At 37.9% G+C, this 122,169-nt stretch overlaps 1 protein-coding gene across 1 annotated transcript; it reads left to right on the top strand.

The window, feature by feature from the left end:
* Positions 1-22,257: 22,257 nt before the first annotated feature.
* SLC27A6 (solute carrier family 27 member 6) lies at positions 22,258-85,424 on the top strand. Its single transcript, XM_059416582.1, has 10 exons — positions 22,258-22,738; positions 33,972-34,175; positions 49,131-49,289; positions 50,567-50,691; positions 68,597-68,791; positions 74,397-74,487; positions 77,670-77,868; positions 79,129-79,226; positions 80,761-80,891; positions 84,947-85,424. The coding sequence occupies exons 1-10, from the start codon at positions 22,258-22,260 to the stop codon at positions 85,121-85,123; spliced, it is 1,860 nt and encodes a 619-aa protein (XP_059272565.1). The 3' UTR covers positions 85,124-85,424.
* The last annotated feature ends 36,745 nt before the right edge of the window (positions 85,425-122,169 follow it).

Below are 122,169 nucleotides of genomic sequence, written 5' to 3' on the forward strand. Positions count from 1 at the left end.
TCATGGAAATGCAGATCAAAAACTCCAGTGAGACCCTACCTCACTCCTACAAGGATGGATATAATCTAAGAAATGAGTAACAGTTGCTAGTGAGAATGTGGAGGAATTGGAACCCTCATACTCTGATGGGAATGCAAATTTGGAAAATATTTTGGAAAAAGTCTGGCATTTCCTCAGAATATTAAACACAGAGTTAAAGTGGGATCCTGCAGTTCTGAGAAGTTTGGTAAAGGAGGTGAGTATGAGGATTCATTTGCTCTTTTTTGCAGAAATAACTGGGCCAGGCCTCCACAAAGTTTTTGTTTTTACTTAACTGCCCACAGTCTAACTAACTAAAAATCTTCCCTGATTCCTAAAAATATTTTAGATAGCTCTATAAGATCTATTCAATAATTCTATTACAGTTTCATTTTTTTCTGTCTTTGAGACTAAGAAACATAAAGGCACTTAAAACAAAGTAGTAAATTTTACAGATTTTCTTAAAATGTACGTTATATAAATAAACCACTGTTTGGCTCTCATTGTTATTGGAAGTAAATTGCTAAGTGCAGAGAAAAAAGTTTAGGCTAGGGAGTTTAGGGACTGTTAATGTACTCTCTACTTTATATCTTAAGACACAAAACTGTGAGCATGTTTACAGAGCTAAGAGATTAAGAATAACTGCCTCCGAATTCAAGCCAAGAGAGAAAAATACAAAAGAAATACATGATTTAGCATCTATTTAAGAGCTGAACCGAATTCTCTTGCTGAGCTTGGGACTTGCAACATTTTTGGCATTTTATGTTAATTTTTCCTTTACGATATAGTCTTTACATAAATCAGTCTATGGAGGTTTGTTTTCATTATTAAAGATGACCTCTGTTTTCTTCTATTAAGGCAAACTCTGCCAATTTCGAAGAGGGATACCTGAGTGCTCTGTCTGACAAAATGACATACTGATGTCCTTCATGTATGTGTAGGATATTCCTAGATATGCAGGCCCAAGATAAACCATTTAGGGTCTCAGACTCCCTTCTTTAGCAAAGTAATTGACAAGCTGTATATATATCTTTTATCCATTACATCTCCCTTCCTATCCAATATTGGAACAAATAATAGCGTAAAAACAGACCCATAGGGAGACCTGGCCTGTTTAGTTGGAAAAACATGTGACTCTTGATCTCAGGATTGTGAGTTTGAGTGTCACATTGGGTATAGAGATTGCTTAAATAATTAAATAAACTTAAAAAAAAAAAAAAAACCAGACACATAAATCAATGAAAGAGAAAAGACAGTCCAGAAATAAACCCATACATATATAGGCCTTATCTTAAGTAAAATAAGTCAGACAGAGAAAGGGAAATACTATAATCTAACTTAAATGTTGAATCAAAAATAAAAACAAAAATTGAACTCACAGATGGAGAGAACCTACTAATGGTTGCCAAAGGTGGGGTGTAGGTGGTAGGTAAAATGGGTGAATTTGGGTTAAAGGTGTAAACTTCCAGTTACAAAATAAATATGTCCTGACTATAATGTAATGACTATAGATAATATTATACTGTATTGTGCATAAAATGTTGCTAGGAGGATAAATCTTAAAAGTTCTCCTCACAAGAAAAAACTTTATAACTAGATGTGATGGTGAATGTTAACTAGACTTACTCTGGTGATCACTTTGATACATATACACGCACTGAATAATTATGTAGTACAGCTGAAAGTAATGTAATGTTTTATCACAATTATATCTCAAAAAACATTATTTTGGTGACACCTAGGTGGGTAAGTCTTTGGCTCAGGTCATGATCCCAGGGTCCTGGGATCAAGCCCTGCATCAGGCTCTCTGCTCAGCAGGGAGCCTGCTTCCCCCCACCCCCTCTCTGCCTGCCTGTGATCTCTGTCTATCAAAGAAATAAAATCTTTTAAAAAATTATTTTTTCAAAAAGAGAAATCTTGGGGCACCGGGGTGGCTCAGTCAGTTGGGTGAACAACTCTTGATTTGGGCTTACATCTTGATCTTAGGGTCATGGGATAGAGCCCCGCATGGCCTCCAATTCTCTCAGCAGGGAGTTTACTTGTCCCTCTCCCACCTCCTCTGTTCCCCCAGCCACTTGTGGTGGGCACTCTCCCATTCTAAATAAATAATTTTTTTTAAAAAAGAGAGAGAAATCCCCTATTTTAAGCTTTTTAAAAATCACTTTCTGAGGAAAGTGGTATTTTTTCCTTCATTTTATGGTATTTTCTTCCCCTTCATTTTTATGGTATTTTCTCTCTTTTAATTAACATAGAATGTATTATTTGCTTCAGGGATACAGGTTTGTGAACCATCAGTCTTACACAAGTCCCAGCACTCACCATAGCACATACCCTCCCTAATGTCCATCATGCAGCCACCCTATCCCTACCCCCACCCCGAAGCAGCCCTCAGTTTGTTTCCTGAGATTAAGTCTCTTATAACCTTTTTAAAGCATTGCTTTTCTATTTTGGACAATACTGGGGATTTGTTCACATGGCATTGATATGCTGGTTAACCTCTCCATTTCTGTAGAATCTCCCTGAAAGTAATGTTGTTGAGATGATAATATGAAGGAATAATGACATTAGCATCATGCATGACCATTCTTTTGCTTCCCTGAAACACAAGGAAGGCTCCATTTGCACTTGTACTGAACATCCACTCAATGCAAGACTATATTGTTGGTGCTGCGTGGAATGCCTGAAGGGCCAAGGCAGTGTCTGACTTCAAGAATCTGATTATCAAATTGTAAGGATAGAGCAAGAGCACTGTATAGATAAGGTTATAAAACTGTGATTAGAAGCATGTATGATATGCTATGGAATTTGAAGTAAGGATGATCACATCGGAATAGAAGTTAAAGGAAAGATTTCTTGGAATAGGTGACCTGTCAGTGAGGGACTGTGGCAGAAACTATTAGTTGTCTACCTAGATATCCACAATCCCCCTTCCTTCTTAGTCCACAACCCTGACTTTAGTTGAGCCTATTGATGCATGAAAAGAAAGACCACATTTCCCAGCTTCTCTTAAAGCTGTTACGTGACCGACCATACACTGGCCAGTGAGATGTCAGCAGAAATGTTACGTGTGATTTCTGTGAATGTTGCTCAAAGGTAGTTAACTTGGAGGAGGTGTTTCTTTCTTTTTTTTTCTTTTTTTTTTCCTAATTCAATTAATTAACATATAGTCTATTAATAGCTTCAGAGGTAGAGTTTAGTGATTCATCAGTTGTATACAACACCCAGTGCTCATTATATCTCGTGCCCTCCTTAAAGTCCATCACCCAGTTATCCCATTTCCCCCACACACCACCCTTCCAGCAACCTTCAGTTTGTTTCCGATAGTTAAGAGTCTCTTACGGTTTGTCTCCTTTCTGATTTTGTCTTTATTTCTCCCTCCTTTCTCCTATGATCCTCTTTTTTTGTTTCTTATTCCACATATGAGTGAGATCATGTGGTAATTGTCTTTCTCTGGCTGATTTATTTCACATAATGTAATACCCTCTAGTTCCATCCACATCATTGCAAATGGCAAGATTTCATTTTTTGATGGCTGAGTAATATTCCGTTGTATATGTACACCACATCTTCTTTATCCATTCCTCTGTCAATGGATATCTGGGTTTTTCAGGAAGGAGTTTCTTTTTATCCTTCTTCCTTTTGTCTTCTGGCCCACAGCTCAGTTATGATGGCTGAAGTTCCACAGACTTTTTTGGGTCACAAGATATCCTGAGGGTAGCAACCCTGTGCTAACCTAGTAGGAAAGAACAACAGGAGTTGAGGTTTCTGGTGAAAACATAAGTTGGACTTCTTACCTCCAGATTTATTTTACATGAGAATAAAATAAGCTTCGTGTAACCCCTACTATTAAAGTATATTCTGGTCCATACATATCCTAGTACTCAGGCTGTAAAGAGTTTCACTAAAGGGAAGCAGAGAGGAAACTTGTTTTAGCAAAGAAAATGCACTCTGTTGGGGGTTTGAATAATTTTACCTTTATTTTCATTTTGATAATTTCTTAAAGCCTGTGGTCTTATTTCTTGTGGTCCTCTTCCCTCCCAACAATACTTAGACATCAATAGACAGTTTTGCTCATTGATTATGGTTGTGGATTCTTGAGTCAAACTGCATGGTTAAGATCCCAGCTTGGCCTTCCACGAGCTATGTGACTTGGAGCAATTATTTAACCTTTGCCAGTGTTCTCATTTGTATAATATGAAAGGTGATAAAACCTAGCTTGTAGTGTTTTTGTAAAGATTAATTAATAAAGCATGTATTAGGAAATGTCTGAGTGAAATGTAGCCATCACATTCCAGAATGACACATTGAGTGTTAGTTGGATTTCAAGCTCTAGACCCAACCTGGGAACACAGAGTTAATAAATCACATTCCTTACTCTGTGGAAGTTTACAGTCTAGTCATCTGTGAGAGAAAACGTGTTTGCATCTCAGTGATGCTTCTCTTTGTAGTTCTGTATCCTCTGAACTCTATCATACCACAGAATTCTGAGTTACAGAACAGTGTTTATTCAGCAGATAAACTGTGAAGTTCATTGCATGCTCCAACACCAACTAGAGATATTCTGGCCTGATACATATGAAGATCAACATGATAATTGATTAAGTCATCTCCTTACAAAAAGGAGGGATAGACCATCTGCCAGTGTGTTCTGGTTAATGGTAACTCCATTTGGGGGAGACCTAAATATGAGTAATGTCAGAGTATGACAATATTAAAGACATCTAATATTACTAAAATTCCTACAAATGCCAAACTACAAAGCCATATTTACATGGCTTTTGCTGACTGTCCATATGTTTATAGTGAGAGGCACTTCCTCTTTCATGCACATGACTTTTCATCAACCCCTGCTTCAACTGGGAAATATTGGAGGAAGTTACCAAATTATTATGAAGTGTGTCAGTTCTTTAGAAACAGAACATATTTGCTATAGAAATAATAATGTACATGTAGCCTACAGAATTCATGATGTTCCTCACGAGAGCAACAATAGCCCTATAGACAGTAGCGTTGTATTCTAAGCTCTGCCAGGGGAAACTCATAACTCATTTTAACTTGGGATGACAGGAACCATGTCCCACTGCCATCACTTTTCCAACACTGTCTTCTTAATCACTGGGAATGATTACTGAGACGTGGATGAAAAATTCCAGCCATTTGGGGCTGGGTCAAGGACAACTGGAAGAGAGCAAGGAGAACTCAGGTCCTTTGTTCTGCATCAGCTCCCAATTACATTATGTCCAGGCCCTGACAGTGGCCCATGTGCTTCCAGTTCTACTGCCCTGACTTGCCCCTTCTTCCCACAGTTTATCTCCTCTCCCAGGTCACCGTCATGAAAAATTGATATTATTCTCTAGTCTCCAAGTGTCCAAATCCAAGTATACAGTCCTTTGCAGGAGTGCTTTTCAAACTTTTGTTTACTAGGACCCACTGTCATAAAGGCATTTTATATCATAATTAAGTAAATGCTTGTGTGTGTGTACATACATACATACACATAACTGAAACTGGAGTCTCAGGGAAAAAACTCATCATTCTATGTGATATGCACATTAATAATTTGTATTCCTTTCTAGTGTGTTGAAAAAAAATTAGCTCACTAAATTGATTTAATGACTCATTTAGAAGTCACATATCACTGGAGAAGCTTATTTGAAGGTCTTAAAAACATTTCAATAATAAAACTAAAAAAAAATTAGCTTAAAAGTAACATATGGGGAAATTCAAATCGTGTAAAAAATATCACTCTGCTGGGCCCTTTGGTTTACTTTAGCTGTGTAGGTGTTGAAGCTCTTCTGTCTGCTTGGAAAATCCTCTTCTGTATTCTTTTCTATTTGAGAAATTCTCTCCCTCATGACCCTTAGGGAGGCAGGGCCTATCTCCTAGTACAAAATCTCTACCATTCAAACACCTTTCTCCAGTCCCCCGAAGTGGGAGATGAATACCATCTTATAGGCCCTTAGTGGAGGGCAAGAATTCATCTGACAGCATGGCTTAGTTTTGTTTGCAGTCACTGTGGTGCCACTGTGTACATACTATCTGGTGCCAGATGGAACTGTGCCAGATGCTACACATCGTGTGCAATTGGAAAGATAGCAGTGTCTGCCTCCACATGGCGTCTGGAGGTCTGATTTCAGCTGCCGCTGTGTTTAGCTTCCTCTGGTTCTTGCCCTGGCTTTGTCCAATTCTGGCAAAGTCTTTTCTGTTTAAATTTGTTTAGTGTTAGTTAGTTTCTCCTGTTTTCAATCAGTTGCAATCAGTTTCTCTAAGATTTAATTAAACATCAGGAAATTTAGCTCTGCTTTATGCAAAAGATGATTATCTTAGCAGTTCCTTGCATAATCTGCATTACAAGTCCAGAGAAGAGAAGGAGAGGGAGCTCCGACAGGTGAAAGCTTGATTGGGAGAATAACTGTGTGGCTTGCTGGTGAGACAAGAAGTAAGGGGAGAACCCACCTTGGATATTTTCCACCTTCCTTTCTCAACTAGCCTTGTTATTTCACATCTTACCATAAAAAACTCGGGGGAGGAGGTAAGTGGGGCTACCACCAGAAAACCCAGATTCTGTGTAAAGAAAAGGTCACAGGCGGTCACAGGCAGTGAAATGAAAGGGAAGCTCCATCATTGGGGAATAAAAGCAAACTATCAAACTATTATGGTCCTTTGCTGGGATAACTTTTCACATGGCGGAGACCATTTCTGGGTGTACATGAGTATTCTTCCCTGCTATCTAGGAAACTAAAATAGATACATCTACCACCCATGAGCAGTCCTTGCAATTTAAATATCTGAAACTTGCTTGCTTGTTTCCTTTTTCTCTTTCTCTCTCTCTTTCTTTCTTTCTCTCTATCTTTACCTCTCTCCCTCCCTCCCCCTTTCCTTCCTTCCCTTCCTTCCGTCAGTCCTTTCTTTCTTCCTCCCTGTCACTCTGTTACCAAACCAACTTAATTCTTCCTTGTCATGAAAGTCACTGGCTATACTAGCTAGATGGCCAGTATAAATTCTCTAGTTTGAGAGACGCCTGAGTGGCTCAGTTGGTTAAGCGGCTGTCTTCGGCTCAGGTCATGATCCCAGCGTCCTGGGATCGAGTCCCACATCGGGCTCCTTGCTTGGCGGGGAGCCTGCTTCTCCCTCTGCCTCTGCTGCCACTCTGCCTGCCTGTGCTCGCTCGCGTGCTCTCTCGCTCTCTCTCTCTCTGGCAAATAAATAAATAAAATCTTTAAAAAAAAAAATTCTCTAGTACAGTGTTTAGTCAGTAGGATTCGAATGAGGGGTACCAAGTACAGAGATACCTGTTTGTTGGGGACAAACACTCATTAAATTCCATTGCTGCTTTCTTTTTTAGAACATTATGTTTTGACATTTCACCCGTCTTCATTGTACAGGAGATTTCAGACAAAATATTTTGTGTATAAATCTAGTCAGTGCAGATGTGTTGAAAATTTTAATTTACAACCCAAATGTCACCAGCCTACAAAATCTGTACTGGACTAACTCAGTGTATAAATGTCATGTTTCCTTGTGCCTGCTTCTTAGCCAAGTGAACAAAAATGTGTTGTGTTAGCAAATAAGCACTCGTGAAATAGCTAATGAAACAAACATGAAATACCAGGAAATTAACATAAAGCAACAAACAAAAAAGAAAGATGGAACAAATAATTTCATTTAAACTTTGACTAATTTAATTTAGGCAGTGAATATGTAGGTAAAATTAATATAAATGTTGTTTTAGTATCAAAATATCAATTTTAATGGTCAAAACATTTGGAAAGGTGATATTTACCTAATGAGTTTTCTTTACAAAATAGAAATAGTTCTTAGAAATCTTTTTCTTAGAACTCTTCTTCATCTGCATTGTCACAATGGGATATAGATTTAGGGCACAGATATTCAAATGGATTATTGTGCAATAGGAATGTCGAGTAGTATGAATACAAGATTTAAAAAGTTATCACCTGGGGCGCCTGGGTGGCTCAGTGGGTTAAAGCCTCTGCTTTCGGCTCAGATCATGGTCCCGGGATCCTGGGATCGAGCCCCACATCGGGCTCTCTGCTCTGCGGGAGCCTGCTTCCTTCTCTCTCTCTGCCTGCCTCTCTGCCTACTTGCGATCTCTGTCAAATAAATAAATAAAATATTTTAAAAAATAATAATAAAATAAAAAAAATAAAAAGTTATCACCTGTGGTTTCAGGCTAGTGTGAGTAAGGCTGAGTTGCCTGTACTTGCTGTAATTCTGATGTGTGAAGGGAGGGGATCTTGAGGGCCATCATCTAGTTTGTTCAATAAAGTATTAAAGTATAAAGTGTTGGAAAGAATAATTCTTCCTCAGAAACTAAATGCTGATGTTAGCTTCCAAAATCTGACAGATAAACCATCTTCACAAATATTTTCATAGTCAAGAATGTGGAGAAAAATACTTAAAGTCTTTAAATAGCAAATACTTTCAATTTTTGATCCAAATGATAAAAGAAAATTAAAGATTTTGACCATGTGAGGATTTTAAAATCTCATCCATTTTATCATAAATTTCTGAATGCTACTTTATTTAGAAATGATAAGCTCAGAATCAAAGTGTATTTTGAGTTAAAAAAAAAAAAAAGATGACGCAAGTTCTACTTGACAGAAGAGCCATAGGTTAATTTTACAAATTATGTCAGAAGATTAATGACCTGTGTGGCTTTGGTCAACCAGCATCTCTGGATCTGTTTTTTCCTTATCTGTGAAACCCCAACCAGAAGCTGTCAACCTAACACTAGATAAGACTACACATTTGGTAATGGAAAGAAAATAGGAATGAATCATATTTACTAGAAACTTACCACACAATGTTCTTCTTTATCTACGTTATCTCATCTTGTGTCTGCAGTAGTCCTTGGTGGTAGTTGGTTGAAGTAATATACAGAGACCAAGTAACTTCACATACCACAGGAAGCCAAAGTGAAACCCAAATAGTCTGATTCCTAAGTCTGGCCTGGGGCATCTCTATTCTTTGATATGAGAAATTTCAGAAAAGTGCATTTCAAATATTAACTTCTTTTGGAAGGAAGTATCTGATTCTCCCAAGTTACCCGAGGATTCTTTCATTTTATCCCCTCAATACACTGTTCATTCATCCATTTTACAAACCATCCTACTGGTTGCCACCTCTCTTTCCTGAGAGAGGAGACTATGATATTTCATGTTGTCCCCAGCATCTATCAATATCTGCTATTAGATACTGAATACATATCCATTACATAGATGAATGGTTTAATACTTCACATGTTTCTGTAGAAATAAAAGCCAGTAGGTTGAACATCAATATAAATAAAATGCGACTTACAATCACTCAGTACCAATAACATGGCTCTGCTTTGGTGAGGACAGTGCAGGCAGGAATTGGGTTAAGCACTGGTGTGAGGAGTATTGCTCTCTGGCCCACCTTGACCATCCTAAACCATACAGGAATGAAATCTGGCAAATTGCTTAGTAGTGGAGCAATATGTCTCTCTTCTTAAGAGCTGCCTGGTCTATCAAGACATGTAACCTGATTGCTCCTCTGTCCTCATCCTGATAGCTATGGACGTCTTTCTGACACAGATAAAAGATTTATTTCAAAATGTCTCCACTTGCTGAACAAAATGGCAGATGAATGTCAAGTGTGCCTTATTAATTATCTTGGAATTTACTCTGTCTTTGGAAGTGTGTCTTATTCCCTCAATAATAGTTAAGTGCATATGTGTGAAGCATACAGTTTTACTGCTCCAGCTGAAGTTGCTGGTGCTCCCAGAATTACCATTAGGGTGGGTAAAATAATAATGTTTAACTAAATTATTTTTTTTTGAGGAAACTAAATTATTTTGTAGTAACAATATATCCACAAATATAAATAATAAGAACAATATTCAGGTGAGAAGTTAAAAAATACATAATAAACAATTATTTAATAGCATGGTAATTGGGGCGCCTGGGTGGCTCAGTGGGTTAAGCCTCTGCCTTCGGCTCAGGTCTTGATCTCAGGGTCCTGAGATCGAGCCCCACATAGGGCTCTCTGCTTGGTGGGGAGCCTGCTTCCCCCTTTCTCTCTGCCTGCCTCTCTGCCAACTTGAGATCTCTCTCTCTCTATGTCCAATAAATAAATAAAATCTTTAAAAAAAATAGTGTGGTAATTCATGTTGCTTAATAATATATTTGAAACTATATAAGAAAGTAAAAGAAAAAGGGCAACATAATGACAAATCAAAGGCTTTCATTGATTTAAGACTCTCATATTTAAAAAATACATTTAAACAACACGAAAAAGCTAATGAATTTTTAGGTTCATTAAGAATATTTCTTTTTACTTTTTAAAGCCTTAGTTACATTGTTTTGTTTTAAAAAAAGATATAATTGACATACAAAATTATATTAGTTTCAGGTATATAACATAATGACTCATTATTTGTATACATTGTGGAGTAAATCTAGTTAACATTATCACCGTACGTAATTACAGAATTGTTTTCTTTTGTGATGAGACCTTTTAAAATCTAGTCTCCTAAATAGGAAGAAGACATGAGCAGACATGTCTCCAAAGGAGACAGACAAATGGACAACAGACAGATGAAAAAATGCTCCACATCACTTGGCATCAGGGAAATACAAATCAAAACCACAACTACCTCACATCAGTGAGAATGGCTAAAATTAACAAGACAGTAAACAACAAATATTGGCAAGGAGTGGAGAAAGGGGAACCCTCTTACACTGTTGGTAGGAATGCAAGCTGGTGCAGACACTCTGGAAAACAGTATGGAGATTCTTTAAGAAGTTAAAACTAGAGCTATCCTACAACCCAGCAACTGCACTAGTAAGTCTTTACCCCAAAGATATGGATGCAGTGAAAAGAAGGGTTACCTGCACCCCAATGCTCATAGCAGCACTGTCCATAATAGCTACACTGTGGAAAAAGCCAAGATGTCCATGTACAGATGAATGGATAAAGAAGATGTGGCATACACAAACTCACACACACACACACACACACAATGGAATATTTCAGCCATCAGAAAGGATGAATATTTACCATTTACAGTGATGTGGATGGAACTGGAGGGTATGATGCTGAGAGAAACAAGTCAATCAGAGAAAAACAATTATATGGGTTTCTCTTATATGTGGAATGTAAGAAACAGCACCGAAGATGGTAGGGGAAGGGAGGGAAAACTGAATGGGAAGTCATCAGAGAGGGAGAAAAACTGAGAGATTCTTAACTATTGGAGACAAACGGAGGGCTGCTGGAGAGGAGGTGGGTGGGTGGGGGATGGGGCAACTGGGTGATGGGCATTAAGGAGGGCACCGTGATGTGATGAGCCCTGGGTGTTATACGCAACTGATAAATTATTGAACACAATATCTGAAAATAATGATATACCATATGTTGGCTAATTGAATTTAAGTAAAAAAACAAATCAAGAATAAAAAAAAATCTGGCCTCTTAGCAACTTTCATATATGCAATACAGTATATTAACTATGGTCACCATACTGTATAGTATTACATCCCCATGATTGATTTATCTTATAACTGATATTTTGTACCCTTTGACACCTTTCACCCATTTCCCCCACCTCCCACTCTCTGCCTCTGGCAACCACCAGTCTCTTCTCTAAATCTATGAGCTTGTTTTCATTTTTGTTTTTTTTAGATTCTACATATACGTGAAATGATATGGTACTTGTCTTTGCCTGAATTATTTCATTTAGTGAAGTGCCCTCAAGGTCTACCCATGTTGTTGCAAATGGTAGGGCTTAATAATGTGTGTGTGTGTGTGTGTGTGTGTGTGTGTGTGTATTATGACTACTCATCTGCCAATGGACACTTCAGTTGTCTCCATATCTCAGCTATTATAATAATTCTGTCATGAACATTTTTGTTTTTCATTTTCTTTGAATAAATACCCAGAAGTGGGATTGCTGGATACAATATTTCTATTTTTAATTATTTGAGGAACCTCCATACTGGTTTCCATAATAACTGCACTAATTCACATTCCCACCCACTGTGTACAAGTGTCCTCTTTTTTCCACATCCTCCATAGCATTTGTTATCTTCTTATCTTTTCGTTAATAGCTGTTTTAATAGGGGTGAGGTGATATCTTACTGTGTTTTTGATTTGTGTTTCTGTAATGGCTACTGATGTTGAACATCTTTTCATGTACCTACTGGTTAGTTATCTATAAGTCTTGTTTGGAAGAATGTCTAGTCAGATGCTCTGAACCACTGGTATGATTCTTTTGCATGGAGTTCTAGAAAATGCAAACTAATCTATAGAAGGTACCATCAGTATTCATTAGGAGATAGGGGTAGGGCAGGTGTGGTGGGGAGTGACTGGAAGAAAGGATTTCAAAGTGAGGACGCTTTGGATACTGATGGATATATGTTCATTATCTTGATTGTGGTGGTAATTTCATGCATATATATATATATATATATATATACACACACATATACACATCAAGACTTACTAAATTATACACTTTAAATACGTACCGTTTTAAAATTATTCTACACATTATACCTCAGTAAGGTATTGTCTAAAAAAAAAAAGACATTCTCAAGAAACTCAATTAGTTACCCAAAGAATACTTACATTTGATTAATGATAATATTTCTTTTTATTAGATACTACACAGGAAAGAATATACATATATGCATACATACAGATATGCATAAACTAATTCTGAGTTATTTGCTTTGCCATGAAATTAAAACAGAAAAACTCATATAATGCTGTGATGAATGCCTCCAGAGTAGATGCTTCTGTGTATGTGTGCTGATGAGTCTCTATTTTTAGTCCAGTGAACAAGCATCCCTTCCCCTCCCAAAAAAAAAGTTGCACAGAAGCCAAACAGGTCCTCAGAGCACATGAGAAAACAATGTACAGACCTTATTAAAGGCAGAAGAGGAGCTGCTGAAGTAAGTGGGAGAGTAAATGGTTGGGTTAGCCTTAGCCTGGTGCTTTGAGTACATCGTAATTCCTAAGCCGTAGAATATAAGGAAGTAATCTGTACGTTCGAATCCTTTTATTCTGTCTTTTAAAACTTGCTGAACCCACCTTAGCACCCTCAAATATATTTTCAAACGAATTAATTAAGAGTTTTAAGAAAAAAATGTGTCAGCCTCTTCCTCATTCTAACTCCAGAATAAATCTCCAGGAGTCTGTAGGTTTATTCCGCCCTTCTAATCCAGTAGGAAGAACTATACCAAGCATTGTAGTTGGAAAGAGAAACATCACACTATTCGCAAAGCTTCAGTTTTGCTGAATGAGGTGGCTGCCTCTCCTGCACCTTCTCCTGCTCCACCATCTATTTGACCTTCCGCTGACCCTCCTGTTTCATATTTAAAGAACAGTTTGACACTTAAACTTCTGTTTGCAGCTTCATTGTCACCCTGCTCTTGTAGTTGGGTCTGCCCCCTCCCTGCCTCTGGTGGCAGCAAGGCTGGACTAACTGCTTTACACACATTCCAGCATTGGTCTGACAACCTCTGCAAGGTACAAGGTCTAGACTAAGGCTTCGGTAGCAATAGACACTGATGGTAAAGCAAACACACAAAAAGCTAATACTAAAACATTAAAAAAGTGGTCAGTAGTTTAGCAGATTATCTTCTAGTGAATTAAATTTCGGTGAATTAGCCACCCATTGTATTGATTTGGGGCACATTGCTAATTTAAGGATCAACCATTCATAAGAGTCAGTGAGGAATGGCCAGCTTCCTAAGTTGAAAGACCACCTGGCCAACCTGCCAATGTTAGAGGCTGCAGCACATCTAGTGGGGAAGCACAAGGCTGGGTCCCAGAAGGGATATTTCTCTTGCATGTGGTCTGCATGTCCTTCAGGTTTCAGGCAACAATATTTACCAGTCTTCTAGTAGGTATTTTCTGCCAAAGGGAGGCAAGCTGATGGGCTAGTGCTACTCTTGGGAGAAGGGGATGTTCAAATCTTGGGAGAAGGGAAAAGAAGCATCAGGCAGAAACTTCTGGGCTGTTGGCTTGGTGCTTGAGCATCAGCCAAGTACCCTCTTCTTTATTTAATGTTTATGGACAGATGAGAACTACAGGCCTCACCTATCTGGGCTCCCTATTACATACAGACCTGGAGAACAGAGGCTTTGTTGGCTATGTTTTGTTTTTTTTGTTTTTTTTGTTTTTTGTTTTTTTTTTTTTTTTTTTTTTAATCTCTTTTATTTGTCATGTAGCTACTCTAAATTCTGGCCTGCTATTAGAATAGCCACAATGACAGTGAGAGGGATAGAATCTGCTATAATGAAGAATATGTGATGATTAAATGTCTGGAGAGAATTAGAGAATGTCCATTTTGCCCCACAGAGATAAGAGAAAAACTAGGTGATACTGCACTCAAGACTCCCCTCAGCTTAAAGTTATCTCTGCATTTGTTATTGGCACGGGAGTGGGTACTACACAGAAATCCATAAAAGAGGAATAAAAATTAGAATTCTTTAGTCTTATATCATGTGACCTTGGAAGCCAGGGGATATAAAGACTTGAGTAGAGAACTCTGATGATGACTCATACCAGGGGGTTGAATTGGGCAACCTTAGCTAATATGGGTGTGAAGACCAATATGCGGGTCCACTGACCAGAATTAGGGTTCTTGGGCGTCAAGGGCAGGTACAGAAAACACTTCAGGCCATCTGGTCTACCAGATTAATATATTATGTCCAATGCAGGTCATTATTTCACCTGAGCATCACCACAGGATCCTGAAGCCCAGATACTGCATAGTTAACATTGCTGGTGATCCACCAAGATTATGCTGGGGCTCAGGCAGAGTGCCAGAGACATAAGCCTCCCCAGTGAGATGCCGGCTTAATTAACATTTCCTCTAGAGCTTTGTCAAAGATGGTCCTGAGTTGCATGTGGTCACTCCTGCCCTGAGTTTTGATAAATTCTGTGGCCACATGACAGCAGTCAGATCTAACTATGCTTCCTACCCTCCTGGGTAAATCATCGAGCACCAGGGAAATCATTTATCTGCAGGTTCTATCAGCATGTTACTGCTGGAAGTTGTATCCCTTGTACTCTGATCTTTAAAGAAGGGCATCAGTTACCATGTTTGTAATAGTTCTCAGGTTGTTGGAACAGGGCCACAGAATCTGATGTTGACTTTCTTGAAAATCCTTCTCTGAGACAGTACGAGGCTCTCTCCCTTTGTTTTCACGTATCTATCCCTGGTAAAAGAGTGCATTATCAAACTTTCAGTTTTATTCTTGAAATTTCCACATAGAGAAAAATCCATATGAGGGTTTTGGGAACTGTCTCTGGGTTCAAAAGCCAATTTTAAAGAGTGGGCAAGTTTTCTTACTGGCATGCATCAGAAATTCCTTGTCTGTAACCTTTAGGTTTTCATCTGATATTATGTTAGGCTGCCCATAGATATCATTTCATTAATTAAATGAGACAGAACTTGTATGTGCCTTCTGTAACAAATCAGAACACACATTGTTGTAATAATTTGCAGAAGCCTATCTCTTTGAAGTGTGTGGTCTGGATGTTGAGGCCACGTTGCTGTCTTATTTCTCACCTTTGAAAAGATCTGTTACTTTAGTTTAGCTTTTGTTTTAAATATGCTTTTGTAATTTACTGTCTAAAAAGGCTGGAAATTTAGTGTTTCCCAAATCATACCACAGATGTGGATTCTGAATTATGTAGTTCCATGTAAAATAAAAGAAAAAAATTATATCAGTACAAGTGAAACACTTCAGGGTTGCCTGGGTGACTCAGTCAATTAAGTGTCTGCTTTCAGCTCAGCTCACAAACCTGGGGTCCTGGGATTGAGCCCTGTGTCTGGCTCCCTGCTTAGCAAGGAGCCTACTTCTCCCTCTCCCTCTGCTGTTCCCTCTGCTTACGCTCTGTCTCTCTGTCAAATAAATAAATAAAATCTTAAAGAAAACAAATGAAACACTTGAATAACTGTCAGAACAGAGAACCAAATGCTTTACAATACTGAACACGAATTATCTTGTACATACTTGTGGGAACATTGGATGTAGTCCCTGGTATTGCCAGTTTAGTCAAAGTAGCCATTAGAGACTTCATTGCTATTCCCAAATATTCCCATAGAGTTATGGTGGGCATTTGATATAGAGGGGAAAATGACAATAATCAGAAAAATTATACAAATGTTTTCTCTATGACTCAGAAATCCTATTTCTAGAAAACTATCCCAAAGTTACACTGAAAATAAATATACACCATGTGCATAGACTCATGAATTGTAACACTATTTGTAATGACAAAAGACTGAAAACAAGCCCACCAGTGGAGAGCAAATTTAGTAAATTATGTTATTCACCACATGATAGAGTATATACAACCATGAAAGAAAATGAGAAGGATCACTGCATAATGATAGAGTGTGGTCACCAGAGTGCCTTAGGAGCACAAAACAAGATGGGTATCAGTGTATACAGTAAGGTACATTTCTTCTGCAACAGTGATGATTCACAACAACTAGATAGCATGTTTATCCTGATGTAATACAACATAAAATGTATAGATTCTTTTATGATGTATTCTTGCCCAAAAATGTTTAACCTGAATCTCACCAAGTCTTTAGGTCTAATTACCAGTTTGTCCTCTGTCTGGGTGGACAGAGGAACATTTTAAAAAAGGCATGGGGGGAGCCTGGTGGCTCAGTGGGTTGAAGCCTCTGCCTTCAGCTCAGGTCATGGTCTCAGGGTCCTGGGATCGAGCCCCACATTGGGCTCTCTGCTCGGCGTGGAGCCTGCTTCTTCCTCCTCTCTCTGCCTGCCTCTCTGCCTACTTGTGATCTCTGTCTGTCAAATAAATAAAGACTTTAAAAAATAAATAAATTAATTAATTAATTAAAAAGGCATGGGGAAGCAATCAGATCAAAGCAGAAGGTGGGACACTCTGTAGTCTTAGGCCTGTTTTCTTTAACCAGGAAATGTTTGAGGAAAAGATAAAGAGGTTGTGAGAAGGACTCTTCTAGATTAAAAGAGAACTTAGACTTTAGAGCTTGAACTGATTCTGGTTTTAGATCAGCCAATTCCCCAACACATTTTGGAAGCAATTAAATATGAACTAAGAATTAGATGGTATTAAAGAATTAGCATTGATCTTATCACATGTGACTGTGATATAGTGATTAGGGAGTGAAATCTCCTTTTTTCAGAAAAGCACTAGAGATATTCAGGGTGGCAATGATATGTTGTCTGAAATTAAAGTACTTCAGAAAAAAAGAGTTGAAACAAATTGGGCAGAAGGTTAACAATCATGAACTCCAGGTGATGACAATACGGTAGGGGGATCATTATTGTATTATTTCTGTCTTTATGTGTGTTTGTAAATTTTATTTAATAAAAAGCTGAAAAATAAAACTGAAGCAATGCAACGTGGGTTAAGGTGATGCCTTCAGTCTCCCTGCCCCTCCCCCTCTTGAAGACTGGGAACTGGTGAGAGCTGGAGTAGCTGCCTTGACCCCCCTAAGTGGAAAGCATCAAGTGGAAGTTGCAGAGTGGTGTCAGCTCTGGACCACCTCCCTACCCAGGGAGAAATGATTATTATAATTAAACCATTGGGAAAAAATTATTTTTAAACGTTGTAAATTTGCTTGCTATGTCAAGAAGTGATATTTACACTTTGAACCTCAGAAGTTCTGCTCTCCCCTCCCATACCTTTGAGACTGAATCTTAAACCCTGTGAGACTTGCAAAACTAGGGGTCCATTGAACAGCTCACTGTAATGTTTGGAACACTGTTAATTCCTAATGAAAGTTGCTGAAGAGTTTCTTTGATTTTATCTCACTAATGATCATATGACCTGCTTCCATGTGGTGGCTTATAAAATAGAAATGAAGCTACCCTGAGGACTCAGAATCAGCATGTAAAACTTCATTTAAGTATCTTTCCAAATAGTACACCAAGACTAAGGAAGAAGAAGTTATCATAGACAAAAGTACCTGGATATAAGAAAGCTGTTTCTAAAATTCATGGATGGGGTACCTGGGTGGCTAAGTGGGTTAAGGCCTCTGCCTTCAGCTCAGGTCATGATCCCAGGGTCCCTCAGCAGGGATCCTGCTTCCTCCTCTCTCTCTGCCTGCCTCTCTGCCTACTTGTGATCTCTGTCTGTCAAGTAAATAAATAAAATCTTAAAAAAAATTTAAAAATAAAATTCATGGATAAAATTTGTATCTTCTTGGCGGAATCCTGATGGGCAGAAGTTTCTAGGCATGTTTTCTGGTCGGTGGCAAAAATAATATTTAAAGATTTAATTTGTTTGATAATGGCTTCCCAGACTATTATTACAGGATCACTTACATGGTGCTATAAATTTTTTTTATTCCAAGCAGTGTTTGATGTGTCTAAGACATGTAGTAATATTACGACTGTGCAACCCTCTAACCCACTTCTCATCTTTAATGTTGAGTTTGCTTCATGAGTTCTTGTGGGGAGTAATCTTGTAGGCAATGATGGCTCATTAATTCAAACAAACCGATTGCAGAAAGACTTAGGCTTCCCTTCAAAAACCAAGTTATGATCAGACACTAAAACAGTGATTAAAGCCTGAGCCAGACCCCATTCCTGGACAGAAGTGTTAAGTGGACAAGTCTCACATTCACCCCTTCCCAGCCTCATCTCACCATCCATATTTCTCAAATGGTCCAGCTCACTCCCACCCCAATCCCAAGCACTGCTATAGTCTAGGGACTCAGTCTTGGCCCATGGCATACACCTGTTGTGGTATTTTGGTACCAACATAGCATCATTTGGGACTCTCTAAACCTCTACCTTCTCCCCCTAAAACTTCCTATAATCCAAAATATGACATCTGTAGAATTTCCTCAGAATACTCAGAATACACATGGGCACAAGTAATTTGTCTACACAAATACGCAAAGTCAAAATTCTTAAGTTACAATGGTAAAATCCTATGGACAGAACATGACTCAGGGTCTGTCATATGATGCTTTTTGTTCAGTTTTGGTTCTATCTACTCACTAAACAATTCATCTTCAATAGAACTAGGGGGTGTAGAGGGGATTGGAAGCAGGTTAGAAGAGAAAGTCAAGTCAGAAATGGAAATGGGAAGAGGAGAGCATATTTACCTTGAAAAAAAGAGGATGGTTTTTGTTTTGTTTTGCATTCATTTGCATTTAGCCAAAATATTTATTGTCAAATAACATTAAAGAAAATAATTAAACTTCTATATGTCATAAAGGAAACCTGAGAAATATTACATTGTCCCTGATCAAAAGTAATGTTAATGACTATTTGCATGTGTTTTTTTTCTATTTTAAATGATAAATTTACTCACTTGCAATTATTCTTACTGTCTGATGCCCATTTTATAATAATTAACAGCTAAATAAATAATTATTTCATTTTTACTTAGCTGTCTTTGGTTCTTTCAAAAGTGAATATCAAATTTATAGACCAAAAAAACCAGGAACGGACATATGAGCTGACATAATAGTACAGATAATACTGCTAGCTGTCCCAAGATTTTTCTTGATTCCTTCTTTTGTGGTGAGATTTCAGGCAAGGAATTGGTCTTGGCTAATATAGATTTTGTAAATATAGTCTTGTAGCTCTCCTAATAAATCAAAGTATCTCACATTCATCATGCCAAATATTTTCTTAACTCATATCTGTAGTTGCTAAAAATTTAGCTCCATGCCTTGGGATGATGTTAGCAGACCCATGGTAAGAAAAATAAGTATAACACAATGAATTTTCCACGAAGCTAATTTTGTTTTAAAAGACTGTTTTATTATGATAGTATTCCTTTCCTTGTTTTTAATGTTGAAATAAATACTTCCCTTTATAAAACAATGGTGACGGTTGATGGTAATTGTTTTAATGTGTGCTACTGTTTTTAATTAAACAAAGTAAAAGATGGCAACCTGTGTTTCTTTAGTCATGTTTTTCCACTGGAGGAGGACAGAGTTTACTTGTGCTGGAAATCCACAAGCCTAAGACCCACTGTTCCATAATCTGTTATCTGCTAAAAATGCTATTTTCCAGGAGGTAACTGGAGGAGACTACAACTAGGAGAGAAAAGGATCGAATTTCAAAGATGCTTTTCAAGTTGAAAACTTCTTGATGCTAACATTTTTTTTTTTTTAACTGAGATGTTTTTGGATTGAAAAAAACAGAGCTGAGTAAACTTAGAAAACATTTTCTTCATCTGCACAAATAGGATTAAAGAGCCTGTCTTCTGGGCTCTTCACTGTAATTTCAAAATACTCATTTTCAGATTAATAAACCGGAGTCTGCCTTGGAGTTACCAGGTTTTTCTTTATTAGGAAATCTGAAGTTAGCTAGAACCCAGCTGTAGGACATAAGATAGAAGGAGGGAAATGTGAGGCAATGCTAATCATTTCATTATGTGCAATTAACCATGTACTCAGCCTGCGGTGATGATGTCTGCAAGAAAAAAAAATGTGTAATTAAATGCTCCTCAGGTTCTTACCTTCAGTAAAATTTCATCATTGCATAAAATCTTACGGTCATTCTTTATGACTATTTGTTTCCACTCCATTTCCCCTCCCACCTTGGGAATCATTAGTTTGAAGTGCTGGTAATGGTTTAAACGGTAAAATGGAAAAAAAAAAGTTATTTTTAAGGACAGAAAATAGTATCCCCCCCCTTTTTTTGAAAGTTTGAGAGAAAGGAACGGGGTGGGCTGAAAGAGGGCTAGAGAGAATACCAAGCCGACTCCATGCCCAGCACCAGTCCCACACTCGGTTTATCCCAAGAACCTGAGATCCTGACCTGAGCCAAAATCAAGAGCAGGATCCGTAACTGACTGAGTCACCCAGGCACCCAATAGTATCTTACATTAAAAAAAAATAAAAAATGGTGTGTGTGTGTGTGTGTGTGTGTGTGTGTATGGACTTAAGCTTCTACATCAATCAATATTTCTGTAAGATTTTGTAAAAAGTGCTTCTAGGCATTTTAAGGATAAAATTTCAACCTGTAGGTTTTTTAAAAGTACTTTTTGGAGAACAACAACACAGTTTTGTGTTTTATAATCAAAGAGTTCAAATATCCCTTGACCTGACCAATTCAGACAGCTTTTCTGTTGTTTTCTCTCTCTCTTTCCGCCGGGATATATGTATATATTTATTCTTCCAATCTCCTCTCCGACCTCTAGTTAATCTAGTTAAGTTTAGTTCCCTTTATTGCTTAGTGAATGAACTCCCTCGCCCTAATTCCAGCAGCCTGGTTGTCCTCCACTCTTGCCACGACTTCTGGGCTGCCGACTTTCCCTCCAGGGACGGTCCTTTCTCCCGCAGAGGCCCCAGTCACTGCACACTTGACGGGGTGACGGGACGCGCGCCCGGGGAGGAGGCAGCGAAGGGGCCCAAGCCGTTCCAGCCGCGGCGCTCGGAGCAGGGCTTGGCTGGAAGCCTGGAGGTGGGCGGTAAGCGAACACCTCCGCGGTGACTCGGGGGAGAGATACACCAGCGGAAGAACTGTCGGAGGGGATCTGCGACCGGGGCTGGAGGCAACTACTCCCTGCCCGCACCGCGATCGCCGGGAGGCAGCTCGCCCGGGACCCGTGCGTCGGCCGGAGTCCCTGGGAGCCCGGCTGCGGGGCGCGGGGCGGAGCGGGGGCGGGGCTCGGACCCGGATCTCTCTAGACGTGGGGCATCCCAGACCCAGGCGTGGCCCAGACTCCTCGCGGTTTCTGGCGCGTTAAGAGAGGAAGCCGCTGCCTTTCTCAGCCGTCGCCACCCCGCCTTCTCCAGGCTCGAGTTCAGCCTTTAAGTTGCAGCCGCCGGAAAGTCTATCCTCAGAAGAAGAGCATCTGCCCTCTGGACATAGTTCTCCTGTGGGTGGTGGGACTTACTGAGGGCCACAGAGGCTCCAGGGACTGACCCAGCCTGCGGGGAGAGGGCTGGAGAGGGCCAGAGGACCTCGCAGGGCGCGGGCCACCGTCGGGGCTTTTGTCAGGCAGGGGCGCTGATCTGGGCTCCTAGATTCCGTGGACCCTGCGAGTGCCCGCGTTGATTTCGTTCGCTGTCCCCTCATCCGCCAGGTGACCCAAGCCTTATCCCCGGCATCTGTTGGGGTGACCTCTACTGTGCACACTTCTGATTCTGTTTCTCAAGATTACCCTCTCCGTCCCGGAAAGTCTGGCGCGAACTGCAGGTACCAGGCTGTAGCCCCGACGACCTGCTTTTGGAGAGAAGGGCTGGTATCCGAGCTGCCTTCTATCCCGGTGGCCTCCATGTTCCTGTCATGTTTAACAGGACTAGCGGCTGGGTTAGTCTTCCTGCATTTCTTGCAGAAACTCCTGTTCCCTTACTTCTGGGACGATTTCTGGTTCCTGCTGAAGGTGGTACGCTATGGAATTCGGATGGAGAAGTACGTCCTGAAAGGGGAGCTGTTCACAGTCCTGGATAAATTCCTGAGTCTTGCCAAGAAGCAGCCCCAGAAACCTTTCATCATCTATGAGGGGGACATCCACACCTATCAGGATGTAGACAAAAGGAGTAGCAGAGTGGCTCACGTCTTTCTGAACCATTCCACGCTGAAAAGGGGGGACACGGTGGCTCTTCTGATGAGCAATGAGCCTGACTTCGTCCACGTGTGGTTCGGCTTGGCCAAGCTGGGCTGCGTGGTGGCCTTCCTCAATTCCAACATTCGCTCCAACTGCTTGCTGCACTGTATCCGCAGCTGTGAGCCCCGAGCTCTCGTGGTAGGCGCAGGTAAAATAAGGGATGAGGGCTCCCCCCTCCGCGCCCTTCTTTGATAGAACAGTTCACAGATAATGCTTTGCGTGTGTGATGAAATGTGGTAGTAAGGATACAAAACCTTTTTACAGTTTTTACAGTTCTGTGACTGGCGGTTTAATTTCCCCTCTTCCGTTAATTTAACATCACTCACTCTCTTGTAGATAATACCAAGACAAGTTCAAAAACTTTTCTGAATTCTCTGCTTCTTACTGCTTTGGGAGAGGGAGGCGGTGTTACTGTTATTGATGCCTTCAGTTGAATGTAAGAACTTGATAAGTTTTTAATTTTGTCCTATCTGACCAAATTATGTGACATGTAGAATATATACCTTGATTTCATGGTGGAATATCTGCCTGCCTCTAGGAGCAACACTCTCAAGATTGACTACAGTTGAAGAACAAATATGTTTAATCTGAATTGAGTGAATTCTTATCTTCTTGTCTGCTCTTACTTTGCACAGCTTGCAAGCTAGGATTTGCCTAGCAAGGTTAGGTTTTCATCTCCCAGCCAGTGGGCGGGCTCTTGGCTGACTCTCTCACCCTAGCCGCGCCTTTTATTATTATTTTTTTTTAACCTTGAGTAGGTTCTAGTCTTCTCCCTCCTATCTTGGAGTTAGGCTTTGGATATGCATATTGACACAAAACTACAAAGAGAAAGTTTTGGTTGAATATCTAATTAGGAAAAAACCTAGGGAGATGGGTCCCACAACCAAGTGGACTTGAATTATAACCTGTGATACTTATTTGGTATAATCTATTGGATTTGTGCATATTTTTCTTGCATGAGAATAGGCAGGTGGAGGATAAGGAGCCTCAACAGCAAGGGCCTTAGTGAAAGTTCTTAAGTATTTTAGAGTCATAGGTACACACTAACACCTCAGAGAGAGTTTTTAGATTTATAGAGCATTAAGGAAAAATTATCTACATTTATACATTAGCAGTCTCTAAAGTGTAGAACTTTATGGGTAACCTTTATTATATAACTCTTGCATATCACACAATATTTGGTTAGGTAATATATAGTACAAAGGTTAGATTTTCAAGATTTTTCATTTCTGCTCATTCCCCTTGTCCTTCCAGCTCAACTAGTGACCTGAGAAAGTAGCAAAATATTTGCTCTCAAGCACTGATTTTATCTGGTTTAATCTAAAGGAGTGGAGAAGCTGACTAGCCTCTCTTGTCTATTTTTTATTCCTCCCCCCACCCCCCATTTAATAGTCATATCCTCCAGGACTGAAATCCAGTCCCTCATCTTGGAAAGAGATTAACTAGCGTGATGAACTTCCTCTGAACTGTAACAATAAGTAGGATAAACGAGTCAAATAGGATTTTTGACATCATGGGGAACAGGAGCAAGTGATAAATGTGAGTGCAGCAGGAAAAGATATTGTTCATTTCTGGATATAATCTAACATTTTATTGCTCAATCTAATTTAGATAGCAATTTCTAGAGCAAATTCAAATCAGGTTGTGCTAAAAATTGATGAAGCCACAAATTCCTTTTACAAGAGTAAACTAAGAGGGTCAGGTTATCCCTAAAAAGATTTTGGTGGCCATGTTATTGAAGCCAACCTGAAAAACATCCTATAGCCAGCCTCCTGAGGGATTCCTCTCAGAGTAAATAGGGCTGGTTACCTCTCAGCAAAGAACAAACTTTGCTCTTGACTGAGTGGTTGCCTAATTAGGACCAATTAATTTTGCAGTTCTACTTGTGTGAAAGTTTTGCTTGCCAATAGCTAAATTGTGTTGTCTCTTTGTTTTTAACTTTCACACCAATGGTGAGTTTATTTGAGATGCTGGAGTTTGAAGCCAAAACCATTTAGTCAACCTGCTTAGTAATAGATAGGTAGAGAAATCAACCTTCAATCTTATTAATAGATTTTTAGCATACTTTAGAATATATAAATTACGTATGTTTTTCAAAGATGGGACAATTGTGTTTTATGTACTTCCTAGGTTGTTGTGTGTTTTGGCTTTGTGGGTTTTGTTGTTGTTGTTGTTTTTTCTGTTTTTGGTAAGATGTGGCTTATCAAGGGGACTTTTCTGTATTAGAAGCTCCTAGCCCAATATAGTGTATTCTTGGCATCTTGAGTCAAATTATTGAAAAAATATATACATACAGGTTTTTAGAGCTTTAAATTTTAGAGGTCTTAGGTCCTCGTGGAATGTTTCTAATGGAGATGTGTCATTAAACCATTATATCCCCAGGGGAAATGCATTGAGAAAGAAATCAGTCAGAGGGTTTAAATGGAGATAAACCAGACAGATTTGTATTTCATATATGGTCTACCACTTCTTAGCTGTGTCATTGAGGAAAAGGTCATCAGGTGCCCTGGGTCTCATTTTACTTTGTTGTTAAATGGTGACAATACCAATCTACTTCACAATGTAATTTTGAGATTAAATGATGTAGCTTTTGTAAAATGACTGGCTGAGTGGCTTGTATGTACTAACTGGAGCTGTAGTGAATTGAAATAATTGCTGTTATTATTATTATAAAGTCATCTTAGGCTTTTAATAAGGGAGCTTACTTGAATTTTGCTGATACAATCTAATTAGATAGCTATAAGTTAGTTAGTTATAAAAAAGGCTAGTAAATAGTTTGGCATAGGACCTCGAACACCTTACTTTGGTATATTTTAACAACATTTTACTTTCCAGAAGTTGTATATAACTGGCTTCAAACAGGTTTTATAGGCAGGCCAGATAATGTCTTTTTTTTTTTTAATATTGTATTTACTTATTTATTTACTTAGAGTGAGGGACAGAGTGAGCAGAGGGGAGGGGTAGAGGGAGAGAATCTCAAGCAGACTCCCTGCTGAGTGTGGAGCCCAAAACCAGGCTCCATCTCAGGACCCTGAGATCATGAACTGAACTGAAATCAAGGGGATTTCAAGCTGAGCCAAATAATGTCTTATGATTCTGTCTTCAGGAATAAGTCAAAGCAGGGGCACCTGGGTGGCTCAGTAGGTTAAGTGGCTGTTTTCAGCTCAGGTCATGATCCTGGGGTCCTGGGATCGAGCCTCATTGGGCTCCCTGCTCAGTGGGGAGCCTACTTCTCCCTCTTTCTCTGCCTGCCACTCTGCCTACTTGTGTTCTTTCTCTCTGTCAAATAAATAAATAAAATCTTAAAAAAAAAAAAAAAGGAATAAGTCAAAGCAAAATATATCAGCTCATCTACCAAATTGTTACTATCATTAATAAAAATATTAACAGTTGCCCTTTACTCAAGGCTGATTATGTAAAGATACTCTCATTGCTTCTGAGAGGCAGGTACAGAGCTATATATTGGCAGCAGAGGAAAAGAAGTTCACTGAGGATGTCTAGTTTAACACAACTTAGTTTGCAGAGCAAAGATTCAAAAACTGATCTCTGATACAAGACTGTGCTGTACTATATAATATAGTCTAATTTTTTCTGAGGCTGTCAGCCCCCTTTTCATATAACTATGAAAAAATATACATTCCAGTTATATAGAAATAGTAAAATAAAAGTTGGCAATATACAGACACCAGATTTTCCACATACAGATAACTGGAAAAAATTAAATGTTTTTATAGCTCTTATTCCTTTCTGTCACAGTCTTAAGGTTCAAAAGTACTTGCCAGAAGGTTTCTTATTTGTATAACATGGTTTTGAAGATGTATCAAATGGCATTTCAGATTTCCCTGGAAAATTTTAGTGCTTACTCAAAATTAAATAGTGTTAGGTTAAACCTAATCCTTTCCTCCCAATATTTCAACTGTTATTATTATTGTTAGTGGCTGTGGCCAAGATCATCATCTACCTCTATATGTTTTTCTCTTTACTTAGAATAAACAGGAAAATGTTTATCATGCTTGTATATCACTTTAAAAAGTCTATGCAATTATATTCTTTGATCTATTTAGCAATAATAACGTTAACAATAATAATAATCTCTTCTATTTCTAAAGTACTTTATGAGTTACAGATTGTTTATATATATATATTGTCCTATGTGAGCCACATCACAGCCATAACCTCGTTTTAAAGGGAGCGGAAGCATGGCTTAAAGCAGGCAAGCCATCTCCTAGAGCTCACACATGTAGAAGAAGCAATGTACCGATTGGAACTAGCATTTCTGATGTGAAAGCCTGCTGGGTACACCTTTGTCTTTGTCCTCCTGCTCGTGCTCTTTCCCCCATCGCTAGTGTTTCCTTTCCTTTCCTCATCCCTGCCTTCCCCACCGCCTTTCCTACCCTGTCTCTAGCGTCCCATCTATCCACCTACTTGCTTCCAGTATCTTTTCCACTAACCCCTCTCACCTCAGGTATAGTATGGTTCTTCACAGTGACCCACTGATATGGTAAAGTTCTAGTGTGGACTCTGAGGAGGAGGCCTGGAACCGGGATGTAAGTAAGCTCTTTGAGTAGAAGAAGTTCGTCTTGTTCACTGCTAAATTCTCAAAGCTTAGCACAAAGGAGGTGCTCAACAAATACATATTGCCAGGATGAATGAATGACCTCATGAAAAATACATATGGACACTCAGTAACTTATTTACTTTTGCTATTACTTTTGCTAATACATTGTCCCACCACTGTCCATTTGGTAATTGATTTTGATAGTAGATGTGTCAGTGGAATTTCTTTGTTGTGTTATTTTATATAAATGTTGCTAATTGTTAGAATCATGACTCCCCAAAAGTAGGAAGTGCTTTAGATACACTCAGCATCCCCAAAGTTTCAGATTTAGTTGCATGTATGTATTTTGTACTCCCTGCTATCTTAATATACACAAATTATTCTAAGTGGGTAACTAAAAATATATATATATTAATATTGCCCTGAAATCTTTTACTTTGGATTCAGTAGTATCAACATGTTTGCAAAGGTTTTGTGTTCCTGCTCACAAAAAAAAAAAAGGCTCTAATAACTTACAGTAATGCAGGCAGATTTACCCTGTTAGTTTTCCTGAAACGTTGTGTTCAGACTGTGCAGGGCAGATGTTCCAGTTGAGGATCAAGGCACTGTAATTCTACAAATGACTTTCAGCCATAAAGGCATCTGCTTTTTAAAAACCAAGAGGAAGGGTTAGAGGAAAAATAAAGACTCTTTAAGTTTTATAGAAAACTGTATGTATTCAGATAGATAAGAAGCAAGGCTCCTATAAACTTCTATTATTTAATCTAGGTGTTCTGATAACCGCACATCTATCTATATTCATTTTTAGGACATTTTTATATTTTTACTTACATTTAGTAGAATGAATGGCTGTTTTGCATTTTTATTTTCCATTTTAGACTCAGCTCAGTCAAAGATGACCTTCATTCCAAAAGAAAAGGCTCATTTCAATAGGAAGGTTCCCTCGCTAGAAAAGACAGTGTTCTAAGCACTGATACACTTACGGTTTTTTTCTTGTCTGATCATGGGTTCACTGGGGTTCTTATTTACAGTATCTGCTGAATATGTGTTCACTGTAAGGGAAAGATGTTTGAATGCTGGCAGGAGCCAAAACTATTTAAAAGGGGATTGTACCTGCTCAGAGAAGTGGCAGTGTTATGTGGGAGAAATATACATCTTGGAGTCAGACAAACATAGGCTTGAACCCTAACTCTGCCATTAACTGGCTGGTAACACATAGCAGATAATCAATGGGTATCAGTGGGTCTTGTGTGAATTAAACATAAAGAACAGAACAAAGTGCCTGGACCATAGTATATATTTAATAATTGGTTGCCATAATTATTTTAATTACATGGGAAGCAGAGACATATATGCAGAGTAAGAGTGTCTACCTTTGCTGTCGGCAGAAGGCCTTTGGGAGCCAGATCCAGGCATATGACATGTGACCTAGGCAGACTCGTTTTAAGCAGCTGTTCTCTCCTCCCCCGTAGCATTGTGGCCATATCTTCTTCCCAACCTTCAGCAGCTAGGGCTGGAATGGTGTCAGACAAGTTAGGAGCCAGATGGTTAGCTCTTCTCTGGCCAAGAAAAGGAGGATTCTTCCATTTATAACCAAAAAGGAATGTGGAAAATAACTCTGATGGTGTATGAATCTTGTAGACATACTACCTTGGAATTGCCTTTTCCCAATATATAGTTTACTTGCTGATTAGTCTGTGTCTGGAAAGCCTTTCTGTGCATTTATTGGTTTTTACTACTTTGCCATTGAAAAATAACAAGCCAAATACATCATGGTGGTGTGGTCCCATTTGGGTAATAATTATTCACTGGCAGTGGGAGATGTGCTAGAAATAAAATCAAATGAAGTGTTCTGCTTTTTACTTTCTTACACAATTTTACCCATAATAAATATGCTCTCTGTCCCTCAAAACAGCTGAGAGTGAAAACACATAAGCCCACTTACAAACTTATGTACATATATTCAGGGCAGCTAATAAAATCATTTCAGGAAGATTGACAGTGATAAATAAATCTTGAAAGACTTGTGCTTCTGTGGACTTCCTGGGGTTATAATGATTATTAATAAACTAATATTTGTCAGAATAGCTGGCACATTTTTCATGGTGAGGTGTGTTTCTAACCTGTTATGAATTGCCTTAGGACGTTGCTTACTTAAGCATCAGTTTTGTTAGAAACCAGAGCTTGCCCATGCTTTCTATGTCAAACTTGCTGAGCTTCTCTAAGTAGTAGGATGATATTTATAAGCATGAAATGAGATCTACAGTTTCATTTTTGGATTCTGTGTGATTATTGCTTTGGAATGTGGAGAGTTCAAGGTAACCGTTTGTCTCTGAATTCCATGTAAGTTGTCTTCACGCCTAAAAGTTTCAGTGTTTGCCAATGTTTTAAGAGCTACAAGCAATTCCTTTGAAAGCATTGTAAAATAAGATAACTTTAAAAGTTTTTAATGTAGGCTGAATAACATGATTCATACTAAATGGCATAGTAGAGAGATATGTTAGATTTTACTCGTTGTGTTTTCAGTAATGTGAATAAGAGATAAGATGATGTAGAAACAAATTAATTGGTACAAAAAGTGCTGGAGGATCATAAGTGGAGATCATAATTTACCTTTTTTTTTAAAGAATTTATTTATTTATTTGAGAAAGAGAGAGTGGGGTATGGGCAGAGGGAGTGGAAGAGGGAGAAGCAGACACCCAGCACGGTGGGGAACCAATCTGGGACTCCATCCCAGGCCCCCGAGATGATGACCTGAGCTGAAATCAGATGCTTACCTGATTGAGCCACTTGGGTAGCCCTCTAATTTACCTGTTTTTGATGCTGATGCTTGCAGTGCTACCTAATGAAGTGCCTTGTGTTTATGAGAAATAAAAAGGTGTTTCTTAAAAGGACCCTATTGTGGTGAAAGCCTTCTACATTACAGCCTTGTCCTTTGAGGTAGACTTTGTTCAGGATCATAGAATATTCAGGTGTCTCATTTTCTTACAACAGTTTTCTGTCATGACCCGCCTTTCCAGGGGATCTCATGGGAAGGGCTCAATTCCATAACCAGATCTCTATCCCACACCCACTGCCTGTGGGTGCCAGGTGCCCTGAGCAGAGGTGTGGAATAGAACACACAACATTTATTTGAGGTGCTCACAGTTTGACAAGTTTTGATGGAGTGCCCTTCACTGAAGAGTAAATCTTCCTGAAACCACAGCCAAGTGTCCTCTAGGTATTGAAAAGTGTGCTATTTTGTGTCAGGACTTACTATTCAGAATTTACTTTCAAAATGATACTGAACCTTTTCATTTTGTTAAGGAAGATTGACAGTGATAAATAAATCTTCATTTTTTTTTATCCTCTACAAGACTTTCCAAGTTTTTATTTCAGTTTTCATTATCCTCGACCACGTTACCTATGACTACTGAAGAAATAATTTAATGAAATTCTGTAGAATTCTGAATGTGTCAGCTGAGTCAAGTCAATTAAATTTTAGCCTATGAAGGGAACTAAATTGTATTTCCTCTAATTCTTAGGAATCTGCTCACTTCCTTTTTCTTCTAAAACTCATCACTCATTGTAAAAATTGAGTGTTTCTTTATAGACTCTACAATTCCAAAAAAAGATTTGGAGCCAGAATTAATTACATTATAACTTTCTCTGCACTTTTTTTTTTTTTTGACTACTTAGACATACATATCATTACGAACATTTTAAGTTTTTGCTGTTAATTTACAATTCCAGACAAGAAATTTGAAAGGAAGATAATGAAATGAGTCCGTTCAGAGACTTGTACTTATACATTCAAATTGCCAGAAAGAGTCATTAAAACAAGATTAGGGGTGCCTGGTTGGCTCAATGAGTTAAGCATCTGACTCTTGATTTAGGCTCATGTCCTTGATCTCAGAGTTGTGAGGTTGGGCCCTGGTTTGGGCTCTGAGCTGGGTGAGGAGCCTGCTTAAGATTCTCTCATTCTGCCTCTGCCCCTCCCCCACCCCGCCAACCTGTCAAAAACAATGACAACACGAAAGGAAACAGAAAGTCTTGATCATTTGTTTGTCCTGTTTTTTCATTTGTGGCTTGTTCTTCCCCCATCATTTCCTGTGATTTTTCACTTCTTACTGAAGCAATCTATAGCTAGCAGCATGCTGTACATACCCAGTGGAACTCTGGAGTCTTATAGTTTATTTTATGTGGATTTGTGACAGAAATAAAAATTCAAAGAAGTTCAAGTCCCAGTCTGCCTCCCTACCCCCTGCATATGAACTCCTTATCATTTTCTGTGTTTCCTTAGTTGTTTTATTTGGGAACTACTTGGTCTAATTTGACGTGTTTCTCTTGTTGTTTCTTCATGATCAGTCTGGATTATAGATTTTTTTTAATATTTTTTTAAAGATTTTTATTTATTTATCAGAGAGAGAGAGGGGGAGAGAGTGAGCACAGGCAGACAGAATGGCAGGCAGAGGCAGAGGGAGAAGCAGGCTCCCCGCTGAGCAAGGAGCCTGATGTGGGACTCGATCCCAGGACGCTGGGATCATGACCTGAGCTGAAGGCAGCTGCTTAACCAACTGAGCCACCCAGTCATCCCTGGATTATAGATTTTGAAGAACTAAGTCATGAGTCCTTCTCAAATGTGTTATATTATAGTAGAACTAAATGATGGCTGACAAATGGCCTTTTGGGGTTGCCATATACTGATTTCCATTTCCAGAAAAATGTTTAATGCAGGACATTGAGTTCAGCTTCAAAGCAGAATATATCTTGTAAGTATTCTTGAAGTTTGGATAGAAATTTAGAAAAAAAAAAAAAAAAACAGGGGGGACAGGGGGGGTTAGAGAGAAGGGGGTTGGGTAAATTGGAAGGGGAGGTGAATCATGAGAGACTATGGACTCTGAAAAACAGTCTGAGGGGTTTGAAGTGGCGGGGGGTGGGAGGTTGGGGTACCAGGTGGTGGGTATTATAGAGGGCACGGATTGCATGGAGCAGTGGGTGTGGTGAAAAAAATAATGATACTATTATGCTGAAAATAAATAAATGAAAAAAAATTTAGAAAAAAATATAATTGCTTGGATGGAAAAGTTCATGTTTATATGTACTTGAGCTTTTAACCAGGGTATATTTTACATTTAATAACATTTTTCATAATTGATTTCTTTTATGAGGTAATATATAGATTTTAGGGATAATTAGCCATAGGTTATAATAACAGTTCTGTCCACCAACTTATGATTTGGTGTATTAATTTTCCAGGGATTCTATAATAAACTCCTGCAAACTGGGTTGTGTAAAACAAAAGAAATTTATACCCTGACCATTCTGGGGGCTAGAAGTCCAAAATAAAAGTGTCTTTTGGGCCATACTCGCTCCAAAGGATTTAGGAAAAGGTTTTCCTTTGCCTCTTCCTAACTTTTGGCAGTTGCTGATAATCTCTGGCATTCCTTGCATTAATTCCAAAATCCAGAGGGTATTACCTCTTAGTATTTCTAAGGATGTTAAGCTGGATTTTAAGATAAGTAAGGTAATGATCAGAAATCCCTTATAACTTAGACAAATACGACATTTTATAGGAATACCACACTGAAACTGGAGCACCTTTGTGGAATATAAAAGTCAAACTTCTATGTTAGAGATCCATATTAAAATAGGGGAGTGTTATATTTTAAAGGTATTTTGAGACTGTGAATAACTGTGTCTCTACTCTAGCAAAAACTATGAGGCCTCATTGGCTTACACAAAAGACTCTGGGAATGATGAGGCTCTGCATCTTTTATATCCTACAGAGTGCTGGATACCTTAATAATTATTTCCTTCTCAGGGACTCATGCCCACCTTCTGCCTCTCTTCTTCTCTACCAGCTCCTCCTGAGTAAATAAGGTTTTCTTTTACATTAATGGCCAAATGAAAAATTTTGGGTTCAGTCTCCCAAATCAATGCAACATAGCCTCTCCTCTCCAGGTACTCTTTTGTTTTCTGTACAGTAGAGACTTTCTGGGAGATGTATCCTTTTTTTCCTTTCTGAAATCTGAATTGCAGCCCAGACCTTTGGTCTTGTGAGGTGAGATTCTTAAGTTCTTCAGGCCTGAAGACACCCGCATTTCAGGTTTTTCTACTTCTTGCTTTCCTTTTTGCTTACTGTTGTCTCTAGGTGGCTCTTGGATCTCACACTGCTGCGGATGATGGTTACGCTCTCTTCAATCTGCTCCCACCTTGCCAGGCCCTGGGGACCTTGTTGCCTGGTATAGAAGGAATTCATTTCATCCTTTTGCTTTCAAAGACTTTCACCTTTGGATAACCTGATCTAGAGAAAAGGGCATCTTTAAATTTCCTCACTTAACTTTTGGCTCTGAAACAGTGTCTAAACCATAATGATCTTAGGACTCCAGAGGGGTCAGCAGAGTTTCCTGAATGTATTGCGTTATAGTAGAATTAACCAGTGATACACTAATAGATGGCTCTGGAGAATAATGAGCTACTGAGATCTATTTCAATGAAAATGTTTACTGTGGTATCCTGAGTGTAGATTTAAAGCAGAATATAAAAATAGAGTTTCATTTAAAAATTAGGAAAAAAAAATCATAATCTGAACAATGGTGTCTCCAGAATTTTATTTGAATCAGCCTCTTTGCAATTATTACATCAGGTGGTAACCAGATTTCCCTTTCAGTTGGTCCTGTTGAATCAGAATCATAAAATGGCTATGATATTAATTATCCCAGTGAAGATAAAGTCAGCATGATAGTGACATTTATCCATGTTCCAGCAGAGAAAAGAAAACACAAGTTAATGATTTGAGATTTATGTTTTATTTCTCTCTTCCTTAACCTCTGGTTTTTAGATCTGCTTGAAACTGTAGAAGAAATCCTTCCAAGCCTCCCAGAAGGTATCACCATTTGGGGGATGAGCGATTCTGTTCCACAGGGCATAACTTCACTCAAAGAAAAACTAAGCACGGCATCTGACAGGCCCGTGCCCCGCAGCTACCATGTGGCTTCAAGTCTCAAGTCTCCTCATCTTTATATTTTTACATCCGGAACTACAGGTAGGATCCATTTCTTCTCGAGAATTAAAAAGAGTGCATCATATTTGCAAAGCAACAGGAATTGCCGTCATGGGTACTCACCAAAACTCTGAGAAAGCATGCATTCAAGAGGTCCCAAGGTTCTTAGATCTTAGAACTCGCAAACTTAGATGAATTTGCTCTCACTATGACTTGGCAAGTTACCATGTTCACTTGGCCATTGTCTCATTTAGAAAGATTTTCGTCAAGTGTCATCGAAGACCTTGAAATGAATGAAGACCTTGATCCAACCCAGTTGCTCTGAGTGTGAAATTTGCCCAGCTTATTGGCAAGATACCTATTAGCTTCTCTATTCCTTAAGATTCCTCAGTGGATCAGTGGGTTAAGCCTCTGCCTTCAGCTCAGGTCATGATCTCGGGGTCCTGAGATCGAGTTCCAAGTCCGGCTCTCTGCTCTGCAGGGAGCCTGCTTTCTCCTCTCTCTCTCTCTCTCTGCTTGCCTCTCTGCCCACTTGTGATCCCTCTCTGTCAAATAAATAAAATCTTAAAAAGAAAAAAAAGAAAAGGTGAATGGTATTTATGATAGGCTAAATAAGCTTTTGTCATTAGTGTGAAGATGATCAGAGGTTTGAATTAGAGCAAGGAAAAATATTCTGTTAACTGTTTCCTAAGCACTGGTGGTATTGTAGGCAAACTACTATTGCATAAGTAAAGTTTTCTTTTCTCTTTCTATGTGTCTGTGTCTGTCTCTCTTTTATTTACTCCTTAGATGCTAACAATGATCTCTTTTAGACTGGAGAGTAGACTATAGTTTTGATGTCTAGAATAGCTTTGATAAACAAACTGGAAAGTGCTCATGTGTCTCAGGTTGTCAGGATACATTCAGTCTGACTTGGGACTTTGAAAGAGACAGTGAAATTTCAGAAATGCTTTGAAAACTTTCAACTGAAGGTACTTAACCAGTTTATCTGTATGGCTGTTTTCTTGTGAAAAATAGAAAGTGATTGGTCTTCCAAACATTCTATACCACTTCCACCATCCCAAGGCCCAAAGAGAACAGGCTGGGGTGGAGGGTGGTGTTGCCCGGGGAATCAGTTAGTTGACATTGAACTCTTGATTCTGGCTCAGGCCATGATCACAAGGTCATGAGTTTGAGCCCCTCATCAGGCTCTGCACTGAGCATGGAGCCTGCTTAAGATTTTCTCTCCCTTTTCCCCCCACCCCCCCGCTAGCTTGCACATACTCACTCTCTCTAGCAAAAAAAAAAAAAAAGAAAAAGAAAAAAAAAAGAGAGAGAGAGAGACAATAAGCCAGAGCCACTAGTAACAGCTTTCATTTTCCAAGATTGAAACCAGATTGTTCTATGCATTTATATAACAGGCTGAAAGCAAAGGCACTACTGATTTTTATTTTATTTTATATTTATGTTAAAGTTATATAGCTCAGTGATAAATTCTAATATTTTTAGAAATTTTAGAAATTTTAGAATTTTTAGAAATTTTAGAGAGAAGTACACCTATAACTTCCTTCCCCATTTCTCCTTCTCCAAACCAACTACAGTCAATATTTTTAGCTCTTTATTTTTAGAATCACTTCCATTTCTTTGCATAAAAGGAGAATCTTACTGGATACTTAGTAAATGCTTACTGAAGAGTATATACTGATTTTCCATGATGGAAATGAGGATTTGTCTTCTCTCACCAACCACTCTCTCTCTCCATTCATTTCTTTCTCTCTGGTGGAGACACATTCTTTCCCCAATGTCACACTGATATTGTGTTCTTGTGAATTTTGACTGGATTGGTATCAGTTATCATAACTTAGTAAACACTGTTAGGCCTTCCATGTAAAATCCCCCCCCAACTTGGGATTGACCATTATTCTTATTTGTTTCCTTGCTTCCTTAATTTTCTATACACTTCTTGCTGGTTCCTACTTTCCTCTTTTTCACCTTTGGTATTGATAAAGATAGTCTGTATGTTGTCATGCCTTTGTTCTTGGCCACCTTTTGCCTGGAGCTTCTCTGTGATTTCAGTCTCAAGCCCTCACTCTCTGGCTGTCCTTTTTTTACCATTGTCCTGGGAATTTCACTTCAGTTCTTTTCTTTTTCTTGATCCCCTAATTTCTAGATTCTAAATTAGTTTCCTCAGTTTACTTTTCATTTTTTTAAAAAAGATTTTTATTGATTTATTTGACAGAGATCACAAGTAGGCAGAGAGACAGGCAGAGAGAGAGGGGGAAGCAGGCTCCCTGCTGAGCAGAGAGACCGATGCACAGCTCAGTCCCAGGACCCTGAGATGGTGACCTGAGCTGAAGGCAGAGGCTTAACCCACTGAGCCACCCAGGTGCCCCAATTTACTTTTTATTTTGTCACTGTACTGATTTCAGTAGCTGCCTCCTAAAGAATATTTAAGAGGGGAGCTCTTGGGTGGCTCAGTCGGTTGAGCATTGGACTGTTGGTTTTGGCTCAGGTCATGATCTCAGGGACAGGAGATCAAACCCCATGGCAGGTTCTGTGCTTAGCAGGGCTCTGCTGGAGATTCTCCCTCTCTCTTTCTGCCCCTCCCCATGCTTGCATCAGGCAGTCTCTCGTGCTTGCTCTTTCTCTCTCTGTTTCTTTAAAATAAATAAATCTTTTTAAAAAAGAAGAGTATTAAAGAGGTAAAATCTCTAAGTCCTCACATCTGGAAATACCTTTATCCTTGTTGGTGTAGCATTCTAGGTTAAACACAATTTTTATCCCTGGCTGTAAGGACATCGCACTGTCTTCTGACTTCCACACAGTGAGACATTGTTTTCTTTCTGATATCTTACCCTTTACATGCTAGCTGGTGTTATTTTTCTCTTTCTTTGGGGGGAATTTTTTAACCTCTGGGAATCTTCAGTAGTCTCTAATCTGGATGACTTGTACTGGGACTAGTCTTATTTATCCATTTTATTGAGAAATTTGTAGGCCTTTTCAGTCTGGAAACTCATATCTTGCAATTCTAGATATTTGGAAATTGAAAAAAACTTCTACAACCCCTTCTTTTTCCTTCTTTATTGCTGTTCTTTCTATACAGCCCCTCTTATTGTATTTGTTTCTTGTACATTCTTTTGTCTTTGAAACTCAAACTTTTTAAAGATTGGCCCTCCTGGGCTGAGTTATTAATTTTCTAATCTTTTCTATCCCATTGTCCTTCTTTATTTTTCATCTACTTTCTTAGTGATTTATCTTTTAAACCTCTGTTCTCTGAAAATGCCTCTTTGTGTAGAAGGCTATTTTTGTATTACTGATTATTTGTTATGTTGTATCTCTCAGAATATTAGTGATAGTTTTTTTGAAAATATCTCTTCGCCTTGTCTCTTTTTTTGCCAACAACCTCTTATCTTTTGGTTTATTTTGGTCTCTATCCTTTATCCTAGAGGATTTCCTTAAATAACTGGTGACCTTTGGCTGTCAGTTCATATTTAAAGTGCAGACACTGAAACACACACGAAACCCCCAAAACAGATCCTGGCTAGAAGCTGTGTGTGCATGAGTTGGATTTGTGGACTGATTGATTTCGTCATCCAAGACATTTTCTTGGGGGATTCATGACTGCCAGCGTCTTCCAGTTTTGACTTGCAAATGGTTCAGATTACTCAGACAAGAAGCTCAAAGGGTAAAATGAGTCAAATGTAGGGGCTGGAGGAATAAGCAGACTTTCTCTCATTCCCTTTGTTTGCTCAATATTTCTTCTTCCTCATGTTTCCTGAGGCTCATCTTTTCCAGAGAATAAATCTCATAACTTCTACCAGTATGGCAGAAGTAATCTGGGCTATAATTTGTTCTGTTTTCTGAATTTTAGCATAAATACCAAAAGCATTTATTGAAATTCTTCCAAAATTATTTTGTGAATGAGCTTACACAGGGAAAGTGAACATAATAATATAAAGAGGAAAAAAAGAAGTACAGGCCATCAAAAAAAAAAAAAAAGGAGAGTGATACAAATGTCATCTTCTTATAGCTTAAAGTCCTAGGCAACCTGGGGTCCTCTTATGGAGAGCAAAACAAAGCCATGTACAGAATTGGTCATATAGTGGATGCCTTGATTTTTTAAAATAATGCTATTGAAGAGTGTAACAAAACCATGAACGCAGCCTCATTAAAGATTTAATTAATTTTTTTAATGAAAAGAATCTCTAATACAGACTGGTGTTTTGTAACTTAAAACCTTGACCTGAATTGATTGTAATAGTAGTAAATATGATCATTTATATTAGTATGCCATCTAATGTCAGAAAAGTCATTTGATTCTCATACAGCAAAGTCTTCTGATGTTGATAATGAAGAGGCTATTGGTGTATGTAAGGAAGTGATGTAGAAAGTGAGGCTTTGAAAAAGTGAGCAATGGAGGGAGAGAGTTCTTTCGTGAGGCCTTTCAGCAGATTCTAAGAAAGCCCTTGGGCTGATAGTGAACATTTCCTAGCCATTCTTACTAATGCTAAGCCCTGTTTACTCAAGATCACCAAAATATTATATTCCTACATCTGAACAAACATAGAGTGTGTCTGAGTAAGGAAAAGGTTGACATGAGTTTTGATGGCATTCCTGTCTCTTTGACCTAGAAGGTTTTCTTGATGAACAGGGGTGAGCATTATATAGATGCCCTTTTCTATAACCTTGACCTCATTGTTTCTTAAATAGAACTTCCATAAAGCTCCTTGTTTGTAGTTCCATATTTACCATCCATTCTATAGGGTACCTGTTCATCAAATTTCTAAGTCTTTCTAAAGCTCTGCCAGTGGTGGAGGGGGGTGGGGATCAGCTTTCTTCAAGGCTCCTCTCAGGTGTCAGCTTTTTGGGTCTGTGTCAGTCATCACGGCTGTCCATCTGCTCTTCTGAAATTTTATTGATTTAATCTATAAATCCATTCTTTTTGCATTGAGGGTCTAAGTATGTGTACTTTCTGCCAAATTCTAATTCTGTTATTATTCACTGGTCTTAGTTAGGTACCTTTAAGAATATCTAGGAAAACTGTTTAAGCCTGGACAGAGCAGCCATGGGTTCAGCTGTTCCTAGAAGGAGAGGGAGGAGGAAAACTAGCTCACCACCCACTAAGCTTTTCCTGGAAGCCAGGTGCTATTATCATCTCAATCTTTCTTTCCTTCATCTCTCCTTTTCCTTAACCTTACAGAATTTTTCATTTTTCCAAAACTATCCCAGAATTCCCCAAATTATTTATTCCTGCCTCTGGATTAGATTTCTCTTGACATTATCTCTTCCTCTTTCACCCTCCTAATCCCTAACTCACTGGGTATACCTCCCTCCTGCCTTTATGCCTGGACCTCCTCCTGGACCTATGAGGACTTCCAATGCCAAGGATTTGTAGAAGATTAGAAGAGCAAAGGACTTCAGAGCATTTCTCAAAGTGTGTTCTATGATAGGTCCCTTCACATGTTTAAAGAACTGAAATAAACATTAAAAAGGGGTGGGATGCCTGGGTTGCTTAGTTGGTGGAGCATCTGACTTGATACCACATCTTGATCTCAGCGTTGTGAGTTAAAGCCCTCACTGGGTGTGGAGTATACCTAAAAAAAAAAAAAAAAAAAAAAAAGAAAAGAAAAATGAAATAAGATAAAGCAAAATCATATGTGTGTGTGTGTGTATATAAAATAAAATTATGTATATATATACGGCTTTATGACCACATAAGTTTGAGAGACACCATTAACAAAAATACCAAAGTTTTTGTATTGCTGGACTCTGCAAGGGCTTTAAAATGTTAATGTGCTTCCTGACTCTTCAAAGGGGGATGCTAAAATGCACTTTTAACAAACTTTATTCTCCTTTTTCTTCTTTCCAACTTTAATCTCCATCAACCTTTGATCACTTTAATTTCTTGGACAATCTCATATCTGTTGTCTCTTTTATCAAAAAAATCTAGGGGATGGGGTACCTGAGTGGTTCAGTCGGTTAAGCAACCGAGTCTTGATTTCAGCTCGGGCAGATCATGATCTCAGGGTCCTGAGCTTGAGCTCTGTGTCTGGCTTCATGCTGGTGTGAAGCTTATTTAAGATTCTCTCTGTCAAAAAAAAAAAAAAAAAGATTCTCTCTCTCCTTGTCCCTCTGCACCCTGCCCCCAAATCTAACTGAGTACTTTGGATGGTTTATAATAAATTAATGAGATAAAAATATATGTTTATAAAAAATAAAAAATTAAAAAAAAAATAAAAAATAAATTAATGAGTTCATTATCACTTAAAGCTAACCAAATTAGGAAAGGAAATATCATTAATTAGTTTACTAAAGTGCTTTGAAGGAGTGACATAAACATACAGATGGAAAACAACTAGATAAAGTTTCCTTTTTTTTTTGGTCACACCCTAATTGAAAAATTATTTTAAAGTTGGGTTTCCATGAGATCAGAAACAGCATGGGAAGTAGGGAATATAGTGACTGAAGAATCATGGGTGGGAACTTCTTAGAAGCAGAAAACACATAAAAACTTGAACCTCTGGATAAAGAAGAGAAAGGCATTAAATTATCAAGACCAAGGATGGAGATAGGCTCACCCAAAATCTTTATACGTGGCTGTGATGAGAAAATTTGGACAGATTCCCTGTGCTTGCGGATGACTAGAAACTTCCATGTTGTGAGATGCCAACCTGTCAGGAAGAGCCAGAGACACTTCTTTTGGAAAAAAAAAATTAATAAATTTTAGCTAGGATAAAGGCAAGATAATGCCAGTCTTTGCATATGAGATCAGTTGTCTTCCAGTTTAGTAGAAATGCAACACAAAGCTGGTCAGTAAATGTCAGGGCAGGTACAACAACAAGGTGGATTTGAGGTTCACCTGGGTTAGTGTCTAGGAGACACTAAAACATGTGATTCATAGTTCTAGGTGCCGCTGTGACCAAAAACCCTATGAGGGGCACCTGGGTGGCTCAGTGGGTTAAAGCCTCTGCCTTCGGCTCAGGTTGTGGTCCCAGGGTCCTGGAATTGAGACCCGCATTGGGCTCTCTGCTCAGCAGGGAGCCTGCTTCCTCCTCTCTCTCTGCCTGCCTCTCTGCCTACTTGTGATCTCTGTCTGTCAAGTGGATAAATAAAATCTTTAAAAAAAAAAAGAACTTCCTTAAAAAAAAACAAACCTATGAAAATTTTGGCTCTTATCAGTGAATATGTTAAATCAGAGCTAATGATATCCTACTACTAGTAAGATGGTGCCCCCATTGACTGAGCCACGTGTAAGTAATTCTGATTACTACAAACTGCTGAATAGAGGATGAAACCGAAGAAGGCCTACCAGAGCAAAATTGGAATTTAGTATGGAACAGGTAGAGCTCGTTGTCTGAGTGAGATATATGTTGGGACATAGAAAGGCCACTGTGAGTCAAATCTCAGTTGGAAGATCAAGCATCATTTCAAGCATCGTTCACAGTTCATCCATGCTGTCACAAATGGGAAGATATCTAAAAAAGTAAAACAAAAACAAATGGGAGGGTATCTTCCTTTTGAATGGCTGGAAAATATTTTACTGTGTATATGTATACATTTTTTTTTCTCCATTGATGGACTTGTTCCCATATCTTGCTATTGTGAATAATGCTATAATAAACATGGGGTGCAGATGTCTTGTTGAAATCTCATTTTCATTTCCTTTCGATATATATACAGAAGTAGAATTGGATCATATGGTTAATTTATTTTTAATTTTTTGAAAACCTCCATTTTGTTTTTTATAGTGGTTAGATCAATTTATATTCCTACCAGCAATGTATAAATATTCTGTTTTTATTGCATCCTTGCCAGCACCAGTTGTCTCTTGTCTTCTTGATGGTAGCCGTTTTAATAAGTGTGAGGTGTTATCTCACTGTGGTTTCAATTTGCATTTCCCTTGTGATTAGTGATATTGAACATCAGTTCATGTGTCTGTTGGACATTTTGATGTGCAGTTCAGAGTAATGTCTATTTAATTCTCCTGCCCTGTTTTTAATTTTTAATCGGATCCAATTTTTAATTGGATTTTTTTCTGTTACTGTGTTGACTTACTTCTTTATAGATTTTGAATGCTAACCTCTTATCTAATATATAGTTTGAAGAAATTTTCTCCCATTCTATAGGTTGTCTTTTTATTTGGCTGTTTCTTTTGCTGTGCAGAAGCTTTTGAGTTTGATGTAATCCTATTTGTTAAATTTTCTTTTATCACTAATGATTTTTGTATTGTATTAAAAAATATTGCCAAGACCAGTATCAGTGACCTTCTTCCATATGTTTTCTTTTATGAGTTTAATTGTATTAGGTATTATGTCTAGGTCTTTGATCCATGTCAAGTTAAATTTTTTTTATGGTGCGAAATAGAGGTCCAATTTCATAATTCTATATATATTTCTTTAGCATTCCCAGCACCATTTGTTGGAGATATTTTCTGCAGTAGGTATTCTTGGCCCCTTTGTCAAATACGAATTGACCATATATGCCAGGGTTTAATTATGGACTCTGCATTATGTTTTATTAGTAGACATGTCTATTTTTTTTTGTGAGTATCATACTGTTCTTATTACTATGGCTTTGTAGTATAGTTTGAAATTCAGAAGCCTGATACCTCTCTGCCTTTGTTCTTTTTTTCTCAGGATTACTTTGGCTCTTTGAGGTGTTTTGTGGTTCCTCCAAATTTTGGGGATTGTTTCCTATATTTCTGTGAAAAATTCCTTTGGTATTTTAATGGTGATTGCTTTGAATCTGTAGATAGCTTTGGGAGGTATGGTCATTCTAATAATACTGATTCTTCCAGTACATGAACGTGGGATGTCTTTCTTTTTATGTTTTCTTCATTTCTTTTAGCAAAGTTTTGTAGTTTTCATTGCATGTATGTTTCATTGTCTTGAGTAAATTTATTCCTAAGGATTTTATTATTTTTGATACTATTGTGAATGGGATGGTTTTCTTTCTTTTTTTTTCTAATTGATCCATCATTAGTATAAAGGAATACAATTGATTTCTCTATATTGATTTTGTGTCTTAACACTTCACTGCAATTGTTAACTCCCATAGTCTTTTAAAGACTAATTATTTGGGATTTTCTTTTAAATCATATCACCAGCAAATGAAGACGATTTTACTTCTTTCTTTCCTATTTGAGATAAATTTTATTTCTTTGTCTTGCCTAATTGCACTAGCTAGGACTTCCAGTAATGTGTTGAATAGGAGTGGTGAGAGTGGACGTCTTGGCCTTGTTCCTCATCTTAGAAGAAATGTTTCAGTTTCTCTCCATTGAATATAATGTTAACTGTGGGTCTGTCATACATGATCTTTATTTTGTTGAGGTATATTCTGTCAATACACAGTTTGTTGAAGATTTTTATCATAAGACAATATTGTATAGTCAGATGCTTTTTTTCTATGTCTGTTGAAATGATCATCTGATTTATCTCTTTCCTTTATTGAAGTGTGATGTGTTACATTTATTGATTCACATATGTTGAACCATCCCAGGGATAAATCCCCCTTGGTCATGGTGTATTATACTTTTAATATGTTCTAGAATTTGGTTTGCTAATATGTCATTGAGAATTTTTGCATCTGTTTTCATTAGGGATATTGGTTTATATATTTGGTCTTGTATTTTTATCTAGTTTTAGTATCAAAGTAATGCTGATTTTGTAGAATGCGTTTGAAAGTGTTTCTTCCTCTTCAATATTTTGGAAGAGCTTGAGGAAGATTGATGTCAATTCTTCAGTTGTTTGGTAGAATTCTCTGGTGAAGTATCTTATCTGGTCCCAGAGATTTCACTTTGGGGAGTTGGTGTTTTTTTGTTTTTGTTTTTTAATTCAGTCTTTTTACTCATTATTGGATTTTCTATTTCTTCCTGATTGAGTCTTGGTACATTATGAGCTTCTAGCAACATATCCATTTCTTCTAGGTTATATAATTTGTTGCCATATAATTCTTCACTTTAGTTCTCATGATTGTTTTTATTTTTTAGCGTCAGTTATAATGTCTTCTCTTTCATTTCTGATTTTATTTATTCGAGCCTTCTCTCTTCAGTTAGTTTAGCTGAAAGTTTGCCCATTTTGTTGATCTTTTTTAGAGAACCAGCTTTTAGTTTTGTTGATTCTTTCTCTTGTCTATGTGGTCTGCTCTGATCCTTATTATTTCCTTCTTCTGCTAACTTTGAGCTTAACTTTTTCTATTTACTGAAGGTGCAAAGTTAGGTTGTTTGAGATCTTTCTAACTTCTTAATGTAGGCATTTGTAGCCATAAACTTTCCTCTTAGAACTGCTGTTGCTGTATTACAGTGTTTTCAGTTTCTTTTGTTTTGACATAATTTTTAATTTCCCTTTTGATTTCTTCTTTGACCAAATGGCTGCTTAGAAGTGTGTTATTTAGCTTCCACAATTTGTAGATCTTACTTTCCTCTTGTTGCTGATTTCCAGTATTATACCATTGTGTTCAGAGAAGATAGTTGGTATGATTTCAGTCTTCCTAAATTTGCTAAGATCTGTTTTGTGACTTACGGCATGATCTACCCTGGAGATTTTTCCATGTGCATTTGAGAAGAATGTGTAATCTGCAGCTATTGGATGGACTGTCCTGTACATGTGTATTAGGTCAATTTTTTTAAAAAAATGTTCAATTCCATTGTTTCCTTGTTGATTTTCTTACTGAATGATCTACCCATTGTTGGTGGTGGGGTACTGAGGTTCCCTACAAGAGCTTATCAGCTTTTTGACTAAGGTCAAGTGCAAAGTACCCTACAATTATTGTACTGTCATGAATTTCTTCCTTAAGATCTGTTATTAATTGCTTAATACATTTAACACCTGTTAAATACATTGTTAAATTGCTCAATACATTTAACATCTGTGCTCAGGTGTTAAGAACATTATCAATTTATGATCACTGTATTTTCTTGAGGTACTGACCCCTTATCGTTTTATAATGACCTTCTTTCTCTTACTACCCATTTGGCTTGAAGTCTATTTTGTGAGATAAATGGCTATGCCTGCCTTCTTTTCATTTCCATTTGCTTGGAATATCATCTTGTATCCTTTCATTAGGAACTTATTAGTGTCTTCAGAGCTGAAATGATTCAGAGCATATAATTGGGTGTTTTAAATTTTAAATCCATGCAGCCACTCTGTGCTTTTTGACTGGTGAGTACAAACCATTTACATTATTGATAATGCAAGGATTTACTGCTGTCATTTATCTTTTACCTTTTGGTTATTTTGTGTCTCTTTTGTTTCTTTTTCTTTCCTTTTATGTTTATGTCTACTTTTGTAAGTTGGTGGTTTTGCATGTTGATTTGCTCAGTCTTGCTCTTTTTTATGTATAACGTCCCTGCTCTAGATTTTTGCTTTGTGGTTACCAAGCATTACATAAATATCTCCTAGATAAAATAATTCTTTTTTTTCTGCTGAAGCAATTAATCTTCATTCATCTACAAATGTTCCATCTTTATACTCTCTTATATTTTTCACGTCACAAATTATCTCTATATATGCTGTGATTTTATTACCAAGTTATAGTAGATAGTTATTTTTAAAACAATTTTCCTTTATCCTCTATGTTATAGTTAAGAGTTTATTATACTATTCTATAAAAGAGTTACAGTATTCCAATTCTGACTGCTTATCAACTTAATCAGAATTCTGTGTACTTTTGCCCTTTTGTGTCAGCTCAAAGAGCTCTTTTCAACATTTTATGTAAGTCAGGTCTCATGGTGGTGAACTCCCTCAACTTTTGTTTGTTTGGGACAGCCTTTATTTCTGCTTCATATCTGAAGTATAACTTTGCCAAATGGATTATTCATGACTGACAGTTTTTATCTTCCAATATTCTGAATATGTCATTCTATTCTCTCCTTCCCTATAGAGTTTCTGCTGAGAAATTTGCTGATAGTGTAATGGGGGTGCCATTGCAGGCTACTGTCTTTTTTCCCTTGGCCTCTTTTAAAAGTCTTTCATTATCATTGATTTTTTAGAGTTTTAGTATAATGTGTCTTGGGAAAAGTCTTTGTGCATTGAAATAGTAAGGTGTGCTATTAGCTTCAAGAGCTTGTATATTCCTTCCCCAGGAAAGGACGTTCTCAGCTATTATTTCTTTAAATAGTCCCTCTGGGGGCACCTGGATGGTTCAGTGGGTTAAAGCCTCTGCCTTCGGTTTGGGTCATGATCCCAGGGTCCTGGGATCGAGTCCCTCATCGGGCTCTCTGCTCAGCGGGGAGCCTGCTTCCTCCCCTCTCTCTCTGCCTGCCTCTCTGTCTGCTTGTGATCTCTGTCTGTCAAATAAATAAATAAAATCTTCTAAATAAATAAATAAATAAATAGTCCCTCTGCCCTCTTCTCCTTCTCATCTCTTTCTGGACTACCCATTATTCTTATATGGGCTTTTCTCATAGAATCAGATAATTCTCATAGGTTTTTCTTCACTTGTTAAAAATCTTATTTTCTCTCCTCATATACTTGAATCACTTCTGTATTTCTCTGTTCCAACTTAGTTATCCTGTCTTCCATATAATCTGGTCTATTTCCACTGCTTGCCTAATACATTTTTTCATACCATTTCTTGAGTTCTTCAGTTTGAGAATTTGATTCTTTTCACAATTTCAGTCTCTTTGGTAAAATACTCCTCATTAATTTTAGCTCTGAGATCATCATATTGTCTTTTTGAGTTTTCTTGTAGCTCATTGAATATCTTCATAATAACTATTTTAAATTCTGTTATCAGTTAGATTGCAGTATTCCATATCTTTGGTTTGGCTCATGGAAAAATTGTCATTTTCTGTTATACTCTGTTACCGTGATTTTTCATGATATTTGATGAAAAGTGCCTCTGCCACCATATTTGAAGCAGGACATAAACCTTATTTAGGCAAGTTTTTTGTTTTTGTTTTTAAGATTTTATTTATTTATCAGAGAGAGAGAAAGTAAGAGTACAAGCAAAGGGAGCAGCAGGGAGAGGGAGAAGCAGGCTCCTCCCCAAGGATGGTGCGTGATGAGGGCACTAGATCCTAGATCTGCGATCATGACAGAGGCCAAGGCAGATGCTTAACCAACTGAACCAACTAGGCATGCCGGTTTCGGGGGGTTATTTTTTTAAAAGATTTTATTTTTAAGTAATCTCTACACCCAGCCTGGGGCTCTTAGTCACAACCTGGAGATTCAGAGTCTCAGGCTCCACCAGCTAAGCCAGCCAGGTGCCCCCAGGCAAGGTTTTGTTTACTTTGATACCTATAGTTGAACACCTTGGTAGTTAGGAGCCCACCTTTTGTTTTCCAGAAGGTGGCGCTATAGCACCAATACTTGATTTCTCTACTGATGCTCAAAACACACACAAAATAGGCCAAGTGATGGTTGAGGTGGGAGGGGTTAAGTATGGCATGCCTCTGCCTTGGTAGGGGGAATCATCAAGTGTAAGCGGAGGGGGAGGTCCTAGAGGTCTATGGTTGGTTCTTTTGAGTCCTTTCCTTTACCTCTCTTTGTCTGCCTATTTCACTTCCCCTTTCCTCCCCTTAGTCACTGTGGTCTCCTCATTGAGAGCAACTGGTCCTAGACGCAGCAGCCCACAGGACCAGGCAAATTCATCACTCACCCACTCACTGCCTTCACCTTTGACCTTTTCTGCCAGAAAGGTCATGGCCCTAGCACCACCTCCCCTAATCTGCCACCTCTTCTGGGGTCCAGTTCACCCACATTCACATCCACGAGTGGATGGATCTCTGGGGTGTCCTTGTATGTTATACACAGGCACTTTTGGAAAGGAGGTAGTTATACAGGTCCCATTACTTGTATATCAGAAGGGAGAGAAAAAAAGGAATGACTCATACAGCCTTGCAGCCAACATCACTGTGGGAGTATATTTTGCTGTAGGACTCTAAGACAAGCTGAAAATAACAAGGAAGTACTTCAATTTAGGAAATACGTTGTGAAATTTGGGTCTAATTTTCTAGAATTGGGAAATAGAATCCAGTCAGGTGCAGCAGTAAGTGTGCAGAGCCACTGACATTAGTAACCCACCCTTGGCAAATGGTAAGTGAGACTGTTCCAGTATGGGGGTAGAGAGAAAGGCCACACTTAGGGCTGCTGGGCCTCACTTTTGATCCTGCCATTTGCTTACTCCTGTGCCTTCTCTGACTATGGTCTCTGCTTGCCTGTCTGGAACAATGGATGATACTCCTGTCACCATTGCGTATTGTGAAGCAAAGTAACTTTATCAGTGAGGTGGATTTGGTATGGGGTCCTCTGCCTGAGGACATCCCACAGATACTAGAACTCTTTGAACTGACAGAATAGAACTAAAATACCATTTAATCTAACAAATGAATTCAAGAGAGGATACTTACCATTATGAAAACAAGTTGTGTGTTGTGTATTCAAGAAGATATAGGTTGAAACATGAAATTGGTGATATTCAATCACAGATAAGGCACTTTCATATTTTATCATGTATTAACTGGATGTATTTATTGTGCTAACGTTATACTACAAAAGACTATAACAATATCGAAAATTAAAAACAGTATGTAAAATGTTTTATATGCTGATTATAACTATATATTTTTATAAGACTCCTATGGTACATAAAAGAAGACTAGAAAGAAAAAAGCAGATAATTTATGTTTGGATCATGAATGTGTAGAACTATTTCAACACCATTTAATATGGAATCTGATATGAAACATGACAGAATTACTGGTTCTTGAGATAGAATCTTAAAATTTTTCACTAGAAAAGGTCTACTTTAAGTATAATTTAGATTAATGCCATGATTTGCCTTATTTTGGGTGTACAATTTCAGATTTGGGGCATTTTTGTCATTCTTAAAACAGATATGACTCTTCTTTGAAGCCTATGGTATCTCAAACTATATAATTTTAATTTTAATCTTTTGGGTAGATCCAAGATTCTAGAAATAATTACAGCAGAAGCTCACATTTGCTTGGTCCCTACAAAGCACTTGTAATATGTAAACTTGCTTTCTATTACATATATCTCTTTTCTTTTCTTCCAGGTCTACCAAAAGCAGCTATAATCAGTCAGCTGCAGTCTTTAAAGGGTTCTGCTGGCTTGTGGGGTTTCGGTTGTACTGCTAATGACATCATTTATATAACTCTTCCTCTGTATCATAGTTCAGGATCTCTTGTGGGAATTGGTGGATGTGTTGAGTTGGGTAAGTTTTCATTTTCTGTTTGATGAGTATTCAAAATGCTTATTAACTTGTGTTTATTAAATTTTGAAACTCTGTCAGAGAATTCAGAGTAACTGTGGGCTTATTATATAGTTACAACATAATTTTTATTAAAAGGACCCAATTTTGTGATATACTCAGTCTATTCCTGAACTGAAGAGAGCAATGCCTTGGACATTTGGCCGCGTGGTTGGAGCTGGCTGTTGACCAGTCTTCCTTCTCTGTGTGGTCACTCATCCTTTGATGATCTACTCCCCACCTCCTTAAATGGTGGAAGGAGGCTTCCAAGAGGATGAATGTAGAAACTGTGTAGCTCTTAAGGCTTAACCTCAGAAATCACATTGATCATTTCACCTGCATATTGTTGATCAGAGCAAGTAACAAACCAGTCTAGAGTCAAGATATGAGGGGTAAGGAAACAGATCCTACCCTTGAAATACAGAGGTGGCAAATCCACATTGCATAGCAGGAATTGTTGAGGCTACCTTTGCAAACAAGGTACCCCAGGCTCCCATTAAGTCTGTTGGTAGCTTATGACTCAGTAGATTCTGTTCATAAACATGCTGAGATTATGTGTCTGGCCCCTAAATAATATATAATGGAGACCATTCACTACTACCTGTATATGTCTGAAATATAAAAAAAGTAATTTTATGGAGTAGTATATGTAAAACATGACCAGTGTCCAAAATAAACAAAGGCAAGAGTCAAGACATTAGCATTTTCCTTGGAACATAGTCATATGACTTACATTGTTGTGAAAATTAGGTTGTTACATTTAGGTTCTGTAGTCATCGAACTTGACTGGTGCTATCTTACCAATTCTTTCTTACCAACTCTCAACATCAAGAAATATTCAGGCAGCTTTAAGGTTTTAAAAATAAGTGTACATATTCAAAAACAAAGTAAGTGAATATTCTTGGTCTCTGTGAAGAAGACTGACCATTATCTATAGTCATGCTCTAATACTTTCAACTCCCCTACTTATTTTGACCTTGTCTTTCATCCCCTGTATTTCAAAAAGAAAAAAAAAATACATTTGCAGTCAAAATGCAGAATTATAACATGTATTTTTTTAAGTTTATTGGATTGTAAGATTAATGGTTTCAAATGAGCTTGATATAAATGGCCACTGAGGGATTACAAAAGCCTTGAAGTTGAATGTAAGTGTTCTAGACGGGGCAACATCATTTGTGTTTTATGTCACTTCTGCCCTTGAATATTTTCCCCCAGTGCCTGTTCTTTGCCTTTTCTCATAGGAGCTACTTGTGTGTTGAAGAAGAAATTCTCAGCAAGTCAATTTTGGAATGACTGCAGAAAGTATAATGTGACTGTGTTTCTATATATTGGAGAACTTTGTCGCTATCTTTGCAAACAACCTAAGGTAAGAGGGATCATTTTCAGAAAGGAAAAATAATTTCAGAAAGAAAAACGTATGGAGAGAAAAATAATTTGTGTGTGTGTGTACACAAAGGTGGAGACCTTCCAAAACATAGTTTGACTGACTTACAGAGATGCAAGTCAGAGGAAATAAAACGAGAGCTCTGCGTGATTATACTGAACTGCTTTACATTATGACAGGATAGGAGACACTTGCAATCCAATCCACTTTATGTTGAGACTGATTAAGATTTCTGCAAATGTAGTACACATCCAATTATGAAATTAAATGCCTACTCTGTACACAGAAAGTGGTTACTGCAAGGCTGAATTAGATCATCTTTCAAAATGCTCTTCTCTAAAAAATAAAACAAAACTAATGATATTGAATATACTTGTTTGTTATTTTTTTTCTTTTGAATAAGTGATTACATTAGTCTGTTTGGTTTTGATTTTAAGTTAAAAAGAAATTTTGCTTTCATGTGTTCTTGTCTCCCCACCTGAAACTGTCATTCCCACAAACAACTGATAAATTGGCCCTTTCTGAAAATAGACAAGCAGAGAGAGTTGCAAGAGCCTGGGGTTAGTCTTTATTCATTTGTTTGCGATTTTGCCTTCAGAAATTCTTTTCCTGGTCTTGTTTGTGTTTTGAGATGCTTATGTTTTACCTGATTTCTTAAAACATTCTTGAGGCTACAAAGAAGTGAGCTTCTGTCATCAAATCCACACCACCCCACGAATAATGGTGATTGGAAATGCCTCCCTGTAAGGGGCAGGCAGCAGAAGCTGATGGCCAGTCCTTGGCCTTTGATAAACCCCCTTCCTCATGCATCACCTTTGCCATCATCATGCCAGCCTAAGGCATGGATGGTGGACTGGGATGTCTTTTCTGGCTAAAATATGGACATGTAATTCTTCCTTTATCCTCAGCACAGCTGAGAGTAGGCTGGAAGCATTTAAATTAGACTTTGTTGAAGAGATGGGATTACACAGGGAAGGAAAACACAAGAAGAATGTGAAACTGGATAGTTTTATTTACAAAATGCTTTTATTCACTTTAAGCTTGACTTTTACCATGTAGAGAACTCCTCTAGCTCCTGACCTACTCCCTTTGTGCCCAGAAGCCATCCTTCTTCTTTTCTCAGTCAGGAGTGCTTCAAATAGCTATAGATTCCCTAGATCCATCTCTAAGACAGGGAGTCCCAGAGAAATGTTTTAGACTTTTGGCCTTCATTTTCTTTAGGGAGACTTAGCCAATGTCAAAGTTGTGGTCTTATCTTTAGAGTCCTAGTGGAATAATTAATTATAATTCCACAACCTGGTATATCTTCTTCTTCTCATTGTGTTGTTTGGTGATGTGATGTCTGGATGAGGATAATTTGGGGAATTAATGTCCTCCAGGAAGATAGAAGCCTCCTTCAGTAAAGGACAAATTGGGTACCACATAATGAACTTCTTCACAGACTTTCTAACTACACCCCTAACCATTCCTTTTTCTCCTCATCCTTCAATAGCAACAGTAGCTTTTGCAGGGTTATTTGCTCAGTAAGTATGTACTGAACAGTGGAACACATGCATTTTTTTTCTAATGTTTTACTCTGTTAAATGATGCTGCAATTAGTGTCTTTATGCAATGTAGCCAGTAGAAGGGCTCAGAAGTGAAGGCAGTCAAAGGACATGGGTATTTTGGCAATTTTTAGGGCACATTTCCAAATTGCAGTTCAAAATGGTTAACATGATTTAGAATCTCATTGATGTTGTGAGAGTATACTTATTGTGCATATGGTCTCTTTATCAGGACCGTGTGATATTAAAAATAGTGGTTTCCCAGTTATGCTTCGTAAAGAACTAGAACCCGCTTCAGAGTTCCTCAAAAGTCACTGAAGGATAATGAATAGGGAAAAATAGGGCAATCTTCACAGTCTTTCAAATATGTTGGATGAAACGCGGTTTGCTAGGGCTTCTTCTTCTTCTTCTTCTTCTTTTTTTTTTTTAAGATTTTTATTTAGTTGAGAGAGAGAGAGAGAGCATGAGAAGGAAGAAAGTCAGAGGGAGAAGCAGACTCCCTGCTAGGTAGACAACACAATGCAGGACTAGATACCAGGACTCCAGTATCATGACCTGACCGGAAAGCAGATGCTTAACCAAATGAGCCACCCAGGTGTCCCTAGAGCTTCTTAATAATATTTTGTTTGAACAAGGAATGTCTTGGGGTTTTTTTTCTTTCTTTTTTTGTAATGGGGGAACATTTAATTTTATTTATGACTTTATGGATAGAAACAAATATATTTTTAACTTCTTTGTTCAGATTACTAGCAAGGTTGAATAATTAGAAAATTATCAGTAGTTCTCTTTAAAATGTCTTTTCCGAGTCTTTTACACATTTATGCCCGTGGCACATAATATTTTATATGTTTGAGCCACCATTTCCTATAATAAAGATATTTATTAATAATTTGTCATGTTCACTACAAATCTTTTTTCAAAGCGTTTTTGTTAGAATTTTTTTATAAAAAGAATATTTTGAGCTCCTGAATTGGGAATGAATTAATTTGGGGAAAATGCTATAGCCACAGAGAATTTGAGAGAACTGAGAATTGAAAGTAGAATATCTGATTTTTCTTTTAGTTAATGAAATAGTTTCATTCTTAAGTAAAGTACTTTGAAGAAAAGACAGTGTTTTTAACATAATCTCTCCGCATTTGCCTGAAGACAGTGGAGGAGGAGAGAGGGGAAGTAAAAAATAGCTTTGCTCAAGGAAAAAGTGATCATTTTTTTTGAGCAACAATTCATTGTATTACTTAATCCCTTTTGTTGATTTCACACAGAACAAGAACAAGCAGTTCTTGGCATTAAAGATTAGGGAAAGAAGAAAGCCATTCTGGTAAGACATCTGACCCCTTTAAGGAGGTCTTGTTTTTTTTCAGTCCAATATTTATTGCTTTCAGTGAACTTCTACAGGCAGGGGCCACATCTGCTCGGTGGCACATCAGGGGCTCCAGGCACAGCCGAGAGTGAGTGGGTAACCAGATCCACTAATTTCAGAGAATTAGAAGTGGATGTGTCCCTACACCCTGGTTTGAGGGACCGTAGACATTTGTTTAATATAAATCCTTAACTAAAAAAAAAAAAAGCAAACCACATATTCTCTAAATACATCCAGATTTGTTCTCCATCCAAGGGTAAGGAATATATTCCAAAGGAGGTTTACCTGCAGGCAGAATTCATGGTCTGAGTGCTTAAAACAGAATTCCTGGTTGCTTTTAGTTAATGACATCATATTTTAAGTCTTAACTGAGGTTCTTGGAAGAAAAGATAGCGTATGGAAACAATCTTTAAGCAATGACCTGAGGCAAATTAAGGAGGAAGGATGGAAATAAATAGAGCTTTGCCCAAAGCTGTGTGTGGTTGTCCATAGTTGAATAAAAAACACCCTAGAGTTGGCCTTCCCTGGATGGAAGCTTTTATCACCCCGCCCCCAACCAACCCTGTCTTTTTTCTCTTTTTCAAAAGTCCAGTTACAAAAGTTCCTTTGGCATAAACATTAGATGTGCCTCAAACTTCTGGCAGCAGCATTACCCTTTTTTAAAAAGCCACGGTACTGATTCTTCTTAGTCACGGAGGAGTGGAGTAATTATTCTCTTCCCTGAAGAATAGGAAAACAGCATTCCCCACATTCCAGTCTTTCAAGTCTTCTGCATTACTGAAGCAGCGTCATACACTCTCTGATTGGATCAGGTTCTTTGTTTTCCTAGCATTAGTGCTGCCTTTCATATTGGTTGGTGAGGAATATGGTGGCATGCTATACATCAATGATCCTCTGTGGGATTCCTGCACACTTCATCTTCTTTAAATACACTCTGCCTGAAACTGCCAAGAGTTAGCAATATCTAGAGATAGAATCTTACCTGTCACTCATTTGGTCATTCGAGTAATATTGCAGGTTTTGGTATACAGGGGCATATAAGACAAGCCATCTTTTCTCATGATACTCATGCTCTAGTTTGAGAAGGGAGAACATACAGCAGCCAATACATGAAGGAAAGTGACAATGGCAAGTGTTTTGAAGATACAAAGAGGATGAGGAGGAGGAGATGGTGGGTGGTGAGGGTGTGGCATTACTAATGAGGTTGAGGGGTCAGGGAGGGCTTCTCTGAAATGGTGACCAATGAGCCAAGGAATTGGTATGGCAAGTGTGATCCAACCATGAAAAAGCTGGGGGATTACAGTCACAACAGAACAAAGTGAAAATGAAGAAGCCCACAGAGAACACAGACTGAATATTTAGAGAAGGAAAGGGTGGCTAGGCCACTCACAGACCAGATCTTGTAGGGCTCAATATGTACCATGGAGGAGAAATGTGGATATCATTTCCAAAAGAGCATTTGGGAAAAGATGAAGGCAAACTGAAAAAAAGAAACTATACTGATTTGGAATCTATTTGAAGGAAGGATAACAAGACTTTTAACTAACAGGGTTAGATTTTCAAGACTAACTAACAGGGTTAGGTGGTGAAGTAATAGAATCAATGATGAGTCTCGGGTTTTTGGTTGAAATGGGTAAACTGTGAGCCAATGTTAAACTGAGATTTAAAGAATTAAAATTAAATTTCTTTTGCACTTGTTAAGTTTGGTATGTTCATTAGGCATTCAGGTAAAGAAGTGGAATTTGTAGTTGGATGTAGGCATCTGGAGCCCAAAGCCTACAAAGGGCAGGATATAATTAACCAGGCAAAGATTTATGTATGTAATATCAGTTTTTCAAGTTAATATTATTATTTAGGCAATATAGTTTGTATCAATGTAAAACACCTATGTTTTGACATTCTGAAGGCATATCCTATACTTTCTAGTACATGTATTTTGGTATATGTTTTTTAGTGAATATATCTTCTGTACGTTACATCCTTTTTCTCTCTTCTATTTTCTTAAAAGCCAGAAAGTTCACTAGGAACTAGATAGTATCCTTAAGATTATGGATACCTTCATTAGAGTGTGTTAAAACTTTGACAAAATGGGGCGCCTGGGTGGCTCAGTGGGTTAAGCCGCTGCCTTCAGCTCAGGTCATGATCTCAGGGTCCTGGGATCGAGTTCCGCATCGGGCTCTCTGCTCAGTGGGGAGCCTACTTCCCTCTCTCTCTGCCTGCCTCTCTGCCTACTTGTGATCTCTCTCTGTCAGATAAATAAATAAAATCTTAAAAAAAAAAGAAAAAAAACTTTGACAAAATGGATTACAGTTGACTTCCATTATGAAAAGGGAGATATTTTACAGGACCCGGATATCTGATAAATATTTATTAAATGTTGGTCATTAAAAGCCATACTAATTTTTTTACCAGCAATGTTTAGACAGTCATGCAGGGCACCCATAAGTGTTTGCTGGGCTTTCTTTAGGGTAACAAGTTGTTACCCTAAATGTTAAATGGTTAATGTTATGTTGTTAAATGACAATAATCAATTATCAGCACTGCAAGATTTTTTAAGACTTCAATTTGAAAAAACATCTACTCTATTTTTTTCAAAGAAAGCCCATCGTTTCTTCCAAACTTTTAAGAGTTTTCCTTGTCATATTTAGGGAAGTGGGGATGAGGAATATGGAGATTTGTCAAAGAATACAATTCTAATAGAAGGGACTAAATTACACTAAGTTGACGTAGAAGAATACATGCATCTTAATGGGTATATTAAAAACATTCGTTTTTCTATCATGTTTTCATTTCTTTAGTTTCTACCTAGTTTATCATAACATTTTCCTCATTCCACATCTTGTAAAAGATGTAGTTTATCAAAACATTGAGCTCTGGAAACTTTTCTCATTATACTTAATAGCCTCTGAAGAATGACATTTTTAAATTAATATGAGCTTTAATTCTTATTAAGATGTTCTACATTAGTTTTGCTATCATTTCTGATGCTGAAACACTCAAAACAATTGATTTTATCTCCAAGACCTAGTCATTTTAAGATATTTATACTTTTTTTATTTCTTGAAGCATTTTATTATATGATTGAGTAAATCATCTCTCTTTTAAAACTGTTTTCCTTAAGTAAATCAAAGATATGTTTAATATTCTCATAGTAGATATAAAAGTGTTTAGAAAATTTGACAAGTTCCCAGAATCTTTTTTTTCTGCTTAAAAACTACAAATATAGAGGGACACCTGGGTGACTCAGTCATTAAGTGGTTGCCTTCCGCTCAGGTCATGATCTCAAGGTCCTGGAATCGAGCACCAACAGCAAGCTCCCTGCTTAACAGGAAGCCTGCTTCTCTCTCTCCCACTCCCCCTACTTGTGTTCCCTCTTTTTAAAAAAAAAAACAAAAACTACAAATATAGAAACATAGTCCTTAGAAGGACTCAGATAGGAATAGCTATGGGCTGCCTAAATGCTAGAAAAATTAGCAGGGAATTAATGAATATTTTGAAATGTTTTAGACTGTGTGTATTATTAACGGGTTTTAATACGTGCTAATTTTAATATTTAATGATCTGTATTTCATGGATAGTAATGCCTATAAAATCTACATATCTTTTTCTATTTGCTTATACCATTCATGTTATAATTTCCATTAAGAGTACACATATCTCTTAGTTGCTGAATTACCCAACAGATAGGGGTACCTGGGTGACTCAGTCAGTTAAGCATCAGACTCTTGATTTTGGCTCAGGTCACGATCTCAGGGTCCTGGGATCAAGCCCTACCTTGGCTCCAGAATCAGCGGGGAGTCTGCTTCAGATTCTCTCCCTCTCCAGTTCCCTCCACTCTTGCATGTGTGTGCATGTTCTCTCTCCCTTCTCTCAAATAAATGAATCTTTTAAAAAGATTTCCAACAAATTTACTTGATGCAGAAAGAAAATAATGCATTGACTATGGAATCAAAAGACACAGGTTCAATTTCAGACTCTTGTTGTATGACTTTCTGCTGGTCACTTCTCTTTGAGCCATGGTTCCCATTGTTATATAAAATAGGTGGCAGCACCCACTTGTCCTCATTTGCCCCCTGCTTCTCATAATCCAGTTATGAGATATACATTAAAAAATCTAAACTGAGAAGCCCAATACAAATGAAAGAAACTATTCTTAAAACAGAATGTAGTAATGTTTTCTGCAAATGTCATTGTAAAATTAGAGTGATTTGTGTGAGTATTGAAAATAATTGGTCTTTGACTAATGAAAATCATACTTTAATTATAAAAGCCAGCTTAGGGGCGCCTGGGTGGCTCAGTCAGTAAAGTGTCTGACTCTTGATTTAGGCTCAGGTCATGATCTCAGGGCAGTGAGATGGAGCCTGCCTTCAGCTCTGCACTGAGCTTGGAGCCTCCTTAGGATTCTCTCTCTCCTTTCCCTCTGTCCCACCTCACCACCACTCCCCACCTCATGCGCAGGCACTCTCTCTCTCTCTCTCCCTCCAAAAAAAAAAAAAGAATGAATGAATAAATAGATAAAATGAATAAAATTTGTAAAAGCCAGTATAAATACAGCATGATAATTTCAAAGTACAACTTTAAAATACTAAAATGGTAATAATTTTATAACATGATGCTTTTCACAAATAAAAATACTAAAAACAGAAATATAAAGTTAAAAATCCTGACAGTATGAAGCCTGTTTCCTCTTGGGTTATATACTGCTTTTACTGTAAATGTGGTATGTGGGTGAGGTTTTCCTATAGTTCAGATTGATTTAACATTTTAAAATGTACCTTCAAGATTCTTTGTATTATGATATATTTGCAAATTTTCAAATTGTCTCTTTCTTTAATAATGTTCCTGATGTCCTTGCTATGGATGTATAAAATGTATAAAATCAAGGTAAGAAATAGCCAGTCTTCAGTGTATAAGCACAAGAATCTTCAGCAAATAATAAATGGCCAGAATTTTCCAAGTGATCATTTTATTCCCAATGGAAAAAAATAATAACTTTATATTAAACATATCAGGGATCTATTTCCAACCTTTCCATTAATTTACAGTGTCACATCAGGCAAGTTATTTCATTTCTTTGCCTGTTGGAAACAGGGATCTTGAAATTCAAGCCTAACTTCTGTGTCTCGAAAGCTTTGTGATCTGGAGCAAATTATCTCGCTTTTCTGAGCGGCTCCCACCTCAGTTTGGTCATCAATAAAATGAGTGTAGTAACAGTTATATCTGGGATTGATGTAAGGGTTAAGTTGTTAGGCACAGAAATTCACATGGAAACAGTGGTGAAGGGCTCTGAGAAGAGACCTCACAAAATGGTTTTTATTATCACAGCAAATATGCCGAAGTTGAAGTTCTAGTCTCCAGCCTGACAGGTTCAGATCTCCCTTTATCAGTATAGGTCTTTAGATTAGACTAATATAGACCAAGCTCAGGAGTGCCAGTTGGTAGCTTTAAATCGTCTCCATTGCTGGGTCTTCACTAATCTTCCTGACCTGTAAATGTTCACAGTGCCCACCACTTGCAATCAAACATTTCTTTTCTCTACTCTCACTCTCTGGGTAGGTTTCTGGCTGCAAATACCACCCAGAGCTTAACACTCAAGGGTGTGTCTCCAGCTGTGTCTTCTCCCTTGATTTCAGGTATTAGATACCTGCCTTCCCACTTGACATCCTCACTTAGAGATCTCATGGCATCTGATCTCAAAAATGGCCAAAGCTCAATTTCTTCACTACCTCTTCCATCAAGATGGAAGATGCCCTTCTTGCCCCATCCAGGTGCTCAGTCACACAGATCCTGGACTCTCCCTTGGAGCTTCTCTTTCCCTCTCTCCCCATCTAATCCATGAGCAACCCCTGCAGATTTGACCTTCAAATGCATCTGGAATCAAACCTCAGCTTACTGCTTCCTTGCTGCTCTCATCTGAGCCAGCTCTAGCTCCCCCTGTTAGTTTAGCTCTGGCTGGCTTCTTCTTTGCCCCACTCTTGTCCCCTTCTATTCCATTCTTGCATAGCAGTTGGAATGATTCAGTTAAAATGGAAGTCAGGTTGTGTTCCTTCACCATTAAAATCCTTCTGGTGGTTCACTTGGAAGAAAATCCAAATTCCTTTAGAATGGACCACACAGCTCTCTATGTGGTCAGCTCCCCTGATAGCGTTTCCCCTCCTCCCCACCTCCCTGCCACACCTGCTGTCTCTCCTTGTTTACTCTACTACAGCTTTGTTGTCCTCCCTGTTTTTCCTTCAATATATCAGGGCTCTCTGTTCTTTCCCCTTGAATGTTCCCTCAGATACTTGCATGGCTCAGTCCCTAGTCCATCCACATCCCACCTCCCAGGTGAGGGTGTCTCTGACCACAAGTCCTACTAATATAGGTGTGGTCACCTTAGCAACTCAGAGGGTCTCATACCTAAATTTGGTACAGATGTTGAGACTTACATGCACCAAACATGCACCAAGAGAATGTGAACAGGTTTATTACTCACATAATGGGACTTTCTGGGGAGAGCAGGCTAGGGTCCCAAGGATATCCAAAAATAACTTCAGAAACCTGGGAAAGAGGTAGGTTTGGCTTTTACTGTAACAAGAAGAAGGCACCAGGGCAAATGGTCTTGTGCACGTGGAACTGCTTGCATACTTTGAGCTTCCTATTGCTGCCAAATAAAGGAACACTGGGTGATCTCATCAGCTTGCCCAGATGTGGGGCAGGGGAAGAAAGCTATTAGCTATTAGCAGTCAGTCATCAAGAATGAAGCCAGACTCCATCACAATGCTTATCTCATGGTGTTCTTTCACTGCTTTGTTTTTCTTCACAGAACTTATTACCATATTACAGATTTTATATATAATTGTTCCTTATTCTCTCTTAATCTTCCCCTTCCCCTCTTATCTTCTCCTTCCAGGAAAGCAGGGAGTTTATCTTCTTCATCTAATGTTATACCCTCAGTACTCATTATGGTACCTGACACATAACAGGTGCTCAATAAAAATTCGTTGAATTATTTTTAAAAAACACAGTAACAAATAATAATGAGCCTCATTGCTAGGATACCTGTGTGCTCCTGATCAGCACAATCTTTCACTGGTCCCAGCCTGCCTGGTAAGCTCAGTTATAATCAGCAAGTCACATTCCTGGGGAGGACAGAGCTCCCTGAAGGAGTTTGGATAAATCAAAAGTTTGCATCCTTGCATGGAGGGAGTCAGACTGCTGCTGTATCCCGCTCATAGCAGAAATTATCTTGGTCATGGGCCCCTGCACTTTTCAGAACATTTCATTAATAAGTCAGCTTAGTTGTGGCTTAGGTAACCCTTTCTCTGGGTTTCCAGATCGAACTCTCTTTATATCTACACAGCTCCCTTGTCTTTTTAGTGGTTAGCTCTCATTCAGGTTTAAGGCACGTCTTGCATAGAGTCTTGGAGCCAGTCCTTGTCAAACAAGGCAATCTGGAAATGTCTCTGGTCTGCAACATGGCTTTCCCTCTACCCTTGAGCTCCCTAGAGTGCTGCCAGGTTAGAAGACACCTGTTCAGAAGAAGTAGTCTGTAAATGGCCATCCCTCTTACTGTTTTATCTAGACAGGGAGTTTGAAATAAGCCCACAGTATGGTTGCTTTCTGCTGTAATACTTGAGATCACACAGCTCTTTTCAAGCTATGATTTAGGCCTTAAAATAGTTTGTTGAACTGAGAGCTGGCATCTCTGAAACCATGACCTGCCCAGCTCAGGCTGGAGAGGAAGCATGGCGAAGACTTTTAGGGGCAGCTGGAGCCCACACTATGTTAGCAGGGTATGTCTCTCCTTTTAAATACTTTCTGGCTCTTTCTCAAAAGAGGCCTCCACCCGGGCCCCACCCCCCCCCACCATTCCTTTCCTGCTGCAGTAGAAGAAATTTTGCTATTTTATGCCTTTTATTTTTTTTCTCTGACCATGTGTTTGCATTTAGTGTTACTTGGTACCCATTCTGTAATACCCCGCTGGCTTGCTGCCTTTTTTTTTTTTTTTCAATATATTGATATTGGAGTATCTGTGAAGGCAGCAAACTGTTGGAATATAGTTATTCTTACTCTGTGGGGTGTGTTGGTGTGACACATGTGCATGTGGGTTTTAGAAAAAAAAAAAGGTCTTAAGTAGAATCAAGATGGAAGGGTCATAAGCCCTATCATATGCTGTTATGAATTTCCAGTGATCCTTTAGTAATTAGACCATACTTCTGTTTTGCACATTAAGCAGCTAGTTACCTGAGGCAGATAGTTTCGGAAGGCAGAAATGGTTTGCCCCTTTGTTTTCACTGTTAATTCATACTGCTTTTCTGTGTCTCTGTCTGTCAACAAACATGCTTTGTTTCTGAGAAATCAAGGTTGATATAAAATTACCTGTATGTAAGCAGAACCTTCAGACTTACACTTTTCATAGGCATATGAAGAGCATTTAACTTGGCTGTGTTTTTGATTTTCTGGGTAGGATTAAGCCCGTGCTCTGGAAGAAAAAGACTTTGTTTCTAGGAGGGCATTGTTAGAGGCCTGTGCATTTCAGCAAATGAGTATGTGAATGTATGGCTCAGGAGGAGGAAGCTATAGTTCAAGCACTGCCTGGCATCTGGCAGCTGGAAAACGGCTCCTCCTCTGAGAACGCTTTGACGAAACAGGAGCCTTGGTCCACTGGGTGTGAGTCTTGTCCTGGTACGGACATGGTCTGTCCACATTGGTTTGGGTGGATGATACTAAAAGGCAAAGGGACACTGCTCTACTGAAACCCGGGACTGTGGCATCTCTATATTAAAAGGTGTGACTCATCCAGCAGATTCTCTTTTAAATTTCAAATGGGAGCTTAAATGTCTGGAGATAAAAATGAGTACTTTCTGTGTATTGTAAAATGGTTTACTCTGTGTGTGTATGTGTGTGTGCACACGCATGCAAGTCTATAAACATTTAAGCACTGACTACTGAATTATAAACTCATGTTTTGATTGCTTTCTATTCCTAAAATCTTGGGGGAAATACTTGGGAAAATAGAACATGGGCTTTGCAGGGGTTTGAGCTGTTTTTTTCCTCTCCTCCCTTTCTTTCCTTCCTTCCCTCTCTCCCTCTCTGTCTCCCTTTCTTTCTTTGATTTGCCTTCCCTCTCTTTCTTTCTTCCTTCCACAAGTATGCTGTGAACATCTTTTGTGCACCATGTACTGTCCTAAGCAATGGAGCACCACAGAGGAGAGAATAGGCTACAGCCCCTGCCCACATAGCACTTTCATTTTAATGTGTTCGAATTCTGTGTCTTATTTCATGCCTGTGACCTTGGACCTGAACTTCATATCCCAATGTGCAAAATGGGGATGATGCGTCTTATTTTCTAGGGTTGTCATGGTGATTAAAATGAGAAAGTACAGTAACCTGAACATGGGGGCTCAAACATATCCACTCCTTTTTCTCCTGCTGTTGGGCTGCAAACATGTCTTTTGTTCCTGTCCCACACCCTGTGGATTTCTGCGTTTGTCTCCTTTTTCTGTGTGTTTCTATCTCACTTATTTTTGCTTGTTTGCTTCTCTGTTTGCTTGTATCTCTGTGTCTCAGTGTACAACTGTGTGTCTCTGTGTGTGCACCTTTCTTTCTTCAAGTATGTCTCTATCTAGTTTATCTTTTTTTTTTTAACTCTCTCTCACACCCTCTGTGTGTGTGTGGTGGGGGAAGAGTGAGACAGAGAGAGAGAGAGAATGTGTGGTGGGGGGATAGAGAATAAAAGAGAGCAAGATCAAGCAAGAAAGAGCAAGCATCCATCCCTGTGTTTGCACTTTTGTCTCTTCATCTCACTTAGTGCGTGGGTTTCTCTACATCTCTGTGAATGTCTCTCACGTTGCATCTCTATCTGAATTGGCCTTAAATGAGACATATCATTATGTGAAATTTTAAAAGTTACACTTTTCTCACAAATTTAATTCTAGATGAATATAATTGTTAAATGTAAAGAAGATAGTCTTTTTTTTTTTTATGTTGGATGGGAAAGGAGATTTTTAATCACAAAGTAAGTAAAAATATTAACCAAAGAGAAGAATAATATATTTAATTATAAAAAAGATTATTCCGCGTGTTCTTACCAAATTAACATTTTAAATTAAAAGAATTCTTAGTTCATACCTTGAAGAAGTATGATGTAAATAAGATGTCCTTTCTATACAATAATTTTGGCAACAAAATCATAAAAATTGATAACTATTATGTTCTTGGAGGGATCTATCTGAATGAGCTGCAAAGATTTATAGACTGGATATTCACTCAGGTTTCTTTATATAGGTGAATATTGGAAAACAAGGTAATTATCCAAAAATAGGTCATAGTACATAAATTGTACACATGAAAAATCCTGTTTTTGACACTTAAGAGGCAATATCTTAGGATAATGTTCAGAATATAATATTAATAAAGAAGGATATGTAGCTCAAATGCAGTATGATTATAACTTTTCATTACATACATGGTTCTATGAAAATAATGTTGGTGTAGTAAGATTACAGATTTTTTAATTCCTTTTAAAACTTTCCCATGCTTTCCAAATTTTCTATGATGTGCATGCATTTCAAAATCAGAAGAAATACACCTCTCTTTTTTTCCCGTAACAGTAAAAAATGAATCAGTTCATCTTTTCTCATACCCCTCAAAGCATAATCTTCTGGGTTTGTTTCAGAAGTGAAGACCAGTGGTGCCTGGGTGTCTCGGTCAGTTAAGGGTCTGAGTCTGCATTTAGGCTCAATTTGTGATCTCAGGTCCTGGGATAGATCCACCAGTGGAATTGTGCTCAGGAGGGACTCTCAGGATTCTTGCCCTCCCCCTGACCACATGCTCTCTCTCTCTCTCAAGTAAATAAATTTAAAAAGTAAAATAAAAGGGAAGACCATAAAATAAAGATATCTTAAGAGTTACATAAGTGAAAAAAAAAAAAGAGTTACATAAGTGGATTTGATGTTTTTAGACAAAAGCCTTACCCTAGTATTGATAATACAATTTTCTCTATCAGTCCAATCATTTTTGGATGAATATTTAGCCTCATTTAGTAAGCTTCTCTGGCTGTAGCACACACAGGTTAAAGTCTGTGGAATTTGGTTTATAAACACCTTCTTACTATTTTCTGGAGTGCGCAACACATTTTATAAGTAATGATACTTGCTGAGACTCATCTCTGACCTGGAAAGCATCCAAGAGCTATACTATACAAAAGATTGTTCTCTGTTCAAGCAGAATAAACCCTAAGATTAGCAGCACTACTGTCTTGTACAGAAAAATGATAGCAGAAAATCCAAGAATGAAATCCATGGCAGGTTGGCCATATCCAACATGCCCATGGGAGGTGGGAATCAGTACACAGCTGCTCCTCTGTCTTGAAAGGAGCTGCTTGTATCTTGAGTGAGTTTTTTTCTCTGTCTGCAGAATGTTTACCTTCAACCCTTTTGATGCGGGGCAAAGGAAATCAGCAGCTTGGAGTCTTATTTTCAATATATCCACATTCTTGCTTGCTTCCTAGTTTATTCTTTTAATTTAATTTTTATTTTATCAAATAAGGAATTCTATAGTTTAAAAAAAAACAAATAGTACTCTCAGAATAAAGGTAACCCCTTGCTGTCAATACTTGATCTCTAGAAGTAAACCCCCTTCATTATTTTAACATATTTCTGGTTGTTATCTAGTCATATATTTCTCAATAAAATATGTATGTTACTAATTTTTTGATTTTTTAGTTTTAATTGTCATCTACCTGGCTTTCTCCTCACATATTCTTATAGATTGTTTCTTCTTCCTCTTTGGCACCAATATAATTACCCTGATAATCAGGTTTTTAAAAGTTATTATAAAGAAATTATAATATGTACAGTTTATTCACAGCTGAGGCATATCATGTAATTAAAAGATCATTACCATTTTATTTTTTCAACTTTTCATTTCTAATAATTGCTTCTTAGAAAATCTGGCTTTATAAACACCCAATGAATTAGGATCTAAATGAGTTAGTATTGAAATACTCTCAAACTCTTCATTGAAGCTGAAATTTCTCATTATGATTTAACAGCACTTGGAGTATTTTTAAGTAATTCTCTTTATTTTTTTTTTCTTTTTAAATAAAGATTATTTATTTATTTATTTATTTGACAGAGAGAGAGATCACAAGTAGGCAGAGTGGCAGGCAGAGAAAGAGGAAGGGAAGCAGGCTCCCTTCTGAGCAGAGAGCCCGATGTGGGGCTTGATCCCAGGACCCCGGGATCATGACCTGAGCCAAAGGCAGAGGCTTAACCCACTGAGCCACCCAGGCACCCCTATATTTTTTCTTTAAAAATAAAAAGATTTTATTTATTTATTTGAGAGAGAGAGAGTGAAAGTGAGAGAGAGCATGAGAGGGGAGAAGTTCAGAGGGAGAAGCGGACTCCCCATGGAGCTGGGAGCTTGAAGCGGGACTTGGTCCCCGGACTCTGGGATCATGACCTGAGCCAAAGGCAGTTGCTTAACCAACTGAGCCACCAGGCACCCTTGTTTATTTTTTTTCTTGAAGACCATCCCCCTGGATAGCTTCAAGAATCAGCCATTGTCCCACCAAATGTGAACAGTATTCTGATTTCTGTCACTACAGATTAGTTTTGCTCTGAGATCAGAGCAGAAGAGTTTAATGATCTCACCATTTAGTATTCATACTTTTCTGTAACACTACTGTCTTCAGTAGATTCCTCAACCCCAGACTGGTGACTGTCTGGATGGACTTCTCCAGAAAGTTAGTCTCTGGTATCTGTATAACAAACACGTAGCGAGGGCAGACACCCAGATAAATTGTCTATGTTGGAATATCTAAGGGTCCAGGGACTACTTAGACATTTTCAACCAAGCCTTCTACCTTCCTCATTCTTTTTGCTGTTTCCGTAACACCTCAGAGCATGTTTTGTGTTTCCACCTGCAGGCCTTTATGCCAGCCCTTTCCACTGAGTTAATAGATTAAAACCTTTCTTTTAAGACTGAGAAGGAACTGAGATAAAGAATGTGCTCAGTTGTGGGTTTTCTTTTTTTTAATCATTTTTTAAAATTTCTATTCAGCGTAACAGTATTCATTGTTTTTGCACCACACCCAGTGCTCCATGCAATCGATGCCCTCTCCAATACCCGCCACCTGGTTCCCCAACCTCCCACCCCCCGCCCCTTCAAAACCCTCAGATTGTTTTTCAGAGTCCATAGTCTCTCATGGTTCACCTCCCCTTGTTCACCTCAGTTGTGTATTTTTAATTATAAGTGTCAGGGATATTGATTTTTATTGTTGCTGATGTATTATTATTTCTTGTTAATTTTATAATTATTTTTCACAAGGATGGGAGTCACTCGGGCAATCATGGATTTATCATAACTATACTTATAGTATCTTCTTACTCTAATCCATACTATATTCTTACTCAGTTTTTTTTTGGTAAATATAATAGACATTTAACATTATGTAAGTCTTAGGTGTATAAGATAATGTTGATATTTGTGTATATTGCAAAATGATCACCAAAATTAATATAATTAATGTCTAATATCACACATAGCTATAAATTTCTTTTTCTTGTGGAGAAACTTTTAAGATTTACTCTTAGCAACTTTCAAATATTCAGCCCAGTATTTTTAACTGTACTCACCTTGCTATATATAATATTCTCATGACTGACTTATTTTATATCTGGAATTTTGTACCTTCTGATCTCCTTTACCCATTTCACCCTCACCCCACTCCTTGACTCTGTTGTCTATATCCGTGAGCTTTACATTGGAGATTATTTTGAGTTTTGTTTTTGCTTTTGTTTTTAGACTTCACATATACATGAAATCATATGGTCTTTGTCTTTGTCTGATTTATTTCATTAAGCATAACACCCTCAAGGTCCATCTGTGCTGTTGCAAATGGCAGTATTTCCCTTTTCTTGGCTTAGTAATATCGCACTCTGTGTGTGTGTGTGTGTGTGTGTGTGTGTCTGTGTGTGTGCACTACAATTTCTTTGTCCAATCATATATTAGTGGGCACTTGAGTTGCTTCTGTGTCCTGGGTACTAACTTATGCTGCAGTGAACGTGGCGGGGGTAGGGGGCAAATATCTTTTCCACTTATCCTTCACATAAGCGCCCAGAAGTGGAATTGCTGGATCACATGGGAGTTTTATTTTTAATTTTTGGAGGAACCTCTCTCCTGTTTTCCACAGTGGCTGTACCAATACACATTCCCACCCATAGAGCACAAGGGTTCCCTTTCCTCTGTCCTTGCATATTTAAAAATATTATTTATAATTGCCAGGCCATAGGGCCTGGTGATGGGTAGTAAGGAAGGCATGTATTACATGGAGCATTGGGTATTATACATAATGAATCTTAGAGCACCACATCAAAAACTAATGTACTTATGGTGACTAACATAACACAATGAAAAATAATAATATTTATAAGCAGTTGACATAATATTTGCAAGTCAAATATTATAGGGATTAGATGATAACAGTGTATCGTTCATCCTATGCTAGGCCCTGGGTTTACTATATACGGCAGGATGAGAGAGGTATTCTCATTTTTACAGGTGAATAAATGGAGAATCGCAATGGTATTCAACCTTTTAGTGCAAAGTTATATAGACAATAAGTAGTAGAGCTAAGATTACAAACTCAAGTATATTTTTTATAACTTTTTTAAAAGTAATGCTTTTTTCCCTGAAATATGCTTTCTTCCTTACCTGATCTCTACCAAAATAAGGCTTTCGTAATCTGGAAGGTAAAGATCTTTTACCAGGTATGGGGTAATAAAAGCTATATTATTCTAGGCCAGTGTTAGTTTCATTAGCTATTGTACATGGTTCAGCAACAGTTAAACGTGATTTTTTTTTTTTTTTACTTCCCTTTCATTATTGCATATGTGCAAACTTACTTCTGGATATTTGCCAATAAAATCATAGTAATGAAAGAAAGAATGGAGAACTGGAAATAATAAATTACAAGTAAAATCTTTTCTTCTAACAGAGAGAAGGTGAAAAAGATCATCAAGTGCGTTTGGCAGTTGGAAATGGTGTACGGAGTGATGTATGGAGGGAATTTTTAGACAGATTTGGAAATATTAAGATGTGTGAGCTTTATGGAGCTACTGAAGGAAACATTAGTTTCATGAATTACACTGGAAAAATAGGATCCGTTGGGAGAACAAACTTCTTTCACAAAGTAAGTACAGTATTTTCCTTCCATAAATATAATGAAGTCAGTTTACCTCTCTTCTAGACTTCCTGTTTATAAATTACGGTAAATACAATCACCTTTCCTTTTTCTTTTCTTTTTCTTTTCTTTTTTAAGTTGAGAACATCTATAAAGTCATAGCTTCTAGGTGAACCATAGGTTATAAAAACCTCAACTGTCTCCCAGGTTTTCCTGTATAATGTGGGGATAATGATACCCAAGTGTTTTTTGTTCTGTCTTCAAAGTTAATAAGATAATATATAAAAAACAAGCAAAGTTTCTGATACATGTCATTTTGACTCTTTCCATTTTTCCTGAGTTTTTTCAATCCAGTGTTTCTGCTTACACTTCATTTTTATATCACATAAAAATTATGTATAGGTTTCTGAGGCTCCTGGGTGGCTCAGTGGGTTAAGCCTCTGCCTTCAGCTCAGGTCTTGACCTGCTTTGGAGAAAGTAATTGTCAACATAAAGCTTACACTGAACAATAATTTTTAAAGAATAAAAGTTTCATTAAAGAAAATAGTTTCTAAATTTATATAGCACAATGTTTATAAACTCAAGTGGAAATAAACAACTCCAGAATCATAGTAGGATATTATATTATAGCTCTTTCAGTTTTTGTTAGAACAAACAAAAAAAGAACCTTCAATGTTATAGAATATGCAGTAACAAGTTACTTGAACTAACAGACATTTATAGGATACTGCATCTAAAAACTGCAGAATATCCTTTCTTTTCAAGCACTTATGAAATATTCACAAAGATTATTGGGTCACTTAGGGAATTTCAGCAAGATTAAATGTGGCTTATGTTCTCTGACAGCAGTTTAATTAAGGTAGAAATAAATCTTTTAAATGACAGGTCATCTATATATTGGGTTATAGAATATCTGTAAGTTTCTATGAGTGGACAAAAAATCATTATTGAAATTGAAAAATAGGGGCGCCTGGGTGGCTCAGTGGGTTAAGCCGCTGCCTTCGGCTCAGGTCATGATCTCGGGGTCCTGGGATCGAGTCCCACATCGGGCTCTTTGCTCAGCAGGAAGCCTGCTTCGTCCTCTCTCTCTCTCTCTGCCTGCCTTTCTGCCTACTTGTGATCTCTCTCTGTCAAATAAATAAATAAAATCTTTAAAAAAAAAAAAAAAGAAATTGAAAAATAATTTGAGATGGGGCGCCGGCTGGTACAATCAGTTGATTCCTGATTTTGGCTTCAAGTCATGATCTCAGGTTGTGGGATGGATCTCATGCTTAGGCTCCACACTTAGCAGAAAGTCTACTGGTGCTTGTCTCTCTCTCTCCCCTTCTGTTCCTCCCACTGCTCAGGCTCTTGTCTGTGCTATCTCTCTGTCTCAAGTGAATAAATAAAAATAAATCTAAAAAAAATAACGGGAGCTGAATCAAAATTAAAATGTTATATTTCAAAACATTGGACCTACGTAAGAGTGGTTTAAAATTTGTGAGCTAAATATCCATTTCTGGGGGTTAATTAAAAAGCAACTGAAATAAACTAAAAAAAAAAAATAAAAATAAGGAACTAATCAAAAACAAAAATTAAAGAAACACAAAATAAAATTTAGTGAGAAGTATCAGAGGAGAGAGACATATAATTTTTAGAAAGTAAAGAAATAAGGTCAAAGCTGGTGTAAATTTATCTCGTGTTTGGAACCTAGAGAAGGCGCAAACTACTTTTATGATAGACTCTTTGGGATTTTGAGGGTCTTATTGACCTCTCAGAAATGCTGCTGCATTCTGAAAAGTAATTTGGGGAAAGTAAGTGCTGATATTTATTGAGTTTTTCAGTCCATACAGTTAATTTTCTCAATTCATTGCACTGGTTCCATTAAGAATTTCATATTCGCATTAAAGCTTCTTAGTGAAGCTGAGTCATTCCCTAGTAGTCATCCAACAAGAGTACATGAAGAAGATTTGTATTTTACATTACTGACTTGACCTCATTATAATTTTATAACATCTTAAATTCCCTGACTGTAATACTGTCAATAAAGCAAGAAGTCATTGTTCCCAATTTATTTGGAAAACTTCTGATTTTCAACCTATTTTTTTTTTCATTTTGGAAATGAAAAAGAATTATACCTGGTATCATATGAATTCAGTTATATCTTTTCTCATTATTATTGTAGTATACATATATTATTGTTTTGTTATATACCAAGTCACCAGAAAAATTTGGACCAATAACTTTCATAATCATGTGGAGAGATCTGATAAGTCCATCTCTCAAAAACTTAAACCTAATGGAAGCTTCCCCCTACTGTTTCACAGACAAATCAACATCTAAACAGAGGTAGGCTGTTAATAAAAAAGGGAAAAGATGAGGCATCAACACAAAGTTCCTGCATCCCACATGTCCTTCCTGTGTGCCGTACTTACCATTTAAATGTATATAGCCGAAGGGCATGTGTGCCATATAAGCCCCCAGAGGAAATACTAAAAATTTTGTGACTGATTTGAGAGACAAACCCAACTCACAGTTATAGACTGGCTTCTCCTTTTCTACACCTAGGGATGATAAAATTGGGAGAGAACAAACATGAAATCCCTAGAAGAAATAAAACTTGAAAAAAGAAAAGAAGTCTTAATAAAAGCTGACAAAAAAGTACAAATACACAGCAAAATGATAAGCCCTATAAAATGACCAGGGAATATTTAGTAAAATAATTTCCCATAGATTAAAAAATTACAATAACATTCTCTTTAAAAATAAAAGATCAGGGGCGCCTGGGTGGCTCAGTCATTAAGGGTCTGCCTTGGGCTCAGGTCTTAATCGTAGGGTCCTAGGATGGAGCCCAAAGCCCCTCTTTAGGCTCCTTGCTCAGTGGGAGCCTGCTTCTCCCTCTCCCTCTGCTGCTCCCCCTGCTTGTGTTCCCTCTCTGTCTGTCAATTAAGTAAATAAAATGTTTAGAAATAAATAAAATAAAAGCTCAGTGGGACACCTGGATGGATCAGTCCCTTAAGCCTCTGCCTCCAGCTCAGGTCATACTCTCAGGGTCCTGGGATCGAGTCCCACATCAGGCTCCCTGCTCAGGGAGCGCCTGCTTCTCCCTCTGCCTGTTGCTCCCTCTGCTTGTGCTCTCTCTCTCTCTCTCTTTCCCTGACAAATAAGTAAATAAAATCTTTTAAAAAGAAATAAGAGCTCAAAAGATATGAAAGTACAAGGGAAATATAAATTAACAAAAGGAGTTGAAAAGTAGACACACTCAGTTCAAAGGAGAAAAATAAAAGGGTCTAAGAATGAAAGTATTACAGAGATGAACACCACATTACAGGCTCTAAACATTGTTAGGGAGCTAGATGGTTGGGATTAAGAAGTCACACATAAAAGGATTTAATAAAAAGATACCTTCAAATGTCTGTAAACTTATTTATTATCTTAAAAGTAGGCAATTTTTATGGACCAGGAAATTTAACCAGCAGTGCAATAATCTCCATGAGACCATCGTCACTTCTCACAGCACTTGCCAGTTTTGAAGACCCGACAACCCACTTGGGGTTCGATGATTTGCTGAGTACTCAAAATTTACCAAAAGCTGTTATACTTGTCATTATTCTTATTACATCTAAAGGATATGGATTAAAATCAGATGGAGGGAGAAGCAATAGGGCAGAATCAAAAGGGCACCAAACGCAAGACTTTTAGGGGTCCTTTCATGCGCAGTCAGGATGGCATTACTCTCCTGGAACTGACATGTGACCATGTACACAGAGTATTGCCAGCTAGGGATGCTCACCAGCCTTGGTGTCTGCAGTCTTCTTTGCAGCTCCATCATTTAACTCTATTTGGTTTCTTGTGAGGCTGACTTCTTTCCCGAATCCCTCAGAAGGCCAAGCTGGGAGACCCAAAGTCCCCACCCCACATCATGTTATTCATGTGGCTCAGAGACACTCAATATGAACCATACTGTCACTATGTGGATGCCAAAAGCCCTTAGGCTAACACATAGAGTCCTGTTGACCATAACATTGCAAGGCATAGAGAGAATCTCCCAGAAGCTGAGAGTGAAAGCCAGCCAGACCCCTGGTTAAACTGGGGTTAAGGTTAAATTCTTGATGCCACAGGGACTGATTTCTCTCTTTCTAAAAAAACACATAATTTAACTTCGGTTCCATTTTCTTTGGTTAAATTCAAGGGAATTAAATTAATTGCTTAAAAAGGTGTGGTATCATTTTTATAGATTATTTTATTACTCAGTTTTCTACCTTTCTCCCTATCAATTTAAACACACTTGTAATGATGCTTGTCAAATGCATTCCTTTATATAGTCTTAATAGTTTTTTTTAAGATTTCACTTATTTATTTGACAGAGAGAGACACAGTGAGAGAGGGAACACAAGCAGGGGGAATGGGAGAGGGAGAAGCAGGCCTCTTCCCACGGAGCAGGGAGCCCGACTGAGGGCTCGATTTCAGGACTCCGGGATCATGACCTGAGCTGAAGGCAGATACCCAATGACTGAGCTACCCAGGCACCCCATTAATTTTATTCATCTTTTCCCACTTATTTGCTCTATATTTATTCACTTTGTTCCTCCTCCTCTTTGTCTTTCTCTCTTCTATGTGTTCTTCCTTATTATTTTTTCTATATTTTTAGATGACTGTTTTCTAGTTCACCTTAATAAGATAGCTTGTTTAATTGACTGGCAAAACCTCAGTTTTCTTATATATAAAAGGAAGGGGTGGGGTTGAACCAATCTGCAATTTTTCCTCCCAGAATCACCTCTTAGTGTATAGGTGGACATGACAGGAGCAGGAGAGCTGGAAATATTTGGGGACAAGGAGAGATGTCCAACTAGCTTGTTTCCCAACTTGATGAGCATGTTCTAACTAATTTGCTATCTCACAGCACAGAAGTACTGAGTGCTAGTTTAGGGAAATAAAGGTGAAAGGCTTGGGGAAAAGTTCAAAGTCAAATAAGCATCTGATCCCTTTTTTAAGGGATTATAATTTAAAAACAGATAATGAAATTCTTGTCTTTGTGTAGTTGAAACTTTGGTTTTATTAAAACTTTCAGGGGATTTTTAAAAATTTTATTTATTTATTTATTTGAGAAAGAGCATGAACAGAGGGACAGAGGGAGAGGAGAGAGAGAATCCCAAGCATGTGGGGCTGGTTCTCAAGACCCTGAGATAACATGACTTGAGCTGAAACCAAAATTCAAATGCTTAACCAGTTTAGCCACCCAGGTGCCCCCGAAGGGATATTTTTGAATGATTGAAAAAAAAGAAGAAAGCAGGAAGTGTTCCTTTTAGCTAGAGTTAGTAGAGTATGTGACTGAGCACCGGGATGTTTGATACTGCTCATTCAAGAATAAAATTAATGTTTTGCTAAGGTAATGTGCAACATAAAATGAAATGTAAGTAAATGCCATCATATAAGTGCTCTTTAATAATGCCTTCAGTTTTGATTTTCAAATATGTATTTAATTTTTATCAGGAAAGTTTACTTTTTTTCGTAAATCTGCATTCTAATTCTTTATTTCAGTTGCCTGAACATAAACTCTGCCACCAGTAGATGTCACTGCACAAATAAGTATTTCGTTATTGTTTTTGTTGTTTGTTGAATTTTATTTTTGCAGCTTCTTTTCAGTTATGACTTGCTAAAGTATGATTTTCAGAAAGATGAACCCATTAGAAATGAACAGGGCTGGTGTATTCGTGTGAAGAAAGGTAAGATTCTTGCATTTGACCATGTCTTTTCAGGCAAAAGTTTCTGAATTTCTATTTAATTACTACTGAATTTAGAGAAGAAAGAATAGCCGTTATGGATATGTGATGAGATTTATTTGGAATTTCAATGCAGGTAGAATAGTTTCATTATTAGGTATTAGGGATCCCAATTGGGCCACTCGGATGGTCAGTTACTAAAATCTAAAATGGATTATTACTGGGATCCCTTTTCCCTGATCCACTCTTCTAGTTATAACAGTAGTGCTAATGTCCTCTATCACCAAGATAAAATGTATAAAAGAATGCCTTAGTTATCACTCTAGGTATAGTGGAAAGTCAGGCAGGCTTACATTTATATCTGGGCTCTCATCCTTAGAAAATATACAACTTTGGACAGGCCACTCGAGCTGAGACTCATTTTCTTCATATGTAGAGTTGACAATATTTATTTTGTGAGGTTCTTGTTGACCATTAAATGAGGTGATGTATGCAAAGTCCCACAGAGAGCCTGGCATGTGGTTTGCTACCTACCTGCTGCTTTTCTCCATCTCACTCCCCTCCTCCACCAAGGTATAGTTTCTGATAATTTTTGGTTAGACAATTAACTTGCTGCTGCATATGATCAGTCTAGAGATTTCAATGTAGATATGTGCACTTGGAATTGTTTAGAGATTCAGGCTGGATAAATCAGGCCAAAATTACTTTTTACTTTTTTCAGAATATGCTTAGGCTACATTTCAAAGATGAATTCATTTAAATCTTAACTTCAAATGTGGAGATAAAGGTTGCAAACCTGGCTTGTTTGTGTGTTTTGGTAGCTGGAAGCTTGGAAAGAATATAAGCCTTGTCTATTAAAAAACAAATTGCCCTGTCCTCTAAATTTCAAACCTAAGAGCATTTATCAAATATCTTCCCCTAATTCAGGTCTGTAAGCTGTGTTCAAGAGAAAAGCCAATTATAAAAAGATTGTAAAGAACTTTGTTTATTCACACCTTTCTAGTGTATTTTATTTTGTTTTGTTTATTTAAGATTTTATTTTTTTTTTTAAGGAATCTAAGCGCCCGACATGGTGCTCAAACTCACAATCCCAAGATCAAGAGTTTCATGCTCTACTGACTAAGCCAACCGTGCACTCCCGGTGTGTTTTATTTATTGGATTTAGGACAGTATCAACATTGGAACTTGAGTTTCAGAACTGCTTGTCCCTGGGCACCTGCGTGGCTCAGTCGGTTAAGCAGCCGACTGGATTTTGGCTTAGGTCATGATCTCACGATCCTGGGATTGAGCCCTGTTTGGGCTCTTCACTTAGTGGGAGTCTGCTTGAGGATTCGCTCTTACCCTCATCATCTACTCCTCCCCTGACTTGTGCTTGTACTCTTTCTTTCTCTCTCTAAAATAAGTAAATAAATCTGTAAATCTTAAAAAAAAAAAAAAAAAAAAAGTGGATTGTCCCCAAACATTTGCTTTAGTGTTCTGTAATTCTCATTATAAATTACTCAATATTTTTTCCATTAATGATACTGTATCTTGCATACATTTGCCTGGAATAGGTAGATGAAGAATACTATGATCTTTTTAAGCATTTGCAATAATTAATTTGTCAGGGAAGAAACTGTCAACCTGTGTCTTAAGAAAAACAAAGAATATAAATTTTAAGGGGAACATGAGAGGCTTGGAAATTTCTGCAATAGAGGGAATGTAACTGAAGGAATATATGTTGGAGGACAGGCTTTGGAGTCAGATGAACTTGGTTTATAAAAACCAAGGGCAAAAACCAGGGGCACCCCGGTGCCTCAGTCAGTTAAGCATCTGAGTCTTTATCTCAGCATGGAGCCTGAGGCTTTAAAACAACAAAAACAAAGCCCGTCTCCCACATTTGGTAACTGTATGACATTGGGCAAATTACTATTCTTTCTTGGTTTCTTTACTGTAAAATGAAGATGATTTGAGGGCTTGTGTTACAGGTTTGTGATGAGAATCAGATAAATACGGTGCTCAGAATAGTGACTGGTTCCCAGAAAGCACTCAGGAAGTATAACAATGGTGACGACGATGATGATGAAGGTGTCCATGATGACAGTGACAATGAGGGGCCTCTGCAGTAGCCAACCAGACTTGGCTTGACCAATGGCATATGTGCCTGTGGAAGCCAGGATGTCCAGCAGGAGTGGGAGCAATGAACATTGAATAATGTTAAAATGACATAATTGGCTTATAGTGTTCTGGAATTAACCCCATCTGAGTAGTCATGTGGACTTTGCCTCTGTTTACAGGGGGGCAAACCATGTCAACAATGGCCTTGGGATGTTCTGGGACAGTGATTGCTGCTCCCCTTTTTCTTCCACACTTCTCGTAGAAGTAGATTTTTATCTTGCAGCTTGCTGGGCAAAATCCTGATTAATTTGAGTAAATCTGATTGAAAATTTGTTTCAGTTAATGTGTCTACATATAAAGAATACTAATAACTTTCATGCCTCATCTCTTGCCCATTGAGGATTTCTACATAACATCCTATAATAATAAAACATTTTCTTAAACTTCTATTACCTTCTAGATCTGAGATAGTATTGAACAGAAACCTTGTTGTGAAATTAAGGACTTGAATTTGAGTTCTAGGTCCATTCCTTTCAACATTGTTGGACTTCAGTAACTTACTTGACCCTTCTCAGCCATGGCTCCTTCCTTGTGAAATAAGGATTTTAATTATCATTTTTAAAGGATTTCTGTGAAGAATAAATAGGATGACAGTTGCAAGGGACTCATGGGGCTTGCTGCATAGTAAAAGCCTGATAAATATTCCTACTATCATAATCTTACTAAAATTATTATTATGGTTATTTATATAGTTTCATTATTATCAGTGTTAAAATCTATGGAACTTGAATCTATGGATCGGTCTATCCACCCAGGATAGGATGTAAAATAAATTTAATGTGCCTTTGCCTGCATTTGCTTTCCTTTTTGCTAGTTTTTCCAAAGTGGTTTGTGTTGGTGGCAGTCTGTGAAAGGGTGTGTTGGATGCAGGATGCAGGCACCCAGGGTAAATATCAAATATAATAAAAATCAAGTTCCAGGAAAGAATATCAACACTGGTTGTGTTGGTCAGATATAATCTAAGTACATGCATGATATGTGTAATAATAATTTTAATCAAGTCACCAAAAAGTGCCTTTCTCTCCCAGGAGAACCTGGGCTGCTCATTTGTAGAGTGAAAAAGAAGAATCCCTTCTTTGGTTATGCCGGGAGTAAGAAGCACACAGAGAAGAAACTGCTTTGTGATGTTTTTAAGAAGGGAGATGTTTACTTTAACACAGGAGACTTAATGGTGCAAGATCAGGACAATTTCTTTTATTTCTGGGACCGTACTGGCAACACTTTCAGGTGCGAAATAGCACGGGTCATACTGCTTCTTCTGGAATTGTGAACCATGTCCAAGCAAGGCTCCGTGGAAAGATTGTAGACCACATGGTCTGTACCTTTGGGGCAGACAGAGTGCTTTCAGCTCTGTAATGTCTCCCCATTTAAAAATTCAGTGGCCATCTGTTTCTAGATTAAAACCTAATTTAAGTGTTGATGTCAATTTTTATCATTATTTAAATGAATCATTTTGGTCCAAATCAGTGAGCTCCTTTTTTTAAGAATATACGATAAGTAGACAGATGTGATGTTTAAATGGCAGAGTTGAAACAGAAACCAGTTTGGGGGACGCCTGGGTGGCTCAGTTGGTTAAGCAGCTGCCTTCGGCTCAGGTCATGATCCCAGGGTCCTGGGATCGAGTCCCACATCAGGCTCCTTGCTTGGCAGAGAGCCTGCTTCTCCCTCTGCCTCTGCCTGCCTCTTTGTCTGCCTGTGCTCTCTCGCTCTCTCTCCCTCTGTCTCTGACAAATAAATAAAATCTTTAAAAAAAAAAAGAAGCCAGTTTGGTCAAGTCTGGTCTAATATTTGACTGAATGATAAAAACAATGAAACAGCAAAATTTTCCTTTCTTACATTTTCCTTCTTAATTCCTTAAGATTATTTTAGGCTTATTCAATGATTTTGCTTTACTACTCAATGATTATGGAATAATGAGGGACATACAAGAGACATTCAAAAAAATGTTTGAATGGATAAATGAATCATACTTCCTTACCTTCTCCTACAACTTACGGGCTTACTTTGTATAAAATCATTCTAATTGAATATACTCAATCCATAATTCATTTGCATTAAAGGATCCAAAGGGGTTAACCCCTAGAAATTAAAGGTCACTACTGTGAGAGACAATTGGAACTTTCCTTTCATTTTTTCTGACTCTATCATTAGAGATAGGCAATGTTATGTCTTAATTGTAATTACAATTCAAAATAAGAGGAATTATCATTCCTTTGTTTTTATGATATACTGTAGAAAAACATCTTATAGTAATCGATTTATGCCAATGAAACACATATACAGTAATTTTAATTAAAACAATGATTCTGCTTTTGTTGACTTCACTGAGGTGAAGTGCTTCTTTGGAAATGCCTTTCGTTTCAAAAACTGCCATTGTGTGTGGTTACTTGGAACTTGCCCAGAACCAAACACAAGGCACTGAAGCTAAAACTGGGTACCTACTTCTTCAGACAGAGGTACATTCACTGGAACTTGATTTTCATTTAGGTGGAAAGGAGAAAACGTTGCCACCACAGAGGTTGCTGACGTTATTGGAATGCTGGATTTTATACAGGAGGCAAACGTCTATGGGGTAACGGTGCCAGGTACGAGTATATTTCAGGTTTGGAAGAATTCTTAAAATAGAATGTGTTGCTTTTCTTTACTTTTGTAACGATATTACTAATTCGACATTTCATTTTTTGATATATTAAATATCTTAGTCTTGTCTTGGCAAGTAATGCCCTAGACCAGGCTAACAAATGCCATGGTCACATCCAGTACCAACTTAATTTTAATGGATGTGTGTATTTTTAAGTAAAGCTTGAAAATTCTGGTCCATGACTCACTGCTTGAAAATAATTCCAGCTTTTCAATAGTCTGTTATTGTTTCTTTTATGACTAGAGTTTATGCATGCCACTAAATAGGAACACATGCTAGTTTAAATGTTTAGTAACACTGACTTGTGATTACATTGAATCTTTTTTTTTGAAGATTTTATTTATTTGAGAGAGAGAGAGAGAGCATGCGTGAGTAGGGGGAGGGCAGAAGGAGAGGGAGAGCTAGAAACAGACTTGCTGCTGAGCAAGGAGCCCAGGATCATGACCTGAGGTAAAGGCAGCTGCTGAACCAGCTGAGCCACTGAGGAGCCCTAGTTAACCTTTTTATTTTTACTTTTTAAAAGATTTTATTTTTATTTATTTGACAGAGATCACAAGTAGGCAGAGAGACAGGCTGAGGGGGAAGGGGGGAGGGGTGGGGAAACAGGCTCCCTGCTGAGCAGAGAGCCCGATGCGGTGCTCGATCCCAGGATACCGGGATCATGACCTGAGCCCAAGGGAGATGCTTAACCCACTGAGCCACCCAGGTGCCCCTTAAGTTGAACCTTTATAAAAAATAATTTAAAAACTTGTTTGGCTTCATTTATCTTTGTAAATGTGCCTATGAAGATTGTCTCATGATGGTGAAAATGACAAAGAAAAGTTACCAAAATGAAATGATAGGATAGTTGTTCTCCTTTGCTGTTTTGTTTTGTTTTGAAAAGTGTAAATAATGTCCAACTAATGTTTATAGGTGCCCAGGACAATGGGATGGGAGTGTTTAAATGAGGAGCAGAGGAAGGGGATGTTTACTCTAATAGACCTTGAGTGTTGTCTATACTATTTCCCTGAAAAAACACATAGGTGGCATGATAAGCACTAAGTGATCTGTGGAATTCAAGACCAGTCTGGTTTTTAAATTTAAAAACAATGTTGCCTTTTAATTTTTGTATTGACTCTTAACATGGATATTTGTCTGGAATAAATTCACCATTAAATAAGTGTTTCCTCCCGGTATTTTATATTAATGGTGGTAGAATGCAAACTGGGGGTTATTTATGGTGTTTTCTATTCCATCTATTTCATTTGTGTAGTGTTGACAGTCAAGAATAGACTGTATCCTTTCCTGTTCCTGACTTATTTCTGGGACATAGATCATATGCTCAGGAAGGGATCCACTCATTTATACTATTGTTGCATTGTTACTGCTGTGATAGGATTAATGTCTCCATTTGCAATAATTAGTATGTGATTAAGAGAATCATTTTAAAAATCACCTAGTGCTTGTAAAATTAATGCTATTTCAAACTTTTTTCTCAGATTATGAAGGAAAAGCAGGAATGGCTTCTATTACTTTAAAACCAAATAAGTCTCTGGACTTGGAGAAGGTTTATGAACAAGTTGTAACATTCTTACCAGCTTATGCCTGCCCACGATTTTTAAGAATTCAGGTAACTCTACTGTTTGAATTTTAAGAATTCAGGTAATATTACTTAACTAAAGATTCAACTTAACTACAAGACCAGGATTCCAGGAGATGGTTTATTTACAAGATAATATTTTATCTTTTAGATAATGTGTGCATTTGATTTATATTAGAAAACCTCAAGAATAATGAAAAGCATTGGGATGCTAATTTATGCCATATTTGAAGCCTAATTATAGAAGGGAACTTGATGAAATGCTAGGGTGTCTTTGTCTTTGTCTAAGTCTAATTATAGACTTGCTTTCTTCCTCTTCACTCAAGACCTCAGCAATGGTGCAAGCCCAAACTCCATTGTACACAAGCCTTGTGAAGACACTTGGTGCTCTGTGCCTAGAACTGTGTTCCACCAGGCTGACATCAAGGTGTCTGAGGATGTGTGCAGAACTGAAAGGCAATTGGCTTTAAGCAATTCTGCTTTTAATTTTTACCCTCATTCTGTCCAGCCTTCCTCTGGGACTCTATACTTTTAAGGGATTCTCAGTTTATTTGTTTTGAGAGGTGGGCACTCTCTTGTTAAGTTGCTAGAATAAAATACAGTAAAAAGAAGAGTTTGCTCAGCCACTGGATGAATTTGCACACTCATTTATTCAGCCATTCGTGTATTTAATACTGTGTCCCCAAAGCTAGTACTTATCTCTTAACATCCAATCACAAAACTTTTCTGGATACATTCATCGTATCACTCTTAGATCCCTAGCGGAACAATCGATAGCATCATATTCATCTTCCAAGCATTCGCTGAGCATCTTCATGGCCCTGCCATGGCTTGGTCAAAGGGATGCATCATCTGAACTGTCATAAGTATATATTTCATTTACATAATTTTTAAATATTAATTTACATAATTTTAAGAGCTCTCATACACATTGTCTCAGATTATTTTCATAATTATCGGTCCTCTGAAATGCCAAAGGTAAGCAAAAGTATGAAGCAGAATTGATACATTTTCGACTGAAATTTTTATTGAGATTGTTGTAGTCATGCTATTGGAAGAAATAACACAGAGAAAGATCCTTAGTGTAGCAATTACTCAATTTCCTCCAGCGGTGTTATTTTTCAAAACTGTTATAACCTGGACATGGATGTTGATACAATCTACCCATCTTAATAAATTTTGTGCTTTACCTGTGTGTGTGTGTGTGTGTATTAAGATCTATACACTCTTATCATCTGTATTGCTTCTTCACCAATTACTTCAGCCAAGATATGAACAATTCTGACACCACAGGATGTCTCATGTTTCCCTTTTATAATCACATTCAGTTTTCTCTTGAATTTCCCCATACTACCTTACAAATAATATATTTTAATGGGGTAGACAGTTGGTAGTTTAAATAGTATCTTAAACACGTTTCCTCTAGGGCAACTTAAAATTCACTTTCATTAAGAAGAAGAAATATTTTGGCATAGAACTATTCTAGAAATCTAAGTCAGTCTTACACAAACTTAGAAAATGTTTTAGCATCATTTAATACCTAAAGAAATAGAAATGTGACTGTTACATTTATTATAGTATTTGCTATAGTTAGTACAATGCATTGTACTTAGTTGGCAGTAACAATATTTATTTAACAAATGAATTATAATAAATTATCCGATATAAGCAGAACAAAACTTTAAATCACTTCTGACAAAGTAAATAAAAGAACTATCTTATCAAAATCAAAATCTTACCAAAATCCATTTAGCAAAAATTTAAAAAATGATTATTTTTGCCACTAAATTTATAAAATTTTTTTTTAAAGATTTATTTATTTTGGGGGTGGGTAGAGAAAGGGCAAATGGAGAGAGAGAATCCTCAGGAAGACTCTCCCTGGGCCCATAGCCCTATGTGAGGCTCCCTCAAAGGACACTGAGATCATAACCTGAGCCAAAATCAAGAGTCAGACACTTGGAGCACTGGGAGTTATAAGTAAACAAAGAATCTTGGAACACTACATCAAAAACTAATGATGTACTATATGGCGACTAATATAACATTAAAAAAAAAAAAAGAAAGAGACTTAACTGCCTGAGCCACCCAGGCACCCTAAATTTACCAAAGAAAAAACAAATTTAATGTGATATTACTTAGTATGGGTGGGATGAAATTAAATTAAATTGATCCTTTCATTCTGCTTGTGGAAATACAAACTGTTATAACCTCACTAGAAAACAAGTTGGTAAATATATAATTGGGCTCTTAGAATTTACATATATTTTGACTTAGTAATTTCATTTCCAGAAATGTATCCTTAAAAAGTAATCAAAGCTGAACAAATGTTATATATAAAGATGCTCTACAAAATGTTATTTATAGGAGTTAAAAATTTTGATATTCTTTATTAGCTAGAATAAGAATAATGTTAATTAAAATAATATAATTAGATGAGATCTTATTAAACCATTACCTAATGGTTTTTATTACCTAAATAAAATTAACCTTACCTGTAGAAATACACACAGCATATAATGGAGCTGGGGTTTTTTGTTTGTTTATTTAGATTTTATTTATTTACATATTATAGAGAGAGGTGGGGAGAGAGCACAAAAGTGGAATAGGAAGAAGGGCAGAGGGAGAGAAGCATCCCAAGCAGACTCTGTGCTGATTGTGGAGCTGATGGGGCCAGATGCCAGGACCCTGAGCCAAAATCAAAGAGTTTGAAGCTCAATCAACTGAGCTACCCAGGTGCCGCTAGAGCTGTGTGTGTGTGTGTGTGTGTGTGTGTAAGGCAGAATATCAATTTTATACATACAGGGAGTTTTTAATTTTCTAAAAATGAGAAAAACAGAATGTGTTTCCATACAGCCAGATCTAATTCTGTGATGACCGTGTTGGGAAGAGGGTGGGATAGAAAGGCTGAGATCAGGGAAGGGGGTATAGAGAGAACGCGAGTCTTGCATTAGTCCAGAAGGATGAATAAAAATGGCCAGGTGGCTCATATAACCTTATAAGGACCTCGCTGTGTCATCTGACTCAAAGCAGGTTACTTCTCCATGCCTGAAGCTGTCACAGAGAGATACACTTTATCTCTTAAATCCCTTAAAGCAGAGAGCTTCTTAAACTTTCTAGATTCATGGCATCTCTAGAGTCTCAGTATTTTCGTGGCATTTGGGATTCACCAAATACCTAAATTTTCTGTTCTTCAGTATTTAGGTCAAAAGAAATTCATTAAGTCTTTAGATCTAACAAATTAATTCCTCTTTGAAAAAAATAGTGTATATAAATTGAAAGGCAAAAAATACTCTTATTTTTAGACAAACACAACTACCAGAGAGATGTAAATTGGGCATTGTACAACTCCTCAAACCTTGGAATTAGATTGGACTGCACAGGGAGAGCCTAATTTCTTGTCGCACATTGATTTGGAGCTGTACTTGCCTTTTATCACAGCAACCACTGGAAACCCTGTTTCACAAAGATATGGCATCGTTGAAAAGAATGTGTCACAAACTAATATTGGAAGTATGAACTACCTTGAGCTAGTAGTTAGCAAGCAGTGACCAACAGGTATCACTGGGTTTACCTGGAAAATTTAAAATACACCTTAGAGACACTGGAATTTCACAGAAGTATCACAGAGCACCTCGGTGCACAGTTTAAGAACCCAAGATTTAGATCATCTTTTACTCCTGGTCTTTATAGTATTTGGCCTTATGGAATGGAATGTTCTCTTTCAGAGGTTTTATCTTCTTGGTGTCTAATAGCATTTCCTGTACATGATGTTGTGTTCACAGTGAATTAAAGAGATAAGCCTGTGTATTTTAGATGCTTCTATAGTTGGTTATAATTTTTGACAATTTTCATAATTCTTCTATATTAAATAAAGTTCAGAGGTAAATTGAGCTAAAAATTCCACTGTTCTAGAGGGCATTTTTAAAATTTTCTGATGTTAAATTATTAGTAGTAAATAGAGAGATGGTCACAGAATATAAAATTGTTACAATTAAATATTATAGTCTATCTTGTAATTGAATATTCTGTTTATAGATTTTAGATAATATTAAATGATTCCACTAATCCTGACAATTGCTTTGTAGGAGAAGATGGAAACAACAGGGACATTCAAACTACAGAAGTTTCAATTGATGGAAGAAGGATTTAGTCCATTGAAAATTTCTGACCCACTTTATTTCATGGATAACTTGAAAAAATCTTATGTTCCACTGACCGAAGAACTTTATAATCAAATAGTGTTAGGGAAGGTCAAACTTTAAGAATTTTTACACATGGGGTTTTTATATGTTTTCTTAGGAGAAGTGAGAGGAAAGTGTCTGATTCTTTAACATGATACAGGAGGAGGAAATGGATATTAGCTAACATATGCTGTGTTTTCTTAATATGCAACAACTTTTTTTCTAAGTAGGAACTTTCATTTGCTTTAGACCATGACAAACTTCAGTTGATTATTTGTTTTATCTATCTGGGGGTTCACTACATAATTAAATATTTGCTTCAGTCATAAACATTCTACATAATCAGTAGTTAACAATTTAGAAACTTACTACAAATGTACTTTTTACTATTGAAAGTTTTTAGTTTTGAGTAAATGGTTAAATTTTGCTCAAATGTTTTATTCTTATGCACCCTGTCCTATAACTCAATAAAATCATCTTCACTAATATGTGTTTTGAGGTTCTTTTCTGATGTTTTAACTGTAAACTTCCAGTCCAAGAAAGCTGGCTGACCTCATGCATACATTCCTGTCTCCCTTATTGAACTCACATTCTGATGATAGAAGAAATACAGAAGTGTTTTACAGCAAACCAAGAAAACCAGTAAGCCCAAAACATTTAGGAATTTTTGGAAGATACATAAGATTAAATTAATGGTAAAATCCAACAGAGCTATAGAAACCACTGGTGATACAGAAAAAGAATGGATTGCAACAGAATGTAGGTATTGACACTAAGATCAGCGGCAGAAGAGACTTTGTGAGCAGGTTTGTGGTTATTAACAGAAATGCATTGCCAGGACAATATAAGACACACAATTGGACTTCTTCTGGTCTGGAAGCAACAAGCTCCAAGGTTTGCTTCAAGCTGGAACCACAAAAATTACTCTCTTGGTAAAGTGAGCTCGCTTCCACAGGAGAAGGTTGTGGAGCTAGGCTTAAATGGAGCGGAGCCCAACAGGAAGCTCCTTTGCCAGTAAACCTAGCTCCCTGTACAAGGAGAAGGAAAGTTAGCTTTACCTCCTGTTAAAAAGCTTATTTGGGGGAAAGCCTGGGTGTCTCAGTGGTTAAGCATCTGCCTTTGGCTCAGGTCATGATGCCAGGGTCCTGGGATGGAGCTCTGCATCTGGTTCCCTCCACAGTGGGGAGTCTACTTCTCCCTCTCCCCCTGTTCATTCTCTGTCTCTCTGTCTCTCTCTCTCTATCTCACTTGCTCATCTCTCTCTCAAATCAGTAAACAAAACCTTAAAAAAAAAAAAAAGCTTATTTTGGTTGGAAGAGAAGTTGCAGAAACAGGGGTTCCTTTTTGTACTTACTAGGGAAACAAGAGTTATGAAATTAAAATATTTTTTAAATGTATAGGTTAAGCATAGTAGCATAGAAATAAAATGTAAAGCTTTAAGATTGAAAAAATGACAAGATGTAATCAACTTTGCAGAAATAAGAAATTTTTAAAGAGAAAAAAGTTCTTAAGTCAGAATGAATTAAGTAAGTCTAAGTGTATCCATTCTCCTGTTAAATATATGAGAATGGATGAACTGTCTTTATTAAAAACTATTAAGTGAATGAATACATTGGCACTTGATTTTTATATTGGTGATTTGGATTCTTTACCTTTCCCATTAAAAGTCTGTTCTGTCTTTACATACATAGTTTTGATGTATGGGTGCTCTTTATTGCAATAAATCTGAATGAACATTTTACTACTAACTCATAACTTTTTAAATTGTTAGAGATGAGAAAATGATGGTGAATTTAGCATACATATCTTACTCCCTTACCTGTAACTTTCTTGTCAAATTCATTATAGTAAAAGACAAAATATCATGAAAACAATAATCCACTAAAAGATGGGGGAATGGAGGGAACAAGAGAGACTGTCTTCAGTGGATAAAGCATTGTCAGAAGTTACTGGAAAATAGGAAACACATGAGACCGGGATTTCAAAGGAACCATAGATGGATGGGGGAAGAAAGCCTCACACTTATACCATTGAAAAATGCTTCAAAGGCAAAAGAAACCTTGAAAACACATATAAAGACCAAGATGGGCCCTCTGTGTAATTAATTACGGTAATTAATTATAGAAAACTGAGGTAATGAGTTTCTCTTCCTTTCCCTTGATATAGAAAATTTCCATCCGTGCATAAAATAACTCATGACATAAAAGAAATAGAAAATAAGATCCCATGAGATTCAAAATTTCTTTAAGACAAAAGACACTAAGAATTAAAGTTTTTAAAGAGCTAGAAACTAAGAGAAAATGTCTAGAAACCTGGGGAAGGTAGTTGCCCACATTTATTATATATTAAGAACATTTGCACAAAAAAGGGGGGGAGGCAAATGGAAGAGAAGATGAATTCTCTTCCAAAGGAGAAAGAATATGAAAAAGATGGAACCCCTACCAAGATCCAAGTTTACTAGGACAAAAGCAGGGGGCAAGAAGGTTTTCTGATTTTAATTTCTAAGAAATGAAATCCTCAAGAAAATGTAGATAAGAGAGATTCTAGAATCTATCTAGATTAGAAAGTTTCTGGTCTTAGAGTCACAGAGACTTATGAGAAGCCATGAGACTAATTCAGAAACAGAATGGTCCCCATGACTCTGACTTCAGCAGGAAATTAGTGAGAAGGACATTTGGCTTTTAGAGGGCTAGGTGCTAGAATAGGGGCATCTCAGTGGCTAACTACATGGATCTTTGACTGGGAACCAAATAAAACTGACTTTTCCAGAGAGAACTGCATGGTGGGGTAACCCATTGCCCCCCTCCTCTCCAGTATCCACAGCACATTCCCAAGGATGTAGACCCAAATTTGAGGGAAATGATAGAAGAGAAGCCAAAATAGCTTGAAATTAAGTGCTTCCATCTTGCCCTTCAAAATGGAAATTAGATAAATTCTGGTTCAAACTGAAATTCAGTTCTTAACTTCTAATTCTTGACATGGAAGAAAAATTGCAGTAAAGGATCTCTTCAAATAATCACAGAATTGTCATTGATTGTGTTTCTTAGGGTCTTCTAGTAGGATTCATGATGCAGTTCTCTTAAAATTGGCAGATATTTTACTTCTTTCTACCTATTTATCAATTGGGGCCAGAATAGAAAGAGCAGCCAAGGGATTACTTTGCTTCCATAGGCATGATGTATGGGAACAAGGGACCCATACCGGTAATAGGTGGGTCAAAGACGGGTTTATGCTGACATCGAGCTGCCAGATTTGGGAATGGAATTAGCTAAGTCATTGGCTGTCTTTTTGTTTTGTTTTGTTTTGCTTTGCTTTGGTTTTGGCTGTCTTTCTTTCTTTTTTTTTAAATAAGATTTTATTTACTTATTTATTTTGTTAAATTATTTAAATTTATTTTCAGCGTAACAGTATTCATTGTTTTTGCACCACACCCAGTGCTCCATGCAATCCGTGCCCTCTCTAATACCCACCACCTGGGCGTTTTTTTTTTACAATGACTCTTCTTTGTGCTATTTCTTGAATGTACTATTATCTGTAAGTGAATCTCTGGGCCAAAAAAATGCCATTTTCCACAGGCATATATTTTATAAATTGTCAATGACATAATGGAAGAGGAAAGCAAATTCTCCATATATTAAGAGCTGCAGTATTGAGACTAGATATTATATTTTCATGCAAATGAGCTACAAATATTGAAGATAATACGTGAAAGCTTATGCCACAAAAGCAGTAACATAGGAAACAGATTTCTGTCAGAGTAAGTTTAGCAAACAAAAAGGCAATTCTTTCTTGATGTTGCCAAGAAAACCAGTAAGGGAAAAATAGGAACTAATTGGTTTATATCAAAGATAACAGTCAAATCTACTTCTGTGAATCCTGTACTAATCAAATATTTTGGTGATTATTAGGCAAGCCAAACCATTATGTTTAAAAAGGAAGTCTATGAGTGGTCAGTTGGTTTTGATCCTCATCAAAATACCTGATTTTGCTATTGAATTACCTTCACACACTATTTAAACCAAGAAGAGAATATTATATGAAGATATTATGATCTGTGTGATATGAAAAGACATTTATATCAAATGGGGTTTGTGGTAAGAGGAATTAATTTTTTCTGGGAAATGGGGAAAGCTCTGTATATAAGCAGAACAAAGCATTAATTCAGATCTCTCATATGTTTTTCTTAGACTTTAGTCATTCACACGAGACTAAAAAAAGACTGGGCAATAACCCATAGATAACGCCTTATCATAGGAAAAAGCATCACACAAATGCCAGTAGAGAATACTCTGCAAAACAGCCGACTAGCACTCCTCAAAACTCTCAAGGTCAGTAAAAACCTGGAGGTGTGTATGCTTGCATCTATGGTTGGAATCTAAAATATTGGGCAATTTTAAGAAAATTACTGTTTCTGTGTAGGAGAGAGATCAGACTAACATATTCTATAAATTGTATAGAAGAATGGTGAGTAATAATCTCTCTTATTAATATGTAGTGATTTTTTATTTCTTAAAAATTTTTCTGGTCAAACAGTGTCTTATGTCTAGTGGCCCACACTGCAGATGAATTAAGTTTAACATGTAGCGAAATATTCTTTCGATATATGATTTCTGGAAATTAAATTCACTGTCACCTTGGCATTGTCCTGTCCAGTGTCTAGCCATTACGTCTCCCTATTTAAACTCATGGGTAGAGTGAAACTGGAGTCAGGATTTACTGTGTTCTGTCCTCTCACAGCCCTGATGTTTAGCTAGCTGGGTCACCTTTGCTTGGCGACTCACCTCTCTAAGCCTTGTTTTGCTTACCTGTAAAATAGAAGTTATAAATCTGCCTTCCAAAAATGTTGGAAGATGAAGTGAACAACAAATGTGAAGGCCGTGGGTACACTCAATTAAAAAAAATGCTTGTTGCATCTATCTATTAAATATGCACAATTGTGTTTAGCCTTCAGTTTGCAAAAATAGAGATGGCCATTTTCTATCTACAGGATTAGATTGAGCAATATCATTTTTATTGAATGAATGAAAGGTCACATTAATTTAGAAAAACTAGTATTTAAGTTTAGAGCCATATGCTAATTCAAATAATAAATGAATTTATGCCAATGGAAATGATAGAAGATAAATTCATTTTCCCATGGAAACAAGATTTCGGTAGAGGGTTACATTCCTGAAAAGGTGAATTCCCAAGCCTTACTAATTCACATATGACAACAATTACCATAATTAACAACTAATATTCCTTCTTATTATTCATCACAAAGCTATCTAAGTGTCAATTAATCAGCAAGTTAATATAGGAATGAATAGCATACAGGATATTCACATACCTTTATTTAGCAGAACCCAGAAAGAGAGAACTTGCTTGATTGGGAAGGCTTGCAGGAGGAGCATGGGAAGAAAAAAGCTGGACACAGAAGTTTAGAAAAAAGCTACTTTAAGCTCCATGGCTGTGGAATAGGTCACTAGTGAGATGCAATGGTAGGGGTCTCTAATAGGAATAAAATAAAATAAAATAAAGGCCAATAAGTTTAATATTTTTAACCTATCTGAAATGGTGATGGTAGTGATGATGGTGATGATAATGATGATGATGATGATTTTCTTCTGTCATTTGTAATGTTTGTGTAATTGACCTCGGCTTATGGGGTAGAACTGGTTGGTCTTGGTATTCCCTTTAACAGTGGCTTGTGAAGAATGGTAATCAGCCTCATATTCTCATTAATGAGGCACCAGGACAAAGTTTTCTGGTGGTTCCTGGGAAAGTCCTTCCTTACTTTTACCAGAGAACAATGGAAAGGCAGACTCTCCAGCCAGATGTGAATGAGGTTATCAGGTTGCCCTAATGTCAACAGTAGCTGTATTACAATTACATGGAGATTGAGCTAACGGGGGAAAAGCTAACACATACAGAAATGTGGAGCTGAGCATTGCAGAGAAATGGAGAAAATCCCAAATTGAACCACTCAAGCAATTTGTTCTTCATCTGGACTTTTAGTTATGGGAGGCAATGAAATCCCTTTAGTTTGAGTGGGGTTCCTGTTACTGTCATTAAAAGTATCCTGATGTGGAAAAAAAAAAAAAAAAAGAAGAAGAAAAGCATCCTAATGTGTTATGTATGGGACTTTCAGGAAAGCTGCTAAATCGGATTGAAAGGTAAGTCAAGTACAAAGTCTGACATTATTAGCAATAAGAGTAAGCCATAGCCAGAAGGGGGAAAGGCTAATAAAATTGCAAGTGGCTATTATTTTGAAGAAATAATTTATAAGAACAAATTTTGTCATTCTTACCTTATGTAAAAAGATACTTTATAATTTTTTTATTGGGAGAGAGCGAGCTAACATGTGAGCATGAGTTGGGGAAGGAGTAGAGGGAGAGGGGGAAGAGAGAGAATCTTGGGCTCCATGTGGGGTGTGGAGCCTGACTCAGGGATCAATCTCATGACCCTGAGATCATGATCTGAGCGGAAATCAAGAGGGAGACCCTTAACTGAATGAGCCACCCAGACATCTTTGTAAAAGATACTTTAAAAGACGGATTAAATAAGCTTTCCAATGCCAAGATAGATTGTATGAGTAAGGCTATCTCTATATTGCTTTGAGGCTCTCTCTGCTACTCAGTAGCTGGCAAACTATTCCCAGAGTGCCAGCATCATCTGGGGTCAGCCTGTGGCCACAGGGACACAAACTCAGATTGCCTGTTTCCTATCATCCTCTATGGAATCATAGCATTTCATTCTCCATAGAACTAAGTGGATTGTTTTCTTTTTTTATTTAATTTAATTTTTTTTCAGTGTTCCAAAATTCATTGTTTATGCACCACACCAAGTGCTCTGTGCAATATGTGCCCTCCATAATACCTACCACCAGGCTCACCAAACCCCCAACCCCTCTCCCTTCCAAAACCCTCAGTTTGTTTCTCAGAATCCACAGTCTCCAGGAGATTATAATGCGCTTATGGGCTGGTGCCCGGATTCTTTCCTTGTTATAATGTAGAATAAAATTTGCATCATGCTTTGAAAAATACAACTGTCTAGCAAAACACAAGCATTAATTCAGTAACAATACAAAAATATAATTTTAAGTGAACCAGAAAGCCAACTGCCTTTCATATATAGCAGCATCTGAGATTTAGGATTGAAAGACTCAGTAAGAAGGGGAGAAGATGAGGAGGACAAATTCTCTGTTTTTTTTTTTTTTTCACTTTTTCCTGAAGTAAAAATAAATAAATAAAACCTTTATTTATTTATTTTTAAAGTGATCTCTACACCCAACAAGGGACCTGAACCTACAACCCTGAGATCAAGAGTCGCTGGGTCTGCTGACTGAGCCAGCAAGATGCCCTTCGTAAAGGTAAAAATCTTGCAAGTACCGTGTGACCTGAAGAGAAGTCGTAACGACGTGAGTGAATTCTTTTCTGCCCAGCACATTTCATTCCTCGCTGCATTTTAAAAATCTAAAATTTAACTTATATCAGGAAAAACTATAGTAACTAAAATGACACAAAAATTTAAAAAGCTGGTTAATTAATTAACACTTTTTTCCCTCTCCCCCACGTAGGTAAGTTCCTATTCTACCCTGGATTTAACTCTTTGGTCCTCTTCCTTCTTAAGCAGAGCTATTTTCACTTCAAAACTCCTTTAATTTCAAGACTAATTTAAGCGCTTCTCCTCCAAATATTCACTCTGACATTCGTCCTTTTTCTTTTCTTTCTAAGTTTGAGACTAAGACTCTGCAGTGTATCCATTTCTCACCCTCCCAGGAGCCAGCCTTTCCCTCATTTTCCCTTCCCTCCTCACTGCGTCCTACCTAGCTGGGGCAAGAGGCAGGCTTTACTCTAAATTGGCCTGTTAATATAACATACCACAGAACAAAATAAGTCAATACTTAGATTCTGGGCTTCAGAAATGTAAGCTAAGTGTCAGTCAGAGCCGCTGTTCCCTGTCTCAGAGACAGTATTCAAGTTTGCCAGACTAGTGGGGGGGGGGGGGGGCTGGAAGGGAAAGCACAAGGTTTAGATAGTGGCGTGATTTTTCCCAGGAAATGGGCTTTGTGCCCTAGCTGATGTCTGAGGCCAAATAGCAGGAAAGAGAAAAACAGTAGAAATCCTGATTAAAGCAATGGTTGATGGTGTGTTTGAGTTTGGGGGGTGCTCTGAACCCCAATTCGAATAAAGTCCTGGGAGTCAGCACCACCTCAAGGACCCCTTTATCCAACATGGCGTGATGTGGGTAGGGGTTGTCTTTGATGTGTCTAGGCACAAGTGGTCTGAGATAGCCTGAGAGAATCCTTGTGCCAGCATGGTATGCGGGCCCAGACAAGTGTTTTTCCAAGCCTTTTAGAGGGTCATTGTAGTAATGAAAGAATTGGAACAAAAATCTTCAAAGTTAAGGAGGAGGCTCACGGGCCACTCATGTGCCACTGGCCTGACCTGCCGACCAGATGAGAAATGGGATGGGGGACAGGTCAGCCGAAGCCAGCCTCGACTGAACAAATGGGTTGAGGCCTGGTTTCTTCTGGTGCCCCTGGGCCTGCGGCCTGATACACTCATTGGTCACCACTTGTGTTTTCACACTCATTGGTCACCACTTGTGTTTTCTGTTTTTTTCCACGTTTACTTCATTGAAGAAGAAGAATTGATTACTTTGTCATAAAACTTGTAATCCAAATAGCATTTGCCTGCTTATGTCACTTCAGGATTTTAAAAATGTGTGTCTATCCCAAATACAATAGTGAAACAGGGATTTGAGCCCATGGAAAAGGTTGAGGCAATTTAGAGCATCACAGACAGAATTAATTGTTTACAAGATTTTTTTTTTTATTGCTACTCTTTGCTACTCTTGCTGCCGCTTAAAATTGCAGTAGATCAAATGTTTAGCTAAACATGATGAGAATGTAAATTCTGTCAATGATTATACTGCAGTTCATTCTGAGAGCTGTTCATGAGAAATAGGAGGAAAATTAAAAGAAAAAGTTTTCACATGTTGCAGATGGTGAGATTTATTATTTTTTTCCTCTTGTAACTGGTTTGTTTCACTTAGCATAATGTCTTCAGAGTTCATCCATCTTGTAGTCTGTGTCAGAATTTCCTTCTTTTTAAAAACAAATTGATTTTAATTCCAATATAGTTAACAGAAAGTGTTAAATTAGTTTCAGGTGTGCAATATAGCACGCTTCGATAATTCCTTATATTACTCCATGCTCATCAAGGTGTGCTCTTAATCCCCTTCAGCAGATGGTGATGTTGAACTGAACATTTTGGAAAGCAGATGGTTTAAAACTTTCATATGCAGGATGCCACTGATGATTTTTAAAAAAAACAGTTTTAAATACATTTTTGCTAATAAAACTGCAGGAACAGACACAATAATTCAGAATAAAGTTTGTTGTTTGTTTATTGAGTTTAAAGTTTAGGCCTTTTCCTGTAACTGTCCTGTGATTTTTTTTTTTTTAACCCAGGTTTTCTGAAGCTAAAATTTTTAAAAAATGAAAACATAGTGGGGTACCTGGGTGGCTTAGTGGTTTAAGCCTCTGCCTTCGGCTCAGGTCATGATCTTGGGGTCTTGGGATCGAGCCCCACATCGGGCTCTCTGCTCAGCGGGGAGCCTGCTTCCCCCTCTCTCTCTGCCTGCCTTCTGCCTACTTGTGATCTCTTTCTGTCTATGAAATTAATTAATTAATTAATTTTTAAAAATCTTTTAAAAAAATGAGGACATAGTACAAAGTGGAGATTGTCTGCTACATAGGTGCTTCAAAAACAACCTTTTTTGAACGAGTGAATATTCTCTCCCCTTTTCTAAATATTATAGTACTGTTAATTCATCTCATTCATTATCTTGAAGACCCACATTGATCATAGAGGCAACTAAAACACTTTATTTTTGACAATATTTCGGTGAAATCATGTCTTTCTTACTGCATTCCTTGGTTTTCTATACTTGAGCACGAGAATTTTTGATTGATTACATCATGTGCTTTTAAGATTAAATTGTGCTTTTTCTATTTTTTTCAGTTGGTCTCAAAATACAGACTCTGTTAACCATGTTTCCACAATATGTAAGTTTTAGAGAACTAGAAGCAACATTATTAATTGGTGTGTATCAATATCGAAGTTTAGAAGTTTTCTATGATTCATGGAGTGGCTATTAGAGTCCTACCAACTTCCTTACTAGTAGTAAGTTCAAAATGCTTAACTGAAATCCACAGTTAATATTAATTTTATTTGACTCATGTTGAAAATAATGATAATCAACCAAAAGCTAGAGTATATTGGAGAAATAATAATAAAATGCATGTTATCGTAGACAGAATAGTGTCTCCCACACACACCACCCCCTAGGATCCATGTCCTAACTCCCAGAATCTGTGAATGTGTTTCCTTAAATACTAAAGGGACTTTACAGAATCAGGTTAAAGATATTGAGGTGGGATGGTGGCACCTGAGTGGTTCACTTGGTTAAGCACCTGCCTTTGGCTCTGGCTGTGATCCCAGGATCCTGGGATCGAGCCCCACATTGGGCTTCATGCTCAGCAGAGAGCCTGCTTCTCCCTTTCCCTCTGCTGCTCCCCCTTTTTGTGCTTTCTCTCTCTATATATAAGATAAATGAATAAAATCTGGGGGAAAAACAAAGATATTGAGATGGGACTAACATCTGAGGTTATTCAGGCGGGCCCACTGTAATCACAGAGGACTTACAAAGAGAAAGAGGAAAGTGAGAGCCTTGGAAGGAAGGCTGGAGATACGATGATGAAAACAGAGGGTTTTGAAGAAGCTAGGCTCCTGGCTTTGAGGATGGAGGCAGGTATCACCCGCCAAAGGATCCAAGTGGCCTCTTGAAGCTGACATAGGCAAAAAAAAAACAGATTCTGTCTCCCAGAGCCTCCAGAAGAAACACGGCCTTGCTGACATGCTGATTTTAGAACTCCTGACCTCCAGAGCTGTAAGATAATAAGTTTGTGTTGTTTTAAAGTTGCAAAGTCTGTGGTAACTTTCCTCAACAGCTAAAATGAATACAGTTCCAGGACAAAAGAAGATTAAGGTAAAGACATAGACTGTGTCTATGCGGGCCTAGCTCTTCCTGACTGAAATCCTCCCAGAATTGGCCTTTATATCATAGGATTGTGAGATACCTCGTTAAGCAGGAGGGCATCAACCTAAAACCCTTAGAGCAGAAGTTCTTAATTGGGAGCATATAGATCCCTGAGGAGGTACTGCACTGTCCCCCCACACCCCAAACAAATTGAATGTATTTACTTGGGTAAAATATCCATAACTTTCCTTAGTTTCTGCAAGTAATTTCAGTACCTAAAAAACTTAAAGAAGCGTTACATTGGTTTACTTGTTGTCTAATTTTATTAAATAATCTGCAAACTTGCCCACTGTCATCCAGATTGCAATCATATGAAGATATGGAAGAAATTGGTCAGTGACTTCAGATGAGCAGTTTTCAGCCTGATCAGGCGCCAACGTTGAGCACACTCTACAAATACGGGGTGTGTTCATATAAGCTAGTCGTCTGGCTCCTGTAGGCTTTGTGTCAGTAACCTGTGGACTTTCAGATTTGTGAGCAGGCCTTTCACTTTGGGAGCCAGTTAACTTAAAATGTTTTCAGTTAATTCTTACATGAGTCCCTGAGGGTCAGAAAGAGGCTCTTGAGGCTTCGTACTAATTAGGAGTGATCGGGGATTTCCGTGCAGGCCTGAATTTTCACTGAATCTGGGCAGCGGTATGATGGGGGGAAGAATGAGTCAGGGTTTCTTAAGGACCACACAAGAAGAGGGTATTGAGGGGCGCCTGGGTGGCTCAGTGGGTTAAGCCGCTGCCTTTGGCTCAGGTCATGATCTCAGGGTCCTGGGATCGAGTCCCGAGTCAGGCTCTCTGCTCAGCAGGGAGCCTGCTTCCTTCTCTCTCTCTCTCTGCCTGCCTCTCAGTGTACTTGTAATTTCTCTCTGTCAAATAAATAAATAAAATCTTTAAAAAAAAAAAAAAAAAGAAGAGGGTATTGAGGAGGTATACCCTATAGCTATACAGTCGGCAGTGGTTCTCAGGCGTGGTTTGGGACCAGCAGCATTCACCTCACCTGTGAACTTGTTAGAAATACGGTCCCCCCAGGTCCATTCCATTCTCCCCGTCAGTGCCACACTGATTGAAGCTCTGGGGACAGGGCCCAGCAACCTGTGTTTTAATGAGCCTTCTAGGCATTTTAAATGCCAAAATTGGAAAATCCTATCCTGAATTATAAAATCCCTTACCTGCTTATAGAGTGGCTTGTATTGATTTTGTATTCGAGAAGCAATATTCAAATGATAAGTTCGTTTTCCAGGATGTAGAGGGGAAAGAGGAAAGGCAAAGCAAGTGAACAGGAAAAGGAGATATTAGTTTGATTTTTTTTCATCCCTTTTCTCTTATTGGAAGGTAGGCTAACACAATCCTTTACTTACCGCTTGTGGTCACAAATAACTATTTCCTTTTAGGTAGCTAGCTTGTAACTTAAAAAGCACTGGGATTCAGTGAGAAAGCTTCGAGGGGTTTATGAGCCTCTTAGGCATTTTACCTGTGATTAGATCTTTCTCATCAGGTCAGTAGTTCAGCCTTAGCTAATCTCCTGCAGTTTGAACACCGAAGCTTATAAAATCAAGCTTATCAAGGGAAAATTAGATTAAAACAAAATACACTGGCTGGGCAAACACTAATGGGCCCAGCAATCTAATTTAAAATTTTCTTACCCTTCCTAACTTAACCTATTCACTTAACTTCTGCATGACCTTTCTTAGTTTTAATGTTCAACCAGGTGTGCCTACATCTAGGCTCACCCCACGACAAAAGTTAAATAAGAAACGGTGCTGTCACAACAGATATAAACCAGGCAAACAGGGATGTATGAGTTCTAACTAAATCCCAGAGGCCAAGATAAATAGAAGATTACCAGGTGAAGGAATTGTGGTGAATGCTTCAAAAACTCTTTTCTCGGCTCTTATTTCCCATCATGTTTTTAGGCCTGTCCTCCCCTTTTGACTTCTGCTATCTCACATACTCACCCTGTACTGACCACTGGCATTTTCTTTGGCTGATGGACTGGATGTCCTTGAAGTCTAAGGACAGCCCTGCTGCTGACTACATCATCTTTATGGGACGTCAGCAATTCCCTTCCCTCCTATAATTGTCCTTCAAGCTCAGTCTTGAGTGCAAAATTTTTAATTAAAATATTCTTGTTGGATTTGTTCACAATATCATTTATCTTACTGAGACTCCTTATTATGTGGATGACTATTACAAATTGTCTTATTTCTCTTAATTACATCCTTTGTATTAAAAATCAACTTCAGCTGAGTTTTCAGAGCAGAGCTTAATCGGTGCATCTTGCATAGTTTCAGGCCTGATCATGCATCATCTACATAGCAAAGCTTCTCCAGACACAGTCACATCTATATCTTCATTAAACAACTTTTGCCTACCCTCAGTTGTTCAAAATGTCCTTCTGTTTTATGACCAACCACTTAACATTCCACTACTTCCCATCAAGACTTCTCCTTCTCACACAGTATTTTCTCCACCATCTGTGTACCGTTTACCCCTATTTATCCCGTTCATCCCGAGTCTTTCTGATCTTAGTTTACTCCTACTGGAGGAAGAAAAAGAAGGGAACCCTCCCCTCTACTTTGTATCCCTTTAATAGATAGCATTCCTTGTCACTTTAGCCAAGGTTCTTGAAAGTCTACTGCACCCTTGTTATTTCTGCTTCCCTAATTCCTTTGCATCTTAACTCACTGAAATCCTATTAACTTAAAGATTGTTTATCTATTTTAGAGAGAGAAAAAACACACACAAGTGAGCATGAGTAGGGGAGGGGCAGAGGGAGAAGAAGAGAATCTCAAAGCAGACCCCTTGCTGAGTGGACGGCAGATGGGGGAGTATGGGTGGTGATAGATGGCTGGATCTCAGACCTTGAGATCTTGAGCTGACCCCAAAGCAAGAGTCAGATGCTTAACTTGACTGAGCTACCCCAGGCACAACCTGAAATCTTATTTTTGATGCCATAATGATGTCCAAATTGCTGTCTACACATCCTTAATAATCAACATATTGTTAAACCCAATGGCTTTTTGCCATTGTTTTGCCATTTGTTAAGACTTATGGGGTTCATTTGACATCTTTGGGTGCTTATTTCTTTTTAAAACTCCCAAATCTCTTGACCTCTAGGATGTTTTCTCTGGGTTCTCAAAGTCCTTTGCCCCTCTTTTTAATCTAATTTCTTAAATTTGATGCATTTTAGGATTTCAACCTACTATATTTCTGATGAACAGTAAACTGCACCTTTAGCCATTCTCCTGATGAGTCAAGTCAGAAACTTTTGTCTGCTTAGAGGCAAAATTTACTCTTGGCTTGTCCCATGGTAATATTTGATTTTATTTTATGTATTTATTTTTAAGATTTTGTTTTTTTATTTGACAGAGAGATCACAAGTATGCAGGCAAGGGTCAGGGGAGCAGGCTCCCTGATGAGCAGAGAGCCCTATTCAGGGCTTGATCCCAGGACCCTAAGATCATGACCTGAGCTGAAGACAGAGGGTTAACGCACTGAGCCACCCAGGTACCCTCCATGGTGAGATTTTAACATACATCTCTTAAATACATCCCTGTGCTGATTACCTTTCCCCACACCTTTCCCAACCTTGGTAATTCATACTCACTATTCAATAGTCATCAGAGACTTTGTCCTTACCACGAAATCTTCCCTAGTCCCATAAGCAGTCTCTGAACAGAACTGCATTAAACAAAACTTGAAGTATTAAAGTAACTCCGTCTCTCTCTGGCCAAATGACTGCACATTTCCTGTTCATAGTTAAGAAAAGCAACCGAATTGAGTTATTTAAGACTAACTTGCATTTAAGTTCTGGTAGCTGTCTCTCAGAGCCTGTTAACTGGCCTTACCATCTGGCATTGTTTCCATTATCAAGCATAAGCAAGCATAAAGCTATGAAAATGAGATGGGAGAAATACTCAACATGACCCCCTGATTCAGTGTTATTTGCATACAAGATAAACTACCAGTTCTTCTAGAGCAGCTCCAGAGAGCCATAGATCCTAGAAAAAATGGAATATGTCTTCTGCACATATTCCCCTTTATTTCTGTCCTTCCTTTTAGTTCCTGGTGCCCCTGTCTCCTGAGTTTCTAACAGATTCAAATATTTGAAGATCACTTGCCCCATATCTCTAATATTATTATCTATTATTACTTTGTTTTTCCCTAAAATTAGCTAGGCTGAAGAAAGCTAATGTTAAATATGCTTACATAAAACTTAGACCCTTCTGAACCTTTACAGAATTTGGTATGAGGGCAATGCATACAATAAATCTGTTAAACCTTTGATTGTAAATATGAAGTATAATATTAATGATTAAACTCAGAGGTTTCCTGACTTTTAATGAGATTTTATGATGTTTATATTAAAACCCTTATTTTTTATAAGTTTAAGAAATATAGAGGAGCATCTGAGTGGCTCAGTCAGTTAAGCGTCTGCCTTCAGCTCAGGTTGTGATCCCGGGGTCCTGGGATGGAGTCCAGCATCAGGCTCCCTGCTCAGCGGGGAGTCTGCTTCTCCTTCTTCTCCCCTCCCCACTTGTGCTTTCTCACTCATTCTCTCTCTCTCTAATAAATAAATAACATTTTAAAAAAAGAAATGAAGAGATGATTTCAACTAGGTTAGAAAGGCGAAATGATAGGCCCTCTGCATGTAAAGAAATCATAAGAGTAGAATTATCTTTACTGGTAGGGATAAGCTAGGTAATTAAGACCACTTTTCCCACTGAAAAGTAGAAAACCTGTATCAAATATGTTGCCAAAAAAATTCCCTTGTGGGGTACCTGGGTGGCTCAGTGGGTTGAGCCTCTGCCTTCGTCTCAGGTCATGATCTCAGGGTCCTCAGATCAAGCCCTGCATTGGGCTCTCTGCTCAGTGGGGAGCCTGCTTCCTCCTCTCTCTCTGCCTACCTCTGCCTACTTGTGATCTCTCTCTCTCTGTCAAATAAATAAAAAAATAAAGTCTTAAATAATAAAAAAAAAAAAAAAGGAATTCACTTGACATTATCAGAATCCTAACAAGGTAGTAAAACACTAGGGGATAAGAAGACAGAAATACAAATAATTGAGTCTTGATGGAAAATCAGAGAAATGCCAAATCCCTCCAGGGTTGCTTTGGCCCAAGAGTCTTCGGTTAACCTAATGGTGGTGGCAAGGAAACTCATCCTGACTACTGAAAGAATCTGGGGGATAGGGAATGAAAGCACTCAGGAAGACACCAGTGGTGGGGACTCTTCTAAACCTTTAGATTAGGGCTTTAGATTAGGGCTCAAAGGTGGCCTTATAGGGAGTCAGTGTCAGGGTCCACTGGGAATCAATCTCCTGCAGACTCTCCTGCAGAGAAGGCACAATAGCTTGAGGGCATCTGAGAGGTTCTGAAACAGCCTGATCCTAGCACTCAAACTATTATTTACATGCAGTGTAACTGGTATTTGAATTTGTACCTAAAATCTACAGTATGTGAGTTAAAGCATTTTTATGTAATTTGCTTCTTTGTTCCTTTTTCTACTTCTGTGAATTCTGTAACCATTTTCTCATTTATTTACCTCTAACTTAAATGTTATCTTGATCTAAATTTGATCTCCAATCTTTGAATTGAAGTCTTTAATCAGTTTTGGGCATTTCTTAGTTGTTACCACTTCCAATATCCTCATTCTTGCCTCATTCTTTGTTTCCCTTTTTTCCTTCTAGGACTTAAGTTAAATGTATGTTAGTTCTTCTAGAAAAATACAACTCAATGAAACTGATAAAAATAAAAAGGAGGTTGTAAATCTGAATAATATTCTTCTATTAAGAAAATAAAATCTGTAATTAAAGATTTATTATACAGCTAAAATAACTAAGATATTATCATGACATCACAAAGGTAGAGAAATAAAACGAGGACCAGAACTGGGAACCAGAAAATATAACAGTGTGCATATGGACATTTCACTTGTGGAAAAGTAGCCCTGGAGAGAGGTGGGGAAATGACAATGATTTCCAAATACCATGTTGTGAAAATTGGATATTCATGTGGAAAAGTAATGAAACTTCTTTCAACATCCTGCCACAAACAAAAATCAATTACAAATCAATTGCAAATTTAAGCATGAAAGTAAAAGCTATGATGTTTTTAGAAGAAGAGAGAATATGAACTTGTGATGTGTAAAAATTTAAACAGAACCAAACACTAACTAAGGAAGACTGATACCTCTTATTCAATGAATAAGATCTGTGTTTCTCTAAATACATCATTAAGAAGATAAAAATTTAAGCCACAATATGAGAAAACATTCATTTTCTCATTTGAGAAACATAAACACACAGAGCACTCAGTTTTTATTGAAATAATATATCATATTATGTAAATGTCTAGAGTAACACAAATCTATAACCCTATTTTAGAAAATGTATTTTTACATTTCATTGTGTATATGCATGAATATTTTTATATTGTAATCATGGTATACATGAAATTGTGGATTATTTTATTGTACATAAGTGTGTTGATTTTCTACATTGCTTATTTCTAAAATATAAAGTATCATAGGTAATAAAGTTGGAACTAATATATATCAATATTTTAAAGAGAAGGAAGTTTTATTGGCACAAATATGGCATAAGTGCATGACACATGGAAAATACCCAATAAATTAGTCTCTATTACTTAATATGTTTTATGGTTTCCCATTATAAAAATTGAATGGATTAAAATGAATCAAGTATTAGAAAAGCTTTCATATTGTAAGACATTGTGGTAGCCTTTAGTGATATTAAAATTTCTGAGTTAAAGACTTAATGTTTAAATTAAATTTAGCCCATCTTATTTAGAAAGTAGAGAATTCCATAGTAATAAAATAACAAAAATCAAAAAAAGAAATTACAATATATGAAAAATATTTTTAACTGTGAGACAGACATTTTAGTTATTTAAAATTCCAGAAAAACATGAACATAAAATCCATACTATTCAAGCTGTAATTTGATTCTTGCTTAAAACTCGTCATGAAATACTATCCCAGTTAAACTTAATGAATGTTTTTAAATATCAGTTATTAGATACAATGTAATATGTTCAGGAGAACTAGATTGTATTCCATATTCTGCTGCTTAAATGTTTTGTGATGTTGGATACATTTAACTTCTCTGTGTCTAGGTATCCTTTATTATATGAAGACACTTTACATGACAAAAGTTTACACTTATAATTTATATTACATTTTATATATTTGTATGCATGATTTCTGCTTGCATACACCACATATACAGGAATATGTAAATACATAAATGATAAGGCATTCCTCTACTTCATGTTGTTCTTTCAAATTTTGTATTTATTGCTTTGTCATCCCCATAAACTTTATCCTAGCAATAACAGTCTACACAGAGGAAAAAATGTTTTTACTACAAAAGAGGTGATTTTATTTTTTAAGTTTTTATTTATTTTTTATTATATTTATTTATTTAAATAATGTCTCCACCAACATAGCGTCCAAACTCACAACCCGTGAGTCAAAAGTCACATGCCCTTCGGACCAAACCAGCCGGGTGTCCCATGATTTGATTTTAATAATAGTTACCAATAACCAACTAGTCAGCTTGTATTAGCTTTGGTAACTGTGTTAGGTCCTGCTTTCTGAATGCAAGAATATATGAGCAACTGTACCTTACTATTTTAAAATACCTCTTGGGCACCTGGGTGGCTCAGTTGGTTGGGCGACTGCCTTTAGCTCAGGTCGTGATCCCGGAGTCCCAGGATCCAGTCCCACATCGGGCTCCTGCTCAGTGGGGAGTCTCTTTCTCCCTCTGACCCTCTCCCCTCTCAGGCTCTCTCTCACTCACTCTCTCTCTCTGAAATAAATAAATAAAATCTTTTTTAAAAAATAAAATAAAATACCTCTTAGTAGGGGCACCTGGGTGGTTCAGTGGATTAAAGCTTCGGCATTCGACTCAGGTCATGATCTCAGGGTCCTGCTCAGGCTCTCTGCTCAGCGGGGAGCCTGCTCCGCCCCCCAACCCCCTGCTCTCTGTGCCTGCCTCTCTGCTTACTTGTGGTCTCTGTCTGTCAAATAAGTAAATTTAAAAAAACAAAAAAACAAAAAACTCTTAGTAAATAAAATCTTGATGAGTACCAACATTAACACAAATAGGAATCATACTCTGATACTATAATGTTCAGGACCCAAGATTCTGCCTTTCTAACGACTCCCAGATAATACCCATGCTGCCAGTGCTCCGGTCATCCTTGGACACGAAGGGTGAGCCTCCTTGACTGACTTCTGTTTAAAAGTTCCCCAGGCTTTCCCCCTCCTCCTCAATTACTTATTCCCTTTGGTGTTTGGCATTCTGTAGTTCTTCCCAGGTTATTATCTCAGGGTCTTAGCCTGCTGGAAGTATACTCTGCATATTAAAAAACACCCACCCCCCCCCAAACAAAATATCCCCATGCACTCTCATTTCAAATTTATTTTCAACCAACTGTACTGTCAGTTACTGAAAACATCTGTATTATGAAAGTTTTCCATTCTTATTAAAAATATCCTTTTTCTTTTTATAGATCTATCCTCAGAAGGGTTAGACTCAGTTGGGACCAAACAGACCAGATGCCAGGAGCACAGATATTAGACTCCAGTCTAAATGAGCTCAGGGACTGCAGACAACATGGGCGGGAAGAAAGTGAGGTGGAAATAGAAGAGAAATGCATTGCTAAATTTAGTCACCCACAAGGGAATTTAATTTTGTATGTCCAGAAGCTGACAGACAAGCCTGGGGTAAGAGTAAACTGCATCCTAACATGGTGTCTACCCATCTTTGTACATGCTGCAGATGGTTTTATTTTCGCATATTAATTTGGCAGAGTCCTGAGTGTGGAAGCTCCTTGTGTCTGTCTTTTCCAGGTATCACCCTAAATCTAACTTTGGATGAAATAAATGCCCAACAGCCTCCCAATCACACTCTTTGGTAGGATTCGCTGACGCCAGGATAAACTAACAATTTTCTCAAGTTCTTCACTATTTGTACTGGATTTTTATTGCTTCCTGCCTTAGCAATGATTACCTGTTTCTGTTACACTAACAAATGAAGCATGTGTGTATGTATGTCTGTGTGTTGAAAGGTGTTAACTTGTCTTTTTCATTGATAGTTCTCCATTTCAAGAGTAGCTGCATCCAAACTTGACATAGATACAGAAGAATACAATGCAAAGGTCCAAGACGTTGAGCTTTTTTAAAAAATTTAATTTAATTTAATTAACATATAGTGTATTACTAGTTTCAGAGGTAGAGTTCGGTGATTGATCAGTTTCATATAACACGGAGTGCTCACTGCATCGTGTGCCCTCCTAATGCCCGTCAGCCAGCCGCCCCATCCTCCCACCCACCTCCCCTCCAGCAACTCTCAGGCTTTCTCCGATGGCTAAAGGGCCTTATGGTTTGTTTCCCTCTCTGTTTTCATCTTATTTTATTTTTTCCTTCCCTTCCCCTATGTTCGTCTGTTTTGTTTCTTAAATTCCACATAGGAGTTAAATCATGATTTGGTCTTTCTGTGACTGACTTATTTTACTTAGCATAATATCCTCTAGTTCCATCCACGTCATTGCAATTGGCAAGATTTCATCCTTTCTGATGGCTAAGTAATATTCCATTATATATATATATATATACATATATATGTATATACATTTTATATATATATAGTGTATATATATATAAAATCATGTCTTTATCCATTCATATATATATAAAATCAATCATGTCTTCTTTATCCATTCATTTGTCCATGGACATCTGGGCCCTTTCTACAGTTTGGCTATCGTGGACCATTGTTCCTGTAAACATTGGGGTGCAGGTTCCCTTTGAATCACTGTTTGTATCCTTTGGGTAAGTGCCTAGTAGTATGATTGCTCAATCATAGGGTAGCTCTATTGTTACTTTCTGAGGAACCTCTGTACTGTTTTCCAGAGTGGCTATACCAGCTTGCATTCCCACCAACAGTGTAGGAGGGAGCCCCTTCGGAGATGTTGAGCTTAATACCATTATAACAGCACTCTAGCCAATCTGCAGGGTTAACTTGAAGCTAACACAGTCTTTACTTGCTGACCTAAGTCCCTTGATATTCAGCAGACATGCCCCTGGCCTTGAGGAGTGAAGGACCAAGACTCCCAGGCCACAGAGGCCAGCAATTCTGAAGCCACCTCAGCTTTTTGATTAGTCTAGCATTTTTTTTTTAGCAAAATGTTTCTCTTTTTTCAGGTCATGAAAATAATTTTACTTACCTCCTTTTGTGAATATGTAGATATTGCCCTTCTGAAAGAACAGAGTGTTCCTACACATCATCAAACAAGAACTGGACCTGCTTGCACAACCCCTGGGGCACTGAGATAACATTTGTAGCTGGCACCATCAAGTCTGGTCGTAATCAAGAAATGTTGCAGACCACCCCCATCACTGATTAATTCCCCTAAACCTTTTTCAAAACCCATGGACCATGGACAAACCTCAGAGTTGGCTCTTGAACAAGAGTCTGCCTTCTCCCCAGGTGGCTGGCCTCCTAAATAAGGCTCAAATTCCTTTCTAATCAAAACCTTTACTTGAGTGTTGGCATTTCAAGTGATAGGCAGCCAAACTTGGGGTTTGGTAATACTATGAGTGAGATTTGGGGGTTATCTTTCTTGGAGTAGGGGTAGATGTGCTCTCTTTTTGGGAGAGTGAACCAATTGAACACACTTTTTTTTTTTTTAAAGATTGTATTTATCTGAGAGAGAGAGAGAACACAAGTGTGGGAGCGTGCAGAGGGAGAGGGAGAAGAAGGCTTCCCGCAGGGAGCCTGACTCAGGGGTTGATCCCAGGACCCCAGGATCATGACCCGAGCCAAAGGCAGATGCTTAACCGACTGAACCTCCCAGGTGCCCCTGAACCAAGACTTGATAACTAAAATGGTGGTCTTTGGTAGTTATTATGCTGTTTGCCAAGTGTTTCCTGTTCCTTTACCTCCAGGCTACCATGGAAGATCTATCAGTTCCTGTTGAAGTTATAGGCAGCCATGGAATCTGCTGTGAACAATCACATGTGATCAGAAATGTTGCATATCAATTTTGAAAGGAAATTATAATGATCACAGAAGCTTCTATCTCTTGAGGAGTATTGGTCAGAGCCCTCTCTGACCCACAGTGAACATCAATGTAAGCAAGAAAAAATTTGATTGGGTTAAGCCATCATTACTAGAGATAGTTTCTTACTACAACATAATCTAGCATTTATTCCATCTAATGTAAACTTTAGCTTGCTCAGTCTCTGTCCTCCTACTCTTTTCTGATTTTCTTTTTCATTCTTTCATCTCTCCCCCACCTCCCTCAAGCCTTACTCCTTTTTTCAGTCTGTATTCCTTAAACTGTGATAGTCTTTTTCAGAGTCCGTTAAGAGTTAACACATAAGTACCTACCAGTGTCTATTCTTGAAGGGTCAACTCTGGTAAATGCCATACGACTCAAATAGAACTCATACTGACAATATAAATTATCTCTGTATCATCTGGAAATGACTCACATTAGCTAATCACTGGCCTTCCAAGTACTGGCCATATGTTTTTGTTGTAAATACTATTAGCTGATGGGCTGTAGCCATTATCTAAATTAGCAGATATTTAAGCCTGGATGAACAGAATGAAGATCCTTGACAGTTGGCAGCATGTGCGGACTCTGTTGTCTTTAGCTGCAGGGAAGGTGAATGTCAGGAAGCTTGGTGGCTCGTCTTTCTTTGATCTGTGTGGAATATACATTTGTCCTCAAAATCTCTTCGGTGAACCACATATACTATTCACAATGAAAACAACTGGAAAATAATTTTAATTTTCCACCAGAGTTACCAAATACTAGTTTGATTTTTAAGTTTGTAAAGCAATACATCTAACCACAATATAGGCAATGATATTTGGGATGCCTGTATTATAAAATGTGTTTAGTTTTGAGACTATATATACAGAAAGAACCGTACAGATGAGTAAGTAAAGTATTATCACAAATAGCAAAAAACTAAAGATATAAGTTGAAATCTAAATGCCTACAAAATATATGAAAAACGTGTAGCCTTACAAATAATAAGTGAAAGGGAAAGTAAAGCCACAGAGACATATTATTAAATACTGTCACACTGGAAAAAAGATGTCAGAAAGAATTGGGAAAAAGGTATAGAAAATTGAACCTCTTATATTCATAATATAATGTAAAACAGATATGAACTAACTTGGCAATATTTAATAAACCTGAGTGTGATCATACCCTTTGACCTATGAACTTCACTCCTGATTGTATACCCTAAGGAATCAATCACACATGTTCATGGGAAGCATATAAAAGAATGTTCATTGCAATATTTCTTAAAGATAGCACAAAACTGGAAATCTTTAATAATTCTCTGTGGTACATGAATGAATGGATTGTATTATACTCAACCAATGAAAGACTATGGAACTTTGAATGAACTGGATCTATAGACTAGATGTGGAAATATATTGGACACACAATATTACATGAAAAAATAAATCAGAGATGGATTCCATTCATGTAACTTTAAAATTTTCAAATTATCATATATTTTTATGTAAACAGATGTCCAAATACTTGATCAGGAAAGACATATCCCACTCAAGAAGAAGTTTTCTCTCAGATGGAGAGAGGCATAACAGGAGGGATTATAGAAGGGATTTCTATAAGAAAAAAAAAAAGAAAAGAAAAAAATTTAAGATTTTTATTTTGAGAAAGAGACAAAGCATGAGCGGGGGAAGTACAGAAGGAGAAGCAGACTCCCTGGGATTTGCTGGGATCATGACCTGAGCCAAAGGCAGACTCTTAACTGACTGAGACACCCAGGCACCCCATGTAAAAGGGATATCAAATATACCTATAGCATTTTATTACTCTAAAGAAGTTTTAACATAAGGAACAGTGAAAACAGCAACAATAAAAAAAATACAGTAAAAGTCACTAAAAATGAAAAAAATTCAAAACAAAAGAAGAAAAATTATAGATAACACTGGTTAAAATTTTATTACATTTTGTATTTTTTACATAGCTAAGAATATTTTAATCTAATTAAATTCATATTCCTCAAAAATTTTTACATTTTATACATTTTGTATTATACTTTGTAGACTCTGCATCACTTTTATTTATTATTATTATTTTTTAAAGATTTTATTTATTTATATGACAGAGATCACAAGTAGGCAGAGAGGCAGGGAAGCAGGCTCCCCACTGAGTGGAGTGCCTGATGCGGGGCTTGGTCCCAGCACCCTGTGATCATGACCTGAGCTGAAGGCAGAGGCTTTAACCCACTGAGCCACCCAGGCACCCCAACCTTGCATCACTTTTAAAGAACTATAGTCTATTCTATTGAACGTAGGTGTGGTGGTTAACTCACTGATACATTTAGATTATAGTGGTTCAAAAGGAATAACTGTCTTAGATATGTTTGTATATAAAATTTTAAAGTAGCAATTATAATAATAATAGTTATTTATTAAATGATTACTGTGTAACAAGTACTTGAGTAAGTGCTTTGAATACAATATCCCATTTAATCTTCATCAAATCCCCTTGAGAAAGAATTATCCAAACTTTAAAATGGATAACTTTTAAATTCCATAAGGGCCCCAGCTTCTGAAGGCCCAAGCGAGCATTCAGACTTGAATCCCCCTATGTGTCCATGATGTTTGCATATGTTCTGTTATCGGGGGCCATCTTCCCACTACACTTTGCTTATGGCATTATATTGAGGCTGGCTTCTTTGTAAAGCTTGATGTGGCTGTTAGTTCATCAACAAAAAAAAAATTCCTTCTATTTCTGAGGACGTAGGCGAGACTGTGTTCTGGTCTCAAAGTTGACTAATGGGTTTTCACCATCGTATGCAAGGGTTACTTTTGCATTTAAACTTGAAGTAAATGTATCTTCCGCTTGCTCTTGCTTCTCTTAGTTCTGCCAGACGCAGATGATAAAGACTGAGGTGATGGCAGTGCCTTAGAAGGGAGGAGCTTGGTCTCTGAATCACTATATTGAAGAAAGTCACTCAACTAGGGCTATCACATGAATGAGAAATAAACCTCTATTGTCTTTAAACCAATTTACATGCTGGGATCTCTCAGTTATAGCATCTCAACCTATATAGACTTATATAATAGAATTCAGAGATCAAAGACAATGAATACTTTCAAGGTTCTCGATAGAGGATGGCAACTTAGTTTTATAAAAATTTATATTAATTTGCATGCTCACCAGAAATGTATGAGGGACTGTCCTATTTCATCTGCCAACACTTAATATTTTTAAAAACACTTTTATTATTTGATGTGGTATTATTTTTTGAATACATCTTTCTGGTATTCTGTAGAATAGTAATATCCGTGTGTCCCAGCAGTGGTGGGATAACTTAAGACTTTAAATTGAGGAGCATGTTGGTCGTGCTAGTTTGGTTAAGGGAGAATGAGATTCATGGGGAAGGAAATAAGCTTCAGGACAAGTGACCTGACCCTAGGAGCATAGTGATATGAAAAACTATGAAAATTGTTTTGGTGAAACTCTGAGCGTATGGGGAAGAAATATAAAAATGAACTGGTTAAAAGTACAATAAAGAATGAAGACCTGGGAAAGGATATAAATACAGAGCTTTCTGGAAGAGTCTCCATAACAGGCATATAGAAATGGGCTACTTGAATTAAAACAGCCTGACCTGAGCAAGTAGCAGAGATGCATAGGTTTAAGGTTTCAAAGGGCAGGGGTGCCTGGGTGGCTCAGTTGGTCAAATGTCATGTTCCCAGGGTCCTGGAATCGAGCCCCATTTTAGGCTCTCTGAGCAGGGAGCCTCCTTCTCTCTCTGCCTCTCCCCCTGCTCCTGCTCACTTGCTCTCTCTCTCTCAAATACATAAAATCTTTTAAAAAATTTGAAAATGATGATGAGTATCCAGCTTGCTTACTGCTTTGCTTACTGCCAACCCAAACTTGGTGTTTCTTTGATGGATCAGTTAAAAGTCCATTCATTCAGCAAATACCTCAACTGCCTTCAGTTTCTCCAGCACACTATTCCCACATGACTCTAAAAGGCCCGCACATAGAGTGATTGTTTATGTATGAGATGATAAAGTCCACGACAGAACAAGGAGTCCTGCCAAAGAAGAGAAAGTGGGGAAATTCCATAAATTAGGAAAACTGCCTTTGAAGCAGAAACCTCTTTACATTTGACTTCGATCTTGGCACACTCAGCCTAGGGAATTCTTCTACAGGATTTTTTTTTTTCCATTTAATTACAGTGGCAGCTAGTTTTTCAGGTCACTAACCTGGTTCCAATCTACACACTGCCACTTAATGGCTGTTTGATATTGGATAAGTTTTCTGAACTCTCTGCCTCATTTTCATCAATAAATGGGGATAATCACAATACTTACCTCGATGACTATGTGATTAAGTGAATACCATGTATAAAATATTGCAGTAGACTAAGTCATAGCTCCAGTATCTGGTCCTAATCCCTGGAACCAGCAAATGTCACCTTGCATGGTAAAAAGGGTCTTTGCCAGTGTGATTAAGTCAAGGCCCTTGACTTAAGTCAAGGGAGATTATCCAGATGTACCCTAAATGCAATTATATGTATCTATGTAAGAAGAAGGCAGAGGGAAATCTGACCACATGCAGACATAAAAGAAGGTGATATGTTGATGTAGGTAGGGACCAAAAGCCAAGAAATTCCAACAGGCACCAAAAACTGAACAAAGCAAGGAGCAGGCTCTTTCCTGTCGTCTCCAGAGGCAGCCCAGGTCTGTTGACATCAGTGATACTGAGCTCAGGTTCCTGGCCTCTTGAATTGTGAGCGAGTAAACTTGTGCTGTTTGAAGTAAGCTCTTTTGTGATAATTTTGTTACAGCAGCCATAGGAAACAAAAACAAATAGACCTGTGCTTACAACATACCAAGCATTATGAAAGTGTTTGCTATTAGTATTCCAAGACAGTAACCACAACTTTTACTATTAACTCTCTGTTTTCAAGGAATTTGCATTTACTTGAGTACTGAATGGGTTTCCAGATAGGAGCTTATTCTGAAGAGGTAAGTGAAAAGAACATGCCATGTGACAGGCCCTCTTCCACCAGCAGACATTTTAATCTTTAATTTTAATCTCATTTTAATCAGATGCAACAAGGGTGAGGGACCTGAGTAGCCTTAGAGGGAAGCAGTGGCCATATTCCTGAGCCTTCCCTTCTGCTTCATTAAGAAGATGTTCTAATTATATTCCAGGCAGTAAAATCCTGACCCCCTATGTGGTCCATGCTCTGAAGTCCATGCAGCCACTTCATTTCTCTGGTCCTTAGTTTGCTTTGTAAGCTGAGAAGTCTGGAGGAGATCAGATAGTGAAGACAGGTTATTTCATTGGATTATTGTATGAATCAAATTAAATGAGTACATGGAAAGTGCTTAGTCTGGGACCTAGTGAGCAGTAAAAACTCAAAAAATTGTATCCCCAAAATAAAATAAAATAAAATAAAATAAAATAAAATAAAATAAAATAAGACAAAGGGCCTAATTCACTCAGAAACATAGAAGTTGAAGTAGATAATGGATTTAGATAGGACTAAGGAAAAATACAAAAAATGTGTGTGCAAAAGTTCCCATCAAGTTTTTTGTTTTAGCCCCAAATATTCTTTTCCTTACTCTTTAAACCATAAAATCCCTGTAGCACAATTTTGGGGAGTAGCCTATTAGGATTGGAGAGGTTGTTCCTGAAAAGAAAAGTAATAGGAGATAGTCCAATTTTTTAATAAACTAAATTGGGGAAAAACCCTGCCAGTGAAAGTAAATGCTGGAATTAAAGAAATAATAATCATGGAAATCCTATTTTTGCCAAGTTTAAGCTCCAGAAAGGAGGTTATGAGAAATCACTTAACTTCATCACAGCTAGATTTTAAATTTTAATGGAGGTGATAGAATCAACAATATAAAGTAGCCACAGAGGCCCTGCAGGAAAGGCAGACATGCATTACCCGGATAGAAAAAGCCTGAAGCCTCCTTGTCAGCCTCTTCTGCTTACTTCTGCTGCCTTCGAGAAGCAAGGCCAGAGAGGAAAGGCTGCATTTGGTAAATCCTGTATTTCTCTTCCTTAGTACCACAATACCCAGTTGCAAGTCCAGGGGTGGGTATGTGACCGACCCCCTTTTGACTAATGGCATGCCGGAAGTTTGAGCGGGGATTCTGGAAAATTTTTTCTTTTCTTCAATAATTGCAGGGGAAGCAGAGAAAAGATCTCTCCCTTGTGCTGCCCTTGCCTTGGGCCTCTGAATACAGTTGTGCAATGCTTGGAACTGGGTGGTCCCCCATCATGGGACCATGAAAGGAAGAGTAAGAGAATCAGAGAGATAACAGCCTTCAATGATGACATCACTGAGCTGCAGCCACCACCTTCTTCTAGACTTCCAGTTACGTTTGACTTGTAAACGGTTTGTCAGACATACTGCTTCTTGCAAGTAAACGTAAGTAGTTCCCCCTTTTCCACAGCAAATATATTCCAAGACCCCCATTGGTGTTTGAAACCATGGACACTATGGAACTTGATGTGTACTATGTTTTCTTCCTATACCTAATACTTTGATAAAGTTTAACTTCTAAATTATGCACAGTATTAACACAGAGATTAGCAATAATTAATAATAAAATAGAACAATTAGGGGCACCTGGGTGGCTCATTCAGTCAAGCTCCAAGTCTTGGTTTCAGCTCAGGTCATGATCTCAGCTCCTCGCTCATTGTAGAGTCTGCTTAAGTTTCTCTCTCCATCTCTCTCTACCCCTCCCTGTGCATGTTCTCTCTTTCTCTGAAATGAATAAATAAATCTTTTTTTTAAAAAAAATAGTTATAACAATATAATAGAAGTTACAGAAATGTGGTCTCTTTCTCTCACAATATTATACTGGACTACACTCACCCTTCTTCTTGTGATTACGTGAGATGATAAAATGCCTACCTGAGGAGCTGAAGTGAGGTGAATGACCCAGCTATCATGACCTAGTCTTAGGGTACAACTGACCTGCTAAGGATACATCAGAAGGAGAGCCATCTGCTTCTGGAAGGTGCTTGACTATGGGTTAACCTAAACGGCAGAAAGCAAAACCACTGATAAGAGACAACAACTGTATTTGTAATTGACACTATCTATACAATAAATTCAGGCTCTCAATCCTTTAGGTTTGGAACCTTGAAGTGCATAAAGATGTAACTTCCCTGGAACATCAAAAACATACAAATATGTAACACCCTGGAGAAGGTGGGAAATAACTTCAAATTACTCAACCAGACAATAGAAAGAGTGAGGAGAGAGTAAATCAGTTACATTGAGTCATGATTTGTTCATGTGTTTATTGAGTTTGTATTATTTGGCAGACACTGTGCTCCTGGGAACAATTTGATGAAAGAGATGGACAGGGTTTCTGCCTTCATGAGGTGTGTACTCTCCATAAATAAGCTTATATAATGGCAAGGGCCAAGGAGAAAATCAAGACAATAACGTAGTTAAGAGTGAAGGGGCTGGATTGAGGGAATCTACTTGGGGTAGATTTGAAGAATGAGAAGTAGCCCAGCAGGGGGGAAATCTTGGGAACAAATCCTACAGGCAGAATAAGTACAAGGCTTTGAAGCTGGAAAGTTCTGGGAAAGTTCGTTGTAGCTGGAGCAGTGGGAGTTCAGGATAGGAAGTCAGGAGATGAGAACAGAGTGGTAGAACAGAAGTCAGACTTTGTAAGGCCTAGCAGACCAAGCTAAGGAAATGGATTTCCTTCTGTTTTACATGTAGTTGGAAGCTAATGAGGAGTTGTAAGCAGAGAAGTGAGATGTTCTTACTTACTTTGTCGATAGTTCACTCTGCCATGTGGAGCATGGCCTGAGGGGCAAGAGCTGAATCACTGGCAGAACCTCTGGCAGTCATCCAGGAGAAAGCTAACGTGCTTCGACTGGGATGGTGGCAACCTGAACAAAACTGGATGGTAGAAGCCACTGGCTTCTGCTGGCAAAATGAATGTGGTGCTGCCGGTGGGGATCAGTCCAGGATGACTCACAGGTTTCTAGCTTGACCACTGGAGGTGACTCCACTTTCTAAGATGAGGAAAGATATATGTAGGATGAAAACTAAGAATTCTGTGTTGATTGTTCCATATTTGAACTTTTCTTCCTCCCCTCCCTCCCTTCCTTCCTTCCTTCCTTTCATGTGCAAGTGGGGGGAAGCAGAGAGAGAGGGAGAGAGAATCTCAAGTAGGCTCCATGTCCAGCATTGAGCCCAATGCAGGGCTTGATCTCATGACCCCGCAATCGACCTGAGCTGAAATCAAGAGTCGGATCCTCAACCAAAGGAGTCACCCAAGCATTCCAATCATGATCATGGTGTGTGTGAGAAGTTCTGGAGACATCAAGTGGAAGGGCCAAGAAAGCAATTTGACAGATAAGTCTGAACATCAGGGAGGAATCAGCACTGGAAATAAAAATTTGATTGTTCTAACATATAGATAACAATTAGGGACAAGATGAGATCAATCAGGGAAAGCATGCAGAGAGGAAAAAAAAAAGTGGACTCAAGACTGATGTCTGGTGTGTGCTGACATTTAGAAGTCAGGTAATGGGAGAACAACAAGATTTTTCTAGAAGCCTCGTGAAGGCAGTCAATGAGAAGGAAAACCAGGGGAGTATGAAGTAAGGACAGTTACCACCTAAAAAGATTTTACAAAGCAGAGAATGATGAGATACATGTTGCATATGCTTGAAAAGTCCCATAAGTTCAGAGTGCAGACTTGGTCATTGGTGGTAGGCATAGTCATGACACTGGCAAGAAGAAGCTCACTGATGACCTTGACAAGAGCAGTTTGAGTGGACAGAGGAAGATAGAAGCCATACTGGGGTGAGTTAGGGAATACATGGAAAGACAAGTAGAGTCACCTTTTCCAAGAAGTTTTTCAATTGACATGAGAGAAATAGGAGCAAAAGAGTTAATTTATTATCTTCTCACTTAACTCATACCCAGTGAGAAAGATCCAGGAGCAAGGAAGGCATTTGTTCACATAGAACAGGATTGGGGATAATCGCAGAGCAGAAGTCTCTGAGAGATGGAGGATCCAGGGCCCAAGGGGGAGCCTCTGTTAGGAAAAGGGTTGCTTCCTTCAACTTATCAGGAGGAAAGATGTGGGGGCTAAATGCTAGGCTGACCTGAGAGGTTCTACGAACTTTTTTTTTGTCAAAGAATCACAAGTCACAGTACTCCGTCTGCTGCAGGTGGGCAGCAGCAGGTGAGAAGCAACAAGGTGATTAAGGATTCCAAAGGAGCCATAACTGAACTTCGGAAAACCAAAGCCATGCAGATTTTGATATCAGCCATGTGGCTGGATTGTCTGAGGTTGTCTGACTTGAAGATCTTAAGATAAATTTTGGAGACAATGGAATCGCTCGCAAGTTTATAACTTCACTTTTTTCTTTCCACTCTGGGAGCCTCTTCTTGGAAAAATGAACCAGATGCTACATTGGACAGGAACTTCCTGAGGAGATACAGGGAAGTTCTGAAATACAAAATAGAATGGATTGTAAACACCTTTCTGTCTTCAAAAGATGGTCATGATGAAAGGAATGTGTTAAAGTAGATATGTGGCTCCCAAAGTATGTCCTTTGAAAAGAGAATAAGAAAAAACAGAGTTAGGAATACCAGACGAAGCCAAAACTATGACTGCCTTTAATATAATAACTTATATCTAAATTATACCAAGAAATAAAGATAACAGATGTTTAGGAGTCGTATGCAAAATTATATATCATGCAAAACAAAACACTCCCTTATGTCCTTATTCCAGTTATTAACCTGCCTCTATGTTTACCCTAATTCTGTGCCTTCCATTCTCCATAGAACAAGAATCTCTATTCCCAAAAGAAAAACAGCCCCCCTTCTGTGCTCTGGATTCTGTCCTTTTCAAGGACTTTGCTCCTTCAATTATCTTCTCTCCTCCAGCATTATAAATCTCTTGCTTTCTTCTGCTTGATTCTCACCAGTGTATAATGATAATCTAATATCTCTAGTGTTTCTTTTCCTTAAGGAAATTCTCCTAAACTGTCTCTTTTTTTTAATGCTTTAAAAAAAAAAAAAAAGATTTTATTTATTTATTTGTCAGAGAGAGAGAGTGTGGAAGGAGGAAGTGTAGCAGGCAGAGGGAGAAGCAGACTCCCCACCCCCCGACCCGAGCAGGGAGTCAATGTGGAACTGGATTCCAGGATTCCAGGATCATGACCTGAGCCCAGGGCAGAAGCTTAACCAACTGCGCCACCCACCCAAGTGTCCTGTCCCTCTTAATCTAATGAATTGATCAACTCATTTCTCACTACCAGTTGTGTCTTTGAATGCAGTAAAACCAGTCTCTTAAGCCCCATCTTCCCCTGTAACTGCCCTTGTCAAAGTCACTGATATCCCTACTCTCTACGTGCATTCTCATTCTGCTTGATCTCTCTGCAGTATTAGACATAGTCGACTCTTCTCTCCAGCTGTTTATGGCCTCCAGGCGTTGCCAAATATGCCTCTGGCTGAGAACCACTGCTCCAAAGCAATCAGCCATCCCCTCTTGCCTGGATGACTCTGACAGCCAACCAAGCAGGTCTCCTTCTCTCTGCTTTCATTTTCCTTGTCTCTGCTTTTGACCCTCTACATTCAATTTCCCACATAGTACTAAGATGAGGTTTTATTCATTTATAAATCATTTATATCATTTTCCCGATTAAAACATTTTACTCAAGGGGTGCCTGGGTTGCTCAGATGGTTGGGCATCTGTCTTTGACTCAAGCCATGATCACCAAGTCCTGGGATTGGGCCCCATGTCGGGCTCCCAGCTCGACTCAAAATAAACCCAAATTCTTTATGTGCTTATAAGCCATTGATCACATATGTTGTCTCATGCAATTCACTATGTTCCTGCCACAACCTTCCTCAGACATACTAGGCTGGTTAGACTTTCAGAGCCCGTGCATGTGTTCCTCCCTCTGGAGCACTTTTTCCTACCTCAGATCACAGCTTAAATGCTGCCTTCCAAGAAAGTAGATTGCAGACTATTTATTTACTTAAAGTATCCTGCATCCTACCACTTCCAAATGGTCTATGACATTTTCTTCGTAGCCTTTTTGCTACCCTGGGTTATTTAGATCTTTTATTTGTTTATGTGTTTATTGTCTACCTACCTCAGTAGACAGACTGTCAGCTCCATAACAGCAAGGAGCTCTGTAGGAACATTTATTATCTTTCTTGTTCACCACAGAATTCTAAGTGTATAGTATTCATTGATTGAATAGATGGGAAATTCAAGCAATTGAATTTTATATTAATATGAGTTTGAATAACATTGTGGGAGCTAGTCACAGCTGGATGCTCTGGCAATCAACTCTAAGATTTTTGGTGATGTTATAATAAAATAACAACAAATCCAAGCAATAAGTTTCTGCTAGAGTGTCTCTGGCAGATGATCTTAAGCTCTCCTCTGGTTCTTAAATTTATCTGTTATGTCTTCCCATCATTTTGCTGTACCATGTCGCATCTATGTATGGAATGTTATCTTGACACCTTTCCTTTCCTTTGCAGAAAATTGTCAGAACTCCCCATGGAAGAGGGTGTAAAAGCTATGTGAGACTTGCACAAAGTTTTCAGAAAATGAAAGTGGAGTCAGATAATCTTGTTTGGAGCCTTCTAAGAAATCCGGTAATCCTCTAATCATAGGATTAATTTACAATGTAGACAAAGCAGTCACCTAAATAATACCCTTGACTGAGCGTACCTTGGATTTTTCAGTACAGCTAGCTTAAAGATATATACACTGTTAACAGCCCTTCACCCTGTTTGTGGAGAGCCTACTATGTTCTAGGGGTGTTCTAGGGGTGGTGATACAGCAGGAAACAAAGGGAACAAGTTTCTGCTGTCACTAAATATACAAATGGGGATAATGTTAAGAAAGACAAAAAACGTGAAGCAGGAAATGCATATAGATTGTGGTCACGGTAACTGATCTATTCATTATATGTAAGAAAATGAGGGAGGACTTCTTTGATTTGAGGTTCATATTTGAACATAGACTTACATTAAATGAGACAGCAGGAACTCATATAGACTCATTTAAAACCCAGATAGCGTGGCTATCTGGAAGCAGAATAGTTCTCAGGCAGAAAAAATAGTAGGTGCAAAGGATAAGGAATGACAAGAGGTCAGTGGGCCTGGAGCAGAGGGTTGAATGGCAGGAATTAGGATCAGAGAAATAATTAATAAAAGCCTTTGGATTGTACCTTTTATTTTAGGGTAAAAATTTACATATTTACATAAGGTAAAATGCTTCTAATTAAATAAATGCAAATGAAATGCTGAATATTTCCATCAGTGCAGAAAATTCTGTGATTCTTTCTAATCCTTGCAATCCTCCCATAGGTTACCATTGTTCTGATTTATATCACAGATTAGTGATATATCATAGTGATTATATCAGTGGTTATATCACAGAGATTAGTTTTGACTTTTTGAAGTTTGTTTGAATGGAATCACACAATATATACTCTTTTCTGTCTGGCTTCATGTTTGTTTGTTTGTTTTTTCAGATTCATCTATGTTGTTCTGTGTATGAGATATTCACTGTTTTTATTTCTTGTAGTATTCCACTGTGTGAATATATCACCAATAGTTTATGAAACCTTAATAGAATTTGGCTTATTTCCCGTTTGGGGATATCATAAATGGAGCTTCCACGAATATTTGTGTATAAGTCTTTGTGGACATAGGTTTTCATGTCTCTTGCACAAAAACTGCAGGTTGAGACTTTGTGGGTAAAGAACAGATTCATGTTTAACTATGTAAAAAGCTGCCATGTCAATTTTTCTTAAAAGGTTGTGCCATTTTATATACCCACTACAATATATAAAAATTCTAGTTCCATATTGTTGTTACTATCTTTTCAATTAAACTATTTTAGTGGATTTAAAATAGAATTTTTATGTTGATTTAATTTGTGGTTTTCTGACAACTAGAGACATTAAACACTTTGTCGTGTTCTTGTCGGACATTTGTTCATCTTTTTCTGTGAAGTACTTATTCAAGTCTTTTCTCCCATTTTAACTGGGTTGTCTTTTTATCATGCAGTAGGAGTCCTTTTTATAGTCTGGGTATCTTCCTGCTGGTAGAGTGTCTCTTCTGTAGTGGATCCTTTTGAGAGAGCATTACCATGCAATATGAAAATTGTCGCACTTGGTGCTCCTTTCTGTATGAATACTTTCATGTAACTATCCCAGAACTCCTTGTTCCTGATCTTCTAGTCATTCTTTTTCCAGGTTCCTGACTATCTTGCTAAGTCATTTGCCTTTGTCTATCATTCTGTGTAATTCTTAGGCCCAGCTCAGATAACCTCTATTTCCATGAAAAGTAGATAACTAAATCATTGTCCAAACTTTGCCCCCTGGGGGGATTTCTTCTGATTCCTGTCTTCCATGGCTTATACTAAGACATTAAGCCAATGCATTCGTGAACCAAGCTCAAATCTTTTAGCTTCTGTCAATTAGTGATAATGGATCTCCTTCCCATGAAGGAAAGGTGCTGTTAAGACAGTGGTGGGTAACATGGGTGTCTACGCTAGCTGACACATTTAATAATTTCATCTGTCCAACCTTGCTCGTTCTTGATCCCATATGTACCACTTCCAACTTTCTGTTGAAAGTACAATATGATTTCTTCTGGGCTTTTTTAACCCTAAGTCTTGGTGGATCTGAAAGAAATCAGCTCAGGGTCAGCTCTTCCATCTGATGGTAATTTGATGTCCCATCGGAACAGCAGAATTTGCTGCTGGAGATAACACAACTGTGTTCCAAAACTGATGCTGTCTGGATTGTGGTTCTTGCCTTAGGGCTTTCCATCAACCTGATGGCATCTTCTTTACTTTTGATATTTCCAGTACTATGGGATCTATCAAGTTATATAGCCTGGAAGGCAGGGCTGTCCACACTGCTACCTGAATGTACTATAAAACCCCTTTACTACTGGGCCCCCCTCAAAGCTGGCAGCATTTCATGTCACACAGAATGAGTCATATTATTCTCCATTGTGGTATATGCTGTCTCTGTGATCTGAAGAGGCACTGGTCTTCCTTCTTCATGGTGGGAAGTGCAAGTGCAAGAAGCAGCAATGTGTCTTGTACTTTGAAGGGGATGTTTGCCATCTTGGCATGTGCTAGGGCACTGGACCCTAAAATTTTGCTGTCTTGGGCCCTTAAAACAGAGTTTCTCTGCCTCCTGGAGTTCATGTGTTTTGCCAAGGCCTTCTACAAAGAGTTACTTTTTGTTCTTCTTGTCCAGTGAGCATGATGTTATCAATATAGTGGACAAATGTGAATTCTGCAGGATGTCCGGCCAGTTTATGTCTCTCCAGAGTATGACAGAGGGTATAACATGAGAATGTTAATGTATGGCCCATGCAGGAGCTACCTTAGATGCAGTTTGGTCTATCCCTCCAAAGCTTTACCAGGGTGTTAAAATCTGTCATTGGCAGAGTGTTTCTTAACTGGTAAAGTTTTGCTCTGCATCTTTGGTCATGCACCCTCATAAGCTAGTGACACACATAATCTCTCAGATCTTCCTCTGGATTCTCCTATTGCTTGGGATATAGTCCCTTTCCTTTCTTAACAAGGCTGTGTACATCTGTGGTCTGGTTTTGGCCTCTAGAGCTTTCACACTTAGCTTTTAACTGTCAATTATCTTGTCCTTATTTATTTATTTATGTATTTATTCTGGAGCATCAGTGGAGCTTTGCAATTGTCACTTTTATTAGCACAGATTTTCACATCCACATATGGAAGAACTTGCAATGGAGTGATAGATGCAGAAATATCATTTTGGGTCTGATGGGTTCAGACAATAAGAGTTTTTAATGGAATGTCTCAGAGTTTGAAGAGAAACCAGAAAACAGACTATTTTTAGTAGTTTGGGTACAAATGAGCAATAAAGACCAAATGGAGGTCTTAGCATTACTTGAAAGCAGTGGTTCTCAACTGGGAGCAA

This window comes from Mustela nigripes, chromosome 12 (assembly GCF_022355385.1).
Source record: "Mustela nigripes isolate SB6536 chromosome 12, MUSNIG.SB6536, whole genome shotgun sequence".
Taxonomy (NCBI): domain Eukaryota; kingdom Metazoa; phylum Chordata; class Mammalia; order Carnivora; family Mustelidae; genus Mustela; species Mustela nigripes.

Coding starts and splice junctions, on each gene's coding strand:
- SLC27A6 (XM_059416582.1), top strand. CDS start 22,258: ATGTTCCTGTCATGTTTAACAGGACTAGCGGCTGGGTTAGTCTTCCTG. Junction 74,488..77,669: donor GTGTATTCGTGTGAAGAAAG/GTAAGATTCTTG, acceptor TTTCTCTCCCAG/GAGAACCTGGGCTGCTCATT. Junction 77,869..79,128: donor CGTACTGGCAACACTTTCAG/GTGCGAAATAGC, acceptor ATTTTCATTTAG/GTGGAAAGGAGAAAACGTTG.